The sequence below is a fragment of the Gobio gobio genome (genome assembly GCF_949357685.1).
Source record: "Gobio gobio genome assembly, chromosome: 22".
Lineage (NCBI taxonomy): Eukaryota > Metazoa > Chordata > Actinopteri > Cypriniformes > Gobionidae > Gobio > Gobio gobio.
Window position 1 is genome coordinate 20,480,379 of NC_137118.1, and position 118,626 is coordinate 20,599,004.

The window sequence follows — 118,626 nt, forward strand, 5'->3', positions numbered from 1 at the left end:
GTTTTATTTGGCAGAAATGCTTTACTCTTACTGTCACGTTTAAACTGAAGAAAACTGAGGTGAGGACTCATGTGCAGTGTAGAGAAGAATTTAATAACAAAACCAATATAAACAGGAAACAAAAACCCACGAGGGGGGGGGGGGGCACATAATCAGAATTACAGAATAAAAACTTAAACAAACCAACAGGAATCACAGGGAAACGGGAGACGTAGACAATACAACGATCCAACGAAGACTGAACACACAAAGGAACTTATAACGAGATAACAAAGGGGGAGGGATCTAGACAGAGACAGGAATATTAGAAAAAACACCACATGTGCTACACGAGACAGGACAAGCATGTGACACTTACTGCAGTGTGCAACAAGAGTTATAGCAGCCGCCGAGCGATCGCACAGAGTAACGTCATAACATAATTTTCAACACACTCAGGTGTATCTAATATGATAAACAGAGCTGCGTTACCTCATACTCATGACCGGAAAAGCGGAAATGGCGCCGGCAACTGTGGCATAATAAAAGTCCCGCTGCCTGTGAGGCGTGTTGCATTCATCTTATTAACAATCGCTCCAGCAGCCTTGCTCAGCTCCCACAACACTCGGTCCTGCTCTGCTTCATTCTACAGTAACATTAATAATCGCATCCATGAACACGATTTCTGCCCGAGTCCCATCCCAATTCTTTTCCACCAGCTATGAGGTGAAGACCACATGTCCCAAGATTCTGTGGTCAAACGTGGCGTCATCAAGCTACGTCTTTGTTTTGAATAGGCAACCTCTAGCGGACGGAAAAGTTACATAGTGCAGCTTTAATTCAAGTCATTTTGTAATGATCATAAGAACTATATGACTCATTATATTAGAAGGTAACACAAACCTGGTACCATTCCTATACAAATCACAATTCAAATTCAAAAACTGATTTACTTACAAAAAAAGAAATCCACAATGAATAAGGAAAACCTTGACCCAGTGACTTAATCAGATCAGTGAATGGAGAATGGGGCGCCTGACGCCTCCATGTCGTCCTCTAAATTGGGCTTTATGACTTTGCATTGTGCTGTTGTGCATTAATCTTACCCCACAACAATTCAATGAGCGATTTGTTGCCGTGTCCTATGTGACACAATGCATCTTATTCACCACCCGCTCTTTGTGTGGGAAGTTCTGGCCGGTCTCTCTCTCTCTCTCTCTCTCTCTCTCTCTCTCTCTCTCTGTCCTGAGCGAGTACCAGGCAAATAGTTCCTTTCATTTTTTATACCAGTTGCATCAAACATTCATTGTTATTGCAGTTACATTTGTGTACAAAATGTTTATCACACACAGATTTAATCACCATTGTTTAGAGAGTGAAAGTTTGATGAGTAAACTCCAATGTCATTGATTATGAACAAAGTCAGAATACGGTTGTTCATTTGCCACTGGAATAAATCTTGTTCTAATAAACCAATATATACGCAATTTGTATCTCCAAAGCACAATGAAAACATCGTAATGGCGTTCCTTTAAATTGATGACTTCAAACGTCTGGTATTCCCATCCTGCCACTGCCACAGACGGAAGGCAGACCAGTGGGCGTCTTCCAGAAAGAGCTGCACCCAATGCCAGACCATGTAAGGCTAGCCAACGTGCCCAAAAATAAATATCAAAGAACACTTGGATGAGGGTGGGAGACATGGATGTAGAAGGAGAGAAAGAAACAAAGCCTCACAGATGTTTTCAGGAACGCCGCCCCACCGCTCAGCCATGGATGCAATCCATATGCTGTCTGCATGTGAAGGATCACAGAGCATTTCTGTCTGTCTGCATGCTGCAAAACTCCAGTCTAGTTAATGGGATTGCCTACCGCCACTTTTGCTCTTCTGCTTTGATAGGCTATTTGTTGGACGACTGCTTAAATGTAGTTAGTCTGACCTCACTGATATTTCAACACTTGGCACATTAAAATAACAAAGTCCAGATGTCTTATGCAGGAGCCACCAACCCTTCAACCCTTGCACTCTGTTCCATCAAAAACATGCTACTACGACAGTGCAACAAATAAATAGCTGGGAATGGTAAGGGACTATTATTAAAGCCTGGACAGTTCACAATTGGCAGCCATCTTGATAACGCCCCTGGGCAACTGTTTTCTAGGCATGCAAGTCCTTTCAACCTGAAAACTGTTGGCCAATCTTTCATTCCAATACATTTTTAGTATAACCTATATGAGGAAAACATTGCTTTACAAAGATTTATCTGCAAAGTACCATGTCTGGTCCCTTGTGCACCTAATTGTATTGAATGTGTACTTGTAGTGTAGCTACTTCAAATCTTATACATTTATATAGTTTTTTTAAAAACTGTACTTGCAGATAGTGTGATCTTAATGAAATAAAAGGCCACTTACGTGTACTTAAAGGGATAGTTCACCCAAAAATAAAAATTCTGTCATCATTTACTCAAAAGCAGATAGAGCAACCATTGACTACCATAGTAGGGAAAAATACTATGGTAGTCAATGGTTGCTCTATCTGCTTTGTTACAAACATTCTTCTTAATATCTTCTTTTGTGTTCAGCAGAACAAAGAAATTCATACCGGTTTGGAACAACCTGAGGATGAGTAAATGATGACAGAATTTTCATTTTTGGGTGAACTATCCCTTTAAGGAGAGTACACTTTCATATGACTGTTTAACACACTTTAAAATGTTTAAAAAATGCACTTTGTCAATGAAAAGTTTTACTTTTAAGTACATTTTAAATAATTATGTTTTAATAATGTTTTTTCGTGCCACACACTAACAAACTAAAGCACGTGAAGAAGACTACTTTATTATTTAATTTTAACTGTAGAGTGTTATTTGATTTTAAAAGTTAACATTAACTGTAGGACTTATTAATTGCAAATTAATCAAATTTAATATAGGCCTATTTAAATAGGCCTACATGATCTACAAATAGAGATAACATATTACATTTTATTTTACCATAACTGCTTGTATATTTGCAATACACTTCTTTTTCAAAGACAATATGTATTTAAGACCTACTTAAGTGTGTCAAAACCCGTTTTTATTTATTTATTTTTTATGTTTGCACATGTTCAAACGATGCTATCACTTGTTTCAGCGATGTATGGAAATAGAGACAGAAGCAATCCATGGAGATTTTTTTTCTGTTTGAATTACAAATTTGTGTAATTTGTTTTCTACAGTGTGCAGTCAAATATACTATGCAAACAGACAACGCAACAGAAGTCATGTAAAAGATTAAAATATATATAACCTGACAGGACACTAATTCATTAAAGTAATTTAATAAATTGAGAGGCTTTATCACGGGAAAGATACGAAGTGGAGAACTTCGTGATGCGAAGTGGAGAACCTAAAACTGATAAATCAGTGTAAATATTGGATCATTTGGTTTAGCATGACCTGTTAGCCCCTGCTGGTAGATACTGTAACTGCTACACCATCAGCAAAGAGCATATTTCTCCGGTCATTCAAAAGCAGCCATGATGTAACCATTTGTGCAAGAAACATATATATCACAAATATTTCCTTTCCAGATGATAATGATGCTGTTCGGTCTTTAAATGTGCCGCGACTACGTGTCTTTGTGCAAGAGAGAAAAGCTTAAGTTCTGCTGGTTTACTTAAGCACTGCCTCATACACTTATTATATTACACAAGCTATTCCATTATGCTACTACAGCCATACTGAAGAAAAACGTATTGGTGAATTGTGTTGAGTTCTCAATTACATTCTCTGATTTCACGTGGGGAAAATGAGTGCTGAAACAAAAGAGGACTCATACGGCCATCTAGTGTTGAGTATTGGAACTACTTCTTGGCAGGGCAAATACTTAACTAATACTTCGAGATGTTGGTTTATTATTATTGACACAAACGTTTTGTCATATTATATTAATTACACAGTGTGTGAATGTATATTCTATATGGTTAATATTGTTGTTAAAAAATAAGTCAAAGCAAGTTCCCGCGCTCTTTTATGACGATTCAGTGTTACTATGACGACACTATTGAACCATCTTCTGCAGCAACATAATTCTACTTTGATTTTACTTCAACGCAGCTGAAAAGATTCCGCGGTTTCTACAGAATCAGTCCTACGACATTTTTATTACAATTTTCGATTATTTTTATTTGTAGTTTTTACCTCGCTAAACCGCCACAAAAACAACAACAACAACAACAACTGGATTTGAATAAGCTCAATGAGATATTTGCCACGGCTTTACACTTCAAACAAATATGCAGTTAAGTTATTCAGATCTTTCTGTTTCGAAACATTGATACAATATGAAGGGAAAAAAACATAAAAATGTAATTACATTTAAAGGTTAGTAAATAGGAAATTATTCGTGTTACATTGGCATACAGTATGTGCATATCTCAACAGAGAGACAGGTGAGACTGAGACCGAGGGAGAGACAGGTGAGATTGAGGCAGAGACAGAGACAGGTGAGACTGAGACCGAGGGAGAGACAGGTGAGATTGAGGCAGAGACAGAGACAGGTGAGACTGAGGCAGAGGGAGAGACAGGTGAGATTGAGGCAGAGACAGAGACAGGTGAGACTGAGGCAGAGGGAGAGACAGGTGAGATTGAGGCAGAGACAGAGACAGGTGAGACTGAGGCAGATGGAGAGACAGGTAGACTGAGGCAGAGGGAGAGGCAGGTGAGACTGAGACCGAGGGAGAGACAGGTGAGAATGAGGGAGAGACAGGCGAGACTGAGGGAGAGACAGGCAGACTGAGGCAGAGGGAGAGAAAGGTGAGACTGAGACAGAGGGAGAGACAGGTGAGACTGAGGCAGAGAGAGAGAGGTGAGACTGAGGCAGATGGAGAGAGAGGTGAGACTGAGGCAGATGGAGAGACAGGTGAGACTGAGGCAGATGGAGAGACAGGTGAGACTGAGGCAGAGAGAGACAGGTGAGATTGAGGCAGAGACAGAGACAGGTGAGACTGAGGCAGATGGAGAGACAGGTAGACTGAGGCAGAGGGAGAGGCAGGTGAGACTGAGACCGAGGGAGAGACAGGTGAGAATGAGGGAGAGACAGGCGAGACTGAGGGAGAGACAGGCAGACTGAGGCAGAGGGAGAGAAAGGTGAGACTGAGACAGAGGGAGAGACAGGTGAGACTGAGGCAGAGAGAGAGAGGTGAGACTGAGGCAGATGGAGAGAGAGGTGAGACTGAGGCAGATGGAGAGACAGGTGAGACTGAGGCAGATGGAGAGACAGGTGAGACTGAGACAGAGGGAGAGACAGGTGAGACTGAGGCAGAGACAGAGACAGGTGAGACTGAGAAAGGGAGAGACAGGTGAGACTGAGGCAGAGGGAGAGACAGGTGAGACTGAGGCAGAGGGAGAGACAGGTAGACTGAGGCAGAGGGAGAGACAGGTGAGACTGAGAAAGGGAGAGACAGGTGAGACTGAGGCAGAGGGAGAGACAGGTGAGACTGAGGCAGAGGGAGAGACAGGTAGACTGAGGCAGAGGGAGAGACAGGTAGACTGAGGCAGAGGTAGAGGCAGGTGAGACTGAGACTCAATGAGATGCTAATGGACTGATCAGAATAAATGATGTATGCTAAGCTACGCTAAAAGTGCTAATGCCAGAGACAAAGATCGGCTGAATGGATTCAAAAACGGTAAAACTCAACTATTTAACTCTAGGGGACTTGTAAAATGAGCCTATTTTCAAAAAAAGTGAAGCGTTCCTTTAAGCTGACTCGGGTAACCCCACTGCTTAAGAAACCCACTCTAAATCCAGCACTTCTAGAAAATTACAGACCTGAGGCCGGTTGCATAAACCATTAAGACTAGTCTTAAAAGTTAGACATACATTTTTTTCTTTATGACTGTTCATAACTTTTTAAAATCAGTTACATAAAAACATAGACTGGCCTAATTTGATACGAAAAGTAAGACTGAATGCCACTTGCCTAACTGCTAGTGGCTCATACTAGATCTTAAGACACTGTCTTAACATAATGGCTTAGTTTATGCAACTGGCCCCAGTATACCTTCTTCCATTCATTGCTAAAACACTTGAACGAGTCGTTTTCAACCAAGTCTCTACCTTTCTTACACAGAACAACCTCCTGGACAGCAACAAGTCTGTTTTCAAAAGCAGACACTCAACTCAGACTGCTCTGCTCTCAGTTATTGAAGCTCTGAGACTGGCAAGAGCAGCTTTCAAATCCTCAGTACTCATCTTGCTGGATCTGTCTGCTGCTTTTGACACAGTTAACCACCAGATCCTCCTGTCCACCCTCAAAACGGAGGGCATCTCAGGAACCACACTGCAGCGGCTCAAGTCTTACCTGTCGGGTAGGTCCTTTAGGGTGTCGTGAAGGGGTGAGGTGTCTTCAGGCCCGGTTCCAGAATCAAATCACTGAGGGTGCTTCTAAAATGACTGAAGGTGCTCTAGTAAAGTGCAGATAGGCTAAGCAACGGCTCCACCATAGCAGTGTACAGTGAGAAATGTATGATTATTTATTTACAAGTAATTTACCAATTATTGGAATTTCTAAAATATTTTGCTACAAATTGTCTATTAATCTATTAGTCTGCATTTACATTGCTTTAATGCGTTACTAATCTTTTAACATATCTTCCTGAGAACCAGAAAAAAAGGTTTTGTGAATTTAGATTTGTTTTTTGGAGCATAAAAAACAAATTGATATATATATTTTTTAAATTCCTATGTTATATGCTATATCCTCTGCTCTGTAGAGGACACCAGAACCCCTTTATTGAGAAAACTAAAAGACATGAATAGACAAACAATGGGATTTTTGTTTTCATTCACCAATCAATTTTTATGCTTCAAGTTTTTTTTATCCAAGCTTTGTATAAAGATGATTCTCAATGTTATGAAAGATACAGAATAATTTGATATACCAATTTACTTTATGCAATATGTGTGTAAATATGGCCATAAATGCCATTCCCATTCTAGGCAATGCATCTATACACGGTATCTAATTTGCATATTAAAGAGTTTTGGGACAATATGTAAATGTAAAAAGACATGTAATAATACTTTCATAAGAATGTCTTGTATTTCATAAGAATATCCAGACTAAAAACTGTGAATGTTGTCAGAGAAATTCGCTCAATAATGTCCTCATTCGCAAAACCTCTATTCTGGGTCTCAGGAGGATATTTCTGTCTCGTGCAGAGTGGCATTTATATTTAGATGTCACTTCCGAAACTTTGCTGCATGCATTTGGCCGTTGGTCCTCTTAGCAATAATAGTTTTATTCAGTGAATGACTGTAGCCTCGAAAGTGAGCCAAGCCAAGACCGCTATGATCACTAAAATGCTGTTGCTTTGTCAGTTCATCGCGATTTCACAAAGTTCCGTTATAAAAATGAAGTCGTCACCAATAAATCTCTTACTTACATCGTGTCTTGACTTTGTTTGTTAATGAGAGGTTTCATGAGCCTCCATTAATGCCGACTTCACGTGGTATCAGAAATGTAATTCCGACTTCTGAAATCGTGATTACGAGCTCATTGCATTTAATGTGAGGGCATGAAGGCAGCATAACTCAGCACTGAATAAAAACTCTTGCGTTTTGAGTGGTGAGATTCTGATCGCGTTCGAGAAATCAACAACTATCTGTGATTGGCTACATTACTCACCACTGCAAAAACTCAATGTAAATAGATGCATTTGAAGCTGCCAAGTCTGTTTCGCCAATATTATTACAGTATCCACTGAGGGGTTCTTTTGCTTGCGTTTGAGGGTGCTCTAGCACCCCCGTAGAACCGGGCCTGGGTGTCTTAGTCGCAACATCTAACTACTGGGGTGCTTCAGGGCTCAGTGCTTGGACCACTCTCTTCTCCATCTACATGTCATAACTAGGATCTGTCATTCAGAAACATGTTTTTTCCTATCACTGCTATGCTGATAACACACAACTCTATCTCATTCCAACCAGATGATCTGATGGTATTTTCTCGCATCTCGGTCTGCCTGACAGGCATTTATTTCTGGTTCAAGGACCACCACCTTTAACTCAACCTTGCAAAGACAGAGCTGCTTGTGTTCTCAGCCAACCCAACACTACATCAAAACGTTCTCCATTCAGCTAGGTTCATCAACCATAACTCCATCCAGGACAGCCAGGAACCTTGGAGGATCAGTTCAAATTCGCAGACCACACTGCTAGAACTGCCCGGTCCTGCAGATTTGCCTTATACAACATTAGTAGGATCAGGCCCTTACTATCGGAGCATGTTACACAACTCCAAGCTCTTGTTCTTTCCAGACTGGACTATTGTAATGCACTCTTGGCAGTTCTTCCAGCACACACTGTCAAACCTCTGCAACTGATCCAGAATGCTGCAGCAAGAGTTGTCTGTAATGAGCCGGAGCGCACGTCACAACTCTCCTCAAATTGCAATGGTTGCCAATTGCTGTTTGCATTAAATTCAAGGCACGGATGTTTGCCTAAAGAACAACCACTGGCTCTGCACCCCTATACCTAAACTCATTACTTCAGACCTACGTGCCATCCAGAAGCTTGTGTTCTGCAAGTGAACGGCGTCTTGTGGTGTCATCTCAAAGAGGCACAAAATCACTTTCACAGACCTTTACCTTGACTGTTCCAAGCTGGTGGAATGACCTCTCTCGACCCGAGCTGCTGAGTCTTTAGCCATTTTCAAGAAACTGCTGTAGACGCATCTTTATTTTCAGCACTTGACCCATTAATACTAACACTTACTATTCTTTTTCTATTAATACAAATTATAAAAAATACATGTACTGTGCTGGACTAACTGGGACTAGTCAATGCGCTTACATATTGTTGCCCTATTGTTGGTTTGATTGCTTCTATTGCTCCCCTCATTTGCAAGTCACTTTGGATAAAAGCATCTGCTAAATGATTAAATGTAAATGTATTTGGTTGAGAGTGACCGAGTGGTTATACTGGCTGGTGCTTATGGCATGGTTGAATCCGTGACAGCAGTTTTGTCGTCTGCTGCTTAAAGGGCACCTATTATACCCTTTTTTACAAGATGTAATATAAGTCTCAGGTGTCCCCAGAGTGTGTGTGTGTGTGTGTGAAGTTTCAGATCAAAATTCCTAACAGATCATTTAATATACAAATTTTTGGGTTTGAGAAAAATGAGCTGTTTTGTGTGTCTCTCCTTTAAATGCAAATGAGCTGCTGCTCCCCACCCCAGAGGGCGGAGCCTTCACAGCTCGTGAATGCGAATGAAAACTGAAACATGATGCATCTGTTTGGTTATGATCATCTCTATCGCGGACACTCACTTGACATTGCAGTTCTTCATCATCATTAAATATTATCATCTGCATGCGTTTTAAAGAGCACCTATCATGGCATTTAAAATGTTCCAAATATTGTTTTAGAAGTCCCCAACAACAGTTTTGCATGCATGCAATGACAAAAAAGACTTTAGTTTTCTTATAATATGCATTTATTTTTACCTGTTTTGACAGCGATTCTCAAATGATTCCTTTAGTGATTCACTTTTCAAAACCCCGCCTTTACGTGACGCTAATCTGCGGTGATTGGTCCGATGACCCAGTCAGTTGTGATTGGTATAGTCTGTGCAGATATTCTCGGAAACGGAACGCCCATCAAAGTCTTATAGTGACAGTAATTTGTTAATATGTGTCAGGAATTATGAATATGAAAACCGCGTCGGTACTGTTTGATTGTAATATGAGCCTCAGCTGATCTCATTCATAAAAAAACTCTTCTATTCTCCTCACGAAGACTCACGACAAATCAACATCCCTCAGGGCTTTTAGTTCAAAAGTGTGCAGATGAGGAGACATATTGATAGATTCTCATATGTCTGTGTCAAATTTCTAAACAGAGGAGTATTTTTTATTCAATACTTCCTCAAAATGGGCAGAAATAGCCTAATCATGAGCGATTGAGTCTCTTATGTGTTGTTTTCAATTCATACTGGCAGCCGGAGGGCGCTCTGTGCACATGTAGTCCATGTATGGTACAGACAGACGAAGAAGAACCATGTGCCATAATAGAAGTCCATAATAAAAGCTTCCTGAGATCGCGAAACATACATTTGACGACTAATAAACACACAATCGCGACGATGTATGGTTTGTCTTCAAGCCACTTAGTCTTCAAATGCTCATCCTTGGGCAGATGAAAGAAGTTTGCTTTTGAGTGGCACTTCAGAACACAGCGTCTCGTCGCCATGATGTTTTCTAGTTTTCACTGGCGTCTTGGAGCGCAATAAGTGGGCGTATCGTATTCAAATAACTTGACAAGTTGACGTCATCTAGTCAAAGAAAAAGCTTCGGTCTTCTAACGATTCTTAAAAATGACTCAGAGTCGACTCTTACTTTTGAAAGAAAATAACTATATATACGGTGCACTGTCATATTTCAAGCTATCACAGGATGTTTTTGTTCACTTAGATCTATGTTACACACTACATGAAAGGTAAATTTCAAAATTCCATGATAGGTGCTCTTTAAAGCTGTATCACTCTCAACTTGCGCACACACACCCGACGCATACGCACAGAGAACTGGATGTCGGTGCGTCCGTAAGTATTGAACTACTAGACTAGTTCTCTGTCATGTGTTATTGCGGTTAAACTGTCAAATGCTCACAAGGTTATGTCGGAAACACAGAAAGGTCACATGAAAACAGTTGGTTATGTCTGTGCACATATGCAGCAAGTACAGAAATCCCATCTGTATATTAGATCTGTGTATTAAAGTGAGAGCAGGAGATAGCTCTCTGAGGGCGGGGTCTATAAGTGTCCATCAAAACTTGCTAGCCTGTAAAATGTGACGTCACTTTGCCAGGAATCTGCAAACGGCTTGTTCTGAGACACGGCTTATGATTTATGGGGATTAAAAAAAGGAGTGGGGGGATTTTTACCATTATAAGGTGGTTGTGTACACACACTGCCAACACACATTTATGTTCAAACACCATGTAAAAGTGAATTTTGCATAATAGGTGCCCTTTAAAAGCTCAAGCGCTATAAAGTTTGAGGATTCTGATTAGCTGTAGTTTTTATCGTTCATCAGCTGGAAAAAAAAAATTGTTCTGAAAGTGATTCCAATTATATTGTATCTCAGTGCCGTTCCTGATTGTGTCATGAACATATCTCCCTAATTTCATGACAATGGTCTTTGAAATTCAGAAGGAACAGCCCTGATTCTTGTCTCCAAAAGGATGACTGGGAGAAGTCTGGGTCATGCAGAATGCAGCACCTTTCTTGCTGTTCTGCTCCACTAGACCTAGACCTTAACGGACTGTCCTGTCTCTGTCAGGTCTGTGAGAAGACAGGCTAAAAGTTTGCATTCAGCCAACCAAAGGAAAACCAAATTTTTGGTGTGTACTCCACCAGATGCCAGAATTTGGTTAGCTTGGATGATGTGAACACTCTTTTCTGAAGTCAGGTGTGCAGACGCAAACATACTCATTTTCAGATTGAGATCCAGATCATCCCAGTTCTTAAAAGTGGACAGCAAAATAGTAAAAAACAAAAAACAATGATGACATTATTATTACTATTATAACAAAACTTAACTGCATGTGCAGTGTGTCATTCACTGACACAAATGTACTCCGTTACATCATAAAAAGAATTTTAGTCTCTCTGTTTATCCCGAGGTTTACTGTAGTCTGCCAGATCAGATGGTGGACCTGCGCGTCAACGCGACCAACGCATCCCTGAAGTGTCAGCAGAGACCGTGTATTCGCCTTTTTAGGGGTTTGCGTGGGGATGATGACGGTATAGTTTCAAAACTATTTCAAACCTATTTCATGTTTTTTTAAGATGGTGTTTAAATGGCACCAAATGAAATAACTAATCAGTTTTTACAACAGAAATTAATCCAAAACTTTTCTTCAAAAACAAAATGAATTTCCTTTTATCACTGTAAGCTGCTTTGAAGCAATCTGTGTTTAGGAGTGTGTTTTTGACCATTCTTCTAGAAGCGCATTTGTGAGGTCAGGCACTGATGTTGGACGAAAAGGCCTGGCTCGCAGTCTCCGCTCTAATTCATCCCAAAGGTTGTCGGGCTGAGGTCAGGACTCTGTGCAGGCCAGTCAAATTCCTCCACATCAAACTGTCCATGTCTTTATGAACCTTTGTTTTATACATTGGTGCACAGTCATGTTGGAACAGGAAGGGGCCATCCCCAAACTGTTCCCACAAAGTTGGGTGCATGAAATTGTCCAAAATGTCTTGGTATGCTGAAGGATTAAGAGTTCCTTTCACTGGAACTAAAGGGTCAAGCCCAACCCCTGAAATACAACCCCACACCATAACCCCCCCCCCCCACCAAACTTTACACTTTGCACAATGCAGTGAGACAAGTACCGTTTTCCAGGCAACCGCCAAACCCAGACTCGTCCATCAGATTGCCAGACAGAAAAGCGTGATTCGTCACTCCAGAGAACACATCTCCACTGCTCTAGAGTCCAGTGGCGGCGTGCTTTGCACCACTGCATCCAACGCTTTGCATTGCTCTTGGTGATGTAAGGCTTGGATGCAGCTGCTCGGCCATGAAAACCCATTCCATGAAGCTCTCTATGCACTGTTCTTGAGCTAATCTTAAGGCCACACAAAGTTTGGAGGTCTGTAGCTATTGACTGCGCACTGTGCGCCTCAGCATGTACTGACCCCCCACTTTGTTATAAGACCACTAACAGTTGACAGTTGATATTTAGTAGTGAGGAAATTTCACGAATAGACTTATTGCACAGGTGGCAACCTATTACAGTACCACGCTTGAATTCACTGAGCTCCTGAGAACGACCCATTCTTTTAGAAATGTTTGTATAAGCAGTCTGCATGCCTAGGTGCTTAATTTTATACACCTGTGGCCATGGAAGTTATATATATATATATATATATATATATATATATATATATATATATATATATATATATATATATATATATATATATATATATATATATATATATATATATATAATGACGTTAACACGCTGACAGTGTTTCTCCCGTTAAAAAAAAAAAAAAATTACAGTGTAGGGCTCTAGGCTATAAAGCCTGCACTGTGCGCGCGTATCACGAACATGAGCGCGTGCGCGTGGGCGGAGGGAGTTTGACAGTCAAAACCTGAAGCTCGACACGCTCTCAAATGTCACTGAGAAACAAGCCATGACTTAATGAAATACATTTAGTACTTCTAGGCTTCATTTTTTCACAGAAAAAAACACTGACGGTAAGTTTTATCTTATATTCCGATATTGCTGAATGCTTTCTTTAATGTAGTTACGATCTGATTTAATGCGCGATATCTCACAGCAGTTTAATGATCATTGAAAAGAGAAACACTGTTCATAACGTTTAACAATAACTTGGCACATTTAAGCCAACTTGTTTATTAAAAGGTTAAACGGGATTTATATGCTACGTAACAACAAGTGTCCATTCGTATTCTACATTTATTAACACACCGTTAAAAATCTAATGACTAAACTGACTGCACTTTGTTCTGAGGGAAAGTGGTTTGGTTTAGTAACTAGCTAGAGGGAGCGAGCGGTACTTCCTCAAACGACCTTAAACATTTGCGCACCGAGCCACGGATGCTTTGCATATTATGCTTCTAAAATTTTAAAGAAATGAATGCTGCCTCACATGCTGTAATCTGGTGGACTGGACATTACAAGGTTGTAGCTATAGTGCTCGACCACTAACCTTTTATTAACAGTCGGTGCCTAGAGAGGGGTAGCCTATCTGATGGTTAATATAATTGAATACGCAAGCAAGACAACATATCTAAGTTTGAACAATTATTTCACACAATATTTTCTCACACAAACATTAATTGTACTAGTCTATAGCTAATCATTAACAGTGAGGGTTGAAATGACATTAGGAAGAATGAGCACTAAAAACCCAAATATAATGTTCAGTAAGACAGTAATTACAAAATATGTAACTGTTACTGTATCATCCTGAAAGGGTTTATTATTATTATTATTTGCCTTATATAATGACCTTATGACACTTAGGCTGTTTACCAAATGAACATTATAGATATATGGACATTAAATATTGATTTGCAGAAAAGAAAAGAAAGAGCACAGAGTGACATGCTATTGCATTTGAGGAACAATGGTCATTTAAACATTTTTGTGTCATTCTACAAAAATATCTGACCCCAGAAAGCTCTTGACCAAACAGTTTTAGAGAACCATGTAATAGCAGCTTAAAGCTTGAAACTTGTTGCAAATATCTTTTCTTCCTATTGTGATGTATATTCGAGTGAAACCGCTTCTTGAACAAGAGAAGAGAAGACATTTTGCAAAAGTTATTTTGATTAAAGATTATGAGGACACAAGAATGATGTGCACAGATAAATATTTTAGTTATAAACACTAATATTCCATTAAAAATAAGTGGTCATTTTTTATTTCATGGTGACTAATAAACGGCTTGCCTTTCCTGAGTTGTGCAACGAGACGGGTACAACATTTCTGAAATGACCATTTATTTTGCACAATATTCACTCAAATAAGACTACTGTAAAAAAAATGTGTTTCATCTTATAACAGTTCAGTTGCTGTAGCTACTCATGATGTAATGTAACAAATGCACATTTTCACTTTCTACAGTGGAATGAAGGATGTAGGCATGATTCTCAATAAGTTTAATCATTCATAGATGTTTTATACAAACACAGCTGTATTTTATGAATGGAAAAAGAAAGTTAGTTGCTTCATCCCATTAAGCAAATTTACTAAGGTTTGATTAATGTGTTTCAACATACTTACAATACATAACATCATAGAGACTAAACAGAGGCCACTGAAAGTCTTCAGTTGATCTGCAAAAGTTTTTGCTTCCGTTTCATTTCTATGTCCTGTTCACGCTATTGTTTACAGTAGTATTATCTTCGTTGGTTACTGTGTTCTCCATTTAATTCTAAGACAAGTTCTCTGTTTTATAGCTGCCCTGTGTTTACAGAGGCGATCTGAGCGGGTCATGTGATCGCTTTATGTCGTGACTCATGTGTCATTTGCGTTCCCCTCACTCCACGCCAAATGCAAACAGGCTTTACACTTCTGTGCTCGAATCCACGCCTCTCCCCACTGATAAAGACCTATTGTTTCACTCCAGGCCGGGTGTGAGGCTGTAATGATGCTGGGGTAGTTTTAAAATATTAGGTTATGGAGCACGTTGTAGGATTTGAGGAAATTTCAGCCCTGCTGATCCTGCCATCCTGTGATTTGGCTTGCAAATATCCTTATTTCTGGCAAACCCTTTGTTTCCTGTGTGAAGAACACGTTTAGACCCTTGAAACAAAAAAACATCCAGTTTTTGTATTGGCTTGTCCTGGAAAATTTCCATTTATCAGTCTAACCAGCAGATGAGAGATTTATAGATTGGCTTTTTTAAGTCTTCCCATATAATATACTGGCTTGTTCATTCCATGTCAGTTATGCAATCAGTGGGTCATGGGAGTTGGAATTAAGGGTCGGGAAATCTAAACTGGGAAAGCCTCGGATCATGTTGCTTTTCTGAAAGTGAGCTGCGGTTAATTTCTTACAATAAACCTTTTGGGAACAGTTATATCAACTACTGTTAAATCTCTGAGTCATATTTAGATAACCGAAATCTTTTTGGTTTCTTTTTGTGTGAAGCAACATTTCTTTAGCTATTCTGATCTTTAACAAGTCCATGCTCATTATGAAACCATGCTTGTTTATGACCTTACAGCACCCGTAACAGCTTGTGACACATTCACTTATGTGTTACGCTTTATACAACAAGCTATGAGAACATTTATGCAATACTCAATCAGAGTTTAACATTTTCTTAAAGGGGTCCTATTATGCTTTTTCACTTTTTCAACTTTAGTTAGTGTGTAATGTTGCTGTTTGAGCATAAAAAGATCTGAAGGTTACAACGCTCAAAGTCCACTCCAAAGGGAGATATTTTATTCAACAGAATTTACTTTCCAAGAACTACAACAAACGACTCGTTTGGACTACAACGCTTTTTTTCCCCGGGCTTTGTGAAGTCATAATGTTACTCGTTTAAATAATCTCCGCCCATGGGATACACAAAAAATGGTGCAAGGCCTGGTTGAGCTGCATTAGAAAAGACAGTGCAGTGATCGATACTGTTTGTATTACCATAGTTTTCCGACAAATATCATGATTAAATGTGACCCTGGACTACAAAACCAGTCATAAGTTGCACGGGTATATTTGTGGCAATAGCCAACAATACATTGTATGGATCAAAATTATCGATTTTTCTTTTATGCCAAAAATCATATTAGGATATTAAGTAAAGATCATGTTCCATGAAGATATTTTATACATTTCCTACCGTAAATATATATTTAAAAAATATATTATTAATAGTAATATGCATTGCTAAGGACTTTAAAGTCGCTTGGACAACTTTAAAGGTGATTTTGCATAGTATCTTAACAAATCATACATCAATTGAAAGCTGATTTATTATTATGTCATATAAATCTCACTTTAAAAAATTGATTAATGACTAATGACTGGTTTTGTGGTCCAGGGTTACAAATTATGTATAACACCGTACCTAAATGTATAAGAAAATTACAAAAAAAAAAAAACATCCCACTCTGAAACGTCCTGTGAAATTTGTGCTTGCAAAGTCTGTGCATGAAATCGGTTCTGGACGATTCTCTTGTTTGTTAACATTCTTAAGTCTGAATCTGACTTGAGTTGGTTTGAAATTGACGCCATCCTTAATATTTACATCTACTTAGTAGAGCTCGCGGTTATGGTAAAGGGGCGTAACATTTCCCGAACACGCGCTAAGGTCTGTAAATCACAACACACTGGGCCAGCTAACCAATCACAGCACATTTTTCGTATTTTGGAAGGAGGGGCTTCATCAAAACCGGAACTAAACGGCGTGTTCGGGCCAGAGGGAGAGAGGTGCTGTAATCATGTAAAATAATGAAAAATTATGTTTTTTGAACAATCAAGCGTGAAGACATATTCTAGGACACCCCAAAAACAAAATCAAGACTCCATAAAAGGGCATAATAGGACCCACTTTAAAAGTGTTGCTATGTGGTTGCTAGAGTGTTTGGATGGTTGCTAGGGCATTACATAAAAGTCTGAATTAAAAGAAAAAAATTATGATATTTCAGGTGGTTGCATGTTTGCCTGCATATGTCCACATGACTTTTGTTTTGAGGTTTTAAAATATTAATAAGCAATTTGTTTTATGTAAACTAATTTATGTAATATGTAAAACATAATATATGTAAAATGATTTGTCTTTTCTTTCTTCTGAAGTTTTTTTCTTTATTATTTTATTAGGATAGTTGGAACACCCTGGAATTTCAAGTTGAATTCACCCCCAAAAATATTAAAATGAATGTTAAAATGAATGTTGAACCACAAAAAAAATACAAATACAATTTTTACACAACTAATTCTTACGTTTTGAAATTTAAGAATTTCTTATACAATTTCGTATACAATTTTATTCTTCATTATAGTATCAGGAAAGTTGGAGCACCCATCAATTAATTACAAAAAAAAAAAAAAAAAAAAAAAATATATATATATATATATATATATATATATATATATATATATATATATATATATATATATATATATATATATATATATATATATATATATATATATATATATATATATATATATATATATATTTTTTTTTTTTTTGTAATTCAAAATACGGTCATCATAACAGAGATGTATTCAAGTCATTGTACACGTGAACTGAAATGTTTTTAAATATCCCGGCAAAAAAATAGCACTGACCCATCATTCATATATGTCTGTAGCAAGCATAACTAATAATTGTTGATATTACTTGGTTGATATTATGGTTGTTGTGATTCTTTTTGCATCTTAAGATACAGTTTGTAGCCACTAGTCACAGTCATGTAGCCTAATATTTTCAAAAGGAAAGAGAAAACAATTTAATACTCTTATGACTAACTATACCAAAGTAACATGAAAGTTGGTCATAAAAGCTTGTGACTTTTTATAATGTACAAAGTATAATAAAGTGCAATGTTTATAACATTTTGCCCTGTGTATCTGATCATCTGCAGCACTGACAGATATGAGCAAATCAGCAAAGCCGTGAAAACAATAGCGGTCTTAAGCAATATCCTCCTTGCCTCACCGGCCATGCCTGGGGAATCAGGATTTTTACGTACTTGGCTACGATTATTTGCTTGTTTTGTGGGCAGGGCATTGAGAAACAGGCCGTCTTAGGAAAGATTTCGTGATTAATTGCAAATCCGTCTTCTTTGATATTATAGGCTACTGCGAGGAGCTAGTCAGTACAGAAAGAGCTTTAAACCACTTTCCCAACGAGTTGCCGTGTTGGTTTGTTGCAGTTAGCGGAGGTATGTACATATCATTTCTCATTTCTATTGCTGCCAAATATGGTGTCTTGAGGTCTATTGACGTCAAAGAAGGAGCTTTCAACATCAAATAATGTCTGTAGACTAATCAAAACCTGTAATGGTTCTCTTGCAGCTGTGCGATGCTTTAACATGGGAACATTTTAGATGCTTTCTAACTAGGAACTCTTTCTCCTTACAGCGATATTCCTTATCGACATGGGATATATAGCACAGAAACACATTTGTTTAGTGGCGCTGCCATCAGTTTATTAACAGGAAATAGGCTGTGAGCATCATCCGTTGGATTTGAATATCTTGCTGAGTCTGTTTTATAACATTCAGTGGTGTGTGGGCATGTGATCTGTCATTTCTGGAACGACTGAGCCTCACACAGTGCATTAGCTGAACTTAACATGTGTTTTGTCTGTGTATAAATAGCTTTAAGCGCTCACTTATTCCGTTACTCTCATAAACATATTCTTTCCATCTTTGTTTACTTTCACTAGCACTATGTTTCCTTTGCCTGTGCACAACCTTAATGTCTTTCACTTTCAGTATCAGTCACTGACAAGACCCCTGACACCTACTCATGTTCTATTTATTCCTCTTGTACTAGACGCCAGGAGTCATTTTCGGCTGGATATGCAGTGACTCTAACTTCAGAGTTGACACTGCACCCCCAACAGAGTGGTTACATGGTAAGGAGAAAGCTATACTGTCTGAAAAAAATTGCACTGTTTTCACAGCTTTAGTGTACTTGTCACTGAGGCACTGCCATTAAAGGGACATCTTTGCATGTTGTCCTCCTTTAAATGGGCATATTAGTGCCATAAGAGTATTAATATGTACCCTTAAAGTACTACTGTGAACCTTTTTGAGGTACAAAGAGTGCTAACCACCTGTTGTACCTCTAAAGATAGAATTTTTCTGAGAGTGTAAAGTCAAGTCAAGTCAACTTTATTTATATAGCGCTTTTGACAATGTAGATTGTTTCAAAGCAGCTTTACAGTGTTAAACAGGAAAATAATGCAGCATAATTTTATTCAGCTGTATAGCCATTCTGGAAAAAACGCTGATGTCATCAGTTCATTTCAGTTATCATACAGTGACAGTGTGGGCTTTAGATCAATAATTAGATCAGTAATTTAGTTTAAATGGTTAATTTAGTTTATTAATTAGATTTATTTCGATGTTTAGTTGAAAAATGTAGTGTCCCCAACTGAGCATGCCAAAGACATCTATCATCTGTCTGTCTGTCTGTCTATCATCTGTCTGTCTGTCTGTCTGTCTGTCTGTCTGTCTGTCTGTCTGTCTGTCTGTCTATCTATCTATCTATCGTCTGTCTGTCTGTCTGTCTGTCTGTCTGTCTGTCTGTCTGTCTATCATCTGTCTGTCTATCTATCATCTGTCTGTCTGTCTATCTATCTATCTATCTATCGTCTGTCTGTCTGTCTGTCTGTCTGTCTGTCTGTCTGTCTGTCTGTCTGTCTATCATCTGTCTGTCTATCTATCTGTCTATCTATCTATCTATCTATCTATCTATCTATCTATCTATCTATCTATCTATCTATCTATCTATCTATCTATCTATCTATCTATCTATCTATCTATCTATCTATCTATCTATCTATCTATCTATCTATCTATAGTCTGTCAAAATATCTGTCTATCTATCATCTGTCTATCTATCGTCTGTCTGTCTATCTATCATCTGGCTGTCTGTCTAACATCTTTCTGTCTGTCTGTCTGTCTGTCTGTCTGTCTGTCTTTCTATCTGTCTGTCTATCATCTGTCTGTCTATCTATCGTCTTTCTGTCTATCTATCTGTCTATTTATCAACTGTCTGTCTGTCTATCATCTGTATCTATCAGCCTATCTATCATCTGTCTGTCTATCTATCTGTCTATCGTTAGTCTATCTGTCTTTATATCGTCTGTATATCTGTCTGTCTATCTATCTATCTATCTATCTATCTATCTATCTATCTATCTATCTATCTATCTATCTATCTATCTATCTATCTATCTATCTATCTATCTATCTATCTATCTATCTATCTATCTATCTATCTATCTATCTATCTATCTATCTATCTATCTATCTATCATGTTTTTGTATCATGTTTTCATCTGTCTGTCTGTCTGTCTGTCTGTCTGTCTGTCTGTCTGTCTGTCTGTCTGTCTGTCTATCATCTGTCTGTCTATCTATCTGTCTATCTATCTATCTATCTATCTATCTATCTATCTATCTATCTATCTATCTATCTATCTATCTATCTATCTATCTATCTATCTATCTATCTATCTATCTATCTATCTATCTATCTATCTATCTATCTATCTATCATGTTTTTGTATCATGTTTTCATCTGTCTGTCTGTCTGTCTGTCTGTCTGTCTGTCTGTCTGTCTGTCTGTCTGTCTGTCTGTCTGTCTGTCTGTCTGTCTGTCTGTCTGTCTGTCTATCTATCTATCTATCTATCTATCTATCTATCTATCATGTTTTTGTAACATTTGTCAAACAGATTTTATGTTCCCTGAGGCCAATGGCAGCTTTATTTGTATATAGCGCTGCTGTATAAAGAGGAAAAGTGTTTAATTTTGTATGTGTTTTCCCTCCTTTGTTTCCTCCTTTCCTGTCAATAAGCAGAACTGCAACTTCTCTAAATTTCGTGAGATTAAATACCACATACTGAATGCTGCATCATAAAGGTACGGTCAGACTGAAACGTTTAAATTGTGTCAGGAGGAAACATGATTCTCGGATTTCTAATGAGCCGTTTTAGAGTTGCTTCTCTTACATCAGCAGCTTTGAACTTTACCAAGAACAGGAACATCACATGACTTCATTTCCTGTGTGATAAAGTGCACAGCACTCACAACTAAAGCTACCATTACATATTCTTAATTAAATAGTACAATATTGTTATATTAGTTGCTTTTTCTTTTTCTTGAGGCAGTTTTTCTTATTTTTGTAATTTTTGTGTATTTTGCATTTTTACTTAAAATAATAGATGAGTTCAACAGCAGAAGAGACCGGAGGTGGAAAACCTCAGAAAACTGGGGGCAAAGACCACAAAAAGGTGTGTGCAAAATAGAACTATGTTTTATCTGTACTTATCAGGGATAAATTCATTCATTAATTGTCATAATTTTTGCTTCATTTTTGCATCATTATTGCATTTAACCCAACATATTTTTCTGTTGCACAATGTAGCGTTTGTGCTGTGAGCTCTTTTGGGATTTAGTAGGATTTGGTTTTTGCATATCCCAATCTGATTGGTCATACTTGGGGTCTTAAATGCTGTTTTTCTGCTGACTGTTACATAAAAGTGACCACACTAGCCATGTGCCATGCAATGTGTACCCTGGACAAGAGGCTCATGATATAAGGGATATTAGGATATTAGCATAGTGGATGTTTGCCCACAAAATGGCTTGCTGGGTTTAAGGACAATGTTTGTCAATTCCGAGATAGAAGTAGCTGGAACAAAAGAGGACAGAAATAATTGGAAAACAGAAATACGTGAAAAAAGGCGCACATAATTTGATACATTGTTTAGGTTCTATTATGCCTATTATGTCTATTATTCTATTTAGCTCAAAATACCCCACAGATAATTTTTATAGCATGTTAAAATGAAACATAAAATTTTTTTTGTGTCCCTTTAAATGCAAATGAGCTGGTGCTGCCGGCCCCCTTTCAAGAAGAGGGCGGAGCATCAAGAGCTCGCATAAGCAGCTCCGATTACCTCACGCAGACACACACTGGAAATGTCAGAAACTGTTCAGCCTTTTATGTTCAAACCGGAGTTGGACAATGATGGAGAGACTCACTAAGAATTGTGAACATGTCAATTTTTCTAAATGGTTAGTTGATGAATTTATGTTGAAGTGGAGTTAAATATCTTCAAGTCATTGGTTAGCATATTCTGTCATGATAATCTTTAAATCGCTCGTGTGGGAACTGTTGTAAGATTCCTTCAGAGCCAGAGAATATCTGCTGCATTTACTTTTGCTTTTGCTTTTATGACATGTTATTGCACTTACGTAGCCTGGCGTGGCCATACTCAATTCTAGTCAGAATATGAGTCTGGTACCGCTCCATTGAGCTTTGATTATGGGGCGTGTTTCAACCGAGCCAGGAAAGACCTCAATTGGATAGACCCACAACCAATCAGAGCAACGCGTATCGTTAGTTGTCAAATGTCAACAGAACTCAACTGCACTGTGTTGCCATGTCCGTGTTTTTCTCCATGTCCGCGGGTTGAAGCGACCCCAATTATGTGATTATATAAACCCAGGAATGCGAATTTTAGCAGGCAACCTTGCCAAAATAACATATTTTGCCAACCAAACGCCATTTTTTTCCGGAGAACCCCCCGGAAAGTTATTGTTTTGGGCTATAGTTTTGAGTAGCAATTGTGCGCGACATTGCAAAAACACTTGGCAACCCTGTCTGCACGCACGCTGGATTAAGTAACGTTACAAGAAAAAGATGAGTGTAAACGATCTTTGCCAGTAATAAAATAATTTAAGGATACACAGAGTACTTACCAACACGATCATCGTTTCTGAGAGAAATAGTGAAGGTGAATGCATATACGAACAAGTTCTGGATAAGAGCAAGGATAAGAGCAAATTCAACCCAAGAGCCTTCGATGACGTGGATGATTACGTTACTGTTTATCATCTGTCCATCATCGTCTAAAGCCTGCCCTGACAATTTCATTGGTCCGAACAGTTTCTGTTCGGGCATAATTACTCCTCTATGGAGCGAGTCCAGACCGAATTGCCCGAGCAAAAAAAATTGTGGGCGGGGCTAAATTCGGCTGGCATCCAGGCTAGCACTTACGTACTGTATTACAATAAATGTGAAAATATGAATGAGGCTCACAAATGTGCTCTACTGCAACAACTCTTCCTCTTCTCTAAAGCAGCCCAACATGGCCTCACCTCCTTTGTTGCGTGTTCCTGGGGCAGGGTTTATGTAAATTGTAGGATTTGTGATCACTAACCCGTGAATAAGCTCATTGTATCCATACCAGCCGTTTGTTGTAGTCCTTAAAAATTGATTTCTGTAAAAGAAAATATCTCCCTTTGCATTGAACTTTGAGCGTCGTAACTTTGCAGATGTTGTTTATAATCAAACAGCAACATTACATATGTACTAAAGTAAAAAAAAAGTGAAATCATAACCAAGTACCCCTTTAATATATACATCTTATAAAATATTTATTTTTGTATTAAAATAATTCATTCAAATCGTTTTTTCAAATGCAGTAAGTAATTAAATTTGAAGTGACTAAGATATAAATATGATTCTTATCATTTTTGCAATATTAATGCCATTAAGTATTTTTTTTATGGTACAACATTTTTGTTGTAAAATAATAAAAAATAATAGTTTTTTTAATGTGTTAGAATATTGAGAATGGAGGAAAAATTACAATTGACCGTTTGCAAAGACCCGCCCCCTTTAGTTACTGTTGCTATGTCTGACAAGTCATGGTGCTCTCACACCACACACATTGTAACGTTCTGCTCTGAGACTCAAAGGTTGAGGATCCAAACGCATCTTTATTGAAGGGTAATCCACAATCGTAGTCAAAAACAGGCAAAAGGTTATACACAGGCAAGCAGTCCAAACAAGCAAACAAGACAGGCAAAAGGGTAATCCACGGAACAGGTAAGTAATCCAAAACCAAGAAACCAGGGAAAACACTTAGAAATGCAGTATTACAACAAACAAGACTTCGCAATGAATGACTGAGATAACCAGGCTTATATAGGGTGAGGTAAACAGGGTAATGAGACACAGGTGGATGTAATCAGGGATGATGAGTCCAGGCAAAGAGAGTATTATGGGTAATGTAGTCTGTAGTGATATGGCACGTTCTCACCTAGAGAAAATACATCATGGAGCAAAGAGGACACTGACAACACGCCGACAGACAGGACAGAGCAAGTTACTTGATATGAAACAAAGTCTCAACTTTAAAATTCTATAATTTTTAAGAAATTTAAACAACAAATACCATTTTGTGGCTATTTAAAGCTACACTGTGTGATATTTTCCCCCATCTAGCGGTGACAAGGTATATGACCATCCAGTGAATATTAGTTTCTTTTCTTCTCAATCCCGAATTTGTTTTAACTCCTGCGGTGGCCGATTTAGTCCAAGATTAACATGGCTTCCAGTTCGACCTCGTCCACATTCGACACGGTGCCATCGAGTGTTAAAACGCGAAAAGGTATGTCCCTCTTTGGCTAATGTACTTTCAAGATGGAGGGGCAACATGGCGACCCGCATTCGAACCCCTCACGTATGTATTTTCAATGGCATATTATAAACTTACGAGAATACTTTATTACTTGAAAGAAGTAAATATACATTAATGAGCACATATATTTTTAAAAGAACTAAGTGTTTTTAGCTGAGAATAAACTAAAAAAGTTGCACAGTGTAGCTTTAATGTGTCGGGATCACTTCTAGTTCATTGATAAGCATGAAATAAACATGAATGAACACTAAAAGAAATGTTGTTTGAACCGCGGAAAGACATCAGTACACACCGTTTTTTCAAGTTCAAGTCCAGCTACGTTAATCTCCTAACTCTCCTGACTGCTTTGTCAGACAAAATGGCAGATTTGGCGATGTGATAGGTCAGTGAAGGGTGAATTCATTTACCATTTACTACCTCACATTGTGACATTCTACCAGTTCAAATAAATGTCTTCTTGTAAATGCATGGCCAGGCCTCTAATCGTGACCATATGCCTCAACTTCCTATAACTTTAACTTCCTCCAATGTTTGTTGTTACAGTAGTACTGATAAGAGTGGCCTTTATCTCTGCACAGTGATGATTACTTTTCCTGTACGTGTTATTATTTGACTGTTTCTTCTGCCCCTTGATCTGAGCCCTGTTCTTCATTCATTTTCTTCAGCCCACAGCTGAAGCCTTGAGAGGAGCCATCCAACTCGGCATTGGGTACACAGTCGGCAATCTGACCTCCAAACCAGACAGAGATGTTCTCATGCAAGACTTTTACGTTGTTGAGAGTGTCTTTCTCCCAAGGTACAGTATTAACGTCCATGTACCGTGCTTCACACTTGACAGATGTTATGTGTGGTTGCCATTGACTCACTATTCAAACACTGAGATACAATGGCTCTGTTCCAAATGTCAACAGTTCTGTTGTATTTTAATATAAGCTTGTTTAATATTTTTCTGCATGATTAATTAGCACAGCTGAATACCTACTGCAATTGGACAGTAATTGGTCGATGCCTAAAAAGGCTGTATACCCAGCAAGCAATTTTACATGTAAAAGACGTCTAATAGCCGTCCAAACACAGCCCTGAAGTTTAAAATTTGGGCTGTCAGTGAAAATTGTATAAACCTCTAACCAATGTTCCCTCTAATTTCTTTTCTCGCTGAGCAAAACTTTTCTCTGTTGGGCGGACATTTTGGTCACCTGAGCAAAAACATTCTTTACCTGTACAGCGTATGTAAACACACAAAAAAAGGGGTTTCATCATGCAGTAATAACTTTTAACTTTAGTGTACCATTTCTATTTTATATAACCATTGATGTAACTTAGTGATATATTAAATAAAAAAATAAAATAAAAAAACAGTTAATTCAGAAGTCACTAAATTAAGCACATTTTACAGTGCTGTTAACTGTAGTCTTCTTTACCAAGAAATTCTATTAATATCTCCCCCAGGACAGTTCAATTCTTTATAATATAATATAATATGAAAATAATTAAGCAGTTACACTGAGATGGTTCTTAATGTGTTTTTGTACAGTCATTTATTGGCGACAGGCATCATTAAACCATCTATTGTAAATGTTTGTTTATTGCTTATGAATTTCCAAGATTTTCTATATCAGGGGTTTTCAAACGTTTTAATGGCAAGGATCCCTAAACAATCCCCTTGTGAGATCAATTCTTTATTAGGCTCACACTATAATACAATTATAATAGCCTATAATATAATATAAAAACTAATGGAAGTATTTAAACTGATAGTATATTATATCAGTTTAAATGCTTCAATTTGTTTAAAAAAAAAAACGAACTGAAGTGATTAAATAGATCTAATAGCTAAATATGTTCAAGGGAACATGTGAACTCTTTTATAGTTATCTAAACATCACTGAAACCCAAACCACACACACATCTATTGAAACAAAGTGTTACTTTGGTGTTTAGAGTTTGCACGCTACACTTATGGTGGGTGTAACTGTAAATTTCTGTTTTGTTACTGTGCTGTGTCATCATCTGTTATTTCCACCACTTCATCAAGCCACTCTTCTTTAAAACATAATGAGGTTTTATTCCACGTCTTTGCGTTTCTCGTTGCCTATCATTATGAGCTATTTGGACCGCAAACACGACTTACTGCTGCGTGCTCACATGCGACATCATTGTCTTTCTATGATACCTGTAAACCGCATCCACCGGTTCTAACGCGATAGCGATACTAACTTTATAGTGGTAGAACAGAGCACTGCAGTTATTTCTTATTTAAACTCCAATCAAATTGATTTCTCCCCACATTTCGCGTCTGTGTCTATCGTCTGCGCGGCATTTTATTCTTTCTGCGCAGCCGCGCACGCGTGCAGCTTAGAGGGAACATTGCCTCTAACCGTAGCCCAAGAATAAACTTGGCATCAATCGTGGCTACGCATAGAAAGGAAACCAAACACCTTGTAATCACTGTTGACTTTGCTTAAATTATGGAATATCATACATCTCGCAAGTTATTTTGGTAAAAAACGACATGTAACCAAATTCAAGGTTCTTTTTGCTAGAAGTGGGTTATTCATAGCTGGACTATATCGGTTCTGTAGTTAACCTAGATGGAGAAATTATGACCATTGCTTGCTGGGTAGGATCACTAGGTTTTGAAATGGAGCTACACATTTTTTAATAACGCAGTTATGAATATTGTATCTTTTGTCTTTCAGCGAAGGCAGTAATCTGACCCCAGCTCACCATTACCCTGACTTTCGCTTTAAAAATTATGCTCCCTTGGCTTTCCGTTACTTTAGGGAGCTCTTTGGGATTAAACCAGACGATTATCTGGTAAGACAAAGACTAATTATTTAAAGAATAATACATTAAGAGAGTAAGCAGGTCATTCTCAGGAAACAGTGCCATTTGTACCAAAAAACATTTATAATTTAATAAAACAAAATGTACTGCTGAAATTTCAAAACTTCATATTCTACACAAATTTTTCTTTTTAATTAAAGGGGCTATATGTAGAATTCAAAAACCCTTGTTATTAGCGACACCGGTGGCCATTAAGTGAACTGCTGCCAGCAATTTATTGCTCATGATCATTACGTACAAGAGACAGAATGTGATTGAATGTTCTGATATAATGAAATTCTTCTTCGCTTGGAAGTAAAAAGAAGTTGGAAATACCTTTGCAGCGTTATGTGCTGCACGCTTTCCTCTCCATAACAAAATAAACACACAACAAAAATGAGAACTGTGAGAAAACAGCAGTTAAGAAAGCATCTGATCATAGCGAAGTGGATCTTTTTGCAGCAGCTCTGCGATTCACCGGTGTCATGTCGACAGATGAGGTCATTAAAATTGCACTGTTAAAATAGTTTGATTATAAATTTGACTATAGACTATATAGATCTGGCTATGTGAGACTGTAATCCCTTTTCTTTACATGACACATTGACTTTACAGTACAGAATAACTCTTTAGCTCTTCAGAATAATTAATTATCCTCAATATTGTATAAGCAGAACAAAAGAGAGCTTCTTGTTCTATGACACATTAAATGAATGCGGGAGAGTAAACGTCACATCATTTTCCCGGCGAAAACGTCTTGACTCCTTCACATATAATTAGTCTACAGGCTTTCATAGACAACCTAGGATAATTTATAAAGTTTCGTTATGAGCTGTTCACACATTGGCAATAAAACAGCGATAAATACATGAAAATCCTTACATATAGCCCCTTTAAAATGTAATGTTTTAAACTTAATTAAATGCTAATTGGCTACAATTAAAGTTTTATTTAAAATTTTGCATTACACTAAATAGAGTCCATATATCAAATAATGGGACAAAAAAACAACAAACAAATGTCAAATTAAGTTTGGCAAATTATCCAGTAAATGATGTCATTGCAAAGTTATTGGGACACAAATGAGGCAGTTTTATTTTAGTATTATTTATTGGTTATTCTAATATTTATTAGTATATTTATATAATATATTTACTTTTTAATATTTCTGTTAAGCTTTCATTTATATTTATTTCAGTTTTAGTACTTCAATAATAATATGTTTTTCTACATTGTAAGTGTTTTTTTCATCTAATATTTATATATATTTTGTCAGCTTTATTTCAATTATTGAATTGTTTTTAATAGTATTAGTTTTAGTGAGCATTAACAACACACAAATTACACCATTTGAAAATGACTATATGTTTGTAGTGCACTTGTGTTTGTAGTTTCTGTAGAATCTGCATTATTAATGCTTCTTTTTTATCTGCAGTACTCTATTTGTAAAGAACCTCTGATTGAGCTGTCGAACCCTGGAGCGAGTAGTTCATGGTTTTACTTAACCAGTGATGATGAGTTCATTATAAAGACTGTGCAACACAAAGAAGCTGAATTTCTGCAGAAGCTACTTCCAGGTTATTACATGGTGAGCCACACAGTCTGCCACAAGAGTGACAATAATACAGGAAGAAACTGCGCAATACACTGCTGTCTTTTAAGTGATTTCATCTAAAACATTACAGTTTCTCATATTTACAATTAATTTGTAAACAGGGCTTGACATTAATTTTTTTGTTCACCAGCCACTGTGGCTAGGGGTTTTCCAAAGTTACTAGCCACTCAGCATTTTCACTGGCCAAAAGTTTGTTGTTGAGCAATTTGTTGTTGGTTATATGTAAATGACTACTGTACACACCCAAATCAAGTCTACATGAAATGTACATGACAGGTCATTAAATAGGCCTATTTAGCTCTGATATGGTTGTGTGTAAAGCTCATTAATCTAGACAGAGAAACACTAACAGTTGCTTGTCTGAAAAAAATAAGATTTTGAAATACATATCCATTTGTCATGTGATTTGACAGTTTATTTAAAGGGTTAGTTCACCCAAAAATGAAAATTCTGTCATTAATTACTTACCCTCATGTCGTTCGACACCCGTAAGACTTCGGAACACAAATGAAGATATTTTAGTTGAAATCCGATGGCTCAGAAAGGCCTCCATTGGCACAATGTACTTGACACTCTCAAGACCCATAAAAGGTACTAAAGACGTCGTTACAAAGTCCATCTCGCTACAGTGGTTCTACAATAATTTTATGAATCGATGAGAATAGTTTTTGTGCGCAAAAAAAACCTAAATAACGACTTATATAGTGATGACCGATTTCAAAACACTGCATCATGAAGCTTCGAAGCGTTGTGAATCAGCGTGTCGAATCATGAATCGGATCGCGTGTCAAACCGCCAAACTGCTGAAATCACGTGACTTTGGCGATCCAAACTGCTGAATCGACTCACTGATTCATAACGCTTCGAAGCTTCATGAAGCTTCATGAAGCAGTGTTTTGAAATCGGTCATCACTATATAAGTCGTTATTTAGGTTTTTTTTGCGCACAAAAACTATTCTCGTCGATTCACAAAATTATTGTAGAACCACTGTAGTGAGATGGACTTTGTAACGACGTCTTAAGTACCTTTTATGGGTCTTGAGAGTGTCAAGTACATTGTGCCAATGGAGGCCTTTCTGAGCCATTGGATTTCAACTAAAATATCTTCATTTGTGTTCCAAAGATGAACGGAGGTCTCACGGGTGTCGAAATGAGGGCACGGCCATAGCCAGCTATGAGGTCACAGAGGTCTAGCCTGAAGTCGTCATACTCAATTCTAGTCAGAATATGAGTCTGATACTGCTCCGTTGGGCTGTGATTATGGGGCGTGTTTCAACCGAACCAGGAAAGACCTCAATTGGATAGACCTACAACCAATCAGAGCAACGGAGCGACGCATAACGTTAGTTATCAAATGTCAACAGAACTCAACTGCACTGTGTTGCCATGTCCGCGGGTTGAAGCGACCCCAATTATGTGATATACAGAACCAGGAATGCGATTTTTAGCTGCCAGCCCTGCCAACATAACACATATTTTACCCCCAAATGCCTTTTTTCCCGGAGAACCCCCCCGGAAAGCTATTGGGCTTGTTTTTGGCTAGTTTTGAGGAACGTTAGCAATTGGGCGGGTTTTGTTGTAAAAACTTGGCAACCCTGTCTGCACGCACGCTGGAATAAGTAGCCTAACGTTAGAAGAAAAAGATGAGTGTAAACGATCTTTGCTGGTGTTGTAAAAAAAGAATTTAAGGATACACAGAGTACTTACCAAAACGATCGTCATTTCTGAGAGAAATAATAAAGGTGAACGCATATACGAACAAGTTCTCCGTTTAGGATTAGAACAAACTCAACCCAAGCGCCTTTGATGACGTGGATGATTACGTTAATGTTGATCATCTGTCCATCATCGTCTAAAGCCCGCCCTGACAATTTCATTGGTCCGAACAGTTTCTGTTCGGGCATAATTACTTCTCTATGGATCAAGTCCAGACCGAACTGCCCGAGTAAAAATGTTGTGGGCGGGGCTAAGTTCGGCTGGCATCCAGGCTAGCAGAGGTCCGGACCTCTGTAATTATTTTCATAATTCTCTCTAAATGATTAATAAGCCGTGTGAACCACCTCCTACAGGCTCATATGACTGTTTGCGATTCATGTCGCTGCAAGAAGAGTGAACAGGACTCGAGAGTTTTTTGTAAGTGAGGGTGCAGGTGCCGCCTCCGTGTTGCCAGATCCAGTTATTATAAGCGGTTTTGGACTCGTTTTTCCCACTTAACGTAACACTTTAGGAAGTTAATAAAGTGGTAAGTTGCATGTTAGGGAGGGTAAGTAATTGACAGAATTTTTATTTTTGGGTGAACTAACCCTTTAATAAAATAGAAAAAAGGGCCCGATCATACACCCGGCGCAATGTGTGTTTTTTGTTAGTTTCAGCCTAACGCAGTTATAATTTTGCGTCCAGCACCACGTTGTTTAAATAGCAAATGCACTCACACCCAGCTGTTCACCCATGGGTGTTCTGGTCTGAAAACAAGGTGTGTTCAGGCACATTGTTGGCACGTTGCTATTTTGAGGCAACTGAAAACGACAACAAAAACCTGGTCAATGGTGCAGTATTTTTTTTATTATTTAAAGGGAGCGTTAGTAATATGCGCCTGTAGGCAGGTGCACAATGTGCATACACTCTGCTTATTACACACACAGGGACGCACAGCGGCAAATATTACAAATAAAAGGATTCCTCCCTGGAGAAGCATTCAGTCTTTCCGCTCGTATATTTCGCCTTGTAAAAAGAGAATCAATCCGCAAGCGCAACTGGTTTATAAAGGGAATGGGTTTATTTCACGTTACACCCAAAACACACCCATGACTCATTAAGAGACTAGGTACAACCCTTTTGTACCATTAAACTAGCAAAAGTGGATTTAAACACGCCCTAAGTGCACCTGTGCCATGCGCTTCAGACCATGCGCTCAGATCGCTAAAATAGGGCCCAAAAGGTGTGCATCATACCTGATAGATACCTAGATGAACACTTTACAGTTGGTTTTATGACTGTAAGTCATTCTCTTCAAATGCTATTGAAGTTAGAAACGTGTATACCAATGCCGTATCCGTATGTAACTTTAGATAAGTTCCCTAAATTTGTGAATATCGAACGTCCAACATCAAGCCAACGTTATGCCAGTCACATTAAAGGCTCTATGGTTCTGCTGTGATCTTTGATTGAAACTATTTCCGCTGCTGAAATAGAACAAAAACAGTCGATCACTGTATGATGAATGAATCTCCCACGTGCATTGCATGTACATCTCTGCTTTGTTGTTCATGATGAGAGTGCAGATTTCAGTGAGTGAGAGCGCACTGAAAAAAAAACTCTGGCGTTTCAGCGATGGCTAATCTGAACGCCTCTGATTATTAGACATTGCATTCATAAGCTCAACAGAATTGTGTGTAATTGGTTATAATGCGCAATGCGATTATAACAGATACCTTTTGAGAAGACTACAATATAATTCAAAGTGGCTAGTGGGCGTGACTGTGTCACACGCCACATTTCAAATCTACCTGCAAATGGCGGGTTGGAGGGTGTTAATGTCAAGACCTGTTTGTAAATATAAAAATGACTAATACAGATTCAAGATAATCATTTTATTGCCGTAGTTTCATGGCCCTGTTCACTGTAGCAATACAGGACTACACTGCACATTAAAAACAGCAGTAAATAGTATGGATGTCAGTTTAAAATGTTAATAAATTAATAATTATATATATATATTTTAAAGTAATGCATTTAATGCCACCTTTTACAGTAAGTATACAGTATCTTTCACAGCTACTCTTTTCTCTCTTGAAAAACGTATCTGTCCTTCTTGATTGCAGAATCTGAATCAGAACCCAAGGACCCTCTTACCGAAGTTTTACGGGCTGTACTGCATTCAGTGTGGCGGTGTTAATATCCGATTGGTGGTGATGAACAACATTCTGCCTCGCTCTTTGAAAATGCACTACAAATATGACTTAAAGGGCTCCACTTACAAACGCAAAGCGTCACGGAAGGAGCGCGGCAAATCCTCCCCGACTTTTAAAGATCTGGACTTCCAGGAGATGCACGAAGGTCTTTACTTTGATGCAGACACGCACAGCGCCTTGATGAAGACTCTTCAGAGAGATTGTCGGGTGAGTCGTGTTCTTGAACACTGTAGAACTCTTTAGCATTATAAGGGATTTGTGGTCGTGATTTCCATTCATTTTCTTCCACAGGTGCTGGAAAGCTTTAAAATCATGGACTACAGTTTGCTGCTGGGAATCCATGTTCTGGATAAGAAGATGAGGGGGAGAGGTGGCCGAGGGGACAGTAAGCGTCAGAGTGTGCAGAAAGTCCTGTACTCGACAGCCCGGGAGTCGATTCAAGGAGACGGCAAAGCTTCTGAGACTCCGCCTGACGCCGATGACGACACGTGAGTGGAATTGCTCAGTTTGCAGAGTAAACCGAAATAAAACTTTCACCACACGCCCTTTCTTCAAAAATCTATCCTTCAAAGACATGTCAGCCTACCATTCAAAAGTTTGGGGTCAGTACTTTTTAAAAAAAGTATCATTCAGCTAGGATACCTTGCAAGGATAAATAATTTGTTATTCTGAATCTGAATTCACAAAACGATTCATAGAAAAAGAGTGTTGCCTGGGAATCTGATTGACCAAAAAAGTGGGGTAATGGAATCCCAAATAATTTAAAATGCTTCCTCTGTTCTTTTAAAACATTTCCAATAGATTTTATAACTGAAATTGAATTAATTTTGAAATAATCATATGTTTTCTCTAGATTGGGTGGCATCCCTGCTAAACACAAAGAAGAGAAGTTGCTGATCTTTTTAGGGATTATTGATATCCTGCAGTCCTACAGGTATGAATCACCTTATAACGGTTATGTTAAGTTTATTACTCCTTCAGTTATTGTGTTTTCTTTCTGTGTTTAGTTCCTGTGCCCTTTGTTCCCGTTGTTAGTTTGTTTCTACGGTTACTAACTGATTGTTTGATTATGTTTACCTGTTCTTCATTTAGTTTCCTTTGTTTGTATCTAGTATTTATACTCCCTCGCTGCGTCCGAAATCGAATACTTCCCTACTATATAGTATGCGAAAAACAGTATACCAAAAGAGAAGTATGTCCGAATACATAGTATTCAAAAAACAGTAGGCGAAATTTCCCTGGATGACCTGCTACTTCCGCCGAGATTCTGAAGTGTGCATTCGATGACGCTTTACTATCCTGTGAGGCCACAGGAGAGGATTTATGAATGGAAGGGAAGCGACACAACTGACACTGGTACGTCACGTGACAGTAACAACATGGCGGATGTAGTACTTCTTTCATACTACCCATATTCAAACTATATTGAGGATACGCGAAGTAAATTCGAATTCAAATGTAGTACCTACTCAGTATACGATTTCGGATGGAGCGCCTGTGTTTCCGTTTCTCTTGGTCAGTGATTGTCTTGGGAAACTTTTTCCAAGTCATCTCAATGGCAAAAAGTGTCCCAATCACCCTTTTCTTTGTGATCTTCTCCTACGAGTTTGAGTTTGTAAATAAAGTCTATATACACCAATCAGGCAATCATTATGGCTAATCATAACGTTGATTATCCCTTCATCACGGCACCTGTTAGTGGGTGGGATATATTAGGCAGCGAGTGAACATTTTGTCCTCAAAGTTGATGTGTTAGAAGCAGGAAAAATGGGCAAGCATAAGGATTTGAGCAAGTTTGACAAGGGCCAAATTGTGATGGCTAGACAACTGGGTCAGAGCATTTCCAAAACTGCAGCTCTTGTGTGGTATCGATCAAAAGTGGTCCAAGGAAGGAACAGTGCTGAACCGATGACAGGGTCATGGCCGGTCAAGACTCATTGATGCACGTGGGGAACGAAGGCTCATGTGGTCCAGAATACACAGTGCATCTCAATTTGTTGTGTATGGGGCTTCATAATGCATGGCTCGACAACAGAGCAATGGAAGAAGGTAGACTGGTCTGATGAATCACGTTTTCTTTTACATCATGTGGTTGGTCGGGTGTGTGTCGCTTACCTGGGGAACACATGGCACCAGGATGCACTATGGGAAGAAGGCAAGCCAGCGGAGGCAGTGTGAGGCTTTGGGCAATGTTCTGCTGGGAAACCTTGGGTCCTGCCATCCATGTGGATGTTACTTTGACACGTACCACCTACCTAAGCATTGTTGCAGATCATGTACACCCTTTCATGGAAACGGCATTCCCTGGTGGCTGTGGCCTCTTTCAGCAAGATAATGCGCCCTGCCACAAAGCAAAAATGGAGCACGACAAGGAGTTAGAGGTGTTGACTTGGCCTCCAAATTCCCCAGATCTCAATCTAATCGAGCATCTGTGGGATGTGCTGAACAAACAAGTCCGATCCATGGAGGCCCCATTTCGCAACTTACAGGACTTAAAGGATCTGCTGCTAACAGCTTGGTGCCAGATACATTTGGGTCTAGTGGAGTCCATGCCTCGACAGGTCAGGGCTGTTTTGGCAGCACAAGGGTGACCAACACAATATTAGGATGTCATAATGTTATGCCTGATCGGTGTATTGTTCATTACCCCGCTGGTCTTCGTCTTCATGTATGTTTGCAGCCACAAGACATGACACATCTAACGAAAAAATTAATACTTCATAATTACTGATACGGATACTCATAATTAAATGTTGAATACTGAATATTTCTATCTTATAGATTCATAAAGAAGGTTGAGCACTCATGGAAGGCTCTTGTGCATGATGGTGTATGTATCTTTCCTTTTATTACCTGAAATATTATTTTCTTATATAGTTCTATTTGAGCATTATCATGATTTACGGCTCTTTGCAACTTTGTATGCTAGGACACAGTGTCTGTCCATAGACCTAATTTCTACGCTGACAGATTCCTAAAATTCATGGGCGGCACGGTATTTAAAAAGATTCACCGTAAGTTTCGTGCTTCTTTATTATTTACAAAGGAATTCGGATTAAATGAATATGATCATTTTAAATGCTGTACCACATCTCACATTTTCCCCCCTTTTTTACTTTTAGCGCTCCGTGGTGCATCCTCAAGAAGGAAGAAAAACTCCATCCAGCCGTGTAGGTCGGCCTCACAGGAAGTTCTGTCGACTGTAAAAGAAGAGAGTCAAGAAGAAAGGAGGGCGCTAAGCCTCGAAAACCTCGATGATGCAGGTGCTTCTTGTACAAGCCAACTTTACTATTACACACATTTAAAAACACTTTTACTTAAAGGAACAGTTCACCCAAAAACTATTCACAGCATATGATTTCAGACCTGTATGCTGTTATTTTTGGAGCGATTATTAAAATTAAAATTAAATATTAAAATATTTCATCCCTTGTGAAAAATAAGTGCACTTATTGAATGTGTACTTGTAGTGTACTTCAGATTTTAAAAGTGTATTTTTTAGAAAACTATACTTGCTTGATAACATAATATTACTGAAATGGCCACTTTAGTGAACTTAAAGACAGTACACTTTTATGACTATTTCTTAGCACACTTAAGTACACTTTTAAAAATTGCACTTTATGTCAAATTAATAGTTTTATATAAAAGTATATTCTAAATCATTGTATAGTCATTTGTTAGTCTTTTGTCATGCTTTCAAGAAGTACACTTAATTGAATGTGTAAAAGCACATGCAAAGTATTTGATAATCATTTTTACAATGAGCGCATGATGAATGGAGTACATCAAACAAACAGACTTTAAGCAAAATCCAACTAGGAAACATGCAGGGGAATAACTAGGAGTAAAGATACACAACCATTTTATAGCGCAAACAAGACTGAACAATGAATAGAGGAAACTAAGGCCATGTTCAGACTGTCAGTCCATATCCGATGTTTGTGCATATCCGTATATATATCGGATCTGAACAGTTGCGATACACTGTGTGTACATCAATAATTTTAGATGAGATTCCAATCGAATACGCAAATAATCAGATTTTGGACTGACAGTAGCCATGTTTACATGCGCACTTTTTTGTCATTCCGATTAAAACCATTCCGATTGAAAGATTCGGTGCTGACTTTCAATCGGAATAATTTTGTGACATGCGCACACAGATTGTCTGCCGCATCAGATTCGTAATGTTGCCAGTTATATTAACTGCGACGTTCGTGGATCAATAGTTCTGTGTTGGTAATTTTTATATGTATTTATTTTTCTGTCGGCGGACATGCAGTAGTTTAACCTAATTTATGTCCTATACAATGGCTATTTCAAAAGCTGTGAATGATGAATGCAGAATTCAATTAATTTATTTTGAAAAACACAAAATTAACAATAAAATGCACCCAAATTATTAATAAAAACAGGATATACGGTGAAACATGAATGAAAGCATTCAAGACGTGCTCCGCATCATTACTAGTAGATACATAGCCTACTAAACGCATAGATATTTCAGATGATTAAGGAAAGCAGTTGTTGAACTTAAAAATAAATTGAAGCCTAGGACATGGTGTAGCCAGGCTATGTTTGTGTCATTATTCCAACATGTTCATAACTTGTTACTAAATAAAAAGTTTAATACAGAAAAATTTACTTTCCTCTCTTGTCAACATTAGCCTGGTATGTGCGCGGTGCGCGCTCTTCAGTTGTGGAGGCACGTGCGCTGTATACTGCATCACAGAAAGATGTAGCCTACACTCAGGAAAGTAATCGGATCAGGTCGTTTACATGGTGGAATTTTTTGTTTGATCTGTTAATGAAAAGGATTATCCCACCCCTCTTAAAACGATTACAATTTCATTCGGTTTGGGCATTTTTATTCCGATTGAGGTGTTTATATGGACATTTTCATTCGGTTTGGACTTTTAAACCGATTACAGTGCTCCATGTAAACGCACCTAGTGTCAACGTAGCCTAAGAGCTTAGATACACAAGGGAGGCTAATCAACAGAAACAGGTGCGTAACTTAATCAGTAACCAAGGAAACGAACTAGTGGCAGGAAAAAGAGAACAAAGGAAACAGAAACAGGAACTAGAAGTAAACCAAAACAAAGCATACACGTGACATTGGTATTCAAAAAATTACAATTGCAAATGTATCATCACTAATGTGTAATTAAAATATATATTTAAATACATGACATACACATCAATACAAGTCAATAGAAGTAATTATGAAAATTACATAAGATGTACTTAAGTCCTATTTAAGTGTGTCAAAAAAGCACTTCATATAATCGCATTTAATATATATTTTCATTTAATTACATTTAAATGCAATTAAATGTCTGAAAACATTACATTAATTTCGCACTATTCTTTTCAAGTGTAATATTTCCATAAGTACTCTCTTTAAAAGTATACTAAAGTGTAAGGGATACCACACAAGTTAATATTTTTAACACATGCAAGATTCATAATTTTTCCAATGCTACTTCTTTTTGACAGATACAGATACACACTCCTCTCAGAAACCTGATGTTATTCCAAGCTCCACAAGACTCAATCCAGCTATTTCAGCGGCCACTTTGTCTTCTGATTCCTCTATAGATGATGTGAAAACTGAACTGCAAACAGAAAACAGGTGTTTACCGAACACACACACACACGTTTTATGGGGACTTTCCATTGACATAATGATTTTTATACTGTACAAAGTGTATATTCTATTCCCTAAACCTACCCATCACAGAAAACATTCTGCATTTTTTTACATTTTCAAAAAACAATTTCGTCTGATTTGATGAAGTTGTTTTCCTCATAGGGACCAAAAAAATGTCCCCAAAACTACTGATATTACCGGCTTTGTGGGGACATTTTTGGCCCTCATAACGTAGGGAATACCAGGACCACACACACACACTAATATAGACATATTGGTTTAAAGGGATAGTTCACCCAAAAATTTAAATTCTGTCATCATTTACTCACCCACATGTTGTTCCAAACCTGTATACATTTCTTTGTTTTGCTGTACACAAAGGACGATTTGAAAGAATATTTGTAACCAAGCAGATCCCTATTGACTACCATAGTATTTTTCCCCCACTATGGTGGTCAGAAAGCCAGAATGTCACTTTGGAGCAGTCACAACAAATGAACAGTGATAGCGTTTCAGGTAGGACAGCAGATATATCAGCAAATATCGTTCTCAAAGAGATTATTTTTGGAATATAATATAACAATGCACAATCTCAGTGTTGGCGACTGGGTTAAGCATTTACGTTACCGTATCTGAGGAAAAACCTGCCAATCTCTTCAAAGGAAGATTACAAATCGGCGAACACCAATTGATTACACGGCGACTCTGTTATTTTGGTGGTTTGCTTGACGATGTGAGTACAGGACTCTTTTACCTAATGGTAGACATTTTTTAAATTTGCCTAAAACATATGGAGCTATTCCTATATGTTTTGTCACCCGCTTTTTGATTCTCGCGCCGCCTGAGCTGACACTGACAGGTGGTTGTCATGACAATGACGTAGTTTAGGGCGGCACAAGTTCACGTTCATTTACACTGAATCAAAACCATTTCAGCATCGCCTTTGATACTTGGGGCTGAGGTGGGTCAGACCTGGCATATTTTAAGTCTGCTTTTATGCGGCATTGTGCCTTTACATAGAATTTTGAGCAGACAAAGAGCCGCTTTAGAGCCGCCTTAACTCTGCTGTTTAAAGATGCCTTTTGTGAACGTCCATATTTCTTCACTTTTTTTTAGCTAAATACAATGTTATTTGCACCAGAGCTTTCTGTCTGACTTATTAATGTTATTTTTTGGGGGGGGTTTGTAGAACATCCTACTCGACTCTTGATTTGGAGGATAGCGCTCTTCCTACTCCAAACTCACTGGCGAGCACACCTGAGTCTGGCCTGGACGTCTACCTGGTCAGTACAGTCAAGTTAAGTCATAAGTATCGCTATTGTTTCTCATTAAATGACTTGTGTTGTAGTTCCCCTGGAACTCAAACTCTTTTGTGTCATTCGCTCCAGATCATTGATTGTGGCTTATATTATTCTCTTTTTAAGTGATGCGTGATGCCTTCTGAAGTGGACCAGATCATCGAAACATTGCTGTCTTGCCCGTCACTCCACAATTTTGCACAGTGGATATATCTAGCTGCTAATTCACATGGACTGAGAAACGCCTTATGTTTGAAACAATGGCAGAGCGATTGCCACACTATAGTGATTGCCACACTGCAGTGCTTTACACTGTGCACTTTGTACCCACTTGCAAACACAAGTGTGTTGTATAATAATAGTTACACTCCCACTAGACCAGTGTACTGTAACGAATGCACTGGTTGGTACGTATTTTAAAGGTGTGACGCCAGATTAAAACATGTGTCGTACAAAAATAATAATTATTTATTATATAATAATCATGGTATAATTATATTGTGAACACTCCTGACTTGTACTGTGTGAGTAATGATTTCATTCATTCATATGATCATGATGACTAGTACCAGAAATTATATTTTGGTCATGTGATTTTGACGCACAATCGGCTCAATTATAATGGTCTATGTTACTTTGTGTTAAGATTTAAATGGGTTTAAAAGTTAAAAACCATAAATCTTTAAAAAACCTTTTATAAAAATGTATTTAAATATATTTTGATTAGAGTAATATATGAAGTAAATGTGCTTTTATGTAGAATGTTTGTAGTTGCTATTAAATGCTGCATCTTCAGTAGACCTTTTCTACTTTTTCTGCCTCGCATGAATTTATATCTCTCTATAAAATATGCCTGAAGAGCTGCAAGGTACATTAATGCACCAATAATTCTTATTTCAAGTTATTCTAATGTTGAATTAGCTGAATTACATATAGAAGTTATACAGTATGGAGGATTAAACCTGCAGGAATTAAAAATAAGTAAATTTATTTTATTAATTATAGTAAAATAAATAAAGGAATAAAAGACTAAACACATTTTAATTCAATGTAATCCTGAATGTATATACTTTTCCTTTATTTATTATTTTCTGTATTTATTTGTATCTTTTTAACTTAGTTATTAAGTTATTTTTTCATAGATTTATATATTTATTTATGCGTTCATTTATTTTCATATTTATTCACCCCCACATGTATTTATTTCCACAATTATTTATTTATTTATGCAGGTTTGGTCCTCCGTAATAATGTGTCCCGCCAATGCTCTTCATCTGTTGTTGTTAGAATCTATTCACTGCTTGCAATAGCCGCATATGATCCACTAGGGGGTGTTTTGGTGTTGTTTGTCCCAGTAGGACATACTGTATTCTCTTTGATCAAACCAATATTATATGCATTGTATTTAAAATGTATCAAAATGTATATTACAAGGGGTTAAAGGCACTCTTTACGATTAATATGCCCATTTCTAGTCTCAAATAAAAGTATATATTTATTTTATTGGATTTTATTGAAATATAATGTTTATTGAAAATTCATGTGAAAAGAAATTATGAAAGGTTTATGTGATCAATAAACTTTTAAATATAAAGATAGGAACATTAATAACACAAATACTGATAAGGCAACAAGTGTCACCATAAGCATATTTGAGCAAAATATTGGTTATATATACCCCTTCAGCATATATATATATATATATTTTTTTTTTCAAATATGAATTTCTTAACATATAAAGTATAACAACATGTATTTAATCAGCAGAACTGAAAATCATACTCAAAATGGATATGATTATTGCAGGAAATATAATTTCATAAATAATCTGAAAAACATTTGAACATTTATTAAGTGTAATGATATATTTTTGACTACATTTTATATTTTTATATATTCTGACTATTATGATAATACAAGATAGGGTACAAATTAACCCCTACATGTCGGTGATGATAAAGCTTAACTCTTAAAATGTTTAAAACTCCACAAAAAAATGACAGAAGGCACATAAATCGGATTAAATTATGGTCAACTAGGCCTGTATACCGAATATGCACAGGTATGAAGCGGCGGGGTCACGTGATTTGGGAACGCACTGCCTGGACTCACCTGCGCGCTCATGGACACGCCCATACCTGGAAGATTCAGGAAATCTGAGATTGTACACATAATCGAGCTGTTCAATCTTGCCCTGGAAGTGTCCAGTCACATATAGATCACAGTGGACCCCGCGTGCCTCTGTTAAGAGTTTACGGAGCTTCAGCATCAGCCCATATAAAGGTAAGTTACGTTCTTTCACACAGGAGCAGTTTGTTTTGTGTTTTGTCGCATTTCCCTGTTGGCTGGTTTCGATTGTCTATTGTCTAGGGGAGGAGGCTGATAAAAACGTAAGTAATGCGACAACAACGTGCAACCGCTGCTTTCAAATGATGTACATATTAATGTGAACTTTAGTACGGACTTGTCTTGTGTGTGTTTTGTCATCTCGTTGAATGCATAGCGTGTTTTTGGCAGCGTGCTTCAGGCCTACAGTAGCCTGTCCTGTCATGAAAGACCAGTGTGTTCTCTGTCGTCTGTCCAGTGTGTTTCTAACGAAACTTCAGTGCGTTTTCCTCTCGCGCGTGCTTTTGAGTTTCATGTCATAACGCTGGAGTGTTGAGACGTGTAACTAAACTTATTTTACAAAAAAATAAAAAATGTATAGAAACAACTTATTAAAACACGAGAAAAAGTGTAAGAAAAGTTATTTAAAATAAAACCAAGCAATTTTACACAATCATTTATTATTTTCTGCAAAATTGCTTTAAAGTAATTTGAACTCCTCTGCTAAATTTAACCAACATGTAGAAAAACAATAACTTTAAAACAAGAAATTATCATAGAGAGGACACTCATAATTGTGTCAATGTCAATACATATCTTAAAGGGTTAGTTCACCCATAAATGAAAATTCTGTCATGAATTACTTACCCTCATGTCGTTCGACACCCGTAAGACCTCCGTTCATCTTCAGAACACAAATGAAGATATTTTAGTTGAAATCTGATGGCTCTGAAAGGCCTCCATTGGCACAATGTACTTGACACTCTCAAGACCCTTAAAAGGTACTAAAGACGTCGTTACAAAGTCCATCTCACTACAGTGGATCTATAATAACTTTATGGAGTGACGAGAATAGTTTTTGTGCGCAAAAAAACCCTAAATAACGACTTATATAGCGATGACGATTTCAAAACACGGCATCATGAAGCTTCGAAGCGTTATGAATCAGTGAGTCGAATCATGATTCGGATCGCGTGTCAAACCGCCAAACTGCTGAAATTTGGCGATCCAAACTGCTGAATCGACTCACTGATTCATAACGCTTCGAAGCACAATATGTAAGATATTTGGATTAAAATCTCCAAAAAACCACTGGAACAATTCTATATATTTTGTTGACTTGTGTAGCCTACTTACATTATCCCAAACGTTTCCAACAATGTTTAAATCCAGAGAAATAACCAATTTTAACCAGGACACGGATCGTGTCAGTGCGTCGCCTATCATACACGTTACCCTCAATTTCTGGTTTTATTTTGTAGAAACCATGGAAACACCAAAGACGCTTTAATATAATGTTTTATTAGACAGGTGAGCAACTGTTTATATAGATTCATCGACAGAAAATGAATCATTACTTAGCTCAACACAGATAGTATTATTGTTTAAATGTCGTTTTCTTGATTTACCATCAGTAGTTACCATGTTTTACTATGCCTAATATCGATCTAGCTTACTGTATTGTTACCCCACATACACATGAGCGGAAGAAGCGGAAGTGGTCGTCTGCGGCATAATAAAAGCACCACTGATCTTGAGCCTTGTGTCGCGCTTGTCTCTCATTAGCAATCGCTTCAGCAGCCTCGTTCCGCTCCTAACGGCTTTCAGCCCCACCCTGCTTCATACTACAGTAACGTTCATAAATCTTTAATACATTAGCACATCCATGAATATGATTTCTGTTCAATTCTTTTCCACCGGCTGTAGAGGTAAAGACAACAACTCCCATGATTACAGGAAATCAAATTTGTTTTGAATAAGCGACCTCTAGTGGTGAAAAATTACATGCTATGCCTTTAAAATATCTGACCATGTAATTCCACACACAGTTAATGTTCTCCTCAAAACAATGTGTAAATATGGAAGCTTGTTTCTGTCAGAATATAACATTTAAAAAGGTAATTGCCAACTTTTTATCTCACAATTCTGACTTTTTCTTTTAATTGCAAGTTTATATCTTAAAGTTTTGAGAAAAAATAGTCAGACTTGCAAGCTTATATCTCACAATTCTTACTTGAATCGTGACAAAAACGTCCATATAATGAAAATTAATGCTGTAAATTTGTGCATTGTTTAAAATATAAACTAGATCTGTCTGCCTGTCTGTCTATTTATCTGTAATTAAATTTGTTTGTGGTAGTACATAAAACATTATGTACATTCACACCCTTAGGGTCGTACTCACATTCCTCATGTCCAGGTGTGGAATGTGATGGACTCATAGTTTTCTACTGTGACTCAGAGTTTCTCTCATATAAGGACAAGCAGTGGCTATATAGGGATGGATGAGATCAGTGATGAGTGCTCTCCTGATAAGAATACATTCAGTGTTGCTTATTGGGGAAATAAAAACCCAGAATAACAGAACTAAACATAACTCTTTAAACTACCATGATCCTTAAAATCTGGAATTCATGATAAAATGTATATTAAAGCCGCAACTATTTGAGAAACTACTTTATATCATTGGTTATTATTACAGGCTTATGTTTACTCTGTAAAGCTAAGTGTGATTGAAATGTGACATGTTTTTTTTTTTTGATGATTGAATATACATCTGGCAGAGAGTGGCTGCACATATGTGCATTGGAGTTGCATAATATAGACCGTGATTCTGCATTAGCCGAACACATGGGGATAGACGCTGGCTTACACTGCCACGCGCCGCTTACGTAAAGGCATTAAACGACTTGGACAATAGTAGAAATACACGAGAACTCACAAAATCCTTTTTCTGTTTCTGGAGACATTTAGGTTTAAAACATAATATTGTTTGTTCACATTTAATATGAGCTTTGCAGAATCAGTAGACTGAAAATGGTAAACTCAAATCACCATGTTTGTTATGTCTGGTTTCATAATGCTTTTAAGTTCTTAATCCACTTGAGCTGACTTAAATATTATGCTGTAAAATGTCATCTTTATCTATTAGATGGGTGTTCACAGAGAGATCGTTGACAAGTCTTTTGCAAAAGTTTCTAGATTTTAAGAATCTTTTTATTTCATTTCATGCCTGAGCAGCTTTTACATTGTGTCAGACTGAGTGAAGGACAAAGTTCATTTGTTCATCTAGGTCAACAGTTTAGTACTAAACATTACATTATCAGCAGGATATGACTACTGTAGTATTTCTCAATTATTATTGTTAGTGGGGCTTGTTATGGCTCTATTTATGACTTGTTCATATTGTGTTTCAAACAATCCCTTTAATCCTTAGTATTTACTTTGGTGTGGATTTTGTGATACAGTACATTAATGGCACGTTTAAAGGGATAGTTCGCCCAAAAATGAATATCCTGTCATCATTTACTCACCTTCATGTCATTTATCCAGACCCATATGAGATTCTTTCGTCTGTGGAGCACAAAGTGATCTGACAAACACATATATTTGTATTGGAGGGGGGATTGGTATTTTTATGTAAAAGAATTAATGAAAATGATTAAAAGGAGTTTAAGGGAATAAAGAAAGTAATAAGAACAGTAATAAAAGTTCTACATCTAATGGTATTTATGAATTAATCCATTTAACTATATGCAAATAATATATTTTTTTAAATATGCATGCATTTACTCTTAATCGTATGTCTATATGTTAAAAAACGCTAACTTGGAATCTGCTATGAATCTGATTTATTTTACAGTTTTTTTTTTCGTTATGAATTTGTTTTCGGCCCCGGAGCATTAGTAGAGACGGCAAGACCTGGACTGAATCCGAAATCGCCCCCTAAACCCTTTAAAGGGTAACTTCAGTGATTTAGCATTAAGCTTTGTATCAGTAGAAACCCGGTAGTATATTCGAATTATGGTACTTTCCCCCCTCATATCCCCGTGAGATGAGAGAATTATGCATTTTATTTCTGGAAAAAAATCCTTTTTGGCCAGGGACTACAGGAGCTAGTTCCACATTTTTTCAACCCGCCCACAGGGGAGGGATCTCACCCACAGAATGTAAATGCGCACGACCGCTCGGCTCGGGCATTCATAACGGATCGGTACGGAGCAAAGTGAGTGTTTCAACTTTTAAATGAATTCCTATGAAAGTTTAGCTTCCACATGCGATCTGATAACGCGCCACACTCTAAAAACGCCAATTAATAAAATGTTGGAAGAGCAAAACAATATATGTTGAACTAATTTGCTTTCTTGTGCTTAGTTAAGAAGACATATTATATTAAGTCTGCAGAAATATATTTGAAAAACATTCAATTAATTGATATTTTCAAATCCAGTTAAAATTTAGAATTGCAAATGTTGACTGGACTAAAAAACGCAAATCCAGTCAATATTTTATAAAAGTAGGCTATTAAGGCCATCACAATATTTTACACACAATATTTTACAATGGAAAATATAATTTAGTTTGTGCTGTTGAAATGGGCTGTTAGAAATATTTGATATTATATATTAAAACAACATTTGTGAAATTTGATGTATTTTTGATGTTTTGTTTATGATGGTAGGCTTATCTGCATTATGATGAGAAGATGGATAACACTTTACACTTCTATATACATATTTAATATAAATATATAGTTCATTAACATATGTAGTTAATTTTTTTTATTTAATCTGCCTAATTTTAATGAATAAATACGTACAAGAGCACATTTGACTTCTCGGAATTATCTGTATTGCTCGTTTGACTTCGCGGAAGGTTCTGTATTGCTCGTTTGACTTCGCGGAAGGATTGTTACAGATCAAAGGACTTTGCGCAGTTCGCGGGTTTCTGTCACCAGGAGACAGCATATCAGCAGCATAATGTGTTGATAAAAGCGTAAACTATATTTAATGATATTTGTGTAGATATTTAACGTTAGAAGTGTTTTGTAAGTTATATATCCAAGGGAAATGGGGATATTTAAGTGATGTCTATGTCAAGTTCACTCGTCACCGAATAAATGCTCATATAAAACTAACGTTAACGTTAATTATTTTATGTAAAAACGTACAAAGTTGAACATATTCGATGTTTTAGTATTTATCAGCGTTTTATGAGGTAACGTTAACAATATGTCCCATGTCAATGAGAGCGAACGTTATTTAAGCCGCGTTTCCACCAGCAGCCGCGCGCAGTCCTACATCACCGGACTAATTTTCCTAATCTTCCCGGTACTTTAGACCACAGTGGAAACGCAGACAGTAGCAGGTCTGGGGGGGAAAAGTTCCTGTAAAAAAAGTTACTGGTGCAAATTGTTCCGGGTAATTTCGGTGGAAACGCGGCTCAAGTCTCACCACCGAAAGTTCCCTAACTTTGAAAAAGTACTACCTCGGGAGCAGGGCCGTTCGGAGGGGGAAATATTTACCAGGAACTTAATTTAGACCCTGGTTCCTGTGGTCGAAACACACAGAGTGTTCCTAGTTCCTGGGGAAAGTTACTGCGGTGGAAACGCGGCTTTACGTTACGTTAACGTGGTCTTTAACCACGTTTAAGTAATACAACTTATGTTAGTGTTAAAAAACTGTAATACTATAATGTATTTTAGTCTTAATCTCAGCATGTTGTGTGCTATTAATTCTTCTTAAAGGGATCCCATGGCGTTAAGACTTGTATTATTTACTTTTCACTTTAGATATAACCAACTGTGTCTATGTAAACCTTGCGTGTATTTGACAGTATTAGCATGAATGATAACTTTGTCCAGTAAACATACTGTACTTTTTAATTGACCTGACAACAGAACATTATTAATAAACATTTAGAACACAGAATTTCTCCCCCAGGGGATTCCGACTCCACCCGACCCCCACCATCCCAGCCAACAGAGCCATGTGGGGCCCAAATGGGTTTGACCTGGGCTATCTAACTGGGACCCAGCCAGTTTTGCACCCAGTTTCCATGTAGGCCCCCACATGGATTTGCCCAGATGAAATAAACACTGCTTAGTGTGCACACTACAGGCTGTTTAATGTAACACTTAATCAGTGTTGGAGGTAATGAGATAATTAAGTGATTGAATAATGATTTTGTATTAGTGAAGAACACCTGCTGTTAACAAGCATAATCACTGAAGGAAAGAGAAACACAAGAACTACTTCCAGCCACAGCCTTGGATGAAATCAACTGAAGATAAAATACATTACATCTCTCAAGATCTGATTAAACAACTCCACAAACAACATTAGCTTCACTTATTACTAACCAGACTGACTTTATTTCTGTCAGACATCTACAGAAGTTCGTATTAAGAATTAAGAAGAGGCTTAGATGTAGATTACTTATTTGAAAGTAATAGTTTGATTTGAAGTTACCATTGTGGCGATCAGTGTGTGCTTTAGTCCGGCTCTTGACTTTTTAACATTAGTTTTTCTCTTGACAGCTGTGTCTGTTTGTTATGGCGAGAACAGCAAGAGAAAATATAATCAGATGCTGTAAGCTGATTGATGATAAAAAATATAGTCATCATATATTGGCTTAACTTATTGATATTATGTGGGAGGTTTATATGGGTAGTATGTTATTAATTCTGTTTTATTGTTATGATTCTACATTTTGTAACTAGTTCCACAGCAGTTTCTAGTAATGATTAAAACAATTTAAAAATGACGAAGCCCCTAATTAAAACGTTTTAGTTGAATTAATTATGAAACAATTTGAATAAACGTACATTTTAATGTTGAAGTCAAGTTTAAGCCAACTAAAAAATATTAATTCAACTAACTTTAAAACTAATTGAGTAAACATACATTTTAATGTTGAAGTCAAGTTTGAGGCAATTAAAAATAATTAATTCAAGTAATTTTGAAACTAATTGAGTAAACGTACATTTTAATGTTGAAGTCAAGTTTGAGCCAATTAAAAAATATTAATTCAGGTAACAATTTGTAGCATGAAATTGAGTGAACGTAAAAAATCTGTGCATTCTGGGAGTTGTTGTCTTTCAAAAATAATTTCACATTTCTACTACATAAATGACACAGTCTAAATACACATTCATCTTCCCAGCGCTGAAGTGCCCCTTTAATCACTACTCCCTACGCTAGTCCACTAATACAGTTCACTTGAAGGAGTGAATGAAAACGAGTGAGTGAATTCGGCAGCCGTTGAGTGTACATCGGCTGTACACTTGTTATTGCAGTGCAATGTGGGACAGAATGAGTGCACTCGATAACGTTTACTATGGTTTCTGACACCACTACAATTGGCTGTCCCCTCAAATAATGCCCTATTTGTGGGTATAGGGGGCAATTCTTGATTCGGACTTGAATTGGGTGTGCCAGATAACAGAGACGTACAAAATATGCAGGGCTGGTGGTTCTTCAGGACAGGTCTGAAAACAGTAGTTAGCATCACTGGATATTATTGTTGGTCGCGGAACATTTCTATTACGAAAAAGTTGTCAAATATTAAAGGTCCCGTTTTTCGTGTTTTTTTGAAGCTTTGATTGTGTTTACAGTGTGCAATATAACATGTGTTCATGTTTCGCGTGTAAAAAAACACAGTATTTTTCACACAATTTACTTATCTGTATACTGCTGTTTTCACTGTCCTCAAAACGGCTTGAAAGATTTCCCTGTTCTATGAAGTCCCTCCTTCAGAAACACGTAACGAGTTCTGATTGTGCCAGCGGTTCCCGTGTTGTGATTCGACAGCAGCTTAGCGCACGCAGAGCGCACGTTACCGGAAAGGTCACGCCTCTCACCATAACGGGGATGCATGCGCTCAATGATACAGCGTCCCTGGGAAAGCCAAACAAAGGTGACTTGACTCCGGGATGAAAATAACAGCGTCTCGACGACATGGCGACAAACAAACTATACAAACGCAACCGAACGCAACACTTCCTCTTATCCACGCGGGAGCAACAAGACCACGCCCCCTTTTTCGCGTACTCTTGTGGGCGGAGGTTAGTCGACAAACTGCTCTACTGACGTAATTAAAGCAGGATGTACAGAGATGTAGTCCCAACCGGCCGTTCGCTGAAGGCTTTGAAAGGGAACTTCTTTTAAATAAAATATCTCGCTTGGCATTGAACTTTGAGATTTATAATTTTACAGGTATTATTTATGCTCTAACAGCAACATTACACACTAACTAAAGTTTGAAAAATGGGATCACGAAGAACAGGACCTTTAAATGTTTAGTTATTTACATCTTACTATGCACTCTTTCATCATTAAAACGCATCGTATTGGAAATTTACACTCGTCTTCAGTGAACAGTAAGGCCGCCACCTTTTATTTGATTGGTCATCTCAAGCATTTTGACATTGACGAGCGCTGTTATACCACTGAGGCAGACCAGCCTAAAGATGCTAACAACAAACAAACAGCGTGACTGGACTGGAGTGCAGAGGAGCAGCTTCAAGAATATAAAATATTTGGCCATTTCTAATATTTCTTGTCCCCCTCAGTGTCTAAGGAGTTTATGGCCCTGGTTAAATGCGTCTCTTAAACTGCAGTAGTGTGAAGTAGTTACAGTTGTATTGTTTAAGAGCTTTTATGGTGTGTAATGTAACTATAATGGGAGCGGTTTTTCTGCGACTGTGTGGAGACATGTCTGTGTGGGCATGTCTGTGTGAGTGAGGTTCAGCGACAGGTTTCTGCATGTACTAGTGACTTTATATAGTTATTCAGCCGTCTTTTTGCTATTGGAAGGTGCTTAGACTTTTATTTCTTTCTATAATCATTAATTGGATTTTTGTTGGTTTACCAAAGAATCTTCAGATATCATTTACATGTGGCAACTTGGTTTATGATCACACCTAACTGAGAGAATACAGAAAATACATAATTAATTTTAATGATGGTTTTAATTAAATTAACACTACATGTATGTGTAAAATCACAAAATATTACAAATACTTTACAAGAATATAACCAGAAAATCCATGACAAGGATGTCTTTAGATTGAGTCAACACTTCTGATAAATGGCAAAATCCATATATTGATCAATATTCACTATAATCACCTTACAGTTTATCTTTTTTTTTTTATGCATTGGGAAGCTCAGTGTCCTTTCAAAAATATATTTGGGAAGATACGTGTATGAAACTTTGAATTAGGGCAAGGGCAACCTTGTTGTCTATTTGACTTGTGACTTGCAAGTTAATACATTTTATTAATTTCTTTGAATAAAAGCTGAATTTATTATCAATATTATTAAATATTAATTAGGAATGCTCCGAAATGAAAATTCTGAGTCAAAACCGAGATAGAAAAGTCTGGATGCACTTGGCAAAATAATAGTATTATATTATAAATTTCCTATTTAAAACTTTAAAAAGTAAAATATCTAGCTTCCGGCGGACCACCTTCCATATTCAACTTACGAAGAAAATGTAACGCCTCACGCAGTTCAAAGTGCTTACGTTACGCCCAATGTCATCGTTGCGCCAGTTACGCTTTTTTCGTAGGTTAAATACAGAAGCTTCCGCCAGAAGCTAGATATTTTACTTTATAAAGTTTTAACTATGGATATTTTTCTTACAAAAACCGATCCGCTTCAGAATGCCTTTATTAACCCCCCAGAGCCGAGTGGATTACTTTTATAATGGATGGATGCATTTTTTGGGCTTCAAATTTTTGGCTGCCATTCACTGCCATTATAAAGCTTGGAAGAGCCAGGACATTTTTTTAATATAACTCTGATTGTATTCGTCTGAAATAAGAACGTCATATACTTAGATTTTTAGATTTAAGAAATGATATCATTACTGATTAAAATCGAGAAATTAATATTGTCAATCCAGAGCTATGTCCACACAGCTGACATGTTTAACTGTTTAGCTATTTTCTGCATGAAACAGACGCTGAACACATTCAAAACGTGCCATCGGAGAAGCGCAAATTAATGGTGTTTCGTTCACTGATTTCAGCCCTCCAAAACCATTTCAGCTGGAAACAAAAATGGCAGTTTCGGCCCCCAAGACGACTCATTTTTGTTGGCTTTTACTTTATCATGCTATGGCAACTCAGGTCGTTAGCTGCTAGTCTGCCAGCACACAAAACACTGTGGAGCTGCTGTCAAAACGTGACTTATCAAAACCTCACACGCCTCACATGTTCAGCAGAACGTATGTTTGTAACCAAACCTAAAAATAGACGGTTTCATTAGCGGGGCTTTAGGTGATTTGGATTGAGGAGGGGATTTTAGAGCCCCTGCACTTTGGCAGCGCAATCTCCTCCTGCCCATAATCCAGTGTTCACGCCACTGGGTGATAATGCTATCGCATACTGGGTGGAGGAGGGCCCTGGATGTCCGGTTACTCCATCCCTCCGACATGGTGAAACTCTTCTCTAGGGGGGGGTCTGTTAATGAATCGACAAATCTTGTACATACAGTAAGTGTGCGTGTATTGATGGTGGGTGGGTGATAATGGGTGGAGGGTAAGCCAGCAGCGCCTGAGGGATTACAGAGGAACGGGCCAGGGAGCATCCATGATCTGTCACGGCTTAGTACCACAATTATCCCCCCTCACAACGTTTTCATTAGACTAATGTTTGAGATCTCTAGAATTATGTAATAGTGACGCTCTGCCAGCCTGCCCAACTTGGTCTCCCTCTTCTTATCGAACGAGGAGAACGAAATGGGCATCTATGAGATTCCACAGACCAAGAGAGACTCAGTAATGCAGATAGTGTACGCAATGATGGGTCTGTTAGACAGAAGGACTATTTACTGCTTTAAATGAGATGATACTTAGCTTTGTCAGTGATGTAGTGATGTTATAGTTTGTAAACAAAGAGGTTAGATGTCATTGAGAGCCTCTCTAGATCTAAGGAACGGAGGAGAACCAGGGAACTTTTAAAATGAAGTACAAGAAATTCATCACCATCATGCAAGCGGCCATCGGGGTCGCCCCTCTCAATAAGCGGGAGCTGTTACCACCTGGCCGGAGGTTGTGGAGACCCTCGGGGTGAGTTAATTAGAAGATACTAGGAAGGAAAATGTTTGATGGTGTTCATGGCAGCCGTAGCTAGTAAATTGGTGTTAATGCTAATGATCAGATGTGAGTATATATTGATGCTCATTCTGTACAATCATAGCTGCTCTGTGTGGCAATTCTCCGCTAATTACTCTGAATAGTATTTTTGTTCGATAGTAACTGAGCAAATCAGTTTTGCTCAACACTGAATTATGGGTGATGCTTACTAAAGCCCTACCTAAAGTAACCATTTATGCTGCGGTGATACCTCAAATCTGTACCTTAAACCGTATGTCGTGTGCTGTTTCTTATGACTGAACTCAATACATTGTGATACGTGATGTTATTAAAATTAGTAGGTATGCACCGCTAACACTTTTTCCAGAACGAGTCCGATACGATACTTTTATTTTTAGTACTTTCCGATACCGAGTACCGAAATATTGGCCAGAGAAACCAAAATAATATGAAGTTAGTTGGCTAACAAATAGCCAACAAATCTCCTTCAGTTATTTTTATACCGAATTATTCTTGTTAAAATGTATTTCAGGAGCTACTGTTACTTTCACTGTTCATATTATTGCTCTATCATTATTTTATCTTTAATTAGCACAGTGAATATTTATAGCTTTTGTTGTTAGATAAACATTGACAAAATACAGCAGTAGGTTTATTAGGCTGCTGTCACTTTAAGAGCTGCACATATCCAACATACTGTTAAACATGTGTTTCACAAGGATTCTTGCCTTTATGGGCATTTTAAAGGGGTCATGAACTGGCTTTATGAATTTTTTTTTTTTACTGTTGTCTGAGGTAAATTTATGACGTTCGCATGTTTTTTTTTTTAGATTCAAAAACATCATAATGAATAAGTAATAGGCTATTTTCTGCCTTGGTTTTGAGGCTCTCTGAAGAAACGCTCTGTTTTGATGGCCGTGCCGCACTGAACACTTGGAAGTAAACGCCAACGGCTAGGATTGGATAAGATTTGTATATTTAATGAGCTTCAGCTCCCCTCAGTACATGCTGGGATTGTTTTGAAAGCTGGGGAAAACACTCACAGGACTCGCAAAATATCTTTATCAAACAAACACAATGATTCATCTCTCATCCACCCGCGATTGATTGGAATGTAATTTTTTTTATTACTTGGCCGGCCCGATCAGTGAATATAACCACGAACCATACACACACACACGAGCGCAAGAAAGGAATGTTATTTCACTATTTGGCCGGTGATACGTTTTGGTAGCCCGTCTAAAAAACGCATAGACCCGGGACGTTGGGCTTTGCGAGCCCTGGCCCATAACGAGTCTGATCACGAATGAACCAATAACACCTTCTCCAGCCTGTTACCGCGTGCTAAGGTATGTAATCAATAGATATCAAACGATCTGTAACAATGCAATACTAACACATATAAAAAAAACATGTTTTACTCACATAAGTGTGTTGTACCATTCCTGTCGGATCCAATATAGAAGGCACAGCATTGCGTTTTAATCTCAATATGTCTGCAAATCCATAAAGGACCGGCGAGAGACTTCCCTCCGTCTCCATGTGCTCTACTTCTATTGGATAGTCGTGTTGCGTTCAACGGATTCATTTGCATAAAGTTGAGCTTCGGCCAGCTTTTTTGACGCGCGGCATTTGTTCAAATGCAGCGCCGCCTTCCCGTTCATTTAATCAGTTTTGCCGCGCCGCGTTCATTTCATCAGGTGGAATGCACTAATTGCTAATGGGGGTGTTTTCAGAGCACTCCTGTTTCACAGGTAACAGTCTGTCTTCAGAACACCCCCTTGTTTTCACTTCTTTTGGATTAGCCCAACCCACTGGAGAAGAGAGACAGATTGAAGAAGGCTAGTTTTCTTGTATATTATGTATTTAATTGTGAGCGTTTTTTCTGCTCTTGATCTGGCTTGTTTAATAAATATTCATTTTTTTATGAAAGTGGACGTGCCTTTTGTGTTTAAGAGTAAAAGCTTTAAGTTAATAGTCTATTCGTGTCTCAGCCGCGAAGCTGAGCTGAGCTGATCCTATGTTCGAGCTGCACAGAGCGGCTGAAATGATACTGTCTGTCAGTTATTATAATACATATGACAAAAACAATTGTCTAAATTATGTTGCATATTCCTCTAAAGTTCTTGTGATGATATCTAGTTGACAACATAGTATTATATTTTGGGAAGTCATAGGCTATGATATTGCGCAGGTGCACGTGATGCAAAGCTGTCAGAGCCGACAGACTCGTGTGTCAGACTCATTTCAGTGCAAAATAATCAGCTCAAAAACTATTTAATATACTGCAAATAGCCTACTAGCTTTTTATGTTTATTTATAAATCATTTAGGCAGACAACAAGGCTACCAAGTACTGAGCACACTGCGCAGCTAATTAATGTAACGTTTTTTTTCCTAACGTCATTTTAGTCGATTTTTAGTCGAAAATTTCAGGACTTCAGTCGACCAAGATTTTCTTTGGTTGATTACAGCCCTACTTCAGTTTCACTTTATTTCGCCCGCGGTCAGGAGGCTGTATAACGCTAACCAATCAGACCTCCGGTACCGCGCAAAACGACGCAATAACCAATAAAAAAAGAGACAAATATTTTTTTTTTCAGGGCGATCATCGTTCTCATGATCGATGATCGCGGTCACGTTCGAGTGCTCGATTACTCGACCACTGTTGCCCATCCCTAGACGTCAATGGTCGACATATTCTGAGAACAAGCGTTTTCTGGGCCTCGTGTCAATACAAGCTTTTCTTTGACTAACAAGGACGTTTTCAGCTCCGAAACTTACAGGGTATTTTTATATCACAATGAACTTTTATATATCAGAGGCTCAAAGGAAAGTTGATTTCTCAGTTCATTACCCCTTTAAAAATTATTTTGTGTCAATTTGTCTGCTCAAGAGCAAGAGGACATGAAAAAGCTAAATTTAATAGGCTATTCACAAGCTGTCTGAGAGGCAGCTTTCTGGGCGTGCGCTTCGGTTGTTTTCGCACTGAAAATGTCATGATTTAATGTACCGCCTTCCTGTAATGTACGGTAGGGAATGACTCGCTATACATAAATCATGTTTTTACTTGCACATATGGTTTAGTTTTAATTCAAATGACGCATGTGTGCCGAGTGAATGATGAGCAAGAGCATGCAACACAAGTGCTGCTCTCTCTCTCTGTGCCGTCAGTTATTGTTAGTAGTATGCACCTTACTTTCTTTGCCACTGCCATATCCGACCGAACTACAAACTTTCCAGCGACGTCTGAGAAGGGATGTGTGCTCGACAAGCTCATCCACCCTGCGTTTTTCGCATATTAGCTCACACACCGCAGCTATATCGGCGTAAATATTAAATTGGTTTAACATTATATTACCTCGAAACATTTACTTCATAGACATCCTTCTCTTAACTGTCCATTCTGCTCTCTGTTTGCTCTGTTGTCTGTGTTTCTTTGTCACAACCACTGTACTGTACACACTGTGTAGTATCAGTTATTGGAGCATTTTAATGAGTGCGAGTAAACAAGCACAGTATCGGCCCAGTACCTATACCAGTATTGGTCGGTGCATCCAAAACATGCAAAACATTCACTAAAACCAGTCATTTTGCTTGGATTTTGGTTTAACTTGGGACAGATGTAGGCTCAAGACTATCAAAGAAATGTGAGAAATCAACAAAAAGCTGTCAAGCTAAATCGAACATCTGTGGTGAGTTTTGTCAGGAAATGTAATTTGCAACATTAAAGCTTTATTAGTTGAACCAGTTAAACCTTAAACCTGAGGACTCATTACCGAAACAATAGCTAGCCTATTACTCCAGGCTACTTTGCTGGCAAAGATCTCATGAACACGTTTGAGCAGTTATGCCAAACAGTGCAGTTATAAGTACACATACAGTTGTGGTCAGAATTATTAGCACCCTTGGTAAATATGATCAAAGATGGCTGTAAAAATAAATCAGCATTGTTTATCCTTTCTATCTTTCATTAAAAAATTGCAAAAATCGAACCTTTCATTGAAGTAAAATAATTGAAAGTGGGGGGTAAATCACATTAATGAATGCTTTTCTCCAAAACACGTTGGCCACAATTATTGGCACCCCTAGAATTTTTTATAAGTGAAATATCTCTGAAGTATATTCCATTAATATTTTTTTTTAGCACACCAGGGTGACTAGGAACATGAAATTGTCTAGCTATGACTTGTTTCACAGGAGTATAATTATGAGGAAACTGTATCTTGCCAAGGAGATCAGGTGTACACCATTCAGAGCAGGTGCTTACTCTTGCAAGACCTTTGATATTTTGTGAATTTTAACAGCCTCTTTATGTACTCAAAGCACTTTTGTTAAGCTAGGCTGTGTATTTTCTCGTCAGGCTAAGCTAAAGCACAACAAAACATACCGCATGGCCAGCTTTAAATTGCAGGGTTAGACATTTTATTTACATGCACACACACTAACATTTAGTAAACATGTTTTAGTTATTAACAGATCAACCAGATCAACTTTCAAATAAGAACTTTTTCTGTGGCATATACTGTCATACTGACTTACTCTGCATTATTGTGGTTATGTGACTAGGGCTCTGTGTGAGAAATAGTGGTTCATTCTCAATTTTATGTCACTAATTTCACATTAACTCGTTGTTGCTGTTTATTATATTCAGAGTGTGTGATCAGTGTTATTAACATAAAAATGTCTTGTTACAGTGACCAGGCGAACCAAATAGAGTTATTCCGATCAAGCCGCTCCAACAGGAAAAGGATTTCCTTGTCCTACGAAGCTCAATATTTGTGTCTGCGACGCCTCTCTGCTCCAAGCTACCCAGCCCTTTTACAGGTATTGCAATCTACAAAAGTTTCTTATGAAAACATTGCAATTAGGGCTGATTTCAGGGAAATATTTTAATCTTTAATATTTTACCACTTTACGATTGAAGTGCTACAGTCGCTGTTATTTCTTGAACAAGAACATGTGGACATAAATACATAGCAACTCAGAGCGAGGGTCTGAGTATAAAAACCTTTATTTTGAAATTGCGATGAACAACAATTTGCATATTTAGAAACGTTTTGATGTAGTCTCCTGTGCTGGCATATGTTTATAAATGATTTACGCTACAAATCTGGTGAAATGGCGCACGTTTCCCCATGGACAAAATCAAGCCCTGCCCTCTTGTTTGAGAAGCTTTTCTACTTGGATATATGTCACTAGGGAAGAAAAAACTATCGCAACTTTGGTTTCATGCCGATTTTAAGACTTTATCTTAACCGTGTTAACATATTTTACATTCATAAAGGAAGTTGGGATTGAAATGTACACCAAACACAAATCTACTATTAAAGCTAGGGTAGGCAATGTTTTTCATAAACACTTTTTGTTATACTGGTTGAAACTCTCTTCACATCCTGATAGCAATCAATAATAGAAGTAAGTGGTCTAAATATTAAAACATGTACATATATCTTCTGTGGAAGTCTCAAGACCATAAAACTTTCGTCTACTCTGGCTGTGCTCTCTCATGTGTTTTGAAGGAGGCGTGGCTTTATGCTGCGTTCACACCAAACCCGAATAGAGCGTCAAATTCGCATCTATCGCGTCTAGTTCGACGCTTGAACATTTTGAATCCATTCGCGTGTTTACAGCGAATTGGACGCGCATATAAATCGAGTGTGTAAAGCGAAATGGACTCGCCTTCAACACCACTCTGCCTCTTCATTTTCAATAAAAAAAATATTAAACATTAATAGCCATGAATGTGTGAATGTGGTTCAGGCAACGCATACCTTGATTATCTTCACTGCATGTATATTTATATCAAACGAAATATAAAACACAACCATGCCTCTTTTCGTTTGCATTTAAAAACAAATATTAAACACATTAATATGTGGTTCAGAAAATAAGTGTGCATAATAATGATTATCACTGTAATAAAATTAAATATGGCATAAAACACAACCCAGTCTCTTTTTGTTTAATGTCAGTTTATGTGTGATCAATAATAGCCATTATAAAAGTATAAGTAAAAGGTATAAGAAGCTATACAATAAATAAAGCAAACAATTCAGTCAAACAAAGTCAGTGCTAGTAGGCTACAACGGTCAAGTTAAATAGCCTAAAAAATAAAGTTATGAAACTTCTCTTTGCCCTCAGTCAAAACGATTTGGCAGGCAACAAACTATAGATTCATTATAGATTCAAACATCGCCCGTTAGATCTACACAAGATGAATTATATCTCATGTTTAATCACTACAGAGACATCAGAGCCAGTGGCAGACGTCAGAAGGACTAGCCGAGGTAAGGCTGCTCTCGGCGGGGTTAATGAGCGCTGAGTGCCCGGTGATCGCCTGGATCTCACAACTCCGAAAACGCCAGAGAAAATTGTATTAAAATAGTCGCTCTCTTTATAAACAAACCACAGATTTGAGCTTTAAACAACTACATTATCGCCTGTAAAACGTCATTTTGTGACACAAAACGGTAGTATTTTTAAATTACGCAGGGTTTCTCATCTGCTATTGACTTGCTATTAGTTTATCGTGTCACTTCACCACGTGACAGCAGCAAGCAGGCTCCTGATGGTTAACGCGGCGTGAACAGATGCCAAAGTTCAGATTTATTCGCTTTCTATTCGCGTTCGGTGTGAACGCAGCATTAAAGACGCTCTGAAGGAAGGGCGGGATCTCATGCTTTCAAAGCTAGCTTGCTATTGCTAGCCTCTCTGAAATTGCCTTCCCTACCTTTTTTTAATGTTTTGTAAGCTTAAATAAAGTATTCAAAATTAACGTTCTTTAATTCTATTAGGTTTTAAAAGAAATATTAGTTAATATGATATTATTTTATAATCATTGTTATTATATACTATATGTATTTATCTTTTTATTACCTTTTATCTTATTATTGTATTTTTTTTAACCTTTTATTTTTCAAAATATAAAATTTGTTTGTCTTCACATTTTTTTTCCTAATATAAATCATAAACCCTCAACAATTACGTTTTCAGAGGAAGTTTAAAATTGGGAAGTAATTTGACATTTATAATTTGTTATGCTAAGATTACTCGAGCATATCCACCCCGTCACATAGTAAAAAAGGTATATTATTGACTTTTGAATGCAAATGACAGGCGCCCATAACCTTGTGATATGTAAATTTACAATTATTAACTATATACATTTTGATTTCATGGGGTCTTTTAAATACATCCATATGTGTCTGAGTGTGTGTGATTACCATCGGTTGGACTTGATTTTGTCCATAGGGAATTGATTGGATGGTTGTGGTTAGGGATGAAACGGTATGGAAATTTAACATCACGATTATAGTGACCCAAATTATCACGGTTATCAATATTATCACGGTTTTGTTCAAATGAGATGAAAGTGTTCAAAAAAAACAGATGCACACACTTAAAACATTTCAACAAGTTTTATATTTGAAAATCAACAAACAACAAATAAATCAAGCAGTTTTAAATATAATCTCTAATATTATCTCTAAATATATTCAAGCAATATTCTCATCAGTGTTCAGCAATGATGCATTTTAATCTAGCATATTTTGTGTAAGAGCCCAAACAGTATCCTTGTGATATAATGCATATCCATATTTCCATATGATTTGACAGTTTATTTTATTAAATATCAAAAGGTGTGTATCATACCTGACACCTAAATGATCACTTTACAGTCAGTTTTATGACTGTCATTCTCTTCAAATGCTATTGAAGATTGAAACGTGTAACGTTACCAATGTTGTATGTAACTTTAGAGACGGTCCCTAAATTCGCCTGCGTTATGCCAGTCATATCAGATGCGCTGTGCTTCTGCTGTGTTTGTTTGAAACTATTGTCGCTGCTGAAATAGAACAGAAACAGTTCGATCACTGTATGATGAATGAATCTCCTGCGTACATCGCACGTTTATCTCTGATCTGAGTGCAGATTTCAGTGAGAGCGGCGCGCGCTCTGAACATAACTCCGCTAATCTGAACGACTCTGATTATGAGACGACATCGCTTTCATAAACTCAATATAAACACGTGTAAGTGGTTATAATGCGCAACGCGATTATAACAGATGGCTTTTGAGAAGACTACAATTAGTTCAACAGCCAGAGTGACTAGTGTGCAGCCGAAATAACGTTACACCCGCAAATGGCGGTTGTTAATGTCAAGCCCTGATTATTATCCCTTAAATATCACCCTAGTCTTGACTGAATTTGTTCGTTCGCTTCACGTTATTATTTCCCAGACGTAGTTTTGGTATTGAGGTCAAAGTCCACTTGCCTTGCGTTCGTAGTTTTGAAGTGTTTCCCTCTATTACAGCGACTTTCTTCTGGCATGTTCTGCAGACAGGGTGACCATCTTCGATTAAGTTTCCCTCAGGACTTTTATAAAAGCCAAAACATGACCACACCTCAGATTTGGTCCTTTCAGAAGTCTAAAAACGGCGCTGTCACTGCCTTCTGCCATTTCTTCTCATTCAAAAGACAGCGGTGCGGTGTGCCTGAGCCAGACTGACGCTGACTGGACAAGATTTACCGCGAGTTTTCACAATCGTGATAATCACATGCGGTTTTAATGATAATTAAATTTTATACGATATTACTAACCGTCACTAAATTTTATCGTGGTTTATCGTGAAACCGGTAATCGTTTCATCCCTAGTTGTGGTTTGCTTTTGGTGGATCTCACGTTAGTGACAAGTTATTGCTCCGCCCTCACGGCAGTAAACACCATCAGAGAAGAGAGGTGAGCTGCGAGAGGGAGGGGAAGTTATTTTGATTAAAGATTATGAGGGCACATGAGTTAAAATGTATGATGTGCACTGAAAAATCATTTATAATAAATACTGCGTTATTCCATAAAAATAAGAAGTGTCCATTTTGATTTCATGGTGATTTTAAGGTAATCCAATTCCACCATTGTATTGTAGGCTACTGAATGCAGTCGCCTACTTTGTATGGTAATATGGTACTTTTTTGTTCAGTGTGGTCACTGAAGATGTTACATATTAATAGTCACAGCCTTTGATGGCGATTGTGTGAAAGTATGTTAAAAGCTACATTTGTTCACTGGACAGTTAGTGAAGGAATTTAATCCATTGTTTGGAGCCTTTTATATTTGCTTGTTTGCTGTTAATGTGCTTGTCTGAGAGCCTTTTAGGGCCATAGCGAATATAAACCTCAGGTTCTCCCACTTGCCTCCTGTCAGTTATATTTACATTATGTGCTTCTGTGTTTATTTATACCATGCCAAAGCCATATTTTTTTCAAGTGCCTCTTTTTATTTTCATGGTTCTTAGTGTCGAGCACCCATTTCAGAGACTTGGAAAATCAGAGAAACACCTTTTGTACACAAATGTGTAGTTAATGGCAGGGAACAACTATAACTTTATATTAATCAAATCGCCCCATAATCTTTACTGCCACAGTGCCACGTGAATTAAAGAGCATATTGCAGGTTAGAGACCCCAAGGAGTCAATGTATATAAAAATAATGCATTTTTGTGTATATTAATTTTTTTTTTTTCCTGCAATATGCCCTTTAAATTACTGGCCGAATCGGGCAAGATTATAATAGCAGAAAGGCTTTGGTAATAATTACCTTACCCTACTACACCTCCGTGTAGAACTAATCCCATCCGAGCAGGGCTTTAGTAAGTTTGGAATTCCAAAAGTTTTAGCCATTTGATTTGATTATCATCTCAAAGCAAATGAGAGGAAGACTTGACTTTTGAACTTTTGATTACGTACGTTACGTGTCTGGACGCTCTAAGGTTGCTAAGCAATGCCAGCACGACCTTATTGATATTCATGAGCAGTCGATATGCAAATCAATAGATAAGGGATTTTGGAACCGTCTATTGTACCCCGTAGGGCACGCTCACGCTGTGAAAGAAATGTAGCATTTCTCGTTGTTTAATTCCTTAAAACATCTTTAACCACGTATAACGACAATACAAAGCCAATTAAGAAATAGGGAATAGTCGCATATTCATTAGAGGTTAAAATACAATTTTATATACATAAGTTACACCCCCCGTAATTTATTGGTACGTTCGGGATTTACAGTACAATAGTTTGAATGTTTTAAGCGCCTGTGTCGTCGCTGTTCAGTGGTTTCATTTACAGCCCATGATACTTTAAACTCTTTCTTTTAAGTAAACAGAGTTTAGCCTTAGTGCATTTTGCGAGATGCCCGTTGTTGTGGATAGGCGGCTCTTTCGGAGTAGAAATGTTATGGACTATTATCATGTGAGTAAACGTTACTACTGTTAGAACTGGCTCAGTTCGCTTATTTTAATTCCACAGAGCGGACGTTATAACTTAAACCCAGTCTTTTCGCTGAGCTGCACAGTTGCTCGTGTTACTAGCCACCTGCTTCCTTCAGTAAAACTATAGCGATGATGGCCATACTGTAAACCTCAGTATAACACGCTATACCACCAGTTTGTGTTGAGTACAGCAGTGTTTATTAAAGTGTATGAATCAGAATTATGAGGGCACAAGCGACACTTAACGAATAAAATATTTAAATAGACTAATTATTTGTTTATCGTCGAATAATATATAAAGTACTACCACCGTTTTTAATACTTAGACATTAATCAAGTCAAGGACTAATAGAATGAATATTTTTTGTATAAGCAGCTTTAGGAAGCATAAGCTTCACATGTAAGCACAGAAAATCTGATGCCTGTGTTGCTGTGTTTTATGGATTATTTAATATTGTGTGTGCTCAATCATATAATTCATTATTTTATTTAATATTTAGAAAAAAGGAATTGGGACATTTTTAAATTGTCACCAGCAGAGGGCCCACCAAACCAGTTTTACAATAGCATCATAATCTGTCACATTCTGCAACACTTCACAATATGGAATTATAGGCGAGTTGTTAATTGTATGGCTTAATTGTATCTAAAGTGAATTTTGGTAATTTTCTTGTTCATTAGTCTTTCATTTTTGTCTTTCTTTTTACACCAAACTGAAAAGAAAATCGCCAAAAAAAGCCTCTCCTTCCAAATTTACACTTGCTTAAAATTCCACTTGCTTACACTTGGATTGCTCTTTATGTAACGCTCATCATATGTCTGTCATGCATCATCTGAAATGAGACTTTTTTTATATTTCACTAGAAACTTGGACTGAAAGTTGTCGTTCACTGATTTCAGCCTTTTTGAAGGGACACAGACAGCTAAAGCTGCTTATCTATAATGCAGAGGGAATTCTGTCTGCTGCTGCTGTCTGCACACGTTGTGCCTGTTCTGTCTAACAGCAGACCAACAGCATATACGCTTCAGTGTGTTTTCTGATGGCTCACGACGAATGGTGTCTTGCTTGATTGAACTATAACGCTTAATTTTAATCTACAGTGTCTATAAAAAGTATACACCCTATTAGATTATGTAGGCCTATTACTTCTGTCTTTTGTCCTTCTGTCTTGTTTTGATTTTTTTCGATCCTTGCTGCACAGTAACATCCTGCTGGTGTGAACCTGTCACCACCACTTTACTCTGTAGAGGTGATTTTTTTCCCAGTGTGTAAGATGCAGTGTTTTGTTTGTGCCAGGCAGTGTATAGTATCACAGCCCAGAGATTTATTTTTAGCGTCATAAGACTTGTTTGTGTTCATACAAATTGTTGACTTTCACATGCCTTGAGGGCAAAATCTAGCTGTGAATATCTTCTTTTCAAAGGTTGCCTTGTGGCTCTTCCTGCAGCACAGTCACCCTTTTTTTTTTTTTTTTTTTGCATGGTCAGTTTTTGAAGATGGTCGGTTCTGGGCAGGTTCACAGTTTGTTTTTTAGATGCTGTCATTCAGTTTCCTTGTGCTGCTGACGTTTTCAAAAATGTGCTGAAATGCTTATTGGTCACAAACATGAGCTGGTTTTTGCTTAAAAATTGCAGTGCTTTAATTCTAAGTTCACACTGGCTGACTTTGGTATCTCTATTGCTTGGAGATAACTTGTTATTGTCAAAGCAGTAGATGGATACTTGTGCATTTTTACATTATACATATAATAATTGAGAGTTTAATATTTAGATTTTAACTTTTTATGGACTTTATAGTTTTTTTTTTATTGATGAGAATTTCTTGATTCCTGTATCATTCCATTCTGCAATCTCAATTTAATTTAATGCAATGTATTTGTAATGTAAAAGTGTAAATATTTGTTTCTGCTTTTCAAGTTCTAGTTTTATATACATTTTGCTTAAAGAGAAGTGAATATATCAGAACATTTAACGATACAATTCATAAAGGTATGTGTGACCATATCTCTGCAAGCTTTTTTTTTTATTAAAGAAATTAATACATTTACTATATAGCAGGGATGCATTAATCAAAGTTGACCGTAAATACATTTATAATGTTACTATAGATTTCCATGTCAAATAAATGCTGTTCTTCTGAACATTGTTCATTGAATAATTTGTACCACAAAAAAACTTTTTTTTCAACACTGATAATAACAAATGTTTTTGAGCATCAAACCAACATATTAGAATGATTTCTGAAGGATCATGTGGTAATGGTGCTGAAAATTCAGCTTTGATCCCAGGAATACATTACTTTTTAAAATATAATCAACTAAAAAAAACAGGTTACACTTTATTTTGTTAGTCCACTTTAGACATTCTACTAACTATAAGTAGTGCAACTACATGTCAACTAACTCTCATTAGAATATTAGTAGACTGTTAGGTTCAGGTTAGGGTTAGTAAAATAAGCTGACGCAGTTTCAAAGTTACTTTTAGTCTGTTGGGGACCATCGAAATAAAGTGTTACCAAAAACATTTTAAATTGTAATACTGTTTTAATGTGTTTTTAATTAAATAAATGCAGCCTTGGTGAGCATAAGAAACAAGTCCTACCGAACCCATACTTTTGAATGGTAGTGTTTCCAAAACATTTTTACACATTTGGATACACAAATTAACACAAATGTATGCTGGATACTTGTTGGTTGTTTTTCCATACATATATGGTCCATTTCATAGATTTAATTTTTAGTTTTGTGAGAATTTATACACATACACAATTTTAATTTATCTACAAAAACTATTTTCAAGCAAAAGCCTTTAGATCAGAAGGTCTTTTAAGATCAATAGAAAAATGAATTGTAAGTTTTCTCCAAACTTCTTAGCTGGTACTCTTTCAAGGCAGTTGATGGTGAGTAAGAGATCTAGGTCTTGTCCAGTTTATGTTTGGAAGACATTGTTCGAGAGTTGCTGATCTCATTAATGCCCTTCAGAAGAGCTAGGAAACCAAACTGAATCAGGTCCTTTACTAGGTTACCTTAGTCAGTCTGTTGTTGTGGTGTTGGACTGAGACCTCAGAGACCTGCTGCTGTACAACGCAACGATACAAGCTTAGTTACAGTGAAAAAATCAATTCTTTGACATCATACTTCAGTAATCTGTTCTGGTTAGCACAGAAAAAAAGAATTGAGGGCAGCTCATATGCCACACGTTAATCTTTTCCTGGATAAAATTTGAGGCTGAGTTAGAAGGCCATTATAGATCAAAGAATGTTTATGCACAGTTTATTAAATTATTTAAAAAAATATATATATATAATTATTATTTTATTTGTTTTAAATCATATAAAAGTACTGGGCAATTTATTAATATAGTACTATCATAGTATGCTGTTCAGTTCTATTCGGCTTTGCTCTTATGAAATAACGGTGCTTAGGTGCTCCAAACCCCATAATCCTTCTAAATTATAATTAAAGTTTTGGAATCACTGCTAATCTACCAGTCCCGCTTGTCCTGCATGTTCAAAGCTCATCTTGCCCAAAAAATCCCAATCCAAAAGAGTCGCTGTGCCGAAGGTGCTACTTTCCTTCCGTAAGCCACGCAAAGCTTTTAATGTCAACCCAGATAGAGCTGTATCATTTGATGAATTTAAATGCAATTTTAATTTAATACCTTAGCAGTAGACAGCTTCTCAGCTGTCCTGTTTTTTTGTGCGTCGTGGCTGCCGTGGGCCACTGTGGACAGTGGGATTTGCGCTGAATGTAGGCCAGCGGCATCAGTCTTACGTCAAAAGCAGACAGATGCATTGTGCTGAGGGGTGATTCGCTTTGGCCCAGAGACATTGTGTTCACGGGACAGGTGACAACATGAAGACGGTCCTCTCGCTGCACAGGAAATGGGCGCACACCATCAAGGCCATTCGTATCCTCCAGGGCATCGTAAGCGCGCTTTCAGTTCTCTCGCCTGTACAGCTTCACCTGTCTTGTACAGTCCGGGTGGAATGTAACTTCTTAGTTTGGCTTGTTTGTTTGTATTTGTTTATCTGACTAGGACCATTCAATTTTTGCCAAATGGCTTTTCGTTAACTGTCAACACATAGGTTGACGTTTAGACTTTAAATCCAGTGGCATAATATTTGGTAGTGGTATAAGTATGGTTACGGTACTCTTTAGATTAGCGTTGTTCTTGTTTTTTGTTGGGAAAAATATACTAAAACACATCTACCTGTAACTGGACAGCTATTTACTATAGTGGTGGATTTTTACAACTGACAGTTATTCAGAACTCAACAGAAAATATGTAAAATGTTTGGTTATTATTATGGTAATTGCAATCCTTCAATATATTAATGGATTGTATTCAGTTAAGTTTATTGTCAGAATTGCAATACACTAATTGCATACTTGATGCATTTTATACTTTGTAGAACTTGCTTTGAGGTCGATGGCCAAGTTTTAGGAATGGGTTGAGAAGTTGTCCCCAAAGTTTATAATCATACTGTAATTTGTGGTGGAAAGGAAAATATATGGTGTTATAGTTTGTTTTCTGGGTAGATGTAACAGGTGCTTCCTATTCAAAGAACCATAAGAATCAGCGGTTTACTGCGATGATGGTGGTTAAACACTTAAGCAAATGTATTTATTTACAAAAATGCTTTCAAGGTGCTTTCGCTTCTTCCCTGTGATATTGCTATGTTTATATTGAAAGTTTACAGGGTGGACAGGTACATTTTGGCCATGGCTGATTTTGTCCCCACCGCTTAATGAAATATTAATGAAATGCAAACAAACATGTCTCAACTTCCATTAATTCCTTGACGTACAGATGCAAGTAAAAATGAAAAAAGCTTATTTTTTTAAGAGAAAAAAAAAAATATATATATATATATATATATATACATGCAAAAACCCCCAAATCCCTTTTTTTTTTTTTTTTCAATCTAAAAACATTACCACTATACCAATGGGTAATGCTTGACATTCAATCCACTGATCTAAAAATGCTAAAGATAATTTGAGCATGTGAATTGGTCAGCAATGAGAATATCAATGAAACCATAAACTATTGAAGTTGTTGTTTAATTTACATTTTTTTTTGTGTGCAAAAGCTCAAAATGTCAATGAGCTAAGCTTGTTAATTTGTGACATCGCCACTTTTTAAAACAATTCCGCACCCTTAGAAAATTGAAATCATTGAAGTGCAAGCATTTATTATGTGATTGCCTTAGAGATGCTGCAGTATTTAGTTAGATTGAACTTGTTCACTAATGTCGTTTTCGATTATACCATGAAAAAAAAAACAAGAAGTTGAAATGATTTATACATAAAATGCTCAAAGGCATCAGTTGTGGATTGTGAGTTGAGTTATTTAGGGCAATACTGGGATTCATATTTGGCTGAGGAGATTATAGAGCAACAGTCATAATCACCCTGTGTGTGCACGGCTGGATGAAGAGGTAACTAGAGGCGCTTCACGGCGCAGGACGTCACGTGGCTCTCAGACTGATGCTGAAGGTCATGTTTATAATGTTTATCTCAATGGCCAGGCTTTCTTTTAAAATAATTACTTTCAAATAATGTAGGCTTATTATTTTAAAGGGGTTAACTGATTGTTAATTATTTATTTCCCAGCAGTCTGCATGTAGCCCAATGATAATCAGTTTTTCTTGGTGAATTTTCTTTCAATTTCCTTGTTCAGACCCTCAGTTCAGTCAGTTCATTGAGTCTTCAGATTACCTCAAATAGTTGTGTTGGAAGAGAAACACTCGTATAGTTTTTCACTGTGGCAGCACCACGCTGCAGATTTTGCTCAGTATATCCCTGATCTGCTGTAACTTGCTGTAACTTGACTCTGTCCATCACTGTCCTACATGTAAGCCTGTTCATACTGTTTCAGAACCCAGTCATGGAGGAGACGGTGTGGGAGCAGTACACTGTGACCCTGCAGCGGGTGAGTACCTCACCCTACAGGACGTTTGCCTGGAGAGCAACAAAGTTCTGATTGTTCCTGATTGCTATCTTCTAACCTTTTGGTTTCTCACTGAAAACCTGAGCTTTTTGTTGCTTAAATGTAGGGTTGGGAATCGAAAATCGATTCCAGAATCTAAGGTCGGGTATCGGATGCTTGTTGTAAAATTTCGATTCCTCTTATTGATTTCTTTTGTGTGCATTTTTTTTATGTGATTTTAAACCATTCAAGTGCAAGAAGACACATAAGGCCACATCTCATATAGTGCACATTTCATTTATAAAGTGCAGTGTTATTTTACATTTGATTACAGTTTCTGTACCTAAATACCTGAAAGCCTAAAAACACTGTTTATTTAATTGCATCTTTCTCCAGTTGTATTATTTGTGCTATTACTAATTGTTTATTTGTTCTTATTGAATTACTGTTTACTTGTCTTTTAATAATTTATATTATTTAGTATAGTATAATGTTGTATTAATATTATTATAATATACTATATAACTATAGTTAGGCTAGTTGATTTTGCTGTAGTTTTTTTTGTTAAAGCCATAGGCCAAAGTTCCTTGTGTAAGTTCTTTAGCCTGAAGATTTTTTTGTGTGTTATTCAGCTGCAAAATGTTTTGCAAGAAGACTTGGAATAAATGTTAATGATATCTAAGGTTAACTAGGAATCGATAAGAATCAGAATCGATAAGCAGATTCGAAATCGATACAATTAAAAGGATTCCCAACCCTACTTAAATGTCAAGTGTGCAGTTTATGCACCTTTAGCTTTAGATCTGTTGTGTAACCTGAAGAGTGCAGTGGCAGACACACTGCCATACATCCACTGCTGCAGAAAATGCATTGCATCATGTCCTGGTGAACTGAATCGCTCATTTCCTTGTTTTAATATACCCTGGAATTAAATGTATACAAGTTATCTTATTAAATAGTTACTGCTGCCTGTACATCTGCATGAATTTAACGTGTTAAATATAGTATATAGAGCTTCTAGGAATAGAAGCAAAGAAGTTTAAAATGGATACTTTGCCTTAATATAGGACTCCAAGATGGGCTTTGGCATTGCTGTGTCTGGAGGGCGGGACAACCCAAACGAAGAAAGTGGAGAAATGGCAATTGTTGTATCTGATGTGCTGCAAGGGGGTCCTGCGGATGGCTTTCTATTGTAAGCTATTAAACAACATTTAAAGAATCCCTTTGATTAGATTTGTAATCCCAAAAGGGCTTTTCACACTGTGCTTAAACCCAAGTTATTGTCATTCTAAATCCTGCTTTTAACCCCGGGTAAAGGAACGTTTCACACTTGTAATTTAGAAATGGGGTAAAAATGCAGCGCTTTTTACCCAGGGCTATTGCTGCGTTAACCTCGCATTGCGGTGCCAAATGTGTGCAGTGTGAAACGAAGCAGTGTTAGAATGTTATGACTAGATGGTTAGCAGCTGACGGCCAATCACGTGCCTCATATTCACATGCTTTGTACTCACACGGAAACACTGCACATTGTATTAACACTTAACAGTTGTTTCAGAGTTGGAGGGGAAAAATGTCAAATGGTGACAGAAAACGCATCAACTGGAATGAAGAGGCTGTTTCATTCTTAATTGACCCTTCAGTCTAAACTTTATAGTACAGTCTGCAATAGCCAAGGTTGTACAGCGCTAGAGAATCAATGTTAACATATTGTATACAGCATTCATCCAATCAATGACACTGACACTTCAAATATGCAAATAAGGGTGTTAACCCAGGGTTAAGGAATGAACAGTGTGAAATGGCAGTTTATAAATGCCCAAGATTAAATGTTAACCCCTGGTAAATTATGAGCAGTGTGAAACATGAAGCAAGATAACCCAGTATTCCGTTTACCTGGTGTTTAAAGGTCCCGTTCTTCGTGATCCCATTTTTCAAACTTTAGTTAGTGTGTAATGTTGCTGTTAGAGCATATATAATACCTGTAAAATTATAAAGCTCAAAGTTCAATGCCAAGCGAGATATTTTATTAAACAGAAGTTCCCTTTCAAAGCCTTCAGCGAACGGCCAGTTTGGACTACATCCCTGTATATCCTGCTTTAATGACGTCAGTAGAACAGTTTGTTGACTAACCTCTGCCCACAAGAATACGCAAAAAGGGGGCGTGGTCTTGTTGCTCCCTCGTGGAGAAGAGGAAGTGTTGCGTTCGGTTCGGTTCGGTTCGGTTCGGTTGTGTTTGTCGCCATGTCGTTCAGACGCTGTTATTTTCATCCCGGAGTCAAATCACCTTTGTTTGGCCTTCAGGGGCTGTAGTTTGAGCGTGTTCATCTCCCCGTTATGGTAAGAGGCGTGACCTTTCCGGGCAACGTGCCCTAAGCTGCTGTCGAATCACAACACGGGAACCGCTGGCACAATCAGAACTCGTTACGTGTTTCTGAAGGAGGGACTTCATAGAACAGGGAAATCTTTCAAGCCGTTTTGAGGACCGTGAAAATAGCAGTATACAGATAAGTAAATTGTGTGAAAAATACTGTGTTTTTTACACATGAAACATGAACACACTGTAAGCACAATCAAAGCTTCAAAAAAACACGAAAAACGGGACCTTTAAAATGACCCAGGGTTAACTAGTCCACGTGTGGAAAGCCCTAAAATGTTCAAATGTAAAAGCATTTACCAATGAAAAATTCTCTACCAGTTTCAATACCACAGTGAAAATGAATATGAACAGACTAAATTAATTTGAAACAGTGGCATGTATCCTTCTGTAAATATTTCTAAATATTCAAAAGTTTTCAGTGTTCTTATAAGCAATAGACAAATAAACTCCAAAATACAAATAAAGAATAGTATTTGTTTTAGTATAGTAGTATAATTGTCTACCATCATTTATTCAAATGTGGTTACATTTTTAATATTGATTTAAATGTCAGCACCAAAGTGCTGATACTTGTGACATTCCTAAACTGTTGGATTTGAACAGTCACTTTCTTAAAGGGATAGTTCACCCAAAAATGAAAATTAGCACATCATTTACTCATTTACAGTTTTTATGGACGTCAAAAATGGAGCAACTATTACTGCAATTCTAATGCTTGGATTAGCCTGGACTTTTGTAATATAACTCCGATTTCATTTGTCTGAAAGAAGAATCTCATATACACCTAGGATGACTTGAGGGTGAGTAAATGATGGGCTAATTTTCATTTTTGGGTGAACTATCCCTTTAAGTGTAAGAGCGTTGACTAATAGTATTTCATGATGATGTACAGTGAAAATGACAGAGTGATGCAGGTCAACGCTGTGCCAATGGACGGTGTCCCACACTCCTTTGCAGTGCAGACTCTCCGCAAATGTGGAAAAGTAGCCAAAATCGTGAGTGAAACATTTTTAATTATTTGTCATTTTGATTTGTAATAAAGACCAAGCACTTTTTTTGTAGACCGTTGAAACAAAGGCTTAATGAATGAGCGTAAATTATATATATATAATAATATATATATAATTTTTTTTTTTTTTTTTTTTCCTTCATCAGATGGTAAAGAGAGCTAGAAAAATTCCTGTCAACCTGCTTAAACGTGCCCCGTCCCCAGATGACCGTGTTTTCAGTGGCGACTACAATGATGACTACGACTACGAGCAGGACCGGCGCAGCATCTACAGTGGACGCAGCTACCCTGATCGTGATGCCAGCTTGGAGCGGGAGCGTGGCGGCTATCCGGGTGAGCGTGACTATGATCGCAGTCGTGGGAGGAGCATGGAGCGAGGCGTGAGCCCCGACAGACAGTACAGACGAGACGGCAGCCGCAGCCGAATACTGGAGCGCGAGCGCAGCCCTGATCTCCGTCACCGAAGTGACCACAACCTGGATCGTGACCACAGTCCGGACCGGCATTACCGAAGTGATCGCACGCTGGACCGCAACTACAGTCCAGATCGGCGCTATCGCAGCGAAATCACCCTGGACAGAGACCGAAGTCCAGACAGACGATACCGCAGCGACCATACGCTGGACAGATCGCATAGTCCAGATGCGCAGCACATTCCAGTACCTGCTCGTGGCTACAGCAGAGAGAATTTAGCCAGTGACCATGAGCGCAGGAGGTACGATCAGCGCAGGGACGAACCCGTGAAGAGGAGTAACAGTCGAGACCAGTTGGATATCTCGCCCTCACCACAACGACGCGAACCCTTGGAGAAGCCACTCAGTGTTACTCTTCTAAAGAACCGCCCCAATGATGGTAGATACGCACCACCTTTGTATATCTGTTTGTTTTCCAGTTTTAACCTGCAGCTCAACCTCTAACATTTTGTTTTCCCATGCGTGTCCAGAATATGGCCTCCGTCTTGGCAGTCAATTGTTCATCAAAGAGATGACGAGCACAGGCCTGGCATCCAAAGAAGGCAAACTTCAAGAAGGTGACGTTATTCTGAAAGTAAGTCTCTGGAACAGCCACTCAGAATGCCTTGTGTTTAAAGTATGGGTATCTGCAGGTCGGAGTAATAGGCATGCCGAAAGGTCTTTACAATTTGTTGCGAAAGCTGTCTGTTACGCTGCATTCACACAATGCATCTGCGTCTCAAGCTTGGTGCCGACGTGACCGTCATAGTGACAACAGCCAATCATACTACTTTTCCGGTGTTGCATGAATGCAATTGGCTAGCGTCTGCTCTAGGGTATTTGCATAGGCGATCTAATTGGCTGACGCCTGTGTTGGCGCTTGAAAAGTTGAAAACTTTTCAACTTCTGCCGCGAGCAATGCCAGTGACACAACGGAGCAATTCAGTTCGGCAACGTATGATGTCACCCACTCAAAGTATATGAGACGCGTTGACGCCGACGCCCCGTGTAAATGCAGGGATTAGGGGTTAGTTAGTTTCTGTTGTGGCGTTATGCGCCTTTTGGCACACCCATTACGACCTGCAGCTGTCTTGTCTCATGTGTTTTGCTCTGGTATGCACTACTAATTTTCTTCAGAAAATGTAACAAATAAAAAAAAAATAGAACACTACCATCCAAAAGTTAAGATTTGTTTTAATGTTTTGGTAAGAAGTGTCTTTTGCTCACCAAGGCTGCATTTATTTGAGTGGAAATACAGTAAAAACAGTAATAAAGTGAAATAAGATTACAATTTAAAATCACTTTTTATTGTTCTATTTTAATGTATTTCGAAATGTAATTTAGGCTGTGACTTGTTCCAACTTGGCAGGTTTGGTTTGGTTAAAATGAACTCTGGTGTGAGTGCTCTGTTAGTGCGGTTCATTTGAGTAAGTGTGAACACTGCCATCTGAACCCTGGTCCGCACCAAACAAGTGGACTGAGACCACTGAAAAGATGGGTCTCGGTCCGCTTCCAAACAAACTCTGGTGCGGTTTGACTGAAATATGAGCGAAACATGAACCAAAGACATGTAAACAAACCAAAAACAGGTCATGATATCACAATATGCGAGCCTAAAAAAGGACAGAATACTCTAGCATACCAGTTTTTTCTCATCATAGCCGCGATGTTGCCCATCACAGTTCGGTACAGGCATCAGAACCATGTCTCCTTGCAGCAGATCTTCATTTGTGTGTGTGTGACTAAGGGGTTCCTGCCGCTGTTTTGACTCTTTTACACATTTTAGAAGCTCTTCACGAGTTCTCAGCTGGTCAAAATACCATCATATGTAAGCTACGCACATACAATGAGCACATTTAGCCTAGAACACAGATGTTCGGTAAGTTCCGTCGCAAAATATACGCAATAAAAACCAAATCCAGTTGTGAACACCAATCCGGTTGTGAACACATCCCAATGCCTTTAGGTTCGGTATCTTTATGTTCAGTGTTAAAATGGCAATCTGAACGGTAGGCAGACCAGGACTAAATGTTTTTTAAACTAACCGAACTACAAGTGTGAACACACCCTTATTGCTGTGATCAAAGCTGAATTTTCAGCATCATTACTCCAGGCTTCAGTGTCACGTGATCCTTCATGCTCAAGAAACATTTCTTATTATTATCAATTTTGTAAACAGATTTTTCTTAAATTTGAAGTGCTTCATTTGTTATTCATTAACACTCATTTTGGTGTTTCAGATTAACGGTACGGTCACAGAGAATCTGTCTCTGGGCGACGCAGGAAAGCTGATTGAGAAGTCTCGTGGGAAGCTGCAGCTGATGGTGCAAAGGGACCGCAGTCAGGTGCTCATCCGAGTCCCACCCATGGCAGACAGTGACTCGGAAATAGATGGTGAGCGGTCTACAGAACAATATTAGCAGATAATCAGTCACAACATTTCTGATTTAAATTAAAGCCCTCTAAATATGGCTTGATAAGCAGATTTCTCTTAGCCATTGATGTATTTCCTGTTAAAATAGAAAGTTGGGGTGAGACATATCAAAGGGCCAGTAGCCTTTACTTCAAAGCCATGAATATTGATTTACTAATTGTTGTTGGTGTGAAGTGGTATAAGGGGGAGATACAGAGCATTTGATTGGACAAAAATGTGTATGGCCCTGTTAATTTATTTTATGATGGAGCCTCTATTTGGGCTGTTGATACAGTCATAAAATATATTTATTATATATATGTATTATTAATTTGTAATTATTATTAATTATATATATATTTTTCCCACTATATTACATCAATATTTAAAGAGGGGGTAGCGCTAAAGTTTCAGCCAATATCATGTTAACCTTGAGTACCTATAGAGTAGTATTGCATCCTTCATATCTCCGAAGAGTCTTTAGTTTTATCATATTTATAAAAGACAGTTACGCTGTACCCTTCTTTTTCCAAAAACAGCTGAACTCGAAGCTAAAGAGAGCATGCACACATACATTCTTGGCATCATCCCTGGATAACTTTCTATTCAATATACGTTTTATGTTTACATTATATGCACTTTATATTACATTATATGCACCAACAAAACCGGTTTCGACTCGTGACAGGGAACAAACAAACACACTTGCAGAACTCCGTTGCTGCTCCAACCGGAAAAACAAACTTCATCCACTGTTTAAGCCTGGTTTATTTGGGAAGCATAACAAGGTTATCTTTCCCTCACAACCAAAAAAACACTTCTTTAGTGACATTGTTGATTTCATGGTCTAAAAACAAAATGGCAGTGCTGCCAACAGCTTCCTTAACCCGAACGAAGCTTGTTGATGTGCGCGCTTCGCATGCGCTCATTCGGAAGAAGTGCCCATACAAGCAATTCCGCCTATTATGACCTCACACAGGCCCATACTCGGGAAAAAAAACGTTCCGAAACTTATTCGAATCCGGAAGTAGTGCATTAGGCACAGAAGTACGCCGTCATACGTCCAACTAATTTTGGCAATGTTTAGCATGAGAATCCAACTCTTTAACAGTGTAAATAAGTCAGAATGCTTGAAATAGCATTAGAACCCCCTTTAAGATGCTTGCATCAATATATTTTATTTAATTAAAACATTTAATAAACAATATATAGTGCATTTATAGTGATGTGTATGTGTCATAAGGTATTTGGCGATAGCCTGCCCAAATCTCTGAGACCTCTGACCTCTCAACTTTCTTTTGAACTGCTGTACTGACATTGGATTGGAGAGAAAGGCTTTAGGCTTAGGGAGGATTACATAAACCCTACCCATAATCCAAAGCTTATGAAACATGTAATTTTATAAACTCCAGTGAGACTCGTCCCCTGTTTTGGAAGTTGTTTGTTCATGTTCTTCTGAAAGTCCTCCGTTATTTTAGATCAAAGAACGAAGGAAAGCAAATATGGTTTTATTTATGATCCTATTTTCTTTTGCTCAGGGTTAGGGAATTCAACCTTTATCCCTAAGTGTAAGTGGGGTGTGTAATGAGTTTAACCGATTATGCACCGTTTTCACTGTGAACATGAATGTGTCTAAGCTTGTTCCAGTGTGATGATGAGATCTACTGTGTGTTGCAGATATCTCAGAGATTGAGTCGTACCGCTCATATTCTCCTCAGGAGGATCGGCGGAGCCATCACTCAGACCTCTCATCACACTCCTCTAATGAGAGGCTACAAGACAAAAACAGGTAATACATTAAGAATTCGACTGTGACAAAGTATTGTTGGCAAAAACGTGTGTGTGTATGAAAATGTTAAGAGGCGCATGGATTTACACCGGTATTTCAGTTCTGCTGATCAAAAAAAGACAAGTCAGGATAGAAATTCATAGAAATTTCTGTTCAGTTAGAACCAAATATGTGTTTTTGTTTGTGTTTTTGATTGATATTTCGACTCAGTCCAATTTTCGACATTAAAAAAAACTTTTTTTTATTCGGGCTAGTTAAATTCTTTTCGGGCTACCAAAATCTCAAGAGAGCCTGCCCGAAGGGCTACCAGGGATTTTGAAATTTTGCGAGCCCTGTGTGCAGATGAATATGATTATCCTACTGCTCATAAAACATTCACTACTAGGCTAAAAGGTGCACTGTATACATTTTAGTGGCATCTAGCGGTGATGTTGCGAATTGCAACCCCCCACTGCTTACCCCTCCCTTTTCGAAGCACATAGAGAAGCTACAGTGGCCGACACAGGACAAAGATTTTGTTTTCAGAGACAGCAGAGAGTAGCTACCACTCTGTTGAGCAGTTTGTCCATTTAGGGCTACTGTAGAAACATGACGGTGCAAAAATGGTAACTTCACTGCAAGGGGATTCACGGTTTTGAACTTAATCAGAAACATAGTGAGAAAACTTAACTAAACATCACTTTTTATTTTAAAAATTACTTAATTTGACTGCATGATAGACTTTTTTCCAAATTAACTGACTTCACATTCAACAGAAATATTACAAAAAACAGTGTAGAAAGAATAACTGGTTTTCTATCTTTTGTTGTCAGAGATGAGCCTCCTAACAGATTGGCTAAAATGGGAGCGATGCCAACTCCATTCAGAGCTGCACCAGCAGAGCTGCCACCACCACCTATAGAGAAAGATGAGCCTCGCAGTGAGTCTCCAGGTATGACAGTTCCTTCAGACTTCAATCATTCATGAATACAAATGGAATTATTTAATTGCAGACTTCCAAGATCTTCGAGAGATTACGAGATTTCTTTTTTATATACAGCTCCTGTGGTAAATGCTGCTCCAAAAAGTGTTCCAGTAAAAGCCAAACCTCTCCCAAAAGTTCCCTTGAGGCCCAGTCTGGAGGACCAGGAAATATACGGGTTTGTACTAGATTCATTAAAAACCTAAAACCTAAAAACTGTTCATTAAATCCCGCTTATAGTGAAAACATAGTTTGAGTTTGGCATACAGTTTATTTAAAATCAACAACTCACCAATGGCCAGATACATTTCAGTAGCCATTTTTGCACTCCTGACATAAAGATATCCTTTCCCCATGTGCTTGGATCCCGATTATTGCCACTTACAGATATTTTTGAGACAATTTTGTGATTCTAACTAAAAATATCCCACAGCCTCAACACTGTGGTGGTGCGCTTTGTGAAGGGCGATAGTGTTGGCCTGCGTCTTGCTGGAGGAAATGACGTGGGCATTTTTATTGCGGGCGTTCAGGAGGACAGCCCTGCCGAGGTGGAGGGACTCTGCACTGGAGACCAGATTGTGAAGGTGCAGCATCACTGGCTCTACGTTTTACGATTAGGTGCCTTTATCTGTTATACATTTTGTCCACATTATCGAATTATCATTTGTGTTTTTATTTCCCTGCAGGTGAATAATATGGATTTCAGAGGAATGGTCCGGGAAGACGCAGTTCTGTATTTACTGGAGATTCCCAAAGGAGAGGATGTGACCATCTTGGCTCAAAGCAAACCTGATGGTACTTCAAAACACCCCACTGTAGACACTACAGTTCCTCAGAAATGTTTCTTGAGCATCAAATCAGCATTAGAATGATTTCCGAAGGATCATGTGACACTGAAGACTGGCGTAATGATGCTAACGAACATTTTAAAATATATTACAGTAGAAAAGTTATTTTAAAGTGTAATAAGATGTCTATTGTAGTTATATGCAATAAAAGTGCTGTGAATAATTCTGTTGTTTTATTTTAGTTTATGAAGACATCCTGGCGTCTGGACGAGGGGATAACTTCTTCATCAGAACTCATTTTGAGTACGAGAAAGAGCTTCCTCAGAGCTTGACTTTCTCTAGAGGGGAGATATTTAAAGTGGTGGACACCCTTTACGACGGAAAGCTGGGTAACTGGCTCGCCATCCGCACGGGCAAAGACAATCAGCTCTTGGAGAAAGGCATCATACCCAGCAAGAGCAGGTGAGATCATGATTCAACCTGAAATACACAGTGGATCACACTGCAGATGTCTTCACTATTTTACTTAGTTTATTGTATTTCTTTAGTATTTAGTTGGACAACTTTTCTTGATGTTTACATGACATCAAAACCAACCCCTGAAATGACATTTGATATTGGCTGACATCACATAGTCAGATGTTGACTTTGTTGACACATGATGTTGACTTTAACCCCTAGGAGTCTGAGCTGTTTTGGGGCCCTTTAGAAGTTTTGACATGCTCTGACATTTGTGCATTTTTCAGTTGCTTATAAACACATTAATGGCAAAAGTGTAATTACACTGTATTCAGCACAAACTGGGCTACCATAATATGTGAGCAACATGTATGTACATGCTTGAATTTTTGAGAGAATAATGTTTATGCATACATTTTTTTAAAACCAATTTTTTTTTTTTTTTAATTAAGGCTTCAAAACACACAATAGATATGTTTTCACAAGCCCTTTGATTATTGGGTGTTTTTGTTTAGAGTTTTTGCTTTAAACTGATGTGAGAATCATTGAGCCTACTCATTCACATAAAACAATATATTCATTTACATTTTGTAAAACACTTTTTCTTTACTCAGGCCTTATGCGAGTAGGCGTGAACGAGACATGAATAATAATGTTATCAGTCCTGAGAAACAAAGACCTGCCTAATAATGAGCTGCATAATAAATTTGCTTTAGGTAGGCCTACTAGATTTTAGGTTTACTAGATAAGTACAGTAGCAGTAAAAAATAAAAAAAGTTTTCTGGGGGGAAAATCTAAATATTTTTTTACTTAAAGTTTTTACTTAAAGCAAGCTAAATTATCTGCCAAAAAAGAAACAAGATTTCAATCAGAAATGTTTTTGAAAGAAGAGCTAAAAAAACGTAATATTGTGACAATTGGTAATGATGAATGTTATAAGCAAAATATTTGGGATTATGCAATGCAATTATCATTTCAAATCTTTTCCCAGTCATTTCAATAACAAATATTTTCTGAATCATTTGTAAACGATCAAATACACAAAATACTCAAATATCATTTCGAGCTTCAGTCAGAAACACGTGAAATGCAGGAGCCAGCGCTAAGGCTATTGTCTGCTATATTGGTATCAAATATACTAATATATGTATTATACCAGTCTGTTATATTATATCAAATATATTAAAAACATTGATTAAAATTAAGATACAATTTATACAAAACGAAATTCAGTTTAAAGAAAGCAATTCACTTTCTAAAAAACAAACAAAAAACAACAACATAGGGTATAATATTTAAACATCAATATGAAGCAAAACATTGATTAAAATTAAGATACAATTTATACAAAACAAAATTCACTGTAAAAAAGGCAATTAATACTCAAATATCATTTCGATCTTAAGTTCATTTATGAGACGCTTGCGCTAAGGCTATTGTCTGTTAAATTGACTTCTTATAAAATAAGAAGCAACTATATTAAAAACATTGATAAAAATTAAGATACAATTTATACAAAACAAAAACAGGCCAAATAAATCTTGTCTAAACAGTCTTGCGTCATGTTGCATCAGGATTTATATTTAAACAGTCTTTTTGCATTTAAAATTCACAGATGCTAACTGAGCCTTTTAAACTTAGCCTACCTTACAATTTACCTTACAATGAACTCTCAATCAGCCTTCCGTGAGGAGAATTATTCAAGGATTATTACTCAAAGCGATGTATCTGATCCATAGCTTCACTAGTTGGTTGCATGAGTTTGTGTGTGTGTGTGGGCGTCGACTTATGGATCGCCTGTATTTGAATCTGAATGAGCGCGTGGTCCGTGGGCGTGGCCGCATTAGCGGGTAATGAGGCAGTAATGAGCTGACTGATATCTCTCACTTTTCACACAGATTACCTAAACACAGAATATTTGTTTTCGTTTTGATTTACATGATTTAAAACCTGACATTTCAACATTTCTTTAGACATTTGTCTCATGTTTGTGTGTCAAGTTCTCACTAAGCTAGAGGTCATTTTCTGAAGAGAATCAGATTAGACATCATTGAGAGAGAGGCTGAAGATCATGAATCATGTTCGTTTCCCTTATTTTGCAAAAAGCACAACAATTTGTTTTTATTGTGACTTTACACATAAAAAAAAATAGAGACTTAACAGCTTATAATGATGTATAACACTTGCCTGAATGATAAAAAACGACAGAGTTATTTGAGTCTCTTTGGCACTGATAAGAAAAAAAGCAAGCCAATCACGCCGGCGCGGCGGCCGACTCGAGAGGGTTAAAAGCACACTATTTGTTAGCTGTTTGTGTGATCAATTTATTTATCAGAGCGGAGCAGATGGCAAATGTTCAGATTGCACAGAAAGGCTCTGCCAATGACAGAGGAGATTTCTGGAGGCTGAGAGGTCAAAGGGCAGCCAAGAAAAAAGATCTTCGCAAGAGCAGAGAGGATCTCAGTGCTACACCAGTCACTACACGCTTCCCAGCCTACGAGAGAGTGGTGCTACGCGAAGGTACGCCCATCATGCAATATTTCACCTAATATGCATTTTAGTTGAAAATTCATTTCATTGTGGTTTTGTGCTTAATTTGAAAAAAAAAAAAATGTAATTAAATATATATATTTTTAAAAGGTCTTTTTAAAATGTTGAATTAAATAAGTTGTTTTTTATGTTTATTTCTATTTTACAAGAAGATTTACCTAATATGCTTTGTTAGTTTACACATACTTTTAAATAATTTAGTGCTTTTTTTTTTTTTTTTTTTTTTTTTTTTTTTTTAGTGTATTGTATGCAAACATGCATTATACATAAGGCTTTAAGTAAAGTGTTACCAGATTTTTAATACTGGTTAGATGAGGCACTCAACTTGTTTTGTTTCTTTATACATACAATTATATTTTTATTAATATTTTTTTATGAATTTAAAAAATGAAAACTTTAGGGTTGTGATGATGCACTTAGCTTACGAGATGATGCATGATATTGTGTTCACAAGACGAGATAATATTTAAAACCTAGGGGTTTTTTTGTAAACGAGTAATCAGTTGATTATTTTGACGATTAATCAAGTAATCTGATATTTGCCAGAAACTCAACTCTGTCATCTTGATATCGGGAGACAGATTTTCACCTCAACAAGAAGTATCGCCACATTTTAATATCGCAAGATCTTGTTTATATGTTTATGTACTGAGACTTTTTTTCTGTCTCTCCCCAACCAGCTGGGTTTAGAAGACCCGTCGTAATATTCGGCCCTATTGCAGACGCGGCCAATGAAAAACTTGGCAATGATCTTCCAGATGAGTTTATCGTTGCAAGTAAGTCATTCACAACTATAAAAGATCTCTGCAAATATAGTGGTGTGTGGATGAGATTTTTGATCTGTGCATGTTTTTCTTGTGACAGAGACGGAACCTAAAGATGCGGGCACAGAGAAGTCGTCTGGTGTGGTGAGACTGAATACTATTCGACAGATCATCGAGCAGGTAAACACCCCACAATTACCCTTCAGAATCTGTGTAAAAATTCATTAATATTTAAAAAAAAAAAAAACTTTTTTTCTTGTTCATAGGATCGACACGCTCTGCTTGACGTCACTCCAAAGGCTGTGGACACCCTAAATTACACCCAGTGGTATCCCATCGTCATTTTCCTCAACCCGGATAGCAAGCAGGGGGTGAAGACCATGAGAACCCGTCTGGTTAATGGCTCCAACCGCAGCTCACGCAAGCTTTACGAACAAGCAGTTAAACTGCGGAAAACCTGCTCACACCTATTCACTGGTAAGTCTGATGAGCCACTCCTCAGGAAAACAAATATGCTTATGAAATACACTATTAATATTTATCAATGTATACATTTGGATTCTTTATCCAGCTACCATTGATCTGAACTCTTCCCATGATGCCTGGTTTGGAAGTCTCAAGGATGCCATACGAGAACAACAAGATAAAGCTGTCTGGGTCTGTGAAAGCAAGGTAAGCATTTATTCAAGCGCAAAAAGACACAAAAGAAAACTTATTTCAGTACTTGCTCGCACACAGAGCGAGTTGTGCTTGAATGGACAAATACAGACAAAATTATGTCAAAACGCACATCTTGGTGAATATCCTAGTAAACTTAGTCGGTAAAGTAGACAGTTGAGAAAGAAAGTGCAGGTGTGACAGTATATTAGAGCCGTACATTCCTAATTAACCATCTGCTACTTATCATTAATGTTAGTTAAACAACTAAAGACAGAAAACATCACTCACTGATCTTGACTGAATACTTTGTGGAACTTTAATAAGGATTAATATATACAGTGAAGACTATGCAGTGTTATTTTACATTTGATTACTTTATTCATTTTCTGTACCTGATAACTTCTGTTAAGGTCCATTCACACCAAGGACGGTAACTATAAAGATAACGATAAATATATAGTTCTAAAAATCGTTCTCAATATTAAAGAATAGCAGAGTTCACACCACAGCTATAACGAAAAAAGCACAGAGAAAGGATATCGTTGGAATCCCTTTCGGAACGATTTTATTCAGCTGATAAAAACATTGATAGCCAGTCAGAATCCATCCTGCTGTAACGAACCCGAGCATTTAAAGTGACAGACAAGCACGCACTTAGAATAAACAGAATGATATCGTGTGCTGGTGTGGACACTTTTATACTGTAGTTATTTAAAAAAAAAAAAAAAAACAATGCAATTTTCTAAGAAATTTTCATATTTATGTATTTTGGTTGCATTTGTGAGTTAATAAAAATATAACTGGTAGTGTAAAATAGGCACGTAATATCAATATATCGATTAATATACTGCCAGTGTTTCTCTCGCGCAGCTGAACCGTGGCGTGTGTATTGCAAATGCAGACGAATATTGGTCATTCGGTCACATTTTCCGGTGTTCTTCTCCGATCCCAGTACGTCTCGTGCTTCTATTTATTATGGGCAGCATATATCTGCTGCAAATGCGACCGGGTTCCCCTCTGTCCCAAACACACATGCATATATAGCATGCTGTATATAGGTAGTTTACATTATTAAAGTAACATTAAAGTTAAGATATGCCTCTAGTTTTAATCATTTAAATGTGTCTTTGAAGTTTGGGCAAAAACTTCTGACAGCTTTAGTCGTTGTTTATGCACATGTATATCTTCAAAATAGACGGCTAGTTATACACTATAACGCTATGCTGAAAGCTCCAGTATGTGAACCTTTTGCAGATAAAAATACAAGTGCATTTTCGTTTACTATTGACACAAATCAATAAGTAAATCATACTCAACTATTATAGTAAACAACATTTCCTAATTAGGCCTACTCTGTATACATTTTATGATGAATTGTATCATTAGTTATACATAATGTTTAAAATGCTTCTTGTGTTCATATATTTCATTATAAAATGGCATACTAAGTACACTACCCTTCCTGAAATACAATTAATATTGTCATCATTCATTGATTTCATGTTAAAATAATATACAAATTCACTACCCTCTTTGAAATACAATAATCAGTAAAAAAGAATCATCAGATTAATCTGGAAAAAGAATCGTTAGATTAGTCGGCAAAAAAAACAATCGTTAGTTGCAGCTCTAGTGATGAACCTGGTTTACGCCCCTACTCTCTTCCCAGTCTGTCAGTAACGCTCTGTTTAGTTCCTTTCTCTATGAAGCCCCTCCTTCTGAAAAGCACAATGTGCTCTGATTGGTCAGCTGGATCAGTGTGTTGTGATTGGCCAACAGCTTCTAACATGTTTGGAAAATGCCACGCCCCTTACCATAACAAGTTTCAACACACTACTAACTCAACCAGGCCCAGCCCCTTTATTATGAGTATGTCTTGAGCGGGAATTATTTAAACGAGGAATATTGTGACGTGTTCGTTCACGGGAGGACACCCAAGACTACAATTGAGGCGTTTCAGGGAGTTCAGAAACAGTGCGCACTGATATAGAAAATAACTCCCTTTGGAGGGACTTTGTATCTTTGCAGACCTTTTTCATGCTCAAACAGCAACATCACACACTAAAGATAGCTGAACATGGGGAAAAAAGCACAATAGGTCCTCTTTCATGCTTTTACAGCCTTATTAAAATGTGAAGTTACAAATGAGCAGGGCCCGTATTTATCAAGCTTCTCAAAGTGCCATTTTAGTCTTAACTGCTGAGAATTAATCCTACTTTCAAGTATAAAAGCAAGTCAAATCACATTTTTTAAAGCTAAGAATCACTCTTACTCTCCCAGTTATTTAAGACAGCTCGAGAGGTTTCTCAAGTGGTTAGGAGTGGCCAGTAGGGGCTTGTGATGGCACTGAGGAGACAAAGACGTGCACAAATCTTTCAGGAGAGGAAGAATGTTTTTGAAATGTTTGACAACAAGCAGTTAATCAAACTTTATCGTTTGGACAGAGCAGGCATCATATTTGTCAGCGCTGGTTTATGTTGGGCTGAACTTGCCTTTTTATTTCTTAAAAATCGCTGTTTGACTAATTCAGCAAGCAGTAGCGCTTCTTCCTCCGACCAATTCAGGTTTCTTTTGGATTATTTCATGAAAGATAGCCTATCAGGCAGGTCGGTTAACAGCACACCAGTTTAAAATGTGTAAGACATGGTGGAAAACATGTTTATTTTCATTTCCAATGTGTATATCACCATTCAATGTGAATTTATCTGAGAGTATTCTTAAATAAGGAAATCTATTCAGTGATTGGTCCATGCCTATGTCTTCATCCAATATCCTGTTTGTGGCACAGCAAAGTGTTGTGAATCATCTCTAAGAATGACACTTAAGATTTAGTCCTACACTTCACTTAAATTATGACTGAGATGCTTGATAACTAACTAAGCGCAGCTTTGAGCCAATAATTTTTTTTACTCTTAAAGGGATAGTTCACCCAAAAATGAAAATTCTGTCATTTACTCACCCTCAATTTGTTCCAAACCTGTATGAGTTTCTTTGTTCTGCTGAACACAAAAGAAGATACTTTGAAGAATGTCTGTAACAAAGCAGATAATTAAGCAACTATTGACTACCATAGTATTTTTTCCCTTCTATGGTAGTCAATGGTTGCTCTATCTTCTTTGTTACAGACATTCTTCAAAATATCTTCTTTTGTGTTCAGCAGAACAAAGAAACTCATTCAGGTTTGGAACAACTTGAGGGAGAGTAAATGATGACAGAATTGTCATTTTTGGGTGAACTTTAAGTCAATTCTTAGCAGTGCTCTTGTAAGTAATTCTCAGAGGCTTGAATAATACGGGCCCAGAGCTTTTAGAGCTAAATTGTTTGTGTGTGTTTCAGCTTGATGGATCTGAGGAGGACTTGGATATCCAGGACGATCGCATGTCATACCTGTCGGCCATGAGCGCAGACTACCTAAGCATGGACAGCCGGCTGACCAGTGATTACGAAGATACGGCGGATGAGGGCGGCGCATACACAGATAACGAACTTGACGAGTCCACCGACGAGCCACAGCCCATGTCAGCGATAAGTCGCTCGTCTGAGCCGGTTAGCGAGGAGGTGAGTGTGGCTCTGTAAACTACTCCACGCATTACCTGTCATGTCCTCTGTGCTATTTCACCACTGTTGGGAATGTGATTCCAGCCATACCCATCTGGAAACACAGAGTCATTTGATTATCAAAATCAGTAATCTGTAAAGGTCACTCATCCTGTTTTCACTATCGGTATCATTATCACTGACCGTCATATGAGTATCAGTGATGAGAAAGGTGGGTTCATGGATCCAGCTTTGTGCACACTGCTCCCCACAGGACACTTGTAAAACTGCATATTCAACCCACATTCATGTTGAACATCAGTCTGGCACATCATCTTTTTGACTTTGTAAATTTCTAGTAAATAGTTCAGTGACAATGAATGCATGTGCCATTTAAACAGGGTTTGGTTTAATGAATCTAGAGGTCAAGTGGTGGAACCATCAAGTACATTTTTTTTTTACATTTTTAAACTTTTTTTTTAAGACCACGTTACCATTTTTTAAAACTAGCAGGGATTTTTAAACAATGAATAATTAATATTATAAAGTTGTTGGTTTTTTTACCATTATTAAAAAGCTTGAGCTAACCTTACAATGTCATAAAAAGGTCAAATTATAATAAGGGACATCTCTGTGATGTAATTTTATGTTTTATGAGATCCTGTTTCAGATACTTTTAAGTTTAAGACAACTTTTCACTGTTCATTTTTAATAATAATATTACTTTACAATGTCATTCAGAAATTGAGGGTTATATATTTTATATTGTATATCTTATTTGATTTTTATTCAGCAAGGGTGCACTAAAATGATCAAGTGACAGTAAAGGCATTTATAATGTTACAAAGTGTTTCTATTTGAAATAAACACTGTTCTTTTGAAGTTTCTGTTTGTCAGAGAATCCTGAATTTTTTTTATCATGGTTTCCACAAAAATATGAAGCAGTTTTCAACACTGATATTAAGAAATGTTATATTAGAATGATTTCTGAAGGATCATGTGACACTGGAGTAATGATGCTGAAAATTCAGCTTTGATCACAGGAATAAATTACATTTTAAAAGATATTACAATAGAACAGTTATTTTGAGTAGTAATAATATTTCACAATATTACTGTTTTTAAAGTGTACATAGTAGTAGTATTAATAATACAAGAAATATGCCAACATCTTTCATAAAGTTTTCTTTTTCCAAGTATTGTAGTCTTACGATGACTTATTTTTGTTGAATATGTATTAAAGTCATTGTCTGCATTATATAATGTGTTTATTTGTCATTCCTTTTCTCCCAATCAGAGGCCCATGCCTGTTCCCCATGAGCGTTCAAAGAAGCCTGCGAGCAGAGAGGTGCAGCGGGACCCCAGTCCACCTCCATCATTTGTTCCAGAACCCCCTAAGGTCAGATGTCCTGTCATTTTCTTTACACTTCCTTTTCCTCCCTGAAATATCCATGAGCCGTGATACAGACTTGAGCTAAGTTCAACAACCCCTGGTGTTTCTGCAGGTCAGGTCAACTTCCCGTGCTGCCGACTCCAAGAGTTTTGACTCCCGTTCCAGCAGCACAATCAGCAGTGATGTTCCTGTCAGCACCAAACCCCTTCCACCGCCAGTAGCCCAGAAGCCCAGTTTCACGATGAAGACAGGCCCAGCTGACGACACGACCCCCAAAGACCCCGCAGATGACCCTGCCAACCGCACCTTCCGGGGAAAGGTGAAGGCTTTTGAGCAAATGGACCACCTGGCCCGGGCCAAAAGGATGCTGGAGCTCCAGGAGGCCGAACAAGCACGGGTTTGTGTCTCATCTCAGTCACACAAATTACACAAGCACCTGTAGATCTGATAGAATGAGCCTCACAAAAATATAAAAAATGTCAGCAACATTAAGATTCATTAGTTAACATTAGTTAACTATATTAGTTAACATGAACTAATAACGAACTGCACTTTATTTATTTCATTTATTACCTTTGTTCATGTTAGTTTCAACATTTACTAATGCATTATTCAAATCTTGTTAACATTAGTTAATGCACTGTGAACTAACATGAACAAACCATGAACAGCTGGATTTTTATGAACTGACGTTAACAAAGATGAACTAATGCTGAACAGACCTGTTGTTCATGGTTAGTTCATGTTAACTAATGCATTAATTTGAACTAATACAACTTATTGTAAAGTGTTACCAAAATGTAATATTTCACCCCAAAATCAAAAGAAAATGAAGCATTCATTAATTAATTCCTTTGTTGTCCTTATTGTGATGATAATTAAGCACATTTCCCCCATTTCAATTTGATTTAATTTATAAATGATTTATATAATTTTTTATTAAAATCAAAATGTATTTAAATTTTATATGGTATGCATACACACGGATGGATGGATGGATGGATGACCGAGAGAGAGAGAGATGGAGAGAGAGAGAGAGATGGAGAGAGAGAGAGAGATGGAGAGAGATGGAGAGAGAGAGAGAGATGGAGAGAGAGAGAGAGATGGAGAGAGAGAGAGAGATGGAGAGAGAGAGAGATGGAGAGAGAGAGATGGAGAGAGAGTGAGAGTGAGATAGACAGAGACAGATATATCGACAGATAGATAAACAGAAAGATAGATACATGGATGGATGGATGGATGGATAGATGATACATACATAGACGGATGGATGGATGGATGGATGGATGATGCATACATAGACAGATAGATTGATAGATACAGACAGATGGATGATGGATGGATGATACATACATAGACAGATAGATAGATACATAACGATAGATAGATAAACAGACATACACAGATAGATAGATAGATAGATAGATAGATAGATAGATAGATAGATAGATAGATAGATAGATAGATGGATTAGATAGATAGATAGATAGATAGATAGATAGATAGATAGATAGATAGATAGATAGATAGATAGATAGATAGATAGATAGATAGATAGATAGATAGATAGATGGATGGATAGATAGACGGATATACAGACAGATGGATAGATAGATGGATATACAGACAGATGGATAGATAGATGGATATATATACAGATGGATAGATAGAAGGATATATGGATGGATATACGGATGGATGGATGGATGGATGGATATACAGATGGATGGATGGATGGATGGATATACAGATGGATGGATGGATGGATGGATATACAGATGGATGGATGGATGGATGGATATACAGATGGATGGATGGATGGATGGATATACAGATGGATGGATGGATGGATATACAGATGGATGGATGGATGGATGGATATACAGATGGATGGATGGATGGATATACAGATGGATGGATGGATGGATGGATATACAGATGGATGGATGGATGGATATACAGATGGATGGATGGATGGATATACAGATGGATGGATGGATGGATATACAGATGGATGGATGGATGGATATACAGATGGATGGATGGATATACGGATGGATGGATATACGGATGGATGGATGGATGGATGGATGGATGGATGGATATACAGATGGATGGATAGATAGATATACAGATGGATGGATGGATAGATGGATAGAAATACAGATGGATGGATGGATAGATAGATATACAGATGGATGGATGGATATACGGATGGATGGATGGATGGATGGATGGATATACAAACGGATGGATGGATGGATGGATGGATGGATATACAAACGGATGGATGGATGGATGGATGGATATACAAACGGATGGATGGATGGATAGATAGACAGACAGACAGATGGATGCATACATACATAAAATGTAAATTAAATTATAAATTCCATTACATTTTAATCATAAAATAACTTTTTTTTTTATTAACGCTGGTGTTTATCTTTTTGGTTTATAGCTGGAAATATCTCAGAAACATCCTGATATTTACGCAGTTCCCCACAAGCCAAAACCAAACCAAAACAGGCCACAACCAATTGGGTAAGTTTTTGTTTTTTTCCACCAACCCTCTCTATCTTTTTCTCTTTTTTTCTCTGATACTCTTTCCAACACATGTATGAATCCCAAAAGTGTCTTTAATGGTACGTCCTTTCAGTGATGGCTCTATTCCCTTCAGCTCCAGCTCAAACGCTGAGTCCCAGAGCTCCTCCAAACCACCGTATTCAGAGAACCGCTCTCACTACCGCGCCGATGATGATGAAGAGGATGAGTATCGACGGCAGTTAGCTGACCAAAACCGCAGAGGCTATTACAATCCCAAGAAATACAACGACACCGAACTGTAACTCCCAACATGCCATAAACCTCATGGGCTGTACAGCGTCACAACAGAACAAGCGTCGTATCTATGTTTGGAGGAAGAGGAAGTGAGTGTGCTGATAGTCGTTGTGTTCGTGGGAGGAATCGTCCACTAACCATCTCTTGAAAACACAGACAGCAGATTGAAAACACTGACAGCAGATGGGATATTGTTCTCCACATGCAGTATAAACGTGCAATTTATAAAACGGCATCTTTTTATACCTGCAATGTTTTTATATAAAATTTCAATGTATATTTCAAGTTTGCTTGTAGTAATTTTTTTTTCTCAGAAATATTTTGTACGTCTTTAGTTTTTATTTTCCCACACTGTTTCTAACGAAAGCTACTAGATGGAGTTAACGTTACACTTTCCTCTTTAACAGCACTAAACTTTGCCATTAACCAAAAGTCAAAGTGGGTTAAATGTTATTTTCCCCAAAACATTGCTGGAGTGCCTTAATGTCATTGATCACACTAATTATTAAGAAACTTGTTTAGCAAATAATTTTATGCTTGCTGCATATAGTACTATGCAATAATTATGATTAGAAAACTGGCTTATGATAAGATTATGTGTAATGTTCACACTATTGTTATGTGTCTATGATCAGTGCTTTGGGCTTGACCACTAATAAAACACAGATTGGTGGAATTTTTACATTTTAAAGACAAATAAATAAACCTGACTTTTAATAATTCTGCTTTGCCTGTCTTTAGTTCTGCTTTCATCACTATTATTAATTATGCCATTGTATTTATGCAAGATTTTGCTGTTTAAATTGTTAATACCATTCAAAAGTTTGGGGTTTTTTAAGAAATTAATGCTTTTGTTCAGCAAGGATGCGTTAAATGTATCAAACCGTAAGGACATAAAAATGCTGTTGTGATGTAAAATATGAAGCAGCACAACTGTTTTCAACACTGATAATGATCGGAAATGTTTATTAAGCATCAAGTCAGCATATCATCATGTGAAGACTGGAGTAATGATGCTGAAAATTCAGCTTTGATCACTGGAATACATTACAATTTACAAAATATTCACATAGAAAACAGTTATTTTAAATTATAATTGTTTACAGTATTACAGGTTTTATTGTAAATTTGATCAAATGAGCAGAAGAGACTTCTTTCAAAAACACTTTATTTTAAGGTGTCAATGTTACAGTGTAATTATATATTTAAGTACTGAATAATATTAACTAACTACATGTACTTACTATCGCGGGTTGGTTGCATGTAATTATGCCTAATTCACTGTTATTACTATGGGAAGTACATGTAACAAGGACACTTTAAAATAAAGTGTTCCCAAAAAATATGACCAACCCCAAACTTTTGGACTGTAGACAGTATATTATAGGGTGACCAGACTTCCAGTTTTCTTGGTGTTCTGTCCCCGACTAACGCTGTCCCCGTTTTACAGCTCGTTCAAAACAACCCACAGATATACAGGTGCTGGTCATATAATTAGAATATCATCAAAAAGTTGATTTATTTCATTAATTCCATTCAAAAAGTGAAACTTGTATATTATATGCATTCATTACACACAGACTGATAAATTTCAAATGTTTATATCTTTTAATTTTGATGATTAAAAATGACAACTAAGGAAATTCAGAAAATTAGAATATTACTTAAGACCAATACAAAGAAAAGATTTTTTGAAATCTTGGCCAACTGAAAAGTATGAACATGAAAAGTATGAGCATGTACAGCACTCAATACTTAGTTGGGGCTCATTTTGGCTGGGGCACTGCTCAGGTGTTATGAGAGCCCAGGTTGCTCTGATAGTGGCCTTCAGCTCTTCTGCATTGTTGGGTCTGGCATATCGCATCTTCCTCTTCACAATACCCCATAGATTTTCTATGGGGTTAAGGTCAGGTGAGTTTGCTGGCCAATTAAGAACAGGGACACCATGGTCCTTAAACCAGGTACTGGTTGCTTTGGCACTGTGTGCAGGTGCCAAGTCCTGTTGGAAAATGAAATCTGCATCTCCATAAAGTTGGTCAGCAGCAGGAAGCATGAAGTGCTCTAAAACTTCCTGGTATACGGCTGCGTTGACCTTGGACCTCAGAAAACACAGTGGACCAACACCAGCAGATGACATGGCACCCCAAACCATCACTGACTGTGGAAACTTTACACTGGACCTCAAGCAACGTGGATTGTGTGCCTCTCCTCTGATCCTCCAGACTCTGCGACCCTGATTTCCAAAGGAAATGCAAAATTTACTTTCATCAGAGAACATAACTTTGGACCACTCAGCCGCAGTCCAGTCTTTTTTGTCTTTAGCCCAGGCGAGGTGCTTCTGACGCTGTCTGTTGTTCAAAAGTGGCTTGACACAAGGAATGCGACAGCTGAAACCCATGTCTTGCATACATCTGTGCGTAGTGGTTCTTGAAGCACTTTTTGGCACAGTCCACTTTTTGTAAATCTCCCCCACATTTTTGAATGGGTTTTGTTTCACAATCCTCTCCAGGGTGCGGTTATCCCTATTGCTTGTACACTTTTTTCTACCACATATTTTCCTTCCCTTCGCCTCTCTATTAATGTGCTTGGACACAGAGCTCTGTGAACAGCCAGCCTCTTTTGCAATGACCTTTTGTGTCTTGCCCTCCTTGTGCAAGGTGTCAATGGTCGTCTTTTGGACAACTGTCAAGTCAGCAGTCTTCCCCATGATTGTGTAGCCTACAGAACTAGACTGAGAGACCATTTAAAGGCCTTTGCAGGTGTTTTGAGTTAATTAGCTGATTAGAGTGTGGTACCAGGTGTCTTCAATATTGAACCTTTTCACAATATTCTAATTTTCTGAGATAATGAATTAGGGATTGTCCTTAGTTGTCAGTTATAATCATCAAAATTAAAAGAAATAAACATTTGAAATGTATATTATATTCATTCATTACACACAGACTGATATAAGTTTCACTTTTTGAATGGAATTAGTCAAATAAATCAACTTTTTGATGATATTCTAATTATATGACCAGCGCCTGTATATTGCAAAAAGGCGCCCAACCAACATAGGAGCTATCGTGTAATGGTTATTTTCACCAGCAGATGGTGCTGTGTGATACGCTGACTCTTCTTGGTCGCGCGTGCTGCTACCAAGAGCAGAGCCCCATTATCATCAAATATCAAAAGACACATCGTTTTCGCTTTTGGTAGTAACATAATAACTATTCATGTTAAATTAAAGTAATACTGTTTGTATGTGCTTTATAACAGAGCCTCAACAGGGTGCGGGATTGTTTTGTCCCCAAAAGTTCAGCAGTCACTCACAAGTGATTCCCACACATCTTAACTATAAAAAAAACCCTAAACAATTACACTTGCAACAAATTCATGTGCAGAATACACATACTTTCTGATTAAAGTAAGCCTAAAATGCAAAATATCAAGACCAATTAAGCATAGTAGGAGTTATTTTCAAGTACAAACGTAACACATTTGAAGTAAAAAAAAAAAAGTAATTTATATAGTATAAACTTGTGAAAATTAAAATATTAAATACAATTATAAAATGTCAAAATATTTGTTAAATAGTTGCATTTAGAATATTTGTTGTTTTATTTTTGTAATGTGTTTTTGTTAAGTCATGTTATAATACTGTTTTGAACTGCTTGTTATTTACAATGGTTTTTATTAACTGTTTTTTTTTTTTTGCGTTGAATTGTATTAAATCCAGATCAAAAATCCTAATAATCAGACTAAATCATAATAATTATTAATTTTAATAATAATATAGGGAGCCCACAAAAACAACAAAAACAATATTGTCCCTGTTTTTTAATTAAAAGATAATAACAAATGAGATTTTAGTGATATTTTGACCACTCAAATAGGAAATGTCCCCGGTTTCCATTTTAGAAATCTGGTCACCTTGTATAAAAGGGGCTATATGCGTTTTTCTGAAATTTAAACTCGCGACTGACACCTGTGGCCAAAAAACAGAACTGCTCTCATTTTCTGCTCGCTCTCGCAGTGGTGGTGACGTCACATCCGCAGACAGCGCGGGAAAAGACGACCCGCCAGAAAATAGGAAAAATAGGATACAGGCTTATAGGTGCACCCACTGTGAGCGGACAAGGTGTCAGTATGCTCATCAGGAAATGTTTGAGTCATAAATGGTAAAATAAAAAGGCTATTGTTACGTTTATTTTGGGGAAAAAGTTGCATATAGCCCCTTTAAGTTTAAAATTCCACAAGTTTGCTACATTCCGTAAATTACTTTAGCTGTGAATGTTTTCTTTTGAACTAATAGTTCCATGTGTTGGAGAACAGATTAACAAGGAAAGATGGAATATCAGGAAAGATCACTCTAATCTTGGTCAATAAGAATCCACCTAGCAACCATATAGCAATGTGCTAGAAACCACTCAACAATTCAATAGGAAATCTGACACTGATGAAAAATATTGTGTAAATATTTGGTTCATTGATTCTTTTATTTTAGTTTATTGATGACAGCAGTACAGCTCAATAAATCAGGTTTGTGTCTACAACAGTTACACTGAATCTCTGTTACTGTGCTCAGTGCCATTGATCTCTGTGATAGTGTAGGTCCAGCCGTGCGTCGGGCATATGATAGATGGCCGTTAATTTCTCTTTGGTACGTTTGAACACATTGATGCCAGAGTGGAATGATAACGGCGTTCAGAGATCACTTCAGACCCATAGAGATTAAGGCAGGTCAGATGTTACTGGAATGGTTTAGTTTACGCACTAATGGAATAATAAATACGTACATCCCGTTAAATAAATCTGTAAACAGTTATATTAAGAATATCTCAATAAATAATAACTCTGGGTCAGCGTAGTGAAAGGTGATGTGGTGGCCCTGCAGAGCTTCAGATGTAGACGGGTTGTTCCTGGGCTGTGAGCAGGCGGTACATGGCTGCAGGCATGGTCTTCATATGGATCTGAGAAAAACAGATTCAGATGATTACAACTTCACTGGATCACCATTTATGTGTGCTTTGAATTGTTATTATTAGAGTATTAAACCATTAGCTTAGCAACATGCTTACTTGAAAGGTGTAAACAGGTCCGAATATGCCTACTTCCATATTATATAGTACGTGAAAAACAGTATGTGAGCTGCATAGCATGTCTGAATTCATAGTATTCATAAAACAGTAGGTGAAAAGTATTCATTTGACCTATTGGCGAGATTCTGAAGTGTGCGTATGATGGACACTTTATCCCATGAGGCCACGGGAGAGGATTTGTGAATATAAGGGAAGCGTCTGACGCGGTTGGTCTCGTGACAGTGACAACATGGCGGATATAGCACGTCTGAGTTTCATTCATACTACACGCATTCATACTGCATAGAATGAGCCAAAACATTATGGAACCTTGGAGTTGTGATCGATGATCAGTTGAACTTCACAGACCACACTGCTAGAACTGCGCGGTCCTGCAGATTATACAACATTAGGAGGATCAGGCCCTTCTGGTTTTATGGTTTGTTATTCCTCTGACCTCTGTTGGTAAATTCTCACCACTGCTGACCATGAGGAATCCACATTGGTGATTGGTGATTGGCACAAATATCGATTTCGATCTTGATTCAGTATCAATTCATTTGTATATAGTCTACTGTACATATAAGGAAAAATAAGTTTGCCTTTTTAGGACTATTTTAAACTTTTCTTGGGTTAAATTATATTTGCTTGCATTCATTAATATTCCCTTGTGTGTGCTTATATAAGTATCATTAAAAATATTAGGATGTAAGTGATTAATGTTTTAAACTTTCACATTTAAAGAAATCTAGTGTTTGATCATGTCTAAATATGTATTCAAATGCAAAACCTAAAAATAAGTAAGCAGTTACGATCTGCAATACTTTTTTGAGCAACTAGACTAGATGCATGTATATTTATTAAAGAGCCATACAGGCACCTAGTGGGTAATGGCATTACAAATGAAAATGATTATTTGTCCAGCCACAAAATGACTCTATTTTAACCTTAAATTACTACACTAATTGTAAAATAAATAATAAAAAATATTTTAAGTGGTTCTTAATGGACCATAATTATTGCACAAATAGTAGGCATATTTAGTACCAAAAGATCTCCACAAAATATTCAGTAAATATTATTAAACTAAAATATAGAACATTTATTTAATTGAAAATTTGGTTCAATATTAATATTATAAAGCGGCGAGAATATTTTTGGTGCTCCGAAAAAACGAAATAACGACCTCTATAGTGATGGCCGATTGCAAAACACTGCTTCATGAAGCTTCAGGGCGTTATGAATCAGCGAGTCAAATCATGATTCAGATCGCACGTCAAACCGGCAAACTGCTGAAATCACGTGACTTTGGCGCATCCGAATCGCTGATTCGACTCACTGATTCATAAAGGTTTGAATCTTCATGAAGTGGTTTTGAAATCTATATAAATTGTTATTTGGGTTTTTTTGGCGCACCAAAATATTCTTGTCGCTTTATAATATTAATATTGAACCACTGTACTCACATGGACTGATTTAAATATGTTTTTAGTAGATTTTAGGATCTTGAGAGAGGAAATGTCATTGCTGCCTATGCAGGCCTCACTGAGCCATCGGATTTCGACAAAAATATCTTAATTTTTGTTCCGAAGATGAACAAAGGTTTTACGGGTGTGGAACGGCATGAGGGTGAGTAATAAATTACATTATTTAAATTTTTGGCTGAACTAACCCCTTTAACATTAATGTTAACAATGTTGCGTCTCCATTACTTTCCACGATAAAATGATCCTGTAAATATGGTTGACATAATAATCAATGCACACTATGCTGTATTGTTTACCAAAAATTGCTGCAAATACCTGTATAGTGAAGATGTCGTCTATCCGTTCAAATGTATTGACAGCGCTGGTTTGTGTGGAACTATTGGGAGCTCCGTGAACCACGTGACCGTGCGCACCGCCGGGAGATGACAGCATGTCGCAACTCTGTTTTTATAACGACACTTAATATGTGGCGGCCGGTGTTGATTCTGTGGCGCACCGCCACATATTGGTCTATGTGTGGGAAACACTGCTTTAACTTCTGCAATAATCTGCAGAGTGCCTTCTTTAAAAAGAGACCAACCTTAGGTCTTTATTCAAAAGAATTCATGCATTATGCACATTTATTTTCATGTCTATGCTCAAATAGAAGAGTGACAGTTTGAACCATCTGAATTCAACAAATGGAATCTGACTGCCCAAACGTGCTTGACAGAGGACACTCTTTACCTCTCCCACAGCATTTGACAGGATATGAACGATCTTCTCGTGAGGTGTGGCCACTACGCTCTGACCGTTGATCTCGATGATGCGGTGGCCGACGCGGACCCCTCCTCTCTCTGCAATCCCCCCTCGCATGAGGCTACAAATCTGCCAACAAAACAAACTCTCTTAGAAGCTGCTACCAAGTAAAACATCGTAAAAACTGACGACAAATGAGCGATGTTTTGATGTTAATACCCACAATGCCATTCTGTACACTAAAACCCAATTGATAGCGAAGGTCTGGTCTGCGAATGAGCACCATGGTCACAGGGGGACACCTGACGATGTTCATCTTTATCCTGGATTGAGCCTTTAGCCCCTGAACACAGAACAAATAGACGAAACTAATCAAAGCACAGTTCAGTTCTCATACAATGGTGTCAATGCAGTTGGAGCAGAGCGAGCGTTTTCAGTTCATTCCTATGGAAGTTGATCTTCACGCTCATGCGAGTGGAATGAATTGGAAACGCTCGCTCTGCTCTGCACCAGTCCAATTCAAATTAGCTGCAATTTGGGGGCGGCAATTGCTTGAATGGTGGGTTCCTTATTATTCTTACTGAAAAAAAGCAAATTAATGTGACTGCATTGTTCCCAATATATTCCCAAAACGTTATTAGGGGCCAAACACAGAAGGTGCGAAGGCACCTATTGTATCCTTTGGCATTCCTATTATTATTATTATTATTATTATTATTATTATTATTATTACGCTCTGGAAGTCTATGGCAGCCCATAGAACCGTTTGATGGAAAGTTATGAAACTTGGAGCACAGACAGATGACAGTCCAAACATTCAACATAGCGAATTTGGAGTCTCTATCTTAATCTTTCTAGCCCCACCACCTGTCCAAAGTTTGACAATTGCCAATATTGCCAATAACTTTTGAACCGTAAGGGCTAGAAATAAAAGAATGTCCTCTGATTCCTTGCCTCAAGATGATTCGAATGCACCCTATGACACCATGAATATTTTTCCGCCATTTTGACTTTTCTAAAAAACCTACTTTTTCAAACTCTTCCTAGGCCGTTGTTCCGATTTTCACGGAAATTGAACCAGATCATCTTCAGGCCATACCGACAAAAAGTTATGTAAGTCAAATTTATTGGTAAAACCATTCTTGAATATAGCGCAAACGAATTTGACGAAATGAAAGTGCATTTTTGTCAAAAAAGACTATATTTTACGAAAGTATTGGCGTATCGTGACGAAACTCAGTATGTGTCTTCAGACCATGCCCTGAAGGTACTCAAAAGGGCAAAAGTTATAATAATTTCAAATATGCTAAAAACCTTTGATTAAATTTGCCTATTGTAATGAAACTGGTCTTACTATATTCCTTGGGTCATGCTGAGAACATAGATACCAGGTTTGCCAAACTTCCTGTCTGCCAATTTGTTTTTCTTTAAAAACCTTTTTCGATTTCCCCCTAGACCATTTGTCCGATTTTCACCAAAATCGAATCGTATCATCTTCAGACTGTGCCAGAAAAAAGTTATTGTTTTCGTATTGCGCAGCAACAAAGTTGAAGCATGATGCCAAAATGACTCTCGAGGCTCTAGCTCTGCAATGCTTTTGTCAAATGCCAAACTTTGTATGTCATTGTAACCTCACTCTGACCACACCACATCAATTTCGTAACTGAGCCACTTATTGGTCGAAAGTGATAGCCCATTAAATTGTATTATTAGTAATTGAATATGTGATTTTTCAGCCATTTTGGCTAAAAACATCTTAAAGGTCCCATTGCATGGCATTTTTCTATTATTTTATAATGTTTCCTGAGGTGTACTTATATTGTTAGTATGACTTTTACATCATAAAATGTCATAATTTAGAAATAAAAGGCATTTTTTCTATACTGCTGTTTGCCCTGTGGCTGAATGCCCTGCTTCAAGAGGCGTGTCTGCTGTGAGACTTCAGTAAAAACGCCCACTGTTGTGATTGGCTGACATCTTTGCATTTTAAATGAGCGGAGGGGGCGTGGTTTAACAAGGTCTACGAGGCAGGAGCAGGCACGAGCTGCTGCCAGAGAGACGGATGGACCTGAGTTCACTTCACATCAGTTCTCAGCATGTCTGAACTGTTGTAGTTACAGCATATACTTCAGGTTATTAGTCTATTTCTAGTCGGAGGGGCTGTCACTCATGTCAGAAAGTTAGTAACTTATGGTAAATTATAGTAAATTAAATTATAGTAAATTATGGATCAGCGCTGACTGGAGACGCGAACCGTTTAAAACGATTCAGTCCGATTTGGTGAACTGATTCGGTTCACTAAAAAGAACTGGTTCAAAAGAAAGATCGTTCGCGAACCGGACATCACTAATGTACCAGAGACGGAGCGATTGCTAACAAAATTATTTATAGTAACTACTGAGTTATGAGAGCGCTGTCAGTCAGCGCGAGTTTATTGTGTTTGTATCTGAGAGTTCTGAATAAACACGAGTCCCAGTCACGCCGAGTCCGTCTTCATCATTATTACCAACTTTGTAACACATGCAAAGTACCATTACAGCTGTCGAGATGAACGAGTTAAAAGTAAGTGTTGATAATAGCATTATTTTTTAAATAAAATAAAAGCGTCAGTGACGCGCGTTGAGTACACAACGCAAACAAAGACACAACAGCAGTAATCGAATGTAATCCAGTTTATTGTGGGGCTAGGCTGGCTAGCCCGAATATGCTCACGCTTACCCCCCTTCTGCTTAATCTCACGCCGCGTTTGGTGCCTCCGCTGTGGGCCAGATGCAGTACTGGGGGTCGGGGATGTTGAAGGCCACCGGCCAGTGCAGCCCGAGCTTCGGCGTGTGTGGGGTTTATCTCTAAAGATCTGACTCTGCCGATGTTGAGCAGAAACTCATGACTGTATGCACATTTTAGAACCGATAGACGCAACGAGGACGTACAAAAACACTGACTCACAAGATAGAAAACACCGTTCTGCTGGGAGAGAGAGAAGCCGCATTGTGTGCACGAATAATAAATAATTAGCTACACATCAGAAATCACTGATCACAGATCAGAAGGAACTGAAAAAAGACTTCTGTTTTCATTTGTACATCCAATCACTGAGAAACTGCCAGCGTTCACTCGTTCACAACCCATGATCTCTCGAGCGTTTGCATGGGCGTGCCAGATTCTCTGGGCGGAGGAAAGGGAGGTAACCGTTCCTGCTTGGACGTCAAACCAGGAGACTTCAGGATTGGCTCGTCTGGCCTGTCATTTTCTCAAAGGCAGAGAAAGACAGCCACAACTCGGTTTTACACCGATCAACATTTCTATCCACTTGGTTACAATATTCAGGCTAGGGGAACTCATATTAATGTTGAAAAACCTCATAAAATGAAAATTTCATGCCATGGGACCTTTAAAATATCTTTAATGGTTCATTGTTGCAGTTGGTCTGACACTCCCAGTGTCTTATCGTCTTCTTTGTGCTTGGCCCCAAATAATGGCTGCTCATAACATTGAAAGCATCCAGATTTTTTTATGTTTTAAAAACGTTTTTTTTTTTTAATTGTGAACGTAAGAGAAAACATCAAGGGAATGTTTTTTCTATTTTATAATTTTGCAAGTATTATGGGGACATTACTTTTGAATGTTTTCTGAACCATCTGAAAAAAAAAATTAAGTAGTAACGTTTAAAAAACATTAACATCCAACTAAAATGTTTTAGAAAAAAAACGTTCCATGAATAAATAAATAGCATTTTCAACGTTTTTACAGACCAGATAACTTTGAACCAACATTCAATTATTGTTACTGGAAGAATATTAGTTCATAACTTTGAACATTTCCAGAACGTTAAAGAAAAGTCACTTTCAAACCAGTTTTCTGTTGGTCAACACGGCAAACTCACATGATCGACTTAAAATCGACGAAAACTGCATGCGGAAATCTTTCCCCCACACGAAATACGCAATTCATTGGACTCCTATTGAAATGACTGGATTTCGCCCGTGGAAATTCGCAAAACAACAGTGAATGTGATCATACCTTAATTCTTATAAAGATACCATTTGTCAATCCCAAAATCCACACTGACCTGAATGAAAAAAATCTATCCAAGAAAATCTATCAAAGATAGCAGAATATAGTCAATTTAATTTGCACTTAATTAAAACGACCATTTTACCCAACATTTCTGTGTTATGTATTTTTATGATTATTATGCTGCGTTCACACCAAACGCGAATAGAGTGTCAGGAGCGAGTGATTTCAATGTTAAGTCAATGGAAAGAAGCGTTGATGCGCGTCTGGAGGTCCTGCGGTGTTATAGATGCGTTTCGCGCAGCGCGATGGACGTGATTCCGCCTCATTCGCGCGAACTGGATGGGAATTGAGCGTCTTGCGCGTTACGCGCAAGTGATTTTATTTGGTGTTTTTTGTGCATTCACGCGTTGGAAGCAAATTCGCGTCTGACGCCCGAGTTGAAAAATCTGAACTTTGGTGTCAATTCGCGCCGCGTTAACCAATCAGGAGCCTGCTTCCTGCTTGCTCACGTGGTAAAGTGACATGATGAGAAACCCTGCATAATTTAAAAATACTACTATTGTGTCACAAAATGAGGTTTTAAGACTTTTTCAGGTGAGAATGTAGTTGTTTAAAGCCCAAATCTGTGGTTTATTTATAAAGAGAGCGCCAATAAAAAAAAAAATGATTTTGCGTTTTTGGAGTTGTGAGATCCAGGTGATCACCGGGCACTCAGCGCTCATTAACCCTGGCGAGGCTAGTCCTTCTGACGTTTGCGCGTCTATTTCGCTTCGTGAATGGATTCAAAATGTTCAAGCGTCCAACTAGACGCGGTAGACGCGATTTTGACGCTCTATTCGGGTTTGGTGTGAATGCAGCATTACAGCTTTGAGCTATTAGCTTAGCAACATGCTAGCATTAAACTCCCTTCAGTGTGTGTAGAGCCTAAAAGCTAAAATGTTTGTTGTCAAATATAATAAAAAGATCAGAAATACAAAAAAAACAGAACAAACAAAGTCATACTTTAATGATGCTCTGACATGTCGAGAGCGGCAGTCCGACCAGACTGGTGCCATTAACGGTCATGATCTGATCGCCGATGTTGAGTCTTCCAGACTTGGCCGCGGGTCCGCCGTGCATCAGGCTGGCGATGATGACCGTGGGAAGGATGGAGCCCCAGCCGGACTCCACGATTACCACACCAAGAATCTCACCTTTCTGCTTCTCTATGTACACCTGACACACATCCATAATAATAATTACATAATTACAGGTCAAATCATAAATAATGAACTTGGTCATTTTATTTGTTATGATAGTTTAGCAGTTTAGTGTGCATGGCTAAAATCATTTTGAAATAATACATATCTTTAAATATTTTTTCTTTGGAATATCAGCCAATTTGCTTGTCTCAATTGTTGCCATCTCAAAAAGTCCAATTCTACCTACATTTTGTTTTTGTTGAAAATATCATGCTCTGGAATTGGCCATGTATTTTTTTTGTCTCTAATTTCTGTTATGTCATATACACTTCCTCCTTTTAAAATTATGGTTTAATTATATTCCTGGAATTATTTAACATTTTATTAACAGTGACATTATTAAGTATTTTTACTACATTTCAAATCAAGGTGTTTTTCAATATTATAATGCTTAAATTGACCGTTTACATATTTCCAGATCTTAATATTATGTTATAGATTTTTTTCCTGGCAAAATATTTACTGTAAATAATCTGGTATAGTGTGATAGTCCTATTGAAGGGTGCTGATTCTGAAATCCACTGCTGCTTCAATATACCTAAATATATCCTCATTAAATGTATAATCAAAGCATAAATCAAATATTTATCTTATATTATATATATTTTTTTTCAATGACTCTTTCCAGCTATGATATTACTTAATCATTAGGACCACTGATTGTTTGTTTCTTCATATATGTTTGTATTTGGTCTTGTAGGAGTGACTGAGGGTCTGGCCCATGCCAGGAGTGCAGTAACAGTGCTTACTCACTTAGCCCGGATGAAATATGGATTTGTCTTTCATTTAATATTAAATTTTATTCCTTTTATATTTTCTTTTACTGAAACACTAAAGAATTGTGGTGAATATTGTCTGTACCTCTTACTGAGAAAAAGCACATGTTATCAGTATGTTTTGGGAAACTTTCTGGTCAGAGCTGGAGCTCAACCAACTCCAACCTTGGAGAAACTGTGTATCTGTGAATGTGTGTAGTATTCTGTGTTACACATTAGCATTGAAGGTGTACAACGGGCATCCTAAGAGAGTGACAGGATGTTGTTCTGGGCAAGCTGGCACCTGCTCCAGACCTGGAAGGTCACTATGTGCCTAATTCCGGGGTGAAAGCGTCAACAAGTGAACTATGGAGACGTGCATCCAATTAACTGACAATGTGTGGAAATTTACTATGACTATCTATTTTCTCTTAGCCAATCAGAATCTTTCCTGTTGATAAATTGCATGTACGAAAATCTGGGAGTGAGCCTACAAACTGAGTCTTGAAGCTGGCTTCTGCTGATGAAACTGCAAACTATTCTTCAGTAAATTTTTCTTTAATTAATTGCACTCCTGACTCTTGGTCTTTATTCTTCACAACTGGTCTTGGTTCATAAACTGTTATCCCCTAATAGTTTATATATATTATATTATATTATATATATATATATATATATATATATATATATATATATATATATATATATATATAATACATGGCTGAATGGTCATTGCACACATTTTGTGTAGAAATCAACAGAAATCAAATTAATTATTTAAAATGTTATACTGTATGTATGATTTAATAAGAGACACCAAAACTGAGTGATATTAACATAATTACCCTTTGTTATCTATATGAATTTAAGTTTATGAATTTCACTGTAACAGGGTTGAAACAATGTAGTTGCAGCGTTTGGCTTAGCAACGATAAATAACCGTTGGTACTTTCAGGGCTGAACACACATATTTGAAATAATTGGCCATTGGAAAAAACAAATTGGAAAAAAAAAAAATATTGCTCAACTATTGTCACTTTATGGCCACTGGTCAACTTACATCTCTGCAGTTTTCAGACTTGGAGAAGTGAATGAGGTCGTCGTTGTACATGTCCTGAGTGTTGAGCAGGTCGCTGTACTCTCTCTGGCTCAGGTCCTCTGGATCAATGCCATTGGCTCTCAAAAACTCCTGATATGCAACGCTGAAGGCCTGACCAATGGACTGAGCAATCAGCTGAGCCTAACAGAGAGAAAGAATAAAGCAATGCAACGTAACATGCAGCCTTCATTTAAAGTATGTATGGTGTAACAGTTCAAACACTCACATCTTCTGATTCAAAAACATGGCAGATCATCTTGTACTGGCGTTGGTCGTCTCGTGCTGGGTTTGTGTGTTGCGTCTCTGCCGTGTCTAAGTTCTCCTGTGCGCTCTGAGAGCGAATCATCTTCCCGCGAGCCATCAGCACAACCATGTTCCCGATGTCGGCTATGTACGAGATGGTCCTCAGTGGATGGTCCATCATGGTGTCCTGTCAAGATGAGGATGCTAAAGATCACTTTGTGTTTTTGAACATTTGATCGCAACTAATCCTGTAACTGCTGTATGTATTTGTGTCCACAACAAATAAAAATAAAAAGTGCCATGATCTTAGAAACGTGCTCTTTGTATTCATTTTAGTTTTGTATGATTTTGACCAAAAAAGTTATAATTTCCAAAAAAGTATACATATTACATAATTATTTCCAAAAAGGTTTTTGATAAAAATTTTCAAGGTAAAATTTTATTTTTTTCACAAATATCATGAATTATTCATTCATAAATATCATTAGGATTTTGGGGAGTCACACCACATGACATTTTTCAACCTGAACTAACTTAACATGAAAAGGTCAAAATATCTGATATTTTTAGAGACTTACTGATATTGACAGATCCTCTCTATGATATCACTTACTGTTTTATGTTTGTTTCTGCATGTTGGTTCCACTACATGACATTGAATTTGAATTTAACAAAGCTTTTTTCTATAGTTTTTAGAAAAAAAATCATAATAGTTCTAAAAAATGTTTATAGGGTGGGCAATATGACCAAAATGTTATATCATGATTACTACAATAGAACAAAGACACAAATGAATTAGACCTACCTGAAAAACTTCAAGCACTAGACAGAAATACTCAATTGTATAAAGTTATCAAAATTTATATCGCCCACCCCTAAATCCCCTGAAACAGTCAACCAGAAATGCTTTACTTTATGTTCCAATAAAAATATCAAAATACATTTTAAATAAAATAAAGAAAACACATTTGTCTCTACAAAAAGCAACGAGGACGAGACTGTAGTCTGTCTAGTCTGTCTAGTCTGTCTAGCACAGACATGCAAAGCTGTTCACAATTCAAAGTGAAACAAGCATGAAAGTGATTCAAAGTGTGTTCTGCACCTGTGTGAAAGCGCTGAGCACTTTGATCCTCTGCGTTGATATAAAGAGGTCCACTTCAGTGCTGGACGGCGGCCCACTCTCAGTGCCCTGCTGATACCGTAAGGGAAGAAAACAGTTCTTACTCTTAAAGCAGCACATCACTTCCTGGGCTAGCAAATACACCACTCTCTAGTCCACCATCAGAGATGCTGTTAGATTTGAATCCCTTGGTACTTGTAATCATATAAAAGCCTGTCAAAAAAACACATTTTGATACAAGACGAAGGAAAAAGAACAGCAAAATATACATGATACTGCAATCTTACTAAAGACCCACATGTCTACAGGAACAAATACCATACCTTATTTCTGATTTTGGCCTGTGTCTGGGCTGTCTGCTCGGCAAGGGACAAATAAAAACAGAGAACGGTCAAATAAAGCCTACAAACTTAAAAGGGCATGGTGGGCGGCTCAGACGCGATTGGTTGGGAAACGATTGATACGCCCAAATTAAATAACACAGGAAAATTTGGCTGAAGGGGGGACAGGGTGCGTGGGATGTTATGGTATTGTGATAGGCTGAAGGTTTTTGGGAAACACTATCAAAATTTCAGCTCTGATCAGAATGACATCAGCGGCCCCAGAGACAAAAACTGACTCTCAGAATCAACTAACTGTCACTCACATTTGTTTGTTAACACATGGAGGCTAGATATATCCAGAGATGTTTGTGACATGTTTTTCATCCATAACCTCACATAACCTTAGATGAATCAGTATATTAGTGATTGAGAGCAGTATTGGTGTGTACATGTTTGAGCACGCTCTAAAATGAGAACAGACAGGAGCATCAAATAATTAGTACACCAGAGGAAACTCCAGCTAGGCGTCCCTGGTCTGTATATAGCGGTGTGTTCCTCACCCGGACGCGGCTCATGGCCTCCTGGGCTTGCTGCATGCGGCCGCTCTTTGTGGGCGTTCTCTCTGACAGCAGCTGGGTGAAACCCAGGTAGTTTGCGGCAAAAATTATGCCGTCAATCAAATCCTCAGGGTCACATGGGCCAGGAACTGTGGAAACATGCAGACCAAAGGCATAGCAGAACATTAAACCTTAAAAGGATTCAAATCAATGTGAATGCTCTGCATGTTTTACTTTTGTGTTTGTTTGTAATTCTCATTGGATCCTCAGTTCTGCTAAACTGTAATGAAAATCATCTTGTTTGGACACAATGATTTAAAAATAAAAAAAAATAAAAGCAGAACTACAAATATGTCGTATAAATACTTTTTATTTTTTTGTATAATGGTAATTAAAATTGAGGAGAAATGTGCTTAATTGTCATGAAAATAATGTCAACATGCACATTTTAAATATGCAAAAAATAAAATAAATCGATGTAAGAAATAAATGTTTATTATGTTTGCATTTATCAGTTATTTTAGTATCGAGATATTAGTTTTTATTAATATTTTGAATCAGATTTATATTTCATTTTAATTGTAAAGTTAATCATTTTTATTATTATAATTAATTTTTAATAGTTAAATAATATATTTAATAATATAGATATCTATATAGTTTATATACATTTTTATTTTATTTATAATTTGTATTTATTTTTAATAATTTATATTTATTTTTGTATTTTAGTTGTTTTAATACAGCAATACATAAATTTAAATTACATTATATATATATATATATATATATATATATATATATATATATATATATATATATATATATTTATTTATTTATTTATTTATTTATTTATTTATTTATTTATTTATTTATTTATTTTTTTGTTAACTATAATAACCCTGGAAATTATCATCTTGTTATATATTTAAGCAAAACATAAAAGATATAAATAATAAACAAAATTAATAATACTGATGTTGTTTAAAACAATATTTAAAATAGCATGAAGTAAAATATAACCCTGACATTCTTGACAGGTTGATGAGACACAGTCTTACATTCAAATGGTTTACAATCTTCCAAGATAATGCAGGATAATAAATTCCTTATGAGTCTTATTTGACACGTATCATAAGAGCCTGGTTTCCTTAACCTTACCATCAACATATGTAGGGAAAGAGGCCAAATTTCTCCTAGGCTGCGAACCAAAAACACAGTATTGTTACAATTACAGTAAATGTGTAAGAAATAAGTATAAGAATTAATCTTAAATGTGTCAGCTGCAAGCTGCAAAAATAATTCACCTCTTGACTATGCGCACAGGGACTGACGTCTAGATCCTGGTCCTGATGATGGACTCCAGAGGATTCTGCTCCCAAAGGAAGTTCAGCATCTTGAACTGGAGCCTGTAAAAATGAAGGAAACCACTGCTATTAAATATCAGAAGTTGCATGATCACCACACTTGTTCCTTTTTAATTGTAAATATATTATATGAATCACTTGATAAGTAGAATGTTTGTCTAATTTACAGTTGGACACTTGCTGTATTGTTATCAACAGCTTCATCAGTTCAATCAACTTTTTAAAGAAGTGCCACATGAACTTCAAATAATGTCTGAAAACATATATTTTATGGTTTCTATTCCTACCGTCCACCGTGTGTTGTCAAATGAAATTCCATGACTTCTCCAGGCATGCATTCATGATTATTTTATAGCGACTGCACTTACGAAAAAGTAATTTTAGCTGTTGAAATATTTTACATCCAAGCATAACTAAAAAGTATATCATCTCTATATAAATTTTAGTAAAAATTTTCATGACTTTTTATGACTTACTATTTTAAAATCCTGTCATCTGCAGGTTTTCCATCAGACCTGGCATTAAAATATTTATTTCCAATATATGCCTCAATTATTTTCCTTTATTGTCTATGCTTATAGCATAAAAATGACAAAACCTTTGGCGTCATTCTGCAAAAATGCCTAATTGTGGCCTTTTTAACATGCACATATTGTGCTTTTTCGAATATTACCTTTCATGTAGTGTGTAATATGGCTGTTTGTGAATGTAAAAGGTCCCTGATAAAGGTACACGATAAATGGAGTTGTGTCCCAAGTCCCATGAAAAGGAGCAATTCTGAACTTCCTGAAACAAGTCACCAGTAATTCCAGTCTTACTACCTCCTCAGATCTACGTAGGTTTGTAACAAATTTGCATAATGCCAGACTATGGTTCATTGTCTGCCGGAGAACAACATCTACTTTGTCCCTCAAACACTGTAGTTGTAGCTGAGGCCTAGAAGAGTTTGGTTCGTGTTGTCAACATGTTGAAATTCAGATACGGTAATTGGAGTTTTCCTGACATGGCCTGTAAGCGGTAGACCAATCACAACAGACAGGGCCATTTGACCAATCAGAGCATAGTAGGTTCATGGAAAAGAGGGGTTTAGAGAGACTGAATCCTTGAGAGAATGCTACAATGTATATTATGAGAAAATGAAAGTGTTTTTTAACCTTGGATGCATGTAAACCTATTGTAGGAGTCTCCAAAACAAAATTGGGAGCCTTTAAAATAGCATAATAGGGGAACTTTAAAATAAAATTTCATAAGGAACTTCATCATAAGGAATTGTGATAATTCTGCAGGAAAACTCACTCACCGCATACTGTGGAGAAGACTGCGATGGCTGACATGGTGATTGTGGATATGAGTGAATGTGAGGATGTAGTTGAGGAAGGTCCTCCTCGACAGGGCTCACATCCTGCCTCATCACCCACACAGGCTCTGTGATCTTGTCAGGCGTGTAGGGTGAACGCACCGTCTTGGTCTTAACCTCCTCAATAGCTTCTCTAATATCCTTGATGGCCAAAGAGACAGCATCCCCTGTAGCTCTGCAAGACTCTGTTATTTGATCTTGGGCTGAAGTGAATGAATTATCCGGTCTTTCCACTACTTCAGCCTGCAAATCAGATGAAAGCTGAGTAGTTTCCGATGTCTCCTCTTGGGGGTGAACTTCCTGTGAAAGGCTAGTCGAGCTTGATGTTTTCCTGACCTGGGCTCTGCTTCTCCCTGAGCTTCCGGCTTCATCTCCTGAGTGTTCATCATAGTAGTGCAGCCTGGAGCCCACTGAACTAAGCAGATCGATGTCTTCCTGTGGGTCGCACTGGTCATCACACTCATCCATGGTCATGCTTTGGCTCCTCTCGTACATCTGAGGCCCCTCAAGGGCTGGATTAGGATCTGTTCGGTTGCATTGGTATGATTCTGTCTGATGTTCTGCTGAAGTCTCTTCAGGGTAAGAATCAGTGCAGGCTTCAGGACTAGAGTCTGAGAGATCGTCTTGGTGGTCCTCAACATGGGACATGGGACTATCAATCCCTTTATCCTTGTTTGTACGAGCGCCGGTGTTAAAATGAGTAGGGTGTGGCTTTTGATCAGAGATGTAGCTTCGAAGAGTCTCGGGGAGGGTTCGTGGAGCCTGAAAAAAAGGTTTGTTCATCATTTGGTGCGGAGATGTGGCGAACGGTGGAACATCTACTCTCAGTGGACTGGTTCTTTTACTTTCAGGTCGACATTTTGAAGTAATCTTAGGTGGAACATAGTCTTGTTCATGAGTTTCTCTGGAATAGTCCTCTTCCTCTTCGTTCTCTTTCACCAATTCCTCTTCACCAAACTTTGATTCTCCGCATTGAACCTTCTCTTCCAACTGTTCCATTGAAGACTCTGGCTGTTCTGGATCTGTATCACGATCAATCTGTGTATCAGATGAATGGGACAGATCTGGACTGTTTCCATCCAGTCTATCAGTGATTGGTTCATCCTGAGGAGATGGAGTCAGCAGTTCTTGAGAGGAATCTTCTGGAGATAATGCTTCTGAAGCTTGTTCTTTTGGAGGAGTTTTGACCACCTGTTGTTCTTCTTCTTTGTGCTGTTGTCTGTTTCTGTGCTGATGGAGTCTCTCTCCTCTCTGACGATGTCTTGACGCCCCCAGCTTGGGCTGTTGGCCAGCTTTAGCTTCTGTATCTCCGCTCTCAGTCCGCCTGCGTTGTGCTTGACCGGGAACATGCCGCCTACGGTGGCGTGGTGGAGCTTGGCTAGATGAAGATGGGTGCTGGTTGGCTGGTTGATGGTGATGATGATGGTGGCCTTGGCTTTCTGCATCGGGATTGTGCAGCTGGCATGGCCTCCATCTTGGTCGACCTCCCTCTAGAGGTGTCCCATTTGGCTGCTTGCTGCGATGAGGGGGAGGACCTCTGAGACCTGCCTCCTCTGGATCCTCCCTATGGCTCATGGCTCCGCCCACTCACTGCTCATTGTCTAGATGCTGCTGAACATCCTGAATGACACACAGAAATCATAGGTAGTAGAGGAGGAGTATATCCTACAATACATATGTGAAAACATGTTATATTGGAAGCAGATACACTATCATGTTAATACCATCAATGCAAATTATAAATGCACTTAATGTCTAATCAAGCAATGTGGCTGTATAATGACACACTGCATGTTTGTGTTCCTGTGCAGAGACATGGTTTATGGCAGTGGCACTGTCACAGATGGCCTCACCGTAGGCAGCCGTCATGCTGCATACTCCACCAGTCCTGGAGTTCAGCAGATTCATCTGTCAAACCTCCCATAAAAACCCAAAGCCTGGGGATTTACCTCCCAATTTAAACAGAGATCTTCACTTTCACCATGCATGCATCCTCTTTGTATTGTTTACAACTGAGAGCATGCATGCATATTAGGGTCACTCTGCAGTTCCGGTGACAGGTGGTGTCACTCACTTTCAGATGGCAAAAAAATCTAACTGCAATATTCACATGATTTTCAAATACATTTCTCCATCTTAAAAAAAAAAGCATTCAATTTGCTAGTGGTCACAGCCAATGGTATTTTTTTTTACATTGTAACATTATTTAGTATAACTGTGTAAGAAATGAGAAACAAAATATTGGTTTAACATACAGTAGATACAGTAAAGCACAGGAGGTTTAATGAACGATGATGTAAATCCCACTGTAATCGTAATATCCTGTTATGCTACAAAAAAACTTGACAGCTGTGGTTGCTAGATATTCATCAAATAAAATAATGACAATATAGTGCACAACTGTATAAATAATTAACTCATAATATCAATATAACTCAACAACTATCTTAATATACTGATGATAACCATATTATTAATACAGGTGGTAAAACAGAAAGTGATGAATTAAAGTTAATCAAAACCTATACGGCCTGAACCATATTATGGCTTAAATAATTTTGTAAAATAAAACACTATAATGATAAAAATAAAAACAAACAAACTTTTTTATACAAAATATAATCAAATCTGATGCATCACGCGGCGTCTGTATATTTCACTGTATATTTTTTTTTACAACGTTTTATTAATATTTTAAAGTAGCTACATGTCTTGTTGGATGGACTGTCACTGCAGTATAGATTTTCACCGTAAATTATAACGTTGTTCATACAGGCTATATAACATAAGATTACATATGTCCTGTTAGTGTTAAATCGATAATATTTTTTCACTGTAGGCTATATTGGACAAAGCCGGTATTATTGTGTTATTTTACCATTAACACTACAAACATTTAGCTTCTTATTCATCTTAATATCAAAGAAGTGCCTTTAAAACCAAATGTCACGTTTGTCGATGTGTTTATTGACTGCTGCAGTAACGGACAGGTGATACCGCTACCATCTGGGAATTTCGTCGCTCCTAACATTATAAAATAAAGATATTTTTCCAATTAAACATACATTAAAACACCAAAATAAGATTTAACAGTGTCATTTGAAAACTTTCCGTTGGTAATAAAAGTTAAAAGCGTGTTATTTGTTAAGGTAGCGGGCCTGCGCTGTGGCAAACGCATCTTCCCTCCCCAGTGAATCTATCCAGCAGGTGCAGCTCCTGTACGATCAAGTACCGACCGTCAGAAAAAACACGACGTATAGCGGAACCCAAACAGCTGTTTACAGAGTCATCCGTTACACGTACCTGTTATGAACACGAGCGATGAAGAAGAGCTTTTCGGCTTGCCTTCATCTTCGTCGGTTGTTCTTATCAACACACACTGGGATTAGGCGAGTGGAGCGGCGGATCTCAGACCCCTCCTTCAGCATACAGTGACATCAGAGCGGATTACACACCAGCAAATACCCTCCCTGCCCCCAAACCAGCCCGCAACAAATCGCACCATCTGTCTTGTGCTTTTGAGTCAGTTACACTTCCTCTACAGATACATAGATTGCTATTATTATGTTCACATGTTACTTTTTCATATTCGAACTCCGGACTGTAAACGGATGTTCACACTAGCTCCGTTTCCATTACACTTGAAATTGCGCAAATTGAAATTGCGAATTGAAAATACGCCCAATGGGAACACATCAATTTCGCAAAAACTCCCATATTGCAAAAAGGTTTTTACGCTCGCAGGAGGTGGTTTTTCAGGCAATTAAAAAAATGTAATTTTCGCAAAACTGCAATGGAAATGTTTTTATTTTTTCTGCATTTAGGCTACATGTCGTTGATGTAAAGGTTACATGATCATTCTGAATCCACAGTTCCTCTGTGTGTAGGCTACTATAACCTCCCAGAAACACCAGCTCCTAAATATAAGGGTAATTAACACGCCTACTTCTCCTTCCATTAAAAATAATGGCCAGTGCGATAAAAAAAACGCTGTATTATTCATGCCAAGCCAGTAGATGGCGATATCCTTTTGTAAAGAGAAACTACGACCTAGACTGAACACATAATATACATTCGCATGACGTCGCCGTTTTCATGATAACGGTATCGTTTTAAAAACTTGTACTTTTAATCCAAAGTTTGTGCCTTTAAAATCAAATGTCACATTTGTCGATGTGTTCATTTCATATCTTGTTTAATTTAAATCGATGAGACTTTATATCTCGCAATTATGACTTTATAACACGCAATTATGACTTTTTAACTCGCATTTGCGACTTTATCACATAATTCTAACTTTATAACACGCAATTGCAACTTTATATCACATACGGACGACAACAAAAACACTGTATTATTCATGCCAGGCCTGTAGATGGCGATGTCACTTTGAAAAGAGAAACTACGACGTGACGTCACTTTTTCACAATAACCGTATCGTTTTAAAAACTTGCTCTTTGAATCAAAAGTTTGCGTTTTCAGGCCCCTAAAACACTGTTGTCGTGTACATTAACTGGCCAAAACGCCAAAAAAGTTTTCACTTGAAAATGGTTTAGTGTAAAGGTCCCATTTTGTTTTTATTTCTTTTAGGGCTGGGTAGCCCCGCCCACAGTGAAATCTCATTGGTCCAAAATATGAATGTGCAAATCTCACAATTATTTATAAATTGAGAAACAAATTTCACTGTTTACTTAAAATATATACATTTATTATATAGCCTATAGATTATTATATAGATTTTAGTTAAAATGTATCACTTTGTATAATTATTTAAATTAACCTAAAAAAAAAATCTATAAAAATAGGTAGGCCTATATATTTTTATAATTATGTCACCATACATTTCATGCTTCAATTCATGTATGCTATTCTGGGAAAGCCTAAATAATTGCTGTCAGAAAGCAGCAGGCCATTGAGATCCTATGGGAACATAAATATACTCGAATCAATAAATGTTTGATAATGATTCACTGCATAGCAAATTTTGTATTTTGTTAATTAAATGAAATATACAGTGGGTGGCATTAGTAAATCTGGATAACATTTTTACCAATTTTACAAAAAAAAAAAAAAAACAGGAATTGTTTTATGTCCAGCTGCGGAGCTAAAAATGTTTCTTCAAATAGTTGCTTTTATAGCTTCTACCATTTTCACATGAGGATTCTGCTTTACATGTGGGACACAGATGAATTTGGTTTTATCATTTACTGTTTTTACCTTATTTGACCACATGTTCAACTCTCACTGCAAAAGCAGCTGTCTGTTAGACACCTCAGGTCTTGTCACGCAAACGTATGTTTGCTGAAGCATTACTTCCTGTATCAACAATGTGTATGCAGAGGGAGGAACACAAAACCGGACCTAATTTGAAACAAATGTCAATTCTGAAATCAGTGATAGTGCATTTAGTTAATTCCCAGGACTCCCCAGAGGAACTTCTTGATGTGGTCAAGAAACCCACCCATCCAGCTCAGAGTTCAGATAAACCGAAATCCAGCCTCCTCCGGCTCTGTGTCACATTCTGAGGGCATTACATATTTGTATCATGTTACCAAACTGTGTCTGTGGACCGCATTGTGTGACTTCAGCTTCTAATTATTTATGGTTTATTTGGCCCGTAACACCCAACGGTGGTGACTTCATCCTCTAATTGTAAAAGAGTGTGTGGAGTGAGGAATATTGTTCCAAATTCAGTTCTTACAGATTTTAAAAACATAACCATTTTTGTCAAATTAAATCGCACAGAATTTAAAAACAAAGCATAGAATTAGGATTAACTGTACAATGACATTTACATTTTTTCCCCTTTTTCAGACATCCACGCAATAATTATTTATATTTCAATAAAAAATAACATTTAAATTCCAATAATTCAGTGATTCATAATTCAACAGCCCAAAAATGTCATGTTATAAATAAACTCCCATATATTGTAAAATGTTAACTGTATGCTTCATCACATTTTACAGTAGAATCTTTCCCTTAACCCGTTCCCTGCTTAGTGCTTTCATAACATGCCTCTGCCTTTTTGAAGAAAAAGTCAAAAATATCTAGTAACAATGTATAGATAAATTGTAGTTTAAAGTCATCATGAAATAAAAAATGATTCTTATTTTTTTAAGGAATATTGCAGTATTCATTACAAATGATTTTTTGCATTCATACATTTAAAAAAGAAAATGTGCCTGGTAATCTTTAATCAGAATCACTTCTCTTCTCTGATGACGTGTTTACTGACATTTCACTCACATGAAATCCACCAATAACAAACCACAACCATTAAATCAATTCCCCTTTTCATTTAAAATATGAAAATATTAAAGTACATCATCACAGTCTGTAAAAAGGGTCCATTGGAAATAAAGGCAGCCGTAAAAGTAAGCGACTTGATGCTACACTATATTGCCAAAAGTACTGGGACACCCTTCCAAATCATTGAATTCAGGTGTTCCAATCACTTCCATGGCTACATGTGTATAAAATCAAGCCCCTAGGCATGCAGACTGCAAACATTTGTGAAAGAATGGGTCGCTCTCAGGAGCTCAGTGAATTCACGCGTGGTACTGTAATAGGTTGCCACCTGTGCAATAAGACTCTAAAAACGTTTACTATGATTTACTAAATTTTTTTGGTGAAACATTTTTACACTAAAAAATTAAAGTGAAATCAATTACATACACCATATGAGCTGAGGAAATGCAAGTAAAAAATTAAGTAGATCTGTGTAACTACATTACATTTGGTACATTTACAAATAAAATTGAGTAGAAAAAATGTAAGGAAAAACATTTAAAAAACAGTATTTATGAGTAAAATTAACTGTTTTTATTTATGAGTAATATTAACTCTTATAGTATAACTTTAATATTAACTTTAATTTCCTCTAAACCTTTGTAAAATACACTTAAACATGACATTGGCCTTTATTGTCGAGGAGTAAAGCACAGCATATATTACAGTTTTGACATGTATACAATATTTTACAACATATTTACAACATTTAAACACATGTAACAAACATTTTAGAAGTAAAAATTAAACATTTAAAAGTAATTCAAGTGTAATCAACCTGTCTGTTATCCAATTTCCACCGTATCAGCGCCGTTTCACGAGCCAGAGATGGACTTGCGCTCTGCGGGTGGACTATGAACTTGAGACCGCCCTGCGTTTCACTCGTAGCTCAAAGATGCTGTAACGCGCCTGACTCCATAACCTGCCAATAAACAAACAGTGCACAGTTTTAAGAACATTTTATCATCCAAATTAATTATATTCATTATCTTAAGGAATAAAGTTGTGTGTTTTGAGCAAGGCAGTAGCACCAGGGGCTTCAAAGACAGATGCAGCACTCGTTTACTCACATTGCGTCCCTGTATGTTGTTTTGCATTAAATAAAAAGATTTTAAGCTCAGTAATTATTTTATAGATAAAATAAAACACACAAACCTGAATTTCACAGAGGAAATGTTCCAATTCTGCAACGCTGAGAAGAAGGAACTCCTCTGGAGACTGAAGAGAATTCAAACAGCAGTGCTCACTCAACCGTCCTCACGTCAAGGGGCGGGGGAGGGGTGCAGTGTTATAATCAAGTAAACTTACTAAAATTCTTCAGTGCGTGTTAAATATTAATAATCTTGATTTGAATTAAGTAATATTTGTGGTTCTTCAAACAGATCGATTTAATTATCCTTTCTCAAATATTTTGATAAAAATTTCACAAATATATTAAGTATATTTGAAGTAAATAATTGGATATTCGAACACTAAATTCTTTTAGTGAAAAAACTTAAATATAACTGTAAATCTGAGACAAAATTAACTGTTGGATTTTTCGTCAATTATTTTGGTATGTTCAACTCAAAACAT

General features: G+C 37.4%; 3 protein-coding genes across 10 annotated transcripts; 2 read left to right on the top strand and 1 right to left on the bottom strand.

Moving 5' to 3' along the window:
* Positions 1–13,079: 13,079 nt before the first annotated feature.
* Positions 13,080–40,801, top strand: pip5k1ba (phosphatidylinositol-4-phosphate 5-kinase, type I, beta a). Of its 2 annotated transcripts, XM_079805437.1 has the most exons (16): positions 13,080–13,232; positions 18,315–18,401; positions 19,018–19,099; positions 21,414–21,482; positions 25,349–25,479; positions 27,383–27,500; positions 28,945–29,097; positions 32,946–33,242; positions 33,327–33,523; positions 33,889–33,969; positions 35,817–35,865; positions 35,965–36,049; positions 36,158–36,298; positions 38,538–38,673; positions 39,881–39,974; positions 40,116–40,801. In XM_079805437.1, the coding sequence occupies exons 3-16, from the start codon at positions 19,097–19,099 to the stop codon at positions 40,116–40,118; spliced, it is 1,557 nt and encodes a 518-aa protein (XP_079661563.1). In that variant the 5' UTR covers positions 13,080–13,232; positions 18,315–18,401; positions 19,018–19,096; the 3' UTR covers positions 40,119–40,801. The 2 variants fall into 2 exon arrangements, with proteins under 2 accessions (XP_079661563.1, XP_079661564.1); XM_079805438.1 differs by lacking the exon at positions 18,315–18,401 and having other exon boundaries at positions 40,116–40,800.
* A 1,322-nt stretch (positions 40,802–42,123) lies between these two features.
* Positions 42,124–92,310, top strand: tjp2a (tight junction protein 2a (zona occludens 2)). Of its 6 annotated transcripts, none has more exons than XM_079804507.1 (24): positions 42,124–42,272; positions 57,898–58,027; positions 69,353–69,406; positions 70,471–70,595; positions 72,673–72,775; positions 72,936–73,641; positions 73,733–73,836; positions 75,482–75,635; positions 77,332–77,443; positions 78,256–78,374; positions 78,483–78,582; positions 78,838–78,988; positions 79,091–79,199; positions 79,435–79,654; positions 81,987–82,171; positions 82,882–82,977; positions 83,066–83,145; positions 83,232–83,442; positions 83,537–83,637; positions 86,962–87,183; positions 88,460–88,561; positions 88,668–88,952; positions 91,017–91,099; positions 91,236–92,310. In XM_079804507.1, exons 3-24 carry the CDS (start codon positions 69,362–69,364, stop codon positions 91,402–91,404), a joined length of 3,582 nt encoding a protein of 1,193 aa, XP_079660633.1. In that variant the 5' UTR covers positions 42,124–42,272; positions 57,898–58,027; positions 69,353–69,361; the 3' UTR covers positions 91,405–92,310. The 6 variants fall into 6 exon arrangements, with proteins under 6 accessions (XP_079660633.1, XP_079660634.1, XP_079660635.1 ...); XM_079804504.1 differs by lacking the exon at positions 42,124–42,272 and adding an exon at positions 52,835–53,174; XM_079804508.1 differs by lacking the exon at positions 57,898–58,027.
* Positions 92,311–95,846: 3,536 nt separating this feature from the next.
* apba1b (amyloid beta (A4) precursor protein-binding, family A, member 1b) lies at positions 95,847–114,151 on the bottom strand. Of its 2 annotated transcripts, XM_079804513.1 has the most exons (13): positions 114,064–114,151; positions 110,704–112,380; positions 109,344–109,445; positions 109,198–109,237; positions 108,040–108,185; positions 107,480–107,512; positions 107,139–107,228; positions 106,020–106,223; positions 105,755–105,934; positions 103,701–103,913; positions 98,905–99,024; positions 98,670–98,810; positions 95,847–96,348 (listed from the first exon to the last, which is right to left on the bottom strand). In XM_079804513.1, the coding sequence occupies exons 2-13, from the start codon at positions 112,333–112,335 to the stop codon at positions 96,277–96,279; spliced, it is 2,973 nt and encodes a 990-aa protein (XP_079660639.1). In that variant the 5' UTR covers positions 112,336–112,380; positions 114,064–114,151; the 3' UTR covers positions 95,847–96,276. The 2 variants fall into 2 exon arrangements, with proteins under 2 accessions (XP_079660639.1, XP_079660640.1); XM_079804514.1 differs by lacking the exon at positions 107,480–107,512.
* Positions 114,152–118,626: the final 4,475 nt, after the last annotated feature.

What these genes read in the sequence shown, in the direction of transcription:
- tjp2a (XM_079804504.1), top strand. Translation starts at nt 53,068, where the DNA reads ATGAAGTACAAGAAATTCATCACCATCATGCAAGCGGCCATCGGGGTC. An exon ending in AGGCTACAAGACAAAAACAG is followed by an intron (nt 77,444 to 78,255) that starts GTAATACATTAA and finishes TTTTGTTGTCAG; the next exon opens with AGATGAGCCTCCTAACAGAT. An exon ending in TCTGGGTCTGTGAAAGCAAG is followed by an intron (nt 83,638 to 86,961) that starts GTAAGCATTTAT and finishes TGTGTGTTTCAG; the next exon opens with CTTGATGGATCTGAGGAGGA.
- pip5k1ba (XM_079805437.1), top strand. An exon ending in TACTTCCAGGTTATTACATG is followed by an intron (nt 29,098 to 32,945) that starts GTGAGCCACACA and finishes TCTTGATTGCAG; the next exon opens with AATCTGAATCAGAACCCAAG. An exon ending in CGAAAACCTCGATGATGCAG is followed by an intron (nt 36,299 to 38,537) that starts GTGCTTCTTGTA and finishes TCTTTTTGACAG; the next exon opens with ATACAGATACACACTCCTCT.
- apba1b (XM_079804513.1), bottom strand. Translation starts at nt 112,335, where the DNA reads ATGAGCCATAGGGAGGATCCAGAGGAGGCAGGTCTCAGAGGTCCTCCC. An exon ending in CCTGTGCGCATAGTCAAGAG is followed by an intron (nt 109,238 to 109,343) that starts GTGAATTATTTT and finishes TTTGGTTCGCAG; the next exon opens with CCTAGGAGAAATTTGGCCTC. An exon ending in CATGTCAGAGCATCATTAAA is followed by an intron (nt 99,025 to 103,700) that starts GTATGACTTTGT and finishes TTCTGTGTTCAG; the next exon opens with GGGCTAAAGGCTCAATCCAG.